Source organism: Talpa occidentalis, unplaced genomic scaffold (genome assembly GCF_014898055.3).
Source record: "Talpa occidentalis isolate TD23 unplaced genomic scaffold, MPIMG_talOcc4v2.1 talOcc4.3, whole genome shotgun sequence".
In the NCBI taxonomy this organism is placed as follows: domain Eukaryota; kingdom Metazoa; phylum Chordata; class Mammalia; order Eulipotyphla; family Talpidae; genus Talpa; species Talpa occidentalis.
The window spans coordinates 101,486,928-101,597,839 of NW_023603184.1; the positions used below are offsets into that span (position 1 = coordinate 101,486,928).

At 39.5% G+C, this 110,912-nt stretch overlaps 2 protein-coding genes across 6 annotated transcripts; both read left to right on the forward strand.

The window, feature by feature from the left end:
* The first annotated feature begins 5,859 nt into the window (after positions 1–5,859).
* ERICH2 (glutamate rich 2) lies at positions 5,860–106,112 on the forward strand. Of its 5 annotated transcripts, XM_037523513.2 has the most exons (13): positions 5,860–5,982; positions 7,758–7,864; positions 8,239–8,285; positions 13,363–13,456; positions 70,052–70,113; positions 79,246–79,276; positions 79,747–79,780; positions 82,398–82,493; positions 83,519–83,667; positions 87,452–87,636; positions 95,818–95,875; positions 104,932–105,003; positions 105,904–106,112. In XM_037523513.2, the coding sequence occupies exons 7-13, from the start codon at positions 79,752–79,754 to the stop codon at positions 106,020–106,022; spliced, it is 708 nt and encodes a 235-aa protein (XP_037379410.1). In that variant the 5' UTR covers positions 5,860–5,982; positions 7,758–7,864; positions 8,239–8,285; positions 13,363–13,456; positions 70,052–70,113; positions 79,246–79,276; positions 79,747–79,751; the 3' UTR covers positions 106,023–106,112. The 5 variants fall into 5 exon arrangements, with proteins under 5 accessions (XP_037379410.1, XP_037379408.1, XP_037379409.1 ...); XM_037523511.2 differs by lacking the exons at positions 5,860–5,982; positions 7,758–7,864; positions 8,239–8,285; positions 13,363–13,456; positions 70,052–70,113 and adding exons at positions 72,619–72,725; positions 78,278–78,313; XM_037523512.2 differs by lacking the exons at positions 5,860–5,982; positions 7,758–7,864; positions 8,239–8,285; positions 13,363–13,456; positions 70,052–70,113 and adding an exon at positions 72,619–72,725.
* SP5 (Sp5 transcription factor) lies at positions 45,894–49,053 on the forward strand. Its single transcript, XM_037521850.2, has 2 exons — positions 45,894–46,011; positions 46,709–49,053. Exons 1-2 carry the CDS (start codon positions 45,961–45,963, stop codon positions 47,831–47,833), a joined length of 1,176 nt encoding a protein of 391 aa, XP_037377747.1. The 5' UTR covers positions 45,894–45,960; the 3' UTR covers positions 47,834–49,053.
* Positions 106,113–110,912: the final 4,800 nt, after the last annotated feature.

Genomic DNA, 110,912 nt, shown 5'->3' on the forward strand with positions numbered 1-110,912 from the left:
ACAGAAAGTTACTATTTTTAAAGCAAGTTATTATGACAAAATATTATTAAATATAAGGTTAACAATTTAAGGACCTCCCTGGTGGCACAAGGGGTTAAGATGCAGCACTCTGAAACTATCCGCCACCTCTGCAGCACTGAGTTCAATCCCCAGCTGGCCAGGGGAGTGATCCACATGGCGTCGCAGACCTCTCCTGTCTCCCCCGCTGCTCCTCTCTGCAGTGTATTTCAGTCAGCCTGCCTGTTCTGTTTCCCATTCTGCCTCTGATGGATCCTCTCATACCCCCACCCCCTGCACCTCTGCCTGTACCCCAGTTCTTGTATGCATAAATAAATAAATCTTTAAAGAAAGAAAGTATTAAAACTATATATATATATAAACTTAACAAATAACAAATTAGATAAATGACTGCTGTTGTTAAAAAAGTGAGTATTCCTGGAAAAATATTGAAAAGATATTAAGAAAAAAATACTAACAAACTGGTTTGTAAGAAGCTGACGCCATCTCCTTCTTTGGTAGAAGGTTCCCCAGAGGTGTCTTGATAGGGAAGGCCCTCTTCCTGTTGGAAGCCTTGACAATAATATCCCAGTTGACAGCTGGAAGCAAAGAATAGGCCACATGGATGAAACAGATCTTAACAAGAATGGTGAATAGTCACCATTCATTCATTATTTGTTAAGTGTACACCAAGCCCTGGGCTATGACATGGTTTCAAGGGAAGTTATTACCACTTCCCTAACTAATAAGTAGAAAATTCCACATAGACAATTTATAACTCTACCGTCTTCCACAGGCACTAATTTAACTTAGGGATGTTTTCTTTGTAGCAATTTTGCAATTTTGAAGAAAATTGTTCATGACATAACATGGCAACTGGGAAAATTTGTAGCATTCCTTTCATCTTAGAAAGGAAGATCTGAATTACATGCACCCCAGGAGAAAATCTCTTTCTGCTTGTGTGTGTATGTGCGTGTGTGTGTGTGTGTGTGTGTATGTATGTGTTTTGCAAAAGCACACTGAATTCCTAAGTCCCTCCTAAAGTTGGACATGCTGAGGTGAAAATTTACAAGCATGTGTCAGTGAAAGAACAAACATCACCATAGAAGCCATAATATACACCTCAAAAATTTATCAATAAATCAAAAGATCCAAGTTCTAGTCTGAGCACTCAGACCCCCCAGATATAAAGCAAGTAACCAATCCACAGAAGTTTTTTCCTCCTTTATGTCATGACTTAAGTTTGAAACTCTAACTTGTAGGGCACAATTTCTCTCCTCATACTCTTTGAGAGGTGTTTGGACATCCCTGAACTACTCTTTACCTCAGGGTATTTTAGGAGCAAACAGTTTATACATAGTGAGAAGATTCTTCCATAGTCTGCATTTTTAAGGTACTGCAAATTTTTGGAGACTTTCTGCCAATGTAGTTTTTATTGGGAAAGAAAGATTTAATATGACTGCACACTAGAACTATCTAAGGGAAAAAGTTTTTCAAAAATATCAGTGTCTAGGTCCTGTTGGGGCATTGGGATTTTGAAAAAGTTAAAAAGTGGTATAGTGTAAGAAAAATGACCCTCAGTTGGATTTTGCTCTAACTTGCTGCATGATCTCTCAATCTCTCTATGCCTCTGTTCTCTCTTTGGGGGGGTTTTATTCTTCCAAAAATAAGATGAACTAAAGAAAAAAAATACTTTGCAAAATGCAGTTAGCTACATGCAAGTGATATGGTAAGGGGAAGAAGCACAGAGTCAGAAAAGACAGGTCATTTGTTGGAAGCTGTTTCATCTATGTGTCCACTGGAGGACCATGCAGCATGACCAGACATCACTGATGAAAAAGATTATGCAGCTGACAGCTGGGCTTTTGTCACCTCCAAATGCCCTGAGAACTTTGGTCAGAGAAAAGATGTACCTCCCTTTATGCACAGAGTTTTCAGCACTCTGTAAATTAATTGCACTACTTTAATTCTATTTAAATGCCCCAAGGGTGTATCTCCTAACCCCATATGGGACTTGCCATCTGTAAATCTAGTGCACCAAACACTATTTGCTTCAATGGGATGTTTTACTTGGCAAGTGACCCCGGGCATGCCTCATCCACAAAATGGCAATCAGAGCAGCAGGCATACTACTCAGAAAGTACCCATGCCTCCTGAGGAGGATATAGGGGACTCTGTCTCCAGAGTGCTCACTTCCTTTCCTTCCAGGAACTTTGCTCACTACCTCTCTATTCCACAGGTACCTAGAATCCATACTGCCCCACCAACCTGGGCAATATTTGGGCTGCATGCCCCATCCTGCCCTCCCTTGCAGTTCTTCCCTCCGTTCAATCCTGCCAGAAAATTTACCAAAACTGGCACATCTATAATCGGTAATAAAAGTGAAACATTAAGTGTTAGGGAACCTTTTAGGGATGTACTCTTTGTAGCCAAAACAGTTATAACTCAGCAAATGCAGTAAAGAAAATCATTTCCTTTCTCATCTCTGAGACCCTGGGAGAAGACAGAATGCCTCCATTGTGACTTAAAATGATGTCAGAATGGGCATTGTCAGATTTAACAAATAAAAATACAGGATATTGGGCCTCCCCTGGTGGCGCAGCGGTTGAGCACTGGGCTGCGAGGCTGCCCGCAGCCTCTGCAGCGCCGGTTCGTTCCCCAGCCGCCGGCGAGGGTACCACCAAAAAATAAATAAATAAAATACAGGATATCCAGCTGGATTTGAATTTCAAGTAAATAACCACTTTTTAATATAAGGATGTCCCAAATATTGCACAGAACATACTTGAAAGGTACTGTTTATCTTAAATTCCAGTTTAACTGGCTGACCTATGTTTGATCTAGCAACTCCAGCTTGAATATACCTGCATGTTCAATAAGAGAACTGAAATATTACATTTTCAAACCAATTGTTTGAAGTTATGTAACAAAGCTATCAACTAAATTTAACTATTTGTCCCTTACCAAGAACTTAGCCAGTTATAAAGTGTGATGATCTGGAGCAAGAGAGTAAAGAGTGTTTATCACCTAGTGCTCCTGAAACTTCATCCAAATTTCCTCCATTTTCTGACAAATTCATCTCTTTTATTATTAAGTCCTGTGACAGTTCAAAAGAGAAGGATGTGACCAAGATCTCAAATATGAAATCATAAGGTGTAGGTGGTGTGGAGGGATAGGTGGGGTCAAGGTGCTGGGATTCTTGAGAGAGACCTATGTTAAATGCAAACTGGTATTCATAACATAAACACCTTTTAAGAGTACCATTGTACCATATAGTAGTATCACAAACTAGGGTTTGTCCTAGCTTACAAACATGTATATTAGGTAGAAATAGGCCACTTTCAGAATATGAACTTCATTGTCTTCAAATAACCCGTGTTCTAATGTGTGTCTACAAACTTGAATACCCAGTGTCTCTATATAAACTAGTCAAATGAGCTAGATGATTGTCAGATAATCATGTTACTTTTTATCTCTTGTAAGTAAATGATTGGTTCAAAAGCCACAAGACAGGGGTTCAAGCTTCCACGCTGCGATTTACAGATTTAGTCTTTTTAGCTGTATAGTTTCTTCTTTGAAGTTCTTTGAAAGAATTTTTGTCCTACATGCCTCATTGATTTTCTTTAATTTTCAAATTTATATTTTTGAAACTCACCATAAATTTCTCAATATGCATACAAGTTTGGATTTAATAAACATGCTATTTTCATTTTACTTCTTTTTTGAATTTTGAACTTTCAGCTATCAACTCCATACCCAAAGTAACTTTGTTGGTGCCTTCATGCTATGGCATCGTATTTATAACTCAGAGTTAGCTTCTCCCCAATTATTAAATATTTCTCATGTTTCTAGTTTTTTCCTGCTTCAAAAAGCATTATCATATCCATCCCTGCAGGCATTTTCTTTTGGTTTATCTCACTGGAGCGTGTTCCTTGAAACAGGTTGCTTAGCTTTTGTTCCTTATTGTCAAGTTTGAAGTTCCAAAGAGGTGGTGAATAAGGACTTGTATCCCTGGGACCCTTCCCATTTGTTTTTTGACCTTTTGATTTATCCCAATTAATAGAAAGGTAATAGTAATTGTTTAAAGCTTTTCATCAGGGTGACTGAACATCTTCTATATCTCGTTTTGTAATTATATTTCAACATATATAATTTTTTTCTATCTTTCTCTTGCCTCAGCCTTTCTAAATTATGGGTAATAGATTTTGTGTGTATATATATTTTTGTTATTTTTATCTTTCCATTGTACTTTCTCTCATCTTAGTTTTGTTACTATACATCACATAAAATATTTTACCTTAATATAATCAAACCCATCCTTGTCACTAATATCTTCTTCCACAGTTAAGATAGTCCATTTCTTTCTAAGGTTTTTATGGGAATGCCTAAAATGTTGAACAATATAATTCATCTGGAATTTATTGTAGTCTGTGAGAACCAAGATATACATTGAGAAAAGCAAAAGATTTAAAATTTTAAAAATCTATTTTGAGTGCTGCAGCATTAGCTTATAGGCTTAAGAAAGTCACTTAATCTCTTAAGACTCAGTGCCCCCTACTCAACTGAAGGCAGAGACTTTGTCTAATTTCCATTTATCTTCCCCACAATATCCAGCAAAGTACCTTTCACATAGGATGAAAATTATAAACTCTGCATTTAAGTTATATTTTTTGCATATTGCTTTCAAGTTATTCCAACAACATTTATTTAAAAATGGTTCATTTCCCAATTATTTATGTGATTGTTAGACTTAGTTATAGGTCAGTGATACCCAGATTTATTCCAGTAGCAAAGTATCTGGAAGCAATAACATTCTTTGCAATAGGGATATATTAAAGTTAAAATAATGAAATTTAAATTTTGATACGAAGTTAGATAGCTGCCTATACCAGACTTTAGTATAATATAAATACCACATGATCAGAAAGCATTATTTTTTTGTGCAAGTAATGTTAAACTTGGAAAAACTCTATCTAATGACTTAATTCCTTCTCAGAACCAGGAAAAGAATACCCATACATGGAACAGTAAATTTGTCAAGAACAAAGGTTGAAAACCACATCTTACATTAAGCATTCCCAGTTGAGAATATAAATAAAAGCCTATGATCAAGTGTAAACACTATATAAAGAACAACTGAACTGGGCTGAACTCCAGCTGAACCCCAAAACTATTTAAGATCCGTCTTTGAATTGCCAAGGTTGGAATTCCTGTATTATTAGAAAGCCTAAGGGAAAGTCCATGTCAGATCTCCAGTGCATGTTCACACCAGCAGCCTTCACTCTAGAAACTTCTGTTTGTTAATCTACAAATCAGAAAGGAGATAACACAAAATGCCCTCAAAACATCATGTTCTGTAGTACAGAATGTGGACTTCACACAGCAGGCAATAGGCGAGTACATTGGTACTATTAGAAAGGACCATTTCAATTCGGGTTCCTTGTACTCTGAAGACAATGCCTGTGTAAGAGGCTGGAATCCTGCCCTCTGCACAGAGTTCTTGAACATGTAGAAAGGAGCTCTATTAAGGCTATATTGGGACCTCTGTAAACAACATCATTTTGCTATACTAATATTTTTTCCTGGAGCTTACTTTTACTAGGACCTTTGAATTTAAGAAATGTTTCATGTTAATGTAAATGGAACAGGAAGGGATTATGCTAAGCAGAAATAAGTCAAAAAGAGAAAATCAAATAATGGAAGGTGTCACTTATATGTGGAATATAGAGGAACCAGACAAAGGGTCAAAAGCCAAACTCAGAAACTAGCCCTTGAAAGTTGACTGTAGAAATGAAGTGTTCACAGGTGGAGAGCAAGAGGGAGGGGCAGGCACACAGTGGGGTGAGGGCACAATGGACTGTGGTGTGGACTCTGGGTGCTTTGGTGGTGGGAGTGCTATGGTAATAGCACTGGAAGGAGAAGATCCTATACTTCAGAATACAAACAATGTAAACCAGTGTTTGAAGGAGAGAAAGACGACAGGAGGTAAGAGGTCTAACCTTGGGTCCCTGCTCTGCCACTTAATCTGGAATGAGTCATTCAACATTTAGGGGCCTCAGTTTCCATCTCTAAAATACTGTTTAGAATGGACAGTTCCTGAATCCTGGGTGGTTCTAGTAGTCTTGTTAAAACATAGATAAGTTCTAATTCAAGAAAAATAAAAATGCAGGGCCTCCCCGGTGGCGCAGCGGTTGAGCGCTGGGTTGCGAAGCTGCCCGCGGCCTCTGCGGCGCTGGTTCGATCCCCGGCTATTCCCGGTCACCGGAGGAGGGTCCCACATGGCGCGCAGACCTCTCCTGCCGCCCACTGCTCCCCTCAGCAGTGTACTTCGGTCCTTCTGCCTGCTCTGCTCCCCGCTCTGGCTCTGGTGAATTCTCTCACCCTCCCGCGCTTCTGACTGTACCCAGTGCATGTATAAACAAAACAAACAAACAAATAAATAAATAAATAAACATGCCTCTATTAAAAAAAATAAATAAAATAAATAAAAATGCAAACCCCCATAGTTTGGAAAATGATGATTTATTATTCATAATGGTCTTTGCTGAATCATTCTTCACTTAGAAAATTCCCCCAGAATTTCCCTAAATAGTAGAAATCTCCAACTTTTTTGAGAATAGCTTTTGATATAATTGGTCCAGTAAGTGGTATCTCTTCTCTAAACTGTGTTTATGAACAACATTCTTTGGCAGCATGTGCACATGTATGTGTGTGTGTGTGTTTTGGCAAGAAGTTAAGAACTGCTAAATTCTGATTCAGATACAGTGACAAAAGGACAGAAGATTTCACCAAAAAAGCATCTGCTGGAAAGGGAAATTAATCATGACTTCATTGGACACATGGTTTTTTTTAAAAAAAAAAAAAAAAAAAGATTTATTCACACAAGAACTGGAGCACAGGCCAAAGGTGCAGGCAGTGAAAGAATTCACCAGAAACAGAGTGGGGAACAGAACAGGCAGACTGACAAATACACTGCTGAGGGGATCAGTGGGCAAGACAGGAGAGGACTGCCACACCATGTGGGTAGCTCCCTGGTCTGCTGGGCATCAAACTCATGCTGCAGAGGCTGCGGATAGCTTCACAGCGCTGTGTTTAACCCCTTGTGCCACCAGAGAGGCCCCAGTGTACTCCTGGTCCAGGGTTCTGAAATAAGGACTAACACGGAGAGGTGCTCCATGAAATCATGCAATCCTTTTCCTTTCTCCTTCCTCTACCTCCAGAGATTGCACGGATCAATGACATTGTTCAAAGCATTTCAGTAAATACTAGCTCAAGCCATTTTCCTCTCTAAAATATATCCCACCAAAAAGTTTGCTTCTCATCTACCCAAGAGTGTGTGTGTTCCAGATGTCTTTGAACTCTCACTGTAGGATATGGTGCACACTATCCCAGATTGCCTTCATTGTCCTCAGTATCCCACTAAAGGGGCACTCACTCTGTTCTACAAAGCTGACCACCAACCTCTACTTCACCACAGTGGACAAACCAATTTGCTTTCTGTCACTCTTGACTGCTGATTCAGATAAGAAAGATGAAGGCAAAGTTACAATGACCCCTTGTTTACACTTAGCAATTCCTGCATGTGTGTGGGTGTGTGGGGGGGAGCTGGATGTCATTTCTCCTAATATCAGCAAAGTTTAATGTGCCCTTTAAAGTGGGACACAGTCTCTACTAAATGCATTTATATAGAGAGCAATTTTTCACTTAATTTTCCCAACACCTCAGTTAGTTTACAATAAAGTTTTGCTGTCTTGTTGCAGGTTCAGAAAATGGTCTTGCACAGAAGCAGAGAACACCTCGCCGAAGATGTCAGCAGCCTAAAATGTTGAGTAGCCCCGAGGACACTGTATACTATAACCAGCTAAATGTGAGTTCAAAGTGGCCATAAAGCTGCTTCGCCAGCTTTGTTTCCAGTTAATAATTCTGTTATTAATACCTGTTCCAGCCCCTCCAGCCCCACCCCCACTCTCTTATGCTCTCGTCTTGAACATGTGCTTAGGCTCTTTATCTGTTGCTTTCATGTCAGGATGTCTGCCTTCACGGTGAATAATTGATGTGGTTTATCAAAGACGAGCAAGATGCATGCTTCATCAGGCTCACTTGAGCCCTTTGATCAAAAAAATTATGCTGTGACTTCTGATATTATCAGCATCTGCTTGCATTCAACACAAAATCACTTTGAATTAAAAATTAACGACTTGCTGCTTTGCTTTGACTGTGTGTTCTTGGCCCTCTCCACAGGGAACTCTAGAATATCAAGGGAGCAAGAGGAAGCCAAGAAAACTTGGGTAAATATCTGTCTTCTTAGTTCTAAGCAACTGTAAACAGAAGGGGTCCTTTCTGATATTACAGAAAATTCAAAACTTTCCACAGAGACTTCTAAAACTATGCAGAGGGGATATTGCCACTATTATTGACACTGGAAACTATTTTTCACAGTAGCAAGTATATAAAACTCGAATCTATTCTGTCCAAAAAGGCTGGAATTGGCACCTAAAGGCAAATGTTATTTCTCATAAGTATCCCAGGGAATTGTACTTTCCTCATCATGGGAGACATGTAGCAGGTTATACAAACTCTCTGACAAATGAGAGCACTCCAGGCAGCCCAAATAGACCACTTCCAACCCCATTCCCCTACCCGTGAACCTTAAAGGTACACAAAGGAAAAGCTCCCCCAGCAGTTACACAGGGATTTTAAGAGTTTGTGATTCATTTGATTGCTGTCATTTCAACTGAGTGTGGCAGTGATGTAGATAATTGGTCCTAGTTTGAGAACTAGAGGATGTCAGAGGAGAACTTTCTCATATAGAAAGAACCAGAAGGACATAGACAAGTGAAAGACTATTGATCAGACACCAGTTCTGTGCTGGAAGACCCTGAGCTACCCTAAGCTGTCCTCCCCCTCCAGTGTTGGGACCTGATTCTGTTCCTAGTGCTCACACAACTTTGCTGCCCTGATGACTAGTGTCTTTTCTGCTATAATTCTTTTCTTTATTGCAGCCAAATCAAAGTGCTTGATGGGGAAGATGAATATTACAAATCTTTGTCACCTGTGGACTCTATCCCTGAGGAAGACAGATCAGCTCACCCTTTCTTTTTTTCCTCATCCTCAAAAGGAGCATCTTTTGCTCAGCATTGAGCAGTATTTCCTGCCCCCAAAGTCTGCTGAGGATGAGAAAATCATGGCAATTAACTGATTATTATTTAGTAAGAAAGTACTGCAATGTGGTCACATTTTTTGGGCACCTGATCTACGCTGAAGCCTTACTGAACAATTCCTAACCATTTTCTCTGCCTCCATCATACACCCACACTTGCTGTGCAGCCTGAGCTGGGCAGTCCCTCCTTTTCTCATCCCATGAATTGATCCCTATATGTCACAAAGCACATCTCCACCCTAGCAATAACTATCATTCGTGTCCCCAATGTCTAAGAAGGTAATAGTGATGACATTAGCTAATTGTGAACAATGCTATTTATTTTTCCCCGAAAATCAATCTACACAGAATCTATCCTTGTAGAAATCCAGGACGAGTCCCTTTCTACCAAAGCTCCCTTCCCCTTTCCTGCTCTAGCTCTCCCAGTGTCAGGGATCGCTAAGGGCCCCTCTCCTGAAGGAGTGCACTCAAGGTCTCCTAGGCCAAGTTAATGTGTTTAAGGAAGAAATCTAAATCTTTCATGTTTTTTTCTATAAGTCAAATGAACCACTGTCTTATCAACTATTATGCTGATAAAGACTTTGCCTCTTTATTCCCATTATCTCCGTCACTTTAGCAGTTAAAAGAAAGGAGTAAAAGAGAAAGAAAATTTGGATCTGTCAGACAGAGCTCCATTAGACTGTGGTTGGCTGTGGGAGAAGGACCTTGTCTTGTCCATATTTGTATGCACAGAGCCTCACACAGTGTCTGGCACTAAGTGAACATTCAGTAAATGCCCACCCTTGAATGAATGGAGAGACTTCACTTAGTTACACAAACATAGCTGACAGGAAAGTTTCTTTCAATTATTTAGTATACATGCTTAATCACTTTTCTTATGCCATAGTTCTGCGTTTTCAGTTAAGGTTAAGCTATCCTTGTTATAATGATGTTATACCATTATTATAGTACTCAATATGATGCAATACCATAAACATTTTTGAGCATCTACTACATTCACAATAATATGTAAGATTACTATGTGATGTAAAAACCCTACAACATCCTTCCTCTAGAGCAGAGGTTCTCAACACTTTTCTTACTTTGAAATACTTGACAGGGAGTGCACATGGGAATACCCAGATTTTGAGAAAAACTTGAGGAAATAGAAAAGAGTTGTTTACAGAATTTTAAAGGGGGAGTTTCAACAAACATTCATAATGAAACAAGGTAATTTAAAGATCTCAGAAATTATAGTTTTATAAGAAAAAGAAATAGATATAGCCAATTATTCTATACTTAAAACTTTTTTTAAAAATTAGCCTTGATTTTTTCCAAATCTTTAATCCAAAAGTAATGTTTATAAGGCTTGCGAGAAGAGCAGAAAAAAACATAAATTTACTGTTTAGGAGATAACATCTAAAACATATGTATTTTAACATTATTATTAATATATGCTTTTGGAAATTTCACTTTTATCGTTGATTCATCTACTTTTGATTTGATAATTGCTGCTTTTCAAATTGTTGAAAGAAGTGTTCATAACTTCCCACTTAAACCCATAATATAATTGTATACATGCCTTTCTTCAAATGAAACTGTATAAAGTTTAAGAGGAAATAGAAGTAATTGTAATATCAGAAGTTCTGCAATATTTAGTCTTTGTTACAACAGTAACTCCTAACAATACGTTAGAAATAGTGTTCACTATCATCTTATCATAGATAAGCAGACTATAGATATTATTTTTGGGTTAGTCATAATGCCATAAATCCAAAAAAGCAATTCTTAAATCCAGTAAATGAGAATGATGTGACCTAGAATTTCTTATGTGTCTTATTAGATTTATCAAAGTAGTATGCACATGGCAAAAATAAAAATCAAATAACCCCAAGGGTTTATAGTGGAAAGCAATCTTCTTTGTGTCCCTAGTAGGATCATACTATCTTAGTAACCATTTTTAAATTATTTCTAATTTTAATTCTTTACGTGGTTTCTATCATATCTCCAAATATTTTATATATTCTTGATTTTTATAATTTTATACATTGTTGAGTTATCACTTTAGATAATATCTATTCTCCCCCTCATAAAAGATATGCATTTATCTCAATTCTCCCTCCCCTCTGTCTTCTTTCAGTGCTTACAATTTTATGTTTAAGTTTTTGTTGATTGCCTTCTAAACTTTAAATTGTTTAAACACCTATTTTTATGCCATTGATTTTAAATAGTATTTCTAGAGGATACCTGGCATGAAGAAAACCAACAGATTGAATGATAATGTCAAGACCAATAGAACAACTGATCCTGGACAAAGTAGAAATAATGCTGAGAATAAAACAATATTTTGAAACTTTGCGCTGCTGTTTCTTCCTTTGTTTTGGCTCATCTACAGATATGCTTTCATCTACTTTGTAAAATTTCTTTTTTTAAAGGTTTATTATTTATGCATATAAGAACTGGGGTACAGGCCAGAAGTATGGGGGTATGAAAGGATTCACCAGAGACAGAGTGGGGAGCAGAACAGGCAGATCTTCTGAAATACACTGCTGAGGGGAGCAGTGGTTGAGACAGGAGAGGTCTGCCAAGCCATGTGGGCCAGCTCCCTGGCTGACTGGGGATTGAACTCCTGCTGCAGTGGCTGGTGGGTGATAGCTTGATAGCGCTGTTTAACCCCTGCACCACCAGGGAGGCCCATTTGGAAACTTTAAATAAATTGAATCATGTAGTATTTCATTTTGAGGGGTCTTGTTTATCTTATGTAGTATTTGTGAGATTCATCTACATTATGCATTGTAAATGTAGTTCATTCACTTTCATGACTGTATAGTATTCTAGTATAAGAATATGCCATAATTGATTTAGCCAGTCTAATTTTGATAGACAAATATGAATGATTTCCTATTTGGGAATATTTTGGAAATTGCTGCTGTGAATGTTGTTGAATATGTCTCAGTGTATATTTGCATGCATTTCTGTTGGCACCCATTGTTGTGCATTCTCAACAACTTTTGCTATTACCAGTCTTCTTCATGTAGATACTCTGATGTATGTATGGTAGAACCCCACTGTGATTATAGCTTACATATTGCTATTTAATAGTTGATATTGAATGCATTTTATGTGTTTAATGGTCATTTAGATACTTTATAATATGCCTTTTCAAATGGGCAAAATGTTGTTTTTTAAATTTGAAGAAATGTATTATATACTGTCATATATTGCAAATATTTTCTCCACTAGGTGGTTTGCCCTTCCAGTGTCTTAAAGTTCTTTTTGATGAAAAAAAGTTTGTAACTATAAGTAATAGAACTTACCAAACTTTTACTTTTTGATAGTACTGATTTATGACCTGTTAAGAAATCTTGCCCTCCCCAAATGTCATAAAGATACTTTGCCTTTAGGATCTTCTGGAAGAATTAATCTTGTATTTTCATATCTAGATATTTACCCAGAATTTGTTTTACAAATGGTATGTAGTAAGGGTCAATTTTTGTGTTTTCTGCATGAATAGTCAGTGGCCCCATCCCCATTTAATGAAATAGCCATCCTTTTCCTACTGCTCAAAAATCCAACCACTTATAGAAATCAAGTGTTTATTAATATGTGTCTAGATTCTCTATTCTGTTCCATTGATCTGTTTATTATTCTTTGTCTTGAAATTAAATACTTTACTTTTGTAAAAAGTACATGGCAGATCAAGTCCTCCAACATTAATTTTCTTCCCCAAGAAACCTCTGATAAGTCCAGGATTTTTGCATATTTTTAGAATCAAATAGTCAATGTCTTTATAAAGAAAACAAGATTTCTTTGGAATCATCTTTAATCTATGTCAATTTGGAAGGAATTGTCATGTTCATAATATTGATTTGTTTGATCCATGAACAGTTCTATTTTTCTATTAATTTAGTTATTCCTCTCAAAAATGATTTACAATTCTACATGAGAAGTCTTACATGTATTTTATCAGTTATATTCCTGTGTACCACAGATAACTTGTTATTTAAAAGTTGCCTTTTACTTTTTATTTTCTATTCATTGCCTGCTATAGATTGAACATTTGTGTTCCCCCAAAATTCATATACTGAAACCTATTCTCTAATGTGTTGGTATTTGGATGTGGGGCTTTGGGAAAGTGAATATGTCATGAGGATAGAACCTTCATGAATGTGACTATACCCTCATAGGAGAGATCCTACACAGCTCATTTGTCCCTTCCACTACAGGAAAAAGACCACTATCTATGAAGCAGGAAGCTCCCCGTCACCAGACATTGAATCTACCACTGCCTTGATCTTAGACTTCCTAGACTCCAGAACTGTAAGAAATATTTGTTGTTTAAGTTTCCCACTTTATGGCATTCTGGTATAGCACCCTGAACAGACTAGACATGCTGTTTTATGAAAACAATATTTTGCATTGCATTTGAGGTCCATCAACTTGGCTAAGTTTATTCATTCATCCCAGCAAAGTTATTAGAGATATCTTTGCATTATGTACATAAACAATTACACCTCTGCAAATAACCATAGATTTTTTTCTTCCCTTTCATTATTTATACCTTGCTTCTCTTCTTATATTAGTTATCTATTGATACATTAAAAACCATCCCAAATCAATCACGTTTCTCACAAGCCTATGGATTAGCTATTTCTGCTGATTTGAGCTAGCCTTGCCTGGACTCATGTTCAGCTAAGCAACTTTGCTAATATGTCTGAATATCTCACATGTCTAGGGCCATATCAGGGACAGCTAACTCAGTTCTGGTCTACATGGTTTCATCCTCCAACTGGCTATTATCCCCAAAGGCAGTGGCAGGATCACTAGTATAGATGGGGAGGAAATAAAGGGGAAGAGAGGGGCAGGGAGAGAGGTGTGTCTTGCTGCTCAGAACTGGCACATTGTCAATTCCACCATATTTTTTCTGTTAACCAAAGCAAAACACAAAGCCAGCTCAGAATGAAGAGCTGGATAAATAGAGTACATCTTTTGTGGGAGGGGATGCAAAGTAATTTACATTGCAAAGGGCATATAAATGAGAGAGAAGGATTGGAACTGTTTTTGTAATCAATCTTTCCCATTGGCCTAAGATTTCCGGTACAGAACTGATTAGGAAGGTTAATAGTCGACACTCTTTTTCCTAATGAAAGGAAATCTTTTCAATATTTTAGTATTAATCATGATATTCACTGATTCTTTCTATTCCTAAAAAGTTTTTTTCTTATAAGTGGATGTTTGATTTTTATAAAATGCTGGTTCTTTATATACTTAAATAATCCTATGGTTTTTTTCTCCTATATTTTGTTAATGTAATGAGTTACTCTGGTTTTATAATGTGAAACTAAACCTGCATTCATGAAATTCAATGCCTTTAATCAGATGTATTTTAAATTTTGTCCTAATTTACTATTTGACCTCAAGAAGCGGGCAGTTTGAATCACCTAGTCCTTTGTTCCTGGAAGCAGGTATCTTCTTCTATTCATTTCTCATGTCCCAGAAATATGTTGAAATCTCTCTTCTCTTCGTAATGCCCTCTTCCATTTTCATCATTATTTTGAGTTTGTTCTTTTTAGTTCTTCTTTATCATCATATAACTGCACTCTCAGAAAATAGAAGATACAAATATATACATGCTATATCTGCCATGTAACATGCAACCTGTCCTGCTTAAAATTACTTTTAAGTAAATCAAATTTAGAAGTGTCATTATTTGAACTATTATTTTTATACTAGCTTTATTGAGATACCATACAATTCAGTTTTAAGATGTATGATTCAATACATTTAAGTAAATTGTTTTTCCACAATTCATGACTAATCTCCAGATACTACTCTTTTAATACACTATCATTGAGTTCATTTCGGTGCTTACAATATAGAGGGGGAGATATGGCACATGCGTGGATATTTACAGTAGGAAATGGCAGAGAAAATAAATCAGAGGAGGGAGCATAAAAGAATGTTTCGTTAAGGAATCAGTATTTAACCTGAATCTTGACTAGTGGGTAGAGCAAAGGTAGGACAAACTGGCTTCTATAAAGTGAGACACAAGGACTGTGGGAATTAAAGAAAGAGGCCCTCTCCCTTCCCAACCCCATTCCAAGTGCCCTTGTGCAACTGGGACACCAGGAGTGTCCTGGAAAAGTCTAGTCACACTATAGCAGGAGGAACATTCAGGTCTTGTTCTGGTTTGGCTAGAACATAAAGTAAGTCATAAAACTTCGGCAGTTGATTATGAAGGACCTTGAAAACTGTGCTAAGGATATCGTACTCAATTTAAGAATATAAGAAGAGCAAGGCAAAACCACTGGAGATTTTTGTTCAGAGGAATGAATGCCATGAACAGAGTTGGGATTTGGGAAGAATTTGTAGGCTGTAGTGTGAAGGGGAGAAGAGAGAGACAATGAGGTCAGTTGGAAGATTTATATCATAGTTCAGCAAAGGTAATGAAAGATAAGCTGGATTGATAGAAGGAGAATCTAAAGGGATGTGAAATCAATATATGCTGCAAAAATATCACATAGCTATTCGGCGGTGAGGTTTAGGGAAAGAATGTGTGAAAGTCATGAGAATAAATGAAAGGGATAAGAGGGTCACAGAAACCTAGCAGCCTGCACCTCCAGAGGACAGAGAGACTTGTTGGGGTCGAGAAATAACTTTTTCCTTCCAAAAATGAAAGAAATCGAAGGAGATTCCTGGTGCCTAACTCAACCCAAGAGCCATCAGAATAGCAGTTGCTAAACCAGGGTATCTCCAAGTGCCTCCTGGCTCAATACATCAAAGCCATCTGGGGAGCTTGCTGAAGCCAGTGTTTTTTTGGGCCCGCCGGACCTAGAGGGTCAGAAGCTCTGGAGGCGGGTGAGGGAAAAGGTCTTTATTCCAAGTGATTCCCATGAGCAAACTAATATGAAAACCCCTGGTTAAATTTACATTTTAAGTGTATTTACATTCTTTAAGTGAACTGAAACACTGGTTTAAGCAAGTGTGGAAAATATTAGAATGGGGTTTATTGTCACTCAATTCCTTAAAGTACCATCTCAAGTGACAAAAATTTACCTTGGAATGAGTATCTTTCTCCCCTCCTTCCTTCTCTCCAAATTCCCTCTCTCTCCCCACTCTTCATCCCTCTCTTCTTCCTTCCTGCGACATAGACCTAGCACCAAAAACTACGAAGTAACTGCATCAGTGACCACAACAAAGACTAAAGGTCAGATTCAGAGCCATCAGATTCAGAGCCAGGACTAAGCATTAACTCAAGGCTAAGAAAATGTCACTGAAAAGATAAAAGCAGAAAGGATAAAATATTTACATTTTGTTGTAAACATTTCTTTACTATTTAAACATATATTACCTTCAATCTGTAAAGATTAACAAAACTGGCAAAATTTATCCCTGAAGAGCCTCCCTGGTGACACAAGGGGTTAATCCTCAGCACTATGAAGCTATCAGCCACCACTGCAGCACAAGTTGGATCCCTGGCCAGGGAGCTGACCCACATGGCACAGCAGACCTCTCCTGTCTCCCCCGCTAGCCCCCTCAGCAGTGCATTTCAGTAGATCTGCCTGTTCTTCTCCTCACTCTGTCTCTGGTGAACCCTCTCACACACACCCCCACACTCACACACCTCTGGCCTACACTCCAGTTCTTCTACACAAGAACAAATAACATAAAAATCTTACAAAAATTCTTTAAAATAAATTATTTTATTTTATAATTCTTTAAAATAAAAAAATTAATAAAATACACCAAAATAAAGGGGAAGGATAAATGAAAGAGCATATAAGAACATATGTTAAATCCTGATCCACAGTTTTTTCTGCTTCCTTCTTGACTATATGGAAAATATATGTTGATGCTAAGACAAACATCACACATTGCCAGGGAAAGTCTCCTGCTAAGTGGAGGAACTAATTCAGCCTCAGCTAATGGTAAACAACTGAAGGGGGAAATACTAGAAAGAGATTTAAATCAACAGGCTATCTATAAATGATGAATATTTTAAGTCATGCAAAATATAAAGCCTATATGGGAAAATATTTAAATGCAAATAGAAAACATTTCCTCCTGAGAAAGGAAAGTAGTCTCCAAGTGGGCAGAAAGGGCATAGAGAACTCTTAATCATGTACATTACTGTGTGGTAAGTCAATCCCTGTTTAGCTATATGAATGAAGAATAAATAGCAGGACATCAGTCCAATGTGTAAATCAAAACTAGCATTAGTATTAGACTTTGGACTATATTTTGAGTCAATTATTTTAACAGGGATGGTGTAATCTGTTCTGAGAATTCACCAGAATTCAAACAAAATATTCACTTAATCAGGAAATATTTAGCAGATCTTTATTTTGTACACTGTCATGGTGTGACAAAGACTTGGGTTTTATAACAACTTAGAATATACTCCTTCCCATTTATGTAACACTTTTCCAAAATAAATTTATCTCATTGTATTCATCAATTGAGTGAATCTTTATCAAACTCCTACTACGTATTAAGCACTGCCTTGGGAATCTGCCAGTAAACACATAGATAAAAACAAACATGAAAATCTCTGACCCCTCCCCCATGAAGCTTCAGTTTAGATTGGAGGACGGCCATTAGCAGTAAACAATAAATGGATCAACTGCATAGTATATCTAGACTGAACAAACATTCCAGTTTACTCAAGATCATCTCAGATTCTGTGCATTATCATGCCCCCCCCATTCCAATTGGTGTTTCCTTTTGCCCTCAAAAGTGTTTTATTTGGTTATTAAATTATATGTTCACTCTATGTTTGAAGATGAAAAGGGCCTTGGAGAATAGGAGTGCAAAGAATGAACTGCAATTTTAACAGGGTCAAGATGGTTCTGAATGTACAAGAGATATTTAAGTTAAGATTTGAAGGAGCTGAATGTGTTGGCCAAAAAGATGATTTTTAAAATTTATATTCTGACCACTGGATCACCATCCATTTTTCTTTCATTCTGGAAGGACACTATTACTAAGGAGAGTAACTACCACTGCTTCCAGTGCTTTGACAAAACATTTCATATTTTCAGGGCACCCATTATATCCCTGGGGGTAGCAGCTTTCTATTAGTTTCCTGTGGCTGATCCAAGAAATAAGGCATAACACAGATTTCCAGAGAAATTATGATGCCATGAAAGAGTTTGAGAAGATGAGGAAGGCTGGTCTCTTTCAGAGTACAAAGTAATTTTGGAATATAAGAGAATTTCTTTGGGTTAAGCTTCACTAGAACTATCTTCCTAAACTATGAAACATGAATATATAGGCTAAGGAATAGTTTCTATTGAGATAAACAATTAACAAAAATATACATACTTTTTATATATAACTATATCCTTTTTCTAAAACATTGATACCAAGGGTAAAAAGTTAATTTCCTTTCTCCTCACCCCCCCAACTTAGTCCTACAATTAAACAATTTATTATATACATTTTCAAGCATATATATATAATTTGTTTTAAAACATAAATGTCATACATACTATGCATACTATGTAGCATTCGTGAATCAACAACTTATTGATGGTTTCACAATAATATATATGCATAATAGTCTGCTGTGCAGATATGCCCCCTTCCTACCTGTAAACTACCTCTACATCTAAATCAAATTTGCTCTAGTAAAAGGGAGAAGTGAGAGATTTGGGGGGAGGTTAGGGGTGGAGGAAGGAGACAGCAGTTAAACTTTTCTTGGTAACTGAATTGATACTATCAATAACACGCCACACTTCTTGAGGACTAAGCAATTTTTTTTCCTGAAAGGATTTTGTGAATGCATGGGAGAGGGATGGGTCAGTTTTCTTTGGCAGCTGCCTTCCTCTCAACAGCCAGAACATTGCTCAACTTGTCTTTCTTCCTCCTGTCACTGTCCCCACCCTTTTCTTGATGAAACAGAGAGCCCACTTGTCAATGGCACCCGGCTCATAGGGGGCTGTGCCCTATGCTACACGAATCATGTCCCGCATGAACTTGATGAGGCTCCTCCAGCGGTGGCTATGTCTCGACTTACTCACGTTCTTTGTCACCTTGTGGCCCTTATTGAGGCCCTGGGGTAGCCAGAGCCATGACTACTGCTTTTCAATGACTGCTGAGCTGGAAGGGTCCAGCAATTTTCTAGAGTAAAAATATGCAGAGGAACAAGGGTAACCTCAAGGCAAGCAAAGCCGGTTAGGACTCTAAGAATACTATTTCTCCAAAATGCAGAAATTGATCATCTCAACAGAAATGAAATCAGTGAAGAAGTATTTAAGAGATCTTACGGGAATACTATGAAAGCCCTCGATTCAGTTCCCACCTTCATGGGGGTGCTAATTCCTTTCACGCTGCAAACAGGAAAGGGAAGAGAGGGGAGATGTCACTGACATTAAGGATTAATTTTTATTTTGTTTCTCCTCCTCCTTTCCCATCCCCACCTGAGGACTGGGGTCACCCTGATGATGACAGACCAACCTGAGGATATCTTTAGGGATAAAAGACTAGGGAAAAGGTCACAATTCATGATAAAAGCAATTCTCTCTGACCAGTGTATTGTGAACTAAAGTTGGTTATGTCAAATTTAAGTGTGTAATTCACTTTGGGAGAAACTAGTCCTATAACAACTAATTTTATGTGTCTGTCAGCAAGCACTGCTTTGGTAAAGAGGCCATATCAGTAAGACCTTTATAGAACCAGATTCAGAATATCCTAGTAACTAGTTTCTTCCTTGGTGATTCATTATTACTGTGAAGGTATACAGGCTGATACTCTAAGGACTTCAAAAATATCAGAATGAAAAGTAGAAAAATACAATCCATTATCTGGACATTGTAACCTATTGTACACCAGTCATCATCTGGCTTTTCCCAAAATTATCAGTATGTTCCCCAAATATTAGGAAGACAGGATACCCAAAGTGAAACCTTCACTTGTCAGCCTTTTGTTTTGGAGTATGTAAGCAGAGCACAATACAGTGACTCATAGAAAGGAGAGGGGAAAGCCTTTAACAAATAGCATTAATCTGCATTACATTAATTTTCTTTAGAGTATATAAGATTTTCAGTGGTTCAAATTAAATTCCCTCTGAATTGTCAGGATATTATTCATGAATAAGAAGGGTGTGATTAGCTTTAGTAACCTTTCCAAATTAAGGGTTCTGGAAAGTAACTCTGTCCTCAGAGTCTATAGCAATTCATTTTTTTATTTTTTTTTAAAGATTTTATTTATTTATTTATACAAGCACTAGGTACAGTCAGAAGTGTGGGAGGGTGGAGAATTCACCAGCGCCAGAGGAGAGAGCAGAACAGGCAGACAGACAAAGTACACTGCTGAGGGGAGCAGCGGGCGGCAGGAGAGGTCTGCCATGCCATGTGGGACCCTCCCCGCCCCACCCTGGCGGCCGGGGATCAAACCCGTGCTGCAGAGGCTGCAGGCAGCTTAGTAACCCAGCGCTCAACCGCTGCGCCACCAGGGAGGCCCGCAATTCATTTTTTTTTTAAAAGAAATATATTTATTTGTTTGTAATGTTAGGCTGCTATGAGCTACAATGTTCTTGTTAGTGACCTAATTTTCCTTTATTAAACCTCATTTTATGTCAGATAATCTTATTGAATAAAGTATGTTTTTTCTTTTAAAAATTATATAATTCAGCCCTACACAAAGTCACACTTACTGTCCATAGTATACTCGTGAACACTCACATTCTTTTTTTTTTTAATTTAAATTTTATTTTTATATACCCCATACAATTACAACTCCCTTATTTTGACCCCAATCCCTCCTTTCCTCGCCCCTCACCCCCCATAGAGTGTCTCTGGTGAACACTCACATTCTAAAGTAATGAAATTTACCTGCACCAGCACCATCATACAAAGCAATGTAATAGCACAACATGAGTTCTTAAGCATCTTGTCCATGAGAAAAAACAAAATGGCAGTCTGTCCCTAATTCCTAATAATGAATGTCCTTCCGTTTTGACCTTTCTGTGTTATTGAACAAAAGGAAGGAGATCAAGGTAAAAATAACAAGGAATAAGAACAGACAAGGCTAAGATGAAAGAAAGTTTGCCAACCACCTGCCAGATGGGAAAATCCTTACAGCTTATGAGCATCTGAATTACCCAAGATTTTTTACAGGCAGACACAAATTATATACAGAAGATAAATTGCCTCTGTCTCTGACACACAAAATCTCTAAGACCACCTAATGCTTTTTAAAAAATGTATGAATACATACATTTTCATTTTTACTTTATAACATGAACTAGAGAAAATCTCTACAGCATTATTATCCAGATCTCATTACTGCATGGTTAATTAGTTAACATTTATAAAATGCTTTGAAGATGAAAAGCATCATATAAATGCTAAGAAATATTAAATAATATGAGAGGAAAATAATAAAATTGATACATTAACATTAATTTGTATGTTATTGTTATGTTTCCTACTTTTGACATTTGTGACTGAATTGTATATAAAGGCTGATGTTGTCATTACAGCATTAAAGTAGCTCCAAATCAATACTTGCCAAAAAAAAATGAGTTTTCAAGTGGAAGCAAATTAATGTCCAGGGAGATCCCCACTAACACTGGTTAAAGAGTTAACTAGTTAAATTATGGTTCCCCTCCAAGTGTTAGGGGGAAAAGGATGTCCAGGAAAGGTGTACTAATTCAGAAGCAATTAATAAGCATTTCTACTTTATTCAAAACAATGCAAAATATACTAATGAATAGTAGATAAGCTCCACTGGTTTGGTGTAAAACATATGATTCTACTTTCCAACTCACTGTCTACTTACAGATCCTACTGCTGAATAGCTTGGACAGTATATTATGTAGTGTTGACTCTTCCCTTCATTTTGCTGTCATCAAAGTGAGTTAGTAAAACTTTTCTGAAGCTGCAGTTCTACTCCCTGTCATCTCACCAACTCCTTCCCCAATCCTAACTGGGCAGAAGGACAGCAACCTGCCTTAAAAAGAAAATCTCTGGCAACTTGCCAGGGACTGATCTAATAGGAAGAAAAAAGGCTATAGTAAAATAGTCTCAAAAGTATGCTGCATTGTGAAAGCATTCAATAAAACAGGAAATAGATCAAGTATATTCAAAATATTTGTAAACTGTTTAATTGGGTGAGGAAAAGTGAAACTTCCTATCAGTGCAACATCCTTATTGTGAGACCCACTTCAATGATACTGAAGTTCATCCCAAGTCCTGTTACAGGAAACTCATCCTTATTAAAGTAACATTAAGTGCTCCTTTTTTATTGATCTTCCCCTTCAGCTTAATGACAGAAACTTACTGATGTTTTAATAATAACCTCCCAAGCTTTATCTCATTTTACTTTGCCTTAGTACTAAGAGATGCAGTGCAAACTAACTTAGCATAAACATATTGCAGATGTCTTTAAAGGCCAGGGGGAGGTGGGAAAAAAAAAGATTCAATTGAGCTGCGTGTTAACAAAGATGGCTGAAAAACTAAAAGATAAAAGGGAGGCTCCAGTGTGAACATCAAAGAATTGTTAATGACAAGAAATGCCATTAGGGTTAGCATCTCTTTTGTTTCAACCCTTTCACACCTGCAACGTGTGGTGAGCTAAGCCTTTGTTCCAAAATCTGAATTACTTCCATTAGCATTTACAGAAAAATGGTTGCAAAACAACAGAAACATACTTTGGGCTCTCCCCTTATGCTTGAAAAGTCAGAAATTAGGTATCTGTGGATTTCCCTCCAGTTATTGGGTGTAACTATAGTGACTGTAAGGTGTAAGGTAATGGGTTGCAAATAAGGTTGGTAAAAATGTGAGAACAGCTTTGTAACTAAAAGAGAGAGCACGAATGTAGGCAACATGGAGAAGCACATACAGCAGCTCAGGCATTAGCAACAGCAAAATCAGAGCGTGAAATTCAGATTAGCCCTCCCCAGGCTGTGAGAGGAAGGGGGTATTGCAAGACTTGGCATGGCGAAAGGTGTAACCTGTTTTATTTGGCCCCTGAAAAATTTTAACAGATGGTGGGACCAGCTGTCTTTTTCAGCCATTTAATAAACTCTTTGGTGGTAACAGTTTGGAAAGTGGGGGTTTTTTGTTTTAGGCCAGAGGAGAAAATAAAGAAATCTGTCCCAAATTGTCTTTGCCAAGTAGTAAAGTCTGAAAATAATATGAAAAGTTAAAGGGGAAAATCTAATCAACTATATTATCGTTATTGTATTTTTTAAGAGAGTAGCAACGAAAACAAATTCCTCTCTGCCAAATTAGATGGCTAACTACTGAAAACACGTATTTTGTATCACTGTTTTTATATGGGATTGTGTACTTATCTGGGATTTTAATTTTGGTCTTTCAAAAAGAGATGCCTAGTTATTGTGTTTAATGCTCATTGACAAATTAACAGCACTTTAGGGCAGCTATTCACAGCATTACAAAAAGAAGAAAACTAAACATTTATTGGAAGTTAGCGCTCATAGACAGTAAATAATTTGTCATACTGAATGAAGGGGTGAATTCCCTCCAATTTATATAATTAGTCTAAGATGGCCAGAATCCTCTAAATCATGTGTAAATTACTAAGCCCAGCTCCAGACCTCAGGGAATGAGGAAAAAAGCTCACGTAAAGTTATTTTCAGGACAAGATCTAAGAGATTTTTCCTTTTGAGCCTAAAATACCTTGTAAAATTAGCAACTTTTTCCGCACCAGTTAAACAACTCTCAATTATGGGAGATATTATTTACAATGTTCCTCCTCTGATTGGCCCAGAAACAACTCTTTTTTGCAAATTTCCATGATTCCTGGCTGAGCAACAGTCATTTCCATGTGGCAAAGCTTCATTTTGTTCATAGACCTATTACAGATTCCAGAGTTTGTCTCAAATAAATTGCAGCAACAAAATATAAACTCTTTAAATGAGGAGAAATCAGATACACCTTTTTAGATACAGAAAGCATATACAACTTTCATTGTGTGTAGTCAAATTATTTTGCTTAACTTCCAGCTTACCTCATTTCAGGACTGTTAGTGATGCTTGGCTTCTAAACAGTTAGCAAGGGGTAGGTAATTGAGAAAGGAATAATCGATAATTCTACCTGGAATAAGTTTGCTCACTCATCTAGAATCAGTTAGTTCAATTATTAAGCTACTCACCCAAATGAACAATTTCTAATTCCACAATTATCATGATTTCTGAAATGCCTTGAATTATAGTTCTTCCTTTGGGGTAACTTTCTCATTGATTCAACACAGTTTTAACAAGCAGCTGCTACAGGTCAGGCACGGTGGGCCAGCAGCTAGAGATACGAGGTAAGGTAGACATGACTCTGGTCTCTTGGAGCTTTATATACCGTATCATTTCTTTATCATATAAAGAATAAGAGAAATACCTTAAACATGAAGCCCTTCACCCCAGAATGTTTACAATGAATCTACCCAACTAAAAAAAAAAAAAAATTCTATATGATGCAGATGCATTTGAAACTTTAACTTGCCCTACACTGTAAACAGAAAATTCCTTAGGAATGTAAAAGCAATTGCAAGCTCTTCCAAGGAATCCTAAGCAAAGCTTCTGGCTTTTCATTGTATGGGTTTTTTGTCTTCCTGTCACTGGCTTCAGACAGATGTCTCAAGCCCCTCATTAAATTATGGTCACCCAGAAATCATTTTATTATCCTTATAGAACACAGACTGCTCTTCTAACTTAATGGAAATAAACAGTTTCAAATGGAGGAAAAAAAATAAAGAAATAGAGTTTTATAGAATTAAAGACCTTAATACTGATCAACTAGGTTAATCTTATGGTTTGAAAGGCAGAACTTCTTATTCTACTTTTTTTTAAGATTTATTTATTTATGCATACAAGAGCTGGGGTTGCAGGCCAGAGGTGCAGGGGGTGAGAGGATTTACCTGAGACAGAGTGGGGAGCAGAACAGGTGGATTGACTGAAAACAGTGCTGAGGGGAGCAGCAGGCAAGACAGGAGAGGTTTGCTGCGCCATGTGGGTAACCTCCCTGGCCGGGGATGGAATTCTTGCTGTAGTAGCTGCGGATTGCTTCATAGTGCTGACGCTTAAGCCCTTGGGCCATCAGGGAGGCCCTTATTCCACTTCTTAACTCTAAAATTTCAATACCTGTATTTCTGTCATATGAGCCACTTACAAATATCAAAGTCAATTTAAATACTCACACTGATTCATCAGATTTTCCAGAATGCAGAAATGTAGTTCACCATGAATATGAGAAAAGAATGTGGGAAATCATGTAAAATCCATTTAAACCTTGCTGCAAATTTAATGTTTCTATCTAGAGTATTATACTTTTCTTTCTCTTTCAATAGCATCAAATCAACAGGTGATCTAAGATTTAGTGAATAACCTGGGATTTGGAATTAGTTACTGCTATAAGTGCCTTAGGATAATAAAGATAGGATCCTCCACCAAGTCTTAGACACCCACCACGGCTGGCCATCTCACCTGTACATCTGCCAGGCAGATCCTCAGCAGTGGCCAACAGAGTAGCCCATGGATAAAGAGCACCAAAAGCATCAACCCTAAGGTGCAGTGACACCCAAGTAGCAGTTCTGGTAACAAAGTCCACATATTTATGCTGCTGCCAAGCTCTCCATAACTGAATATTATATTTGATGTCTATCTTTCTGTTTTGTTTTGTTTTGTTTTTAACCAAAATTTTCAACCATGGACAAAAACAATATTCTAATTAAAAGCTGGGAATGGTGAAGTAATGAAGTCTATTAAAAGATGATAATTTGATAAGCAAATATTAGTCTATTCCTTTTATATGTATATTAGGCATTTTCTAATAGAATAAATTCTTTTCTTAAATGGAATAATCAGTAACAGTTAAATTTTTGGCATTTAAAAGCATTAGGTTAGCAAATTGGTTAACAGATTTAGAAGTGCATACAAAAACTATTTCCAATGCTGTAAGAGATAATTAATATAATAAACATTTGAAAGAGATGGAATACTTGACAAAATATTTCTTAGTTTCATTAATAGCATTCAAAAGCTATTTATTGAATAGCTGCATATGCTAGATATTCTATCTGATAGACTGATAAACAAAACAGATACCATTCATCTGGTACAAAGAGCCAAAATATGCTGGAGAAGTTGGTGGTGATGTTTGCAAAAAAAATGTGAATATGCTTAATGCCACTAATTGTACACTTAAAATGATAAAATTTTATGTTGTGCATAATTTGCAATAAAAATATTTTTAAGTATTAAGTTGAAAATATAAGCTAGAAATAACATCTGTTGCATACACAATAAAGGCTAATAACCTTATTTTTTTTGATCATTCAATAAATATTGACTGCCACAGTATACTAAAAATACAATGGAAATCAAGATGTGGTATCACCTTCTACCAAAATAAGTTCCTGCAAACTATTAAGAAAAAGAGAAATATCCCAAAAGAGAAATGAAAAGATATGCACAGGCAGTTCACAAAAAAAAAAATTATATATATATACACACACACACAAATTAACACCTATGAAAAAGTAGCCAAGGTAGAAAAGACAGAAATTACAAGGTACCATTTTTACTTTCAGGTTCACATTTTTTTCCTTTATTAAAGTATTCAGTGTTAGTGAGAATATTGGAAAGTGTACAGTGAGAGTACTAGGAGGAATGTAAATTAAGCATGATCTTCCTGGCCTGCAACCTGAGAATATATATTAAAAGCTTTAAACTAGTGCTTACCCCTCACTCAGCTATTCCTCTTACAGAAGTGCATCTTGAAAGAATGGTCTGAGATATGTATAAAATGTTGCTTTTTGCATGATGACCAAAAAACTGGAAATGAGTCAAATATTCTATAGTCAGACATTAGGTAGGTTGTGGTGTAGCCACACCATGGAATAACACACAATCATTTTAAAAATGACTCAAGAAAGTAGGAAAAGAAATCTGGCTATAAAAATCATAAAAAAATAATTATTTTCATTTAAAAATAGGTATATGTAGCCAAAGAAACCATTAGAAAGATGTATATTAGGCAGTTGGCAATAGTATCTTTTTGCATTAAATATTTAATAGTTGTTACTAGAAAAGAAATGTTTACTGGGAAAAAGTAGTTGGATATTTACACTTCATTAGAGAGCTGTATTATTTATATTTGAAAAGACCTATAATGTAATTTACTCTCTAATGCAAAATGTGTTTCTGTGTAATCTTTTGAATATGTGTAATATTGATTTAAATCTTGTTTCCAGTTAAAAGATTTTAGGAATGGACTCTCTACCAGTCATCCAGGGGAAAGGCTTATAAACTTTTTTTTAAGATAATTAAAAAGTATGGTACATCATTATAATGGACTATTATACAAAGATTAGAAATTTAAATCATGTTAATTATTAACATAAATTATTAAAATTATGTTAATTACTTTTATGGTAAACATTAAGACAGGCAGGATAAATATATATGATGCACCTCGTAATTTCAGCAATGTAATAATATTTTTTTAATTTATTTACTTATGCATGCAAGAACTGGGGTACAGGCCAGAGGTGCAGGGGGTGAGAGGATTCACCAGAGACAGAGTGGGGAACAGAACAGGCAGACTGCTGAAATATAATGCTGAGGGGAGCAGCAGGCGAGTCAGGAGAGGTCTGCTGCACCATGTGGGTAGCTCCCTGGCCAGCCTGGCATCGAACTTGTGCTGCAGAGGCTGCGGACAGCTACACAGTGCTGTGCTTAACCCCTTTTGCCACCAGGGAGGCCCTGTAATACTATATTAATGTTTATGGAACTCATAGGTAGGAAGATGACTGGAAAGGTGCTAGGATGGTAAGGTGGCTCAAAATAAGGTATAAGATTACTTTTATGTTTTCATGTGAATTTTCAGTGAATATGTAAAAGAGGGACTATGTGAGACTAGAAAGTGGATTGATTTTGTGAGAGAGGTTAGATGACTTAGACCAAGTCTAATGGGAACCTGTATCTCTGTGGGGTCACCACTTATCCAGGGGTACAGCTTCAACTTTGCAAGTTCGACTTTAATCAGTCTATCAAGGGGTCTGGAGAACTGACAAACTGAATGCAGTAGTTTTCAGTAAACAGTCTGGCCTTTTGAAGTCTCACAAACATTTAAGAAACGTAGAGGGAGCCATTATCATGAAGCCAGGAGCTCATTTTTTTTTTCTAGCTCCCCAACCCCTCACACCCTAAAGCACAGCCAATGGCCTCCTAGGCTGTTAGGTACATTGAAATCATTGTCTACCTAATTTGCAGAAGACAGATCTATAAAACTGATTAGCAAATTATTAAGTAGGAAAACCTATTCAGCAAACTCTAAGATGAAGTTAAGAGAACTGGGGGGAGTGAAGTCAAAGGGTTAGAGGAGAAGTAGACACAGTTCTGAGATTCGCCTGCATCACATCACAGCAGGCCAGGCTTGCTTCTTGAGCCCCAGCTTTATTCTACCTTTACTGACCAGTCGCTGGAGTAGGGCCCAGTCTCTACTGAGGCTCACTTTCCAGGGGGTGGGAGGGGCTGTCACAGGGGAAAGGATGTGCAGTCAGGATGGCCTGGGGCTCCAACTCCACCAACTTCAACTGCCTCCTCCCTGCCTGGGGATGTTTTCCTAGAAGACAGGGCCACTTGTGTCCAGCTAGCTAAACCGTCTTCTAGTGACTGACAAATACTTAATATTTCACCTCATACAAAACACTAATAACAACACTGCTCATACTTTGTTAGTCAGACATTCAGATGAGAGTTGAGAAAAACATCAGTCTCATCAACCACATTCACAAATAATTTCTTGGTACTTTGAAAGATTTTCAAAGATGTAATAATCTCATGTAGTTTCAATTTCAGAGGGCGATATTTTCTTATTATCTTGCTAATTCTGGCTGCACACTCTATTTGGATTCTGAAAATCTCTACATACTAATAAAAACTAATATTCTAAAACTGAACTCAGAAAACAAGGATAAGATACTTCAAAACTCCTTTTCTTCCTGGCTCTTGTTTTTCTTTGACTGAAATAAAAACTTCTAAAGAAAGGTAAAGTCCAGGGCACTGATTTTTTATTTCCATTTTGACAGCAGAATTCAGAGCCTAAAACTTTGCATTAATTATATTACACTTTTGATAATAAAAGAGATGCATTGAATTCTTTGAAACAGTGGTGGCCAGATGGAAGTATAATGTGAAAATGACAGCATCTATAAAAGTTGTTGGATTGACTGCTCTGGGGACCAAAACTTGAGATTTCTCTGCAAAGACAACAATGAGGAAGGTTTTAACTCTGCCCAATTTCTGTCACTGAGCCTCAATCCTGCCCTGCTGGGGCCTCCGACTCCAGGTGGAAGAGCAATTTGGTCTCCCCTTGACTTAATCCTCTGCTGTCTGTGGAGACCTCACCAAGGGTGCCAACTGTAAGGAAGGCTCTGGGTTTCAAACACCTGTCCACTAGGAACTGTACTTACACCCCCAACTCCTTTCATGTGGCCACAAGGCAGGCATCAGATGGTAGCAATTTCTGGTCCCCTCTAAGCGGATGGGTTATGTGGTATCCCACAGCTCTCTGTGACAGCTTCACTATTTTTCAGATACTTTAGAATTATGAAACTTTAAACATAAACTAAAATAACACACAAAATCTTCAGGAAACCTGGCCAGAATTCTAGACAAGAATTCCTTTCATTTGATTCTCACAATTCTTTATTCTCACAATATTTACTTATGTACTTTAAAATTTTTAATTAACATTAAGTTTATGATTTATGGATTCTGAAAATCTCTACATATTAATAAAAACCAATATTATTCTAAAAAGCCAATATTAATCTAAACCTTTATGTTTGTGAAATGTTTTAATTATCATAACCCTATAAGGTAGGTACCATTATTATCTTCCTGTTGCAGACAAGATAGTTAGGCACAGAGAGGGTAAGTGAAGTGTCCAAGGGTCACAAAGCACTAAGTGGTTGAGCTAGAATTCGCACCCAAGGCAGTCTGACTCCAAAATCTGCCTCAGATAGAACATCAATTATTTCTTTATTTAATAGATAAATAAACCCAGGCACCAGAGGTTTGTTTGATTTACTTCAAGTCACACCACTTGAATGTGTGTCTTTTAACTCTCAGTCCTGGTTTTTTCTGCTCTGCTGGTCGTCTTGATGTTCATATTGGGGTCCTTATCTACGTCCTCCCAGCCTGTTATGTTTACACTAAAAGCCCACTGTATGACCCGTAGAGCCTTGAAACTCCCAGCAGAGCAAGTCTGTGACTAACTCAACGCTGGGCTTTATGCCCAGGCTTCCCTGGCTTGGAAACCACCAGAAATAGGAAATTGGGACCTCTCACGGAACTGACTAGGCACGAAGTCCTTTTTTTGATGCATATGATAACAGGATTTGTCATTTCATTCAACATATATTTAATGAGAATTTGCTGACCAGCACCGTGCTGGGTACTGCAGTACAATGATGTGCACCATGGTCCCCAGTGCCTAGGAGCCCACGGTATACATACTGCTGAAGTGGTCAAGTTAGGAGGCAATTCCAATATCCCACAGAAAGCTTCATGAAAGGGACAGGTGAGCAGGTAAGCAAGGCTGTTGTGGAGCATAGCAGAGGGGCAGGAACCAGTGAAAGTTTCCTTAGCAGTTGCAAAGAGCTCACAGCAGGATGTCGCTGCACAAGTTTACTGAAGCTTGTATGTGGTTCTGGGGGAGGTGCTGTCATAGTCACTGAGACTAAAGCCAGAAACTAATGTAACCTAAGTGCAGTTTCCAGCACATGATAATAAGCACTAATGTTTATTTTTTTTAAAGATTTATTTATGCATACAAGAACTGGGGTACAGGCCAGAGGTGTAGGGGGTGAGAGGATTCACCAGAGACAGAGTGGGGAACAGAACAGACAGATTGACTGAAATACACTGCTGAGGGGAGCAGTGGAAGAGTCAGGAGAGGTCTGCTGCACCATGTGGGTAGCTCCCTGACTGGGGATCGAACTCATGCTGCAATGGCTGCTGATAGCTTCATAGGTTGCATCTTAACCTCTTGCGCCACCAGGGAGGCCCACTAATGTTTATTTGTGCTGTTAATATGTTCTAAGGCTCTACATATTCTATTTGTCTTATTGAGTCCAGGCTCATCTTAACAGAACACCACAGACTGAAAGGCTTAAAAAGCAGAAATTTATTCCTCACAGTTTTGAAACCTGGGAACCCCAAGCTTAAGCTGTCAGCCAATTCCCTTCCTGGTGAGAGCTATCTTCCTGGTTGGCAGAGAAGCATGGTCATGCTGCACCTCATGTGCAGGTGAGAGCAGGAGGGAACAGGGGAAAGCAGGTTCTCTGGTCTCTACTTATAGGAGCACTAATCCCACCATGGGGGCTTCACTCTCACAACTTCACCTAAATGTAACTACCTTCTAAAGGCTTACCTCCACATATCGCCACCTAGGGATTAGAGCTACAATAGATGAACTTGGGGAGACACATTCAGTCCATAGCAATATTGGTTGTGTTGCATGAGGCATGAAGTTGGAGTTACTGTCCTGTTTTATAGATGAGCCACTGAGACACAGAGAGGCTAGACCACAAATTGGTGGGGCCAGGCTTTGAAACTAGACCTCTAGGCTCTTATTTACTCTACTAGACTCCCTACCACACAACACAATGTCACACAGTGTATTTAATAAATGTTTGAGATGTTTAGTAGCCACTTTTTCACTTTCCCCCTAAGTTCAAATGTTCTTCCTTTTCAGTTTCCTTCCAAAGGAACCTCTGCTTCCTTTGGAAATATCTGAAAAGGTTTTTTAAAAATTTCTTTCAAAGATAGGAAAACTTTTATCCTTACGAAAACCTGTACACAAATGTTTACAGTAGCTTTCTTTGTAATAATCAAAAATTTGAAACAACCAATATGTCATTCAGTAAATAGATGGATAAATTGTGGTACATCCATACAATGGAATACCACTCAGTAGTAAAAAGGAACAAACTATTGATATATGCAACAACATAAATGATTCACAAGAGCATTAAGCTAAATGAAAAATGTCAGTCTCAGAAAGTTTAATTTTGTAAGATTCTATTTATGTAACATTCCAAAAATGACAAATTTAGAGAAGTAAAGAGTAGATTACTTGTTGCCAGGAGTTGGGAATGGTGAGGTATGGGGGTTGTGTGTGACTATAGCAGGAAGGAGCCTTGTGATGATGAAATAGTTCTGTATCTTGATTGTTGTGCTGGTCATACAAATCTATCCACACACTCTGTACCAATGTCAATTTCCTGGTTTAATGTACTATCGTTATGCTATAAGAAAGTGAAAATCAAAATCAACAAAAAACTATGAACTAGAGACACTTTTTGGGGGGTAGGGGGTGGGAGGGGAGGGATTGGGGTCAGAATGGGGTGGTTGCAATTGTATGGGGAATATAAAAATAAAATTTATTATTTAAAAAAATGTACTATCGTTATGCAAAAGCTGGTAAAGGATACACAGGACATCTCCATACTAAATTAGTGACATCCTGTGAAGTTATAGTTATTTTGAAATAAAAATGTGTTTGTTTGTTTTTTAATGCCAATGCCTGTGCCTAACAGATTCTAATTTAATTTGTCTGGCTACAGCCTGGATATAAGCATATTTGAAAAGCTGCCTAAGTGATTCTCACCTGCATCCAGAATTGAGCAGTGCCTGGAATCCTATAGTGGGAGGTACTCTTGAGTTGAGATATTGTTTTCAAGAATCCCTAATAAGGGCCTCCCTGGTGGCACATGGGGTTAAGATGCAGCACTATGAAGCTATCCGCAGCCACTGCAGCACGAGTTTGATCCCTGGCCAGGGAGCTGACCCACGTGGTGCAGCAGAACTCTTCTTTTTCTTTTTTTTTTTTAAGAGAATTTTTTTTTAAAGATTTATTTATTTATACAAGAACCCAGGTACAGGCCAGATGTGCAGGAGGTTGAGAGGATTCACCAGAGACAGAGTGGGGAACAGAACAGGCAGACTGACAAAATACACTGTTGAGGGGAGCAATGGGCAAGTCAGGAGAGGTCTGCTTGCCATGAGGGACCCTTGCTAGCAGGCCGAGATCGAACTGGTGCTGCAGAGGCTGCGGACAGCTTCACAGCACTGTGCTCAACTGCCTGCACCACCAGGGGAGGCCTGCAGCAGAACTTTTCTGTCTCACCTGCTGCTCCCCTCACCAGTGTATTTCAGTAGATCTCCCTGTTCTGCTCCCCACTCAGCCTCTGGTGAATCCTCTCACCACTCTGCATCTCTGACCTGCACCCCAGCTCTTGTATGCGTAAATAAATAAATCTTAAAAAAAAATAAATATAAGAGGAAACTTTGCAAGATTTGCTATCTGTCACCTAACAAAGGACACGTCCTTGAGAAGCTAGGACACTAAACAGAACCTCATGAATGACAAGGGAAGGGAGGTCCCAAAGCAGAAGGAATCACCATCATCAGCAAGCAGCAGCTCTAAGCCCCTAATTTGCTGGTTTGACCCATCTCCTTGCTGATGTTACCTTTGCAAGTCTGAGACCAAATGCCCACAGATGGATTCTAGCTCCTGAATTAAGACTTTCATCCTTTACTGGAGGTCCAAGTTACCAGTCCAGCTTCAAGGTCTTGTCTGTTTAATTTTTTACCATGGCGTCATAGCAAGGATCGCTGAGTCCCAGATGGCCAACACTGAATTACCATGTAATAAAATGTCTTTGGGACAGATCTCATACAGAAAGGTGCCAAGCATGTTTTCACCACCTTGCAACCCAATGTATGCTAACATTTTCAAAGAGGTTATTAAATTGGTATTGATTAAGTGCAGGTCAAGAATCAGGCACTTATGCTTGGCAGCTGGCAGTTCAGGTTACCATTGAGTCTCCAAAGGTTCTGAAAGAGTTTCAGATCAAGAAAGGAAACAGATACTGGGCATCTGAAGCTCCTCAGTTTCCCTGGGACCCCTACAAGATGGGAGCCACGTGTGCCCTCATATTAACACAGTGACCACCCATGGAGCCTTGGGGCAGCTGCAGGCGTGAGTCCTGGAATGCATTTTCTGGTAGCTGCATTTGGGTAAGTGGCAGACTGCCTGGCTGCCTCTTTTTCTTTTTTATAGCCTCTTGGCTGTCTGTGTGCAGAGATGTTCTGGCAGCTGGGGACCTGCCCTGGGGCAGATTTGGGGTCGAGTCCTAATGAGTGGCTTTGTTCTTTTAAACATTATTGTCATCCCACTCACCTATTCCTGTGAATAATTTGCTAATTTTGGCCATAAAAACAAGTTCTTAAACAATCTCCAGTAATATGTCTTTTTATGTCGATCAGGGGAATATTTTTCTGCCTCCTCTTTGTTTGATATGGAAATGAGTCTGGTAATAGTACAGCCAGTCAGGAGTAAGAGCATGGGAGAGAAAGAAAATTATGCCTACCATAAAGGTGGCTTCTGCTCTCTTCTGTAAGTCTTTGAAGAATTAGTTATTAGTTCTTGGAAAGCAAAAGATTCAAAATAAATGAACATCAAATTAGGGGTGTGCATGAATACGTTCTGAGTGTCTATAAAACATACTGCGTAACATGTGCTGCCTGATATTGCTGTGTGAATCATTCGGGACAAAACCTTCTTGTGAAAGGAATTAATAGGATTGGAAAAGTAAAATCCTCACAAATCAAGTGAACCTCTGCATCCACAGTCATACTGTTTTGGTCAAGGGAGATGTGCCTCCAAATACCCAGGTCCACTGCAGCCAAATGAGGCCAAGTCAGGCAAACGTGCACAGGACACTCCCTGCTCCCCCTTCTAGTATCTCGCCATTAAAACTCCCCATTTTAGAAAGTTCAGCAACTTACTTGTTCTGGCACTCCCCTTAGCCAAACTCCAAAGTTTCTGATAAAATCACTTATACTTGTTGATGGGATGGTTAATTATACTTTAATGGGCAAGGGTCTGTCGATGTATGTGTTAGGTAGCCAGGTGTTTGCAATTTAAGACTTCAAGCCATTGTCCTATTTTCAGGTAGTCCAACTTCAGTGAACCAATAGGGATAGAGGACAATAGAGAATTCCATGAGTTTTCACTAAATCTGGCTGACTGGAAGAGGTGGGGCCTGAGGTCAATTGGACTTAGCTAATCTTGGGCAGAAGCATTCCAGGTTTATTCACTAACCCCTGTTAGTCTGTCTTTTGCCATCACCAAGTGCCCACCAGTTTCCTGCCCGCTCCTCTCCCTCTTTTCTCTCTCCCCTTACCACCCCCTTCTTTTCACTAGCTCTTCCACATTTCTGCTGCTTTTCTATTCCCTCCTCATATCCTAACCCCCACATTTCCAGGTACACAGTTTGTTTTCCAGCACAGGTGACATCATTTTCCCTTCTGTCTTTATGCTTTTTTTTAGATTTATTTATTTTTATGCAAGAACTGGGGTACAGGCCAGGTGCACGGGAAGGTGAGAGGATTCACCATAGACAGAGCAGGGAGCAGAATAGGCAGGCGGACCAAAAGCACTGCTGAAGGGAGCAGCGGGCGAGACAGGAGAGGTCTGCCGCGCCCTGTGGGAATCTCCCTGGCCGGCTGAGAATCAAACCCGCTGCGCCACCAGGGAGGCCCTCTTTATGCTATTTTAACCCTGTCAAAAATACCTTGAAATGCAATCCCTCATCTTCTTAACAGAAGTCCCTCATCTTCTTGTGCTAAACTTTCAGGAGCCTGAACGCAGTCTCCAATACTAACCTGCTGGGTGACCTTGTATCAGTCACTTCACCTCTGGACCTCAGCTTCCATATCTAACATAATAGATTGGATTGCAAGGTTTGTCTCTACTCTGAAAGCTTATGATCTTATCTAACTTCAGGAACTTTTCTTAAATATATATATGTATATATTTTTATTACCTCAGACTTACAAGGAGGAACCCCACATGAATGGACCTTCAGGACATTATGCTGGTAAAATAAGCCAAAAAAGACATACATTGTATGACATCACTTATATAAGATATCTAGAGTAGGCAGACTCAAAGAAACAAAGTAGAGTGGTGGTTGCCAAGGGCTGGGGTAATGGGAAGTTGTTGTCTAATGGGTACAGATTTCCAGTTTTCCAAAATGAAAAAGTTCTGGAGATTGGTTGTGCAATAATGTCAATATACTTAACACTGATGTGTACACCTGGAAATAAATTACATTGTAAATTTTGTGAGGTGTGTTTTGCCACAAAACTTATTTTAAAAAACTACTTAAATGTATCCAAATAAAGCATTATTACTGTATGTTGGAAAACAGAAAGAAAAGCAGAAACAAAACAGATACTTCCTTTATTTCAGAGGTGAAGAAAATGAGGCCCAGAGAGGCAAGAGCTTTGCCCAGGGTCATACTGCTATGCCTATGTGCTTGCACAGGGGTCTGGTTTTCTTACTATTTTGTAATCAAAATAAGAAAGTTAATTAAAGAATACCATGTTTCCCTGAATTGCTTTTAGAAAAAAAAGCAATGGTGTTAACTCTTCATGTTATATATAACAAAAGAACGAAGCGATGTATACTTTTGTCAGTTATTAATCAGATTATGGGAGGACAAAAGACATAGTTCTTCCTCTCAGCTTTAAATTTAAGCCATCATATTCTTAAATTGTTGAGGTCTGAAGTTTTATGGCAAGTGACATATTTCCCTCCCCAGATGCTAGGATGGGAGTACAGGTCACTGTCCCCCTCACAGAGGTACCTTGGTAAAGAAAGACAAAATCAGCAGGTGCACAAGTAGCTCAGGCCCACTTGCCTGGGCCACATTGAGATGCCCAGGAAGGGTTCTACTGTGCCTCTGCCCCAAAGATATTTGCCTAAGAGCTTCATAATAATGCTGACACAGGGCTTCCTTGGTGGCGCAAGGGGTTAAGCACAGCACTGTGAAGCTATCCACAGCCTCTGCAGCACAAGTTCGATCCCCGGCCAGCCAGCACTGCTCCCCTCAACAGTGTATTTCAGTCAGTCTGCCTGTTCTGTTCCCCACTTTGACTCTGGTGAATCCTCTCACCCCCTGCACCTCTGGCCTGTACCCCAGTTCTTGTGCATAAATAAATCTTTTTTTAAATGCTGACACCTGAGGACACCCTACTAAAATATGAAGAAATAATTAATGCATTCTGCATCTTAAAAGCCAATTCTAACTAAGCATAAAATATTGCCAGTATGGGTAAAATAATTATTTTAAAGGGAAAGCTAAGTTATGAGAGTGGCCCAAAGGTATTCAAAAGTCACTGAATTGAAAATCAGGCAGCAGTGCCCTAAGTTCTATAATCTATTCCAGAAACAAGTGAATTAATTCTCATTTATTACTGTCAGATTAAAGTTATTGAGTAACTGAAAGTGCTTCTGGTACAGAGTCCAGGCAGGTTTTATACTTAAAATAGAGTGTTTAGATTGAGTAAATATTAACCTCAAAAATGTCCCAGGTTTACGATTTCATTCTACAATTATGAGTGAAGGAAAAAACTAACAAAAAACATTTAACATGAACACACAGTGAATCAATCCACCTATGCATAGTAACATGCTTTATTGTGTAGTGAAAAGTTAATCACTTTAAAATATCTATTTCTATACACACATGTATGGTGGAATAGTCCTATCACATAATATACGATTTTAGAGTTGAGTTTTATAGACATCATTTGTATGAATTTCATAATCTGAGGACTGATAATTACCTTTTCTAAGCTGAATGGAATTTCATCATCTGGGTAATTGTCTATTCCTTGTCTTCGTTGGTCAGAGAAGGGACAGTGGGAAGGAAATTCCTTCGCGGCGGTGAAGTATATATGGAGTTGGCATGTAGATTTGGACGTCATACTTAGATTAACTGTGCAAAAATTGGCATACCTTGAGACAAAAATATACACACTCTGAGATAATTAAATCCCTAGAATAGTTAGCTGCTGGGGTGAAATTAAAAAAAAAAAAAAAGATTACATTCAGTTGTCCCTCACAAGAAATCTTCTTGAAGATCATTTGTGATTTGAGAAACAGGTCTCCCAGGAGATTACATATTGTTGAAGACATAAGATTTATGTTACTTTTTGGCTGTTTTACTGGGAAGGGTCCTAAGAAGTCATTTAACTCAACCCCCTTGCTACAGACAGATTTATTGTTGCTTCCTTGCAACTCAATAAATGTTTGAGCCCATGGACCATATATCAAGTAATACACTGTATGTGGTGTATAGTGGTGTGCATCTGTACAAGGTGCATCTGTAATTTTATGATATTGGATTACATGACTTTTAAAATATTCAAATCAAAATTGTTAAAATTGCCGTCTAATGTTCTGTGAGCAAGGAAAGATTAATGGAAAAGGGAAAGCTAAGAAGGCTTCTCAAAACAACACTGTCCAGTAAAATGTGGCTACTGAGTACTATAATGTCACAGCTAAGACTGAGGGACTGCATTTTTAATTTAATCAGTTTAACACTAAATGTAAATAGCCATATATGGATATTGGCTACTATATTGGACAGCATGTTTTTAGAGGATATGAAATTGAGCTGGGTAATAAAAAAATGGTAAGTGAGAGTTTAACAGAAAATGAAATTTCCAAGCAAAGGCCAGTACTTGTGAAAATTTGTGGAGGCAGGAAAGTGTCACATATGGCCAAGTGAAAATCTAGTATCTGGCAAGACTAGAATGGAAGAAATGGATTATACTGGAAGGTAAGATAGAAGGATTCAAAACTATGCAGCATCATGAATGCAAGCCTGAAAAATATACAATTAATTCATGTTCAATTGGTAGACACTTAGGATTTTCAAGTAAGGTAAAACTATAATCTATCCAGTGCTTGAAGATCAGATTATGTGCAATGTGAAATTGAGGGTTGTTTTGATTACCTTTTGCTTTGTAACAAACCACATTTAGTGGAGTAAAGCAATAGACATTTCATTGTCCTCCTAGATTTTCTGGGCCAAGAATTTGGACAGAGCACAGAGAGGATGGCTCTTCTCTGCACCAAGATGTCTGGCAGTTCAGCTAGGGCAACTCGCACAGCCGGGGGGCTGAAGCACCCACAGGTTTCTTCGCTCACACTTGGTTCCTGGGCTAGAATGACACAATGGCTGGGAGTGTTATGAGGGCATCTCTAGGCAGCCTCTGATATGGCTTGGGCTTTTCACTGCTGAGTCCCCAGAGACAGTGTCCCAAGGGGGGCATCTGCAGAGTGACTGTTCCAAGAGAACCAGGTAGAAGCTACTTGGCCTTTTCTTCTGCTGCATTTTTTGGTTATAAATAAGTCACTGAAGCCAGCCAGATTGTAGGATGAGAGGTGTTATTGGGATCATCTCTGAAAAATAGTTTGCCACATAGGCTGTGATCTTCTGTGACTGGTTTCTTTCATATGGCATAAAGTATTCAAAGTTCATGCACAATGTGCCATGTGTCAATGTTTCATTCCTTTTTACATTTGACTAATACTCCGCCGTGTAAATATAACACATTTTGTTTATATACTCATTTGTTGATGGACATTTGGGTTGTTTTGACTTTTTGACTAATATCAGTGATGCTATACAAACATCCTATACAGGTTTTTTTGTGTGTGCATATGTTTTAAATTATCTTTGAACTATCTTTAAGAGTAGAATTATAACTTCATGCATAACATTTTGAGAACTGTCAAATTATTTTTCAAAGCAGATGTACCCTCTTACATTTCTACAACCAGCATATGAACATTCTAATTTCCCCACATTCTTGTCAATACTTATCTATTTCTCACAGCCTTCCTACTAGGTGAAACTGGTACCCATTGTAGCTTGGATTTGTATTTCACTGAAGGCTGATTGTGTTGAATATCATTCATGTTATGTTCACCTTTTGTATATCATCTTTGGAGAAATAGCTATTCAGATCTGACATTTATTTTTTAATTGGGTTGTTGCCTTTTATATTGTTGAGTTGCTAGCATTCTTTATAAAATATAGATATGTCTTTTATTAGATACATAATTTGAAAATATATTCTCCCATTCTGTGGGTTATCTTTTCACTTCTTTGATGATATCCTTTGAAGCTCAAAGTTTTAAATTCTTATGAAGGCCAGTTTATTTCTTTTTTGTTACCTGTGCTTTTGGTATATCTAAGAAGTCTTTGCCTAACTCCAGTTCATGAAGTCTTACTCCTAGGTTCTCTTTTATGCAATTTATAGTCTAACTGTTACATTTAGGTCTACAGTCCATGTAGAGTTTAATATATATAGTGTATAGATGTCCAACATCATTCTTTTACATGTGAATATCCAATTGTTGCTGCACATTTGTCAAAAGAAGGTTTTTTATTTTTCCCTTCATTTTTGTCTCTTCTTCCAACTTGTCATCCTTTTGCCTTTTAAATAGCTGTTAGCTTTTCACTACCACTACCAGTTCCCAATTGAGGCCTTCACCATCTCACACCTAGATAACGGCACCTGCCTTTATCCTTCCAAACTCTCTTTCCCTCCTGGAAAGGAAGATTGAAAACTGGAATTGAATTCATGTAATTCATCTGCTCAGGGTCTGCAATAATCCCCACTCAGCTAGCTCCTCTCTCTAGCTACTCTATGGGGCCCCACCCTGCCTACACTAGCAAATTAAAGATGCAAAACTTCATCTTCCTTGGCTATTCAACTCCTCACTGAAAAGGGAGTTCTCATTCTTCAATCATCTTCTCTCCCCTCCATCATCTTCCTGTCTGTAGACCCCCATGAAAATCCTATAACTCCTTAAAAGCTCCTCCAAACAACAGCTCCTTGGTAAAGCCTCCCTTAACTACTCCAACCATCACCAATGCTCTCCTCTGAATCTCCACTGCATTTGCATGTTCTGTAGCACCAGAAAATCTCTGTGCAGACATTGGTACATACAATTCCATCTACCACCCAACACCAGTGAACACTTACTGAACAGTTGAAGCTGACAACATTATGCAGGCATGACACACATAATACTGTTTCCTCCTGCCATCAGTGGGGGATTAGAACCAGATAAGCAAAAGAATTCCTTCTAGTTCTAGAATTCCACACCATCATTCATTATATACTAACACAATTTTTATGTTTAAGATTAAAATTAACTCATGTTTCCAGTTGAGGAAATTTTCCAAAATATGTCACTGTTTTCCAAAGATTAACAGCATTATAATTTCTTGAAATGGAACGTACTCAGTCATATTAATGATGAACCCATTTCACACAAAAGCATTGGGGTATATGTGATTTGGTGACAGCTTAAACTTTTGGACCACTCCAAATCCTCACAGCCAAACTTACAGAGTATCAGATTGCAAGCTCTCTCCCCACCCCAAAACCACCCCTTAAAAATATCTTTCAATGAAGAGGCAAAATTTGATGACGTCTACGCTGAGAGCTTGAAACAATAGCAGCTTTATGCTTTTAACGCTTCAAAAAGCTGCCAAGTGACTACTCTAAGAATGCGTACTTGTAGATGACTGAAGACTTGCATAGGCATCCCCCTGTGACTCAGTTCCCCATTAGCAAGAGGAAATTTCTGCTACCCCCCTCCCCCCAGCACCTTTAATAAAGCAACGGCTGGTACCTATTAACTAGGGAGATGCGGGCAATTGCAAGATTGAACCTTTGGCAGAGAAGGGGCAACAGGGCAGTTAGGCAACACACTGCTGTAAAGAGCCAGTGGGTTAAGAATTTGTTGAAATGACCTAAACAAGGTACATATTTTTTAAAATCAACTGAAAATAAGTGACCAACTAGCTGGACTTATTCCACAAGCTTGATCCCCCAGTTGCTTCCAGAAAATGCCCGGCGGGCTTGGGTGCACAGTAGGAACCCCACCCAGCGTTTTCAGCAACCACTGTTTTGGAGTGAATCACCGGGGTTGCAGAGTAGGTCTGCCAAAGCGCGGGTGCCACTGCGGGTTCACCTACCCGCCTCTTCTTACAGGTTGCAGCGCGAAGAAACTGAGATACAAACTTCCCAGCTCAGAACCCTGCTGCTAGGAGAATCGCTAGAAGAGCGGTTCGGTTCCGCTGTGTCTGCTGTTGGTGGTCGGCTGGTATTCAACCTCCACCACCAGCCCCCCACCCCACCCCCGCCACACCCTTCAGTTAAAGTTTGCTCCCCATTCGCCTCTCGACTCGCTCTCTTCTCCTCCGGCAGGCTGGAGAACCACAGAGGAGTTCCTGGGTCCGTGGCGCACAAACACACCCACCAACAAAAGAAAGCCCATTAAATCTTCCCTCCTGTGAACTCAGCCCCAGAGAATACCTCTTTGAACTGACCCCCGCAGCCGCCGCCGAAGCCCCGCGCTGTCTGGGGTGCGCTGGGCCCTCCCCTGCGCTCTCCCTCCCTCCGGACTGCGCACTTTTGCAGCGCTCTGGGTCTTTGATGTCTCTTTACATTACCGGGGAGCAGCCACACGCTCTTCCCCGGCGGCGCTGGGCTTTGTGTAACGGAACTGACATTTGGCCTTGATACGTGTATCTCTTGGTGATAGTAACAAATTTCTAAAATAAATATTGTACTTTGATCTCCCCGCACTGCATTTTTAATGGACGGTCTGAATGTTACTTCATTATGAAAAGTTTTTCAGGTGCACCAAGTGTAAAGGAAGGGAGACAGACCAAAGAGCATCTTTCCCCACCCCCTTTGTAAAGTGTTTCCAACTTCAGCAGGGGCCTGAAGGTCTGGGGTCCGAGTGGGCGTTCACAAAAGGAGGTGAGGCCAAGAACAAGGACTGGGAATAGTCAAGAAAAGGCCAACTTTCCGCAAAGCACTGTCCTAAAGACTTTGCATATATACCTCTTTTAAGCCTACCGGCACTCCAGGTGAGCGCTGCTATACAAGGTGAACACTAATATTTCAGATTTACAAGAATGGCCATTCTACAAATTGGGAAACTGAGGCATAAACAGGTTGAGTAATTGGCTTGCCTGAGTCAACTAGAAAGTGACAACTAAAAATATGGTTTCAGATTTCCAGAGTCCATCCCCTTAACTATCATGCCACTGTTCTCTTTTGCACTGCTGTTCACTGATGATGATCTTATTGACTAATGGGGTCCTCTTGGAGAAAGAGTTCTCTCCTATAACAACTAAGGAAATAAATTGACTTGTCTTGACTTTTTGTTTAAAAATAGCAACAACAGGGCCTCCCTGGTGGCGCAAGGGTTAAGACGAAACCTATGAAGCTATCCACAGCCACTACAGCACGAGTACAATCCCCAGCGGGGGAGATACCCACATGGTGCAGCAGACCTCTCCTGGCTTGCCCGCTGCTCCCCTCAGCAGTGTATTTCAGTCAATCTGCCAGTTCTGTTTCCCGCTCTGTCTCTGGTGAATCCTTTCACACACACACCCCACATCTCTGGCCTGTCCCCCAGCTCTTGTATGCATGCATAAGTAAATATTTTTTAAAAAACAGCAACAACAACAAAAGATAATAAAAAACCAGTGTCTTCCAGCCCGCCGGGGAAATCCCAGGGATTCAAAGAGCTCAAAGGAGCGGGCGAGGAAACACGCTAATGGGCCAGGCCCGCTCGACATGTGCAGGCGCAGGTGTCAGTTACCTGGAGCTCTGGTTTCTGATTTGAACCTCAAAAGGGCTCCTTCAGGTCCCAGGCTTTGCCGGGACTCTACCTATGACCAGGATGTAGAAAGGTTGGCTGGGCTGGAAGCAAAACACTCTTTCCTCCGGTTCCCCGTGCCCAGAGCACCCGGACCTCCTCTTCAGAAGGAGCCAGACCACATCCGCAGAGCTGTGAGTTCACTGCTCCTCGTTCCCGGGGACAAAGGACATGTGAAGTGCATGAGGTCCATTGTCTTCAGTAGATGTTCCTATTTCCCTGGTGGGCCCGGGGCAAGAGGGAATGTGGCGTGGTGGCGTAGTGTTTCGACCCTGAGGGAATGCATAGGGCATCCGTATACAAACCAGGCGCTTAATCCGACGCCCGTTGGAGTTTGGGGGAGAAGGAGGCGGGTGGATCAACGGGTGGGGCCTCTCAAGTCAGTCCCGGGCTCGGGGCGGTTCCCGAGAGGACCGCGCTCAGTAAGACTGAGTGCGAGATGGTTTGGGGGCTCCCCGCACGACCTTGAAGAGAGGAGACCGCATCCGCGGATACGGTGGATAGAGAGGTGGGTTGGCCAAGCCCAGGTGGCCCCCGCCGCTGCGTGTCACGTGGGCCGCGGCCACCCGCAGGTGACCTCGGCGGGGATCCCTGGCCCTTAATCCTTCCAGAGCGGTGAGAACCCCTCGGCGTCCCGCCCCCTCTTCCTCCTCCGGCGTCCAGGTTCGCGGGTGAGGACACCCCCTGACCGCACCTTCGCGGCAAGTCGCATTTTGCGTCCTGGGCAAGAGGGAGGAAGAAGGCCGACTTTCGCTGCTTGGTGAGGCAGGGCCTGCTACCTAGGGGCTGTGGGACACGTTCCGGTGCGGCGTTTGCCTGACCTGGGCAAAGCATCCCGCACCTGCAAAACTTTTATTTCCTTCCAAAGGTTACAGAAACAACAGTTTTTATTTACTTTTTTTTTCCTGATAGAGGACCTCCTTCGGGCTATTTGTGGTTTGAGTAACAACAGCAAAAGGCTTCCTCGACAACGCCTGACTTTTTTTTTTTTTTTGAGTAGTTTCATGATTAGCCTGTGCGACTTGAGAAAGCGCACAATCGCTCGGCAGGACTTCGGAGGAGAAGTTGCCAGCATCGCTGGGGACGTTCGGTGGGGCCTCAGAGATGAGCCTCTCGGCCGGCCCTCCTCGGCATCCAGATCTGCCTGCTGGGGAGAGAGGTGCGGCACACACCGCCCCCCACCCGGGGCTATATTGTGGGTTGCTCTGGGTGTCCTGCCAAGTTTAGCTTAAAGCGAGCGCGCGCGGCACGGGTGGTTTTTCCCAGACTCGTTATTTGCAAAAGTTGTGACCCAAGAAAACTTGCAGGTCGCCAGCAGGAACGTCACAAGCACCCATCACTTGTCGGGCAGGCGGCCCCGGAGCGTGCGCGCCACCCACCGCCGCCCAAGGCGGACACTCGGCCCCGCCTCGGGTCACCGCTCCGCCCGCGGCTCCTCCCGGCCGAGCGTGGGGAGCGGAAGCACGCGGCCCGCTGGGCGCGGTCAGCCCCACGCCCCGCCCCGCCCCGCCCCGGGAATTCGCTGGATTAAGAGGTGTTCGCGGGCGGGTCGGAGTGCCGTCAGGGTGCGAAGTGTTTAAGTACAGGAGAGAGACGTCTCAAAGTCCCGGGACTGGAGTCTAAAGCAGATTCCTCTGGAGATAACAAAGACACTTTGTCACTTTGGGAGCTGCCTCTGTGCAAATCTTTAATTGCAATGGCTGGGACTGGGGGAGAGCGGGATCCAGTGTCTAGAGCAACCCAAGCGCGGGTCTCCAGGCGGCAAGGCCCCCTTTGATCAGGAAAATCCAATTATTTGTGTATATACATTTCCCACATAGTGATTACTTCATTAATTGTCCCGCCTTTATCTCCTCCCTTCCCATCCCCCCTAATAATCAGTTCTTTTATCCAGACCAACAAACACACCATAGGAGCTTTGTGGATTCAAAGGATTTGCTTTCGCTTCTGAAAGAGCCGCTATTCTTTGATGATTGGGTAGCGGCAAACTTCAAAGCCATAAATCTTCCCTCTGACTGGCTGGCGGCCCAGCAAAGTCCTTATCAAATTCTTGGAGGTGATCCTGAAGCGCTCAGACTGCGCGCGGAGCGAGCGAGCGGGGCGCTGCGAGGGGCGCGGGCGGGGAGGGCCGGACGCGCAGCGCCGGCTCTGGGGAGGGACGCTGGGTGGCCGTTCGTCCTCGCCTTCGGGTCTCATGCCTCGACTGCGCCCGGCTCCGCTGCCCACGGCTCGCAGGCTATAGCCATGGCCGCCGTAGCTGTCCTCCGGAACGACTCTCTGCAGGCCTTCCTCCAGGTCAGCACTGGGCTGGGAAGGGGAAGGGTCGTGCGCGGATCTCCCCTGGTACTTGGTGTGCCCTGAATCTCAAAGGGAACCCCGCTCGGAGGGTGCCACAGGGGTCAGATCTAGGGGTCCTCACGCGAACTTCACACATAACCTTAACTGTTGGGAGTGTGGCCTGTGGGGGAGGAGCGGGGGCGGGAAGGGACTCACAGGTCCGGAGGTGCGCGTGTAGCGGAGAACAGGGCCCCTGCTCACCCCGCTGGGCCCTCCTGCTGGTTTCAGCCTGAGGCGGGCGGGGGAGGAGTTGGAGAAACGTGGAAACGAGAGCTTAAAAGATGCGGAGGGTGGTTGGGCAGCGGGTGTGTGGGTGTTTCCATATCCTTTCTGACCGCGGAGCCGGGAGCGGCCCGTCGGATTCCTCTCCCCTCCCACTTTGTGCCTGCGGTCTCCGGGGCTGGATGGCGTCTCTTTGCACCGAGTAGTTTTAACAGGGAGCGCTCGCGCGGCCCGCGCGGCCCGCTTTCAGGTAGCGCAGGCACCAAAAGTTTTCCCGGACTGGTGGGTGCCGGCTTGGGACGCGGTGGCGGGAAGCGTTGGGGAGGGGCAGAGGGTTAAGAGCTGGCGTGGGGTGGCTGGCCGGCGGGGTGACCGCTCTTGGAGCGCTAACCTTTTGTCTCTTCTCCGCCCTCCCCTGCCGCCGGCCATGCAGGACCGCACCCCCTGCGCCTCCCCGGACCTGGGTAAACACTCGCCCCTGGCGCTGCTGGCCGCCACCTGTAGCCGCATTGGCCAGCCAGGGGCCGCGGCGCCCCCGGACTTCCTGCAGGTGCCCTACGACCCCGCGCTGGGCTCGCCCTCCAGGCTCTTTCACCCTTGGACCGCGGACATGCCCGCTCACTCGCCGGGCGCGCTGCCGCCCCCGCACCCCAGCCTGGGGCTGACGCCGCAGAAAACGCACCTGCAGCCGTCCTTTGGGGCAGCACACGAGTTGCCGCTCACACCTCCTGCCGACCCCTCGTACCCCTACGAGTTCTCACCGGTCAAGATGCTGCCCTCGAGCATGGCGGCACTGCCCGCCAGCTGCGCACCTGCCTACGTGCCCTACGCGGCACAGGCCGCCCTGCCGCCAGGCTACTCCAATCTGCTCCCACCGCCACCGCCGCCCACGTGCCGCCAGCTGTCCCCCAACCCGGCCCCCGACGACCTCCCGTGGTGGAGCATCCCGCAGGCGGGCACCGCTCCCGGGACCTCCGGCGTCCCTGGGGGCAGCCTCTCCGGCGCCTGTGCCGGGGGTCCCCACGCGCCCCGCTTCCCCTCTTCAGCGGCCGCCGCGGCCGCCGCCCTGCAGCGGGGTCTGGTGCTGGGCCCGTCGGACTTCGCGCAGTACCAGAGCCAAATCGCCGCGCTGCTGCAGACCAAGACCCCCCTGGCGGCCACGGCCAGGAGGTGCCGCCGCTGCCGCTGCCCCAACTGCCAGGCGGCGGGCGGCGCCCCGGAGGCAGAGCCGGGCAAGAAGAAGCAGCACGTGTGCCACGTGCCGGGCTGCGGCAAGGTGTACGGCAAGACCTCGCACCTGAAGGCGCACCTGCGCTGGCACACGGGCGAGCGGCCCTTCGTGTGCAACTGGCTCTTCTGCGGCAAGAGCTTCACGCGCTCGGACGAGCTGCAGCGGCACCTGCGGACTCACACGGGCGAGAAGCGCTTCGCCTGCCCCGAGTGCGGCAAGCGCTTCATGCGCAGCGACCACCTCGCCAAACACGTCAAAACGCACCAGAATAAGAAGCTCAAAGTTACTGAGGTCGGGGTCAAGCGGGAGGACCCGCGGGACCTGTGAGCAGAAGGGCTCCTCTTTGGGGAGGTATTAGGGGCAGCCTGTGGACAGGTGGCTGAGCAGGGGAGCTTTGCCCCTTTTTGCTGCTGGCTTCCCACAGCCACGCCAGGCTCCCAGCTTCCCTAGCCCCGGCCTCCTCGGATGGACCCTGTGCCCAGGAGGAGCAGAATAGGTAGGGTTGGAATCTCTGTATTAAGCAAAGGCATTTTCAAGCTCTAAACCATTCCCACCATCTGGGAGACCCACAGTTTGGAGGGGTCCGCCCTTGGCTGACCTTGTATATAGGAAACACTGCTGAGTTTAAGCGGAAGGACCTTGTAAATCTCAAACAGAGCTCGGGGTTTTGTTTTATTTGGGCTTTTGTTTTTGTTTTTTACTATGACCGGGACGGACTTTGTACAGGTTATTTAATAGCTTTGTTAAAGAATAATTATAATAATTATAACATTAATGAAAATGTTACTTTTGTCCTCAGCTCCGTGCAGAGGTAAAGCATGAAATGTCTCTGTAAAGCGATAAGTAATTGCAGCGTGAAAATAAATATGTTAACTCCGGGGTCACCTCGGGAAGACCCCACTGAGCTGGTCTCATTTGAGCTTTCTTTCTTCTGGGATGCTTTGCAAAGCTGTCAGGTTTCACTGGGAATTTGAAGGTTTGTGTAGGTTGTGTCAGAGGCTTCTTTGGTCTGGAAGGTTCTAAGCAAGTGTATTGGGTGCCTTGGTGGAGAAAGTAGGACAGGGGCAGGACAAGATTTTCCCATCACAGCTTGAGACATGCCACCTTGGGACTTGATCAGAGACAGTCGGGCTTCTCTTATATACCTGATGCACTTAAACTACACGTTCTTTTAGGGCGGATACCTGTGGCTTTCCGCTTCCTGATGTTCTCAGGACAGAGGTCACAAGCGGGCGGCGCTTTCCCCCTCAGCTGGCTGTGTGGGCGGCTGGAATGGTACTTGGCTCTCAAGGACCTGTTCCCAGATGTTGGCTTTTTGAAAGTTACAGAAAAACTAGGGGGCCCTATTCAGGGTGTTCTTTGCTGGTGGAAGAAAAGCGCCATTCCTGTTTTGCAGACCTTTGGTGATCTATACAATTATGTCGTCCTTGTTTCTTCTTAATCACTTCCTCTGGGGTCTTAACAGGTTTGTTTCACCATAGTCGGTCGCTTAGGGATTTCTGGCTGAGCCTGGAAGTTACTACCATTTTGAACCTTGGGTTTTTTTTTTTTTTAATCATTGATATAAACTAAGATTTGCTCAGGGAGGAGCCAGAAATATTCATAGTTGGAAGTGTGGAAATGGTTTCTTATTTTTGTCTAAAAACTGAAGTTTTGAAGTTTAAAGGTGTTTTTTAAATGTCTCAACTGGCTTGATGTTTTCTAATGTGTGAACTTTAGAAACTGAAAACTTAATATTTGATTTAAGATTAGCAAAAATAGGAAAATATTGTAAATTTTAATATGTTAAGCTAGCCTCACCAATGCCAACTTTCAATAGAACTTGCTCACCTTTTCATGGGAATAGAAGTGTGTATGTACTGATTTACACACAAACTGTGACTGTGTCTTTTGTTTGAAATCAAACTGAAGGGTAAGTTCTTAAAAACTATGAGGGTATGGCTTGAGACTCACAGTAGTAAATAAAACACAAACATCCCTATAATTGAGGTGAAAATTACTTTTATACGCCTAAAAATAGCATTTTTGATCTGGAACTTGGGATAAGACACTAAATAGCCATTAGAATCATTGTGGAAATATGAATAAATAAACCAATTACTCAGTAGAAATTTTGGAACTATTTAATAACAAATGGGTTCTTTGCCTGCTAAGAAATTTGAGTTAAATTTTCAAGAGTGGGGTAGTTTTGCAAGCAATAGTAATAAGAAAGTTGCTTGACAGTAATATTAATATACATCTAATGTGTAATCTTAATCTAAATCTAGATTATTGAGAATCATTTCTGTGAAGAGTTACAAAATCTTAGACTGAACCATGCCTTGGCAAATGATGGAAAGAGCAATCCTTATTAGAGAATGAAAATATCAACAGCTTTGAACTCAGAAAAGTAGAATTGATTCTCTCATTGCAATGAAAAAGTTTCCTTATAACATCTTTGTGATTAATATCTGACACAGATAAAATATATGAAATTTATCTTAAAATACCATATTATAATTTTTAAGAAGCAGAAAAAAATCATTTGCTGACAATAACTTTTTTATGTTTTCAAATTTTGAGAACCTTAAAAATTTGGTAAAAGTATAGTCTTTAGACTAGCTTGGTATAGCTGAAAGACTGTTCCTCATTGTACCACTGCAAAAATGTGTTCCAGTTACTTTAGAAAAAAAAATGTTTATGCCATTATCCAAGTGGAGTCCAGGAAGCCACAACTATGGGATATTATTATTCAAATGTAGGAAAGCATTACACACTTATACTGAAAAATAAGCTAATAAGTGCTCAGTAATATAAGTTTGACGATGCAGAAAGGTATTAGACTGTGTAAGCTGTTAAAACTTGAACTGCTGCTGCATGCTTTGTCTACAGCCAAGGTACCATTTGGGACTTTAATAATTATTTTTACATAAATCAATATGTAAGAAATAAAAGTGTGTAATTAAGTATACTTAGCAGAAAATTTAATGAAACTCAAAAGAAGTCAGAAGCAAATTACTACTAAATGAAAACTAAAATTCATTTTTATTTGGACTTTTGCCAACATCAAAAAAGGAAGTTGAGTTACCAATTGTATACAAGTTGGATTTACTTAAAGTACTCAATTCAATTTTTAAAACTTATTGCCACTCTGTTAATTGCCTCGCATGTCAGTAGACATTTTACATTTTTAAGCAACTATTTTAGTAGCATACAAATAAAGAGAATAATGTCATAAGTGAGAAAATTTTAAATTAAGGTGACTTCTGATTATTTTTAATTTAACAGTCAATTGATAAATGAATCATTTTGACCAACTTAGAACATGGAGAAACTGAGTTATCACTAACTTGGGTAACTTGGAATTGTGTCTGAACTTGTTAACACTCCATACTTTCCTGCTTTTTCCAAGGGAAAATTGTGCACATTTATCTTTAACTGACCACTTGTTTGCAGTAGTTCTGGTAATGAATGAAAGTAAATATTGTAAAGAAATACAGCTGTATTATTCATCTCACTTTTAGTCTTTTCTAAGTTTCAGTTCAAGTTTAAGCTTTATATAAGTAATTGTGTATATTGTTTTAAGTTATTTTGCCTTAAATTAAGTCATACCAATTAATAAAATAATCTGGATGAGCATGCCTCTTATGGAAACCTACTTAAAACAATATTTGTAGAAAAGGCAGTTTTTCAACCCAATTTACACTATATTTCTATTCTAATATTGTGGGGTTTTAAGTAATCAGTTTAAAACAATGTCTTTAATGTTTCACGCTTACTTTGGTTCTGCTATGAGAGTTTCACAGAATGTTATTATTGCAGTAGCTGTGACTTCAAATTTATGTAAATACTAAGTTGTTTAAGGCCTTAAAATTGAAACCCTTTTACTTGCATTATCTCACATTAATTAATGACATGTTGAGGTAAATGGACAAAATCTCATTGAGAAATGGCTTGTATTGTATAATCAAATTCAATACTCAAGCTTTGTAATTATGGTGTTCTAAATTCCCAAACTGAGGTCCAATCAAAACAAGTCATATTAATGTTCTATGAAATATTGCTGCATTGATGTCTTCATGATAGAGGGGAACTTTATTTTTTTTTAAAAGATTTATTTATTTATACAAGCACTGGGGTACAGTCAGAAGAGCGGGAGGGTGAGAGAAGTCACCAGAGAGCAGAGGAGGCAGACTGAGAAAGTACACTGCTGAGGGTAGCAGCGGGCGGCCGGAGAGGTCTGCGCGCGCCATGTGGCCAGGGATTGAACCGGTGCTGCAGAGGCAGGCAGTGGGCAGCTTCACAGACCAGCACTCAACCGCTGGGCCACCAGGGAGGCCCCAGATAGAGGGGAACTTTAAAAAGGGATGAGACCAAGGGTAACTTTGAAATAAAGATGCAAGCAACATAGTTTGATAAACCAGGAGGGAAAAAAATCTGAAAAAATTCTAGATAAAAGTAGGTAAATTGATAATGAGATAGTAAATATTAAGATTGATATTAAAAAGGGGGGATAGTAAAAATTTGGGCCAAAAGGATATGTTTTATTATGGGGTCACTATAATGACTAATGTGGCATTCAATATATGTAAACAGTACATTTTTCTCTGTGGCTATTGGACACAGTACAATTTTGCATAAAGATCTTTGTGTCAATTTCTCCTCCCTTAACTGTTTTTAAATTAATTATAGGCATTATAAAAAACTTAAATAATATTCCTTACTACAATGAATAACTGATAATCGTTCAAGAAAGATGTAATCAAGCAGCTATGGACCATTAGAAATTTATGATAGTTTTTCACAGCTATTTTGCTATTACAACTTTGTATTATCAAAGATTTGCACCTGATGATTGATGTGGCATACATTTTTATGCTGATATTTTGATGACTTTCCTTTCTAAACTTTACATTTTTCCATCCCTGTCTTTAGTAATTATACAAAAGCATAATCCCCAGTGGAATATTGAACACTTAATTCATAACTCAGTCCATGCATATGAGCTGTAGTTGTTTCTGCAGAATACATCATAATTTATATTAACTAATATCTTTTGGTTGTCTACCTAACACCAAACTTCAATTCCTGATTTATGGAAAATCTACAACTTTCAAAATCTAAAGTTGTTTCAGCACGATGAAAATGCAGTCTGCCTATTATGAAATGGAAGTTTGTTTTATAGGAAAACTGCTCATCTAATTTTTTTCAATAGTTGACAAAATTCTGATTTCAAAAAATATGCTAAAATACTCTCAACTCTAAGTATCTAGATGTTACCTGATTTTTTTTTTTAAATAAAATTAACTGTCTCTTCATATAGTCTTATGTTTGCATAATCTAAAGCCTGGAGGAAGAACATTTAACCCTCAGCTTAATTTCATCCAGTTAACAAGGCAAATATCAAAACCAAATCCTCATTTATACCTCTGTTTGGGAAAATGTGTCCTAATTTGTGAAGTTAGATCACAATTTCTTAGAAATCTACATAAGATACCATGAAATCTTATTTCTCTCTTTGTGAGTTTTAGTCTTATGTATATTGTTTTCTTTTTCCATTCTCAGTGCTTCTTGTGAATCTCACATGTCTTCTATATAATCGTGTTTCATCCCTGACATGAGAGCTTATTTTGTGTCATTTGTCTCTCTTCCTTTTCTTGAAATGTTTATGCTATTTGATTTGGCTCCTTAGAATGCAGAACTTCATAGGATTCTAAACAGTGGTAATATTAAGTCTTTCATACTTTTTAGACATTTCTATTCCTTCATTAAATTTTACATTTGAATAAATAAAATTTATAGTTCTCTTTGAAGATTCAAGTCATGGTTTATTTGTGCAGAACATGGCTGATGTTTACTGTGAATTTGTGAACCACAGCAGGGAAAATAATTCCATCACAATTAGAAATAAATGGTAAAACATGATTGAGGATTATGGTTTGAGGTAGTAGTCCCAGGTTGGATAGATTTTAATTAGTAAAAAGTATACAAAAAAGTAGATTGCCTGAATCTATAAACTTCCATTTTTTTTATTATAAATTTTATTTTTATATTCCCCATACAATTGCAACCCCCTTATTTTGACCCCAATCCCTTGAGCTAAAGTTTTAATGAAGGGGATGTGAACTAAGACTTGTTAGCTTTTAAATGGAATGTAGACCAGAGGTGCAAGGGGTGAGAAGATTCACCAGAGACAGAGTGGGGAGCAGAACAGGCTGACTGACTGAAATACACTGCTGAGGGGAGCAGCAGGTAAGACAGGAGAGGTCTGCTGAGCCATGTGGGTTGACTCCCTGGCCAGGGATCTAACTTGCGCTGCAAAGGCTGCTATTACCTTCAAGGTGCTGAGACTTAACCCCTTGTGCACCAGGGAGGCCCAAGCATTTAACTATATTCCTTATTGAGGTTAATATATTTGATGGAGCCTTCTTTTTTCTCTCTTACACCTTTATTCTCCTCTGTTTGATCCTTGATGAAGTCCATGTCATCTCACCATAGTACCACAGAACAACTGCCAAGAAAATTGTTGTGGTAACAAATTTTGTACAGAGCCTAGGTTTGGAATATAAAGTTGCAAAGTTGTTTTCTAAGGTGAGATCACTCCCTTCATCAGTCATGATTCAGGCTAGTCAAAGCAAGCCAAGTGTGCCCGGAGCAGCTAGTAGCCAGAAGCTAGTAGCCAGACAGCTTCTGGCTGTAGCTGTTCCCTTGCTTCTGTAGCAGAGACATCTGAGAGGTAGGGAAAAGGGAAACAAATCATGGGGAATAGAACAACCATGAGGAATAACCTGAGCATGAGGAATAAAATATTTGAAATACCTTGTTTGAACAAGATAGTCTTAAAGAGGTTGAACCACAAAGTCCCTGTGTAGAAGATAAAAGGAAAGGTTTGAACACTTCCTCAAAGGTGGAATGGGGGCCTCCCTGGTGGTGCAAGGGGTTAAGGTGCAACCTATGAAGCTATCAGCAGGCACTGCAGCACGAGTTCAATCCCCGGCCAGGGAGCTACCCACATGGCGCAGCAGACCTCTCCTGACTCACCCGCTGCTCCCCTCAGCAGTGTACTTCAGTCAATCTATCTGTTCTGTTCCCCAGTCAGTCTCTGGTGAATCCTCTCACCCCCTATACCTGTGGCCTGTACCCCAGTTCTTCTATGCATAAATAAATCTTTAAAAAAAAAAAGGTGGAATGGACTCCTAGAGAGGCAAGGGTCTCCCTCACCCAGGTGTGTGCTTGTTTTATTTTTTTTAAATATTTATTTATGCATACAAGAGCGGGGGTACAGGCCAGAGGTGTGTGGGGTGGGGGCGGTGAGAGGATTCACCAGAGACAGAGGGGAACACAGCAAGCAGATTGACCAAAGTACACTGCTGACAGGAGCAGCAGGCGAGTCAGGAGGGATCTGCTGCTCCAGGTGGGCTGCTCCCTGGCCAGCTGGGGATCGAACTCTTGATACAGAGGTTGCGGACAGCTTCATAGTTTGCATCTTAACCCCTGTGCCACCAGGGAGGCCCCATAAATCCAGTTTTTTAAAATATAGTTTGTTCTTAGTTAAAGATATTAAAGGGAAATATAAGTAACAGTATAAATCAGTCAGCCTCTATACTAGCAATATCAGAATTTAGTAACATGATCTTAATATTCACTTTTGAAAATAACATGTCTGGCTATGTTGATCTTTGTAAGTGCGGTACTGTTAGGCAAACCCACAAGTTCTATTTCTATGTAAGGAAATTTCACAGTGAGATAACAGGATTAAATAGTATAGGTAATTCTTCAATTTAAAAGGTAGATACAGGGCCTCCCCGGTGGCACAGCGGTTGAGCGCTGGGTTGCAAAGCTGCCGGCGACCTCTGCGGCGCCGGTTCAATCCCCGGTTGCTCCCCGGCCACCAGAGGAGGGTCCCACATGGAGCGCAGACCTCTCCTGCCGCCCGCTGCTCCCCTCAGCAGTGTATTTCATCAGTCTGCCTGCTCTGCTCCCCGCTCTGGCTCTGGTGAATTCTCTCACCCTCCCGCGCTTCTGACTGTACCCAGTGCATGTACAAACAAAACAAACAAATAAATAAATAAATAAAACATGCCTCTATTAAAAAAAAAAAAAGTAGATATAATTATTGAGATTTACAGATTTTGGATTAAGTTAAGTTAAAGGGGACCTTTCTTTCCCCACACCTTCAAATCAGTCAATATGTGACCTGCTTATTTATTTCAGTATGTGTTATTTGTAATTATTAGATATATAAGACTAGGTACAAAACATTTAAAACATATATACATAACTAAATTTAATTCACCTGTTATTTGATGTCTGCATAGTGTAAAGTACAATGAAGATTCAAAGATGAATTCAATCCTTCAAAGAACTCATCGTTGTAAAAGAGATAAGACATTTACATAATTTAATGTAATAAGACCTGACATACATTAAAAGTAACCAACAAAATTCATATAGAAACGGGCTTCCCTGGTGGTGCAAGGGGTTAAGCACAGCACTGTGAGGCTATCCACAGCTTCTACAAATTCAATCCCTGGCTGGCCAGGCAGCTACTCACATGGCACAGCAGACCTCTCTTGTCTCACCCGCTGCTCCCCTCAGCAGTGTATTTCAGTCAGTCTGCCTGTTCTGTTCCCCACTCAGTCTCTGCTGAATCCTCTCACTCCCGGAACCTCTGGCCTATATTCCAGTTCTTGTATGCATAAATAAATAAATCTTAAAAAATGAAAAGGAGAAATGACTTAAGGTGAAACAGTAATAATATGCTTTATGCCACAAATGGATATTCTACAAACTGCAATCTGCAGCATTCATAGTCCAGTAGATTTTCACATGGAGCTGAGAGTTCAAGATAGTGTGGTTCCAGCGCTGTATCATTTGGAAACTTGTTAGAAAAGCAAGTTCTTGGTTCCAATTCTAAGTTGCTAATCAGAAACTCTGGGAATGCATACAACAATCTGCGTTTTATAGTCTTTCAGGTGATTGTGACACACACTGAGGTTTGAGAACCACTGGTTTAGGAAATCACATATTTAATAATCTGTAAGATTAACCTATGGAAAATATGCAAATTCCAGCCTAAACATTTCTCACAAGTTACTCTGGGGAAGTGGAGAAAGGATAGGCCAATTGGCAGAAACCCCTCACCTAACTGGAAATTCAGTTAAGAATCTAACGCTTAATGAGAAGAGAACAATAGCCTTAATTAAAGAGTGATTTAATGCAAGAATACTATACAATTATATAGACAATTGCCCTTGGATAGTACTTAGTAAAAAGGAAAGATTTATGGTTTGGTATCATAAATCATAACTCATATGTTAGTGGAATTTTCCCTATAAAGTGGAACAGAGACTTTTGGCAACATCTGTTTTCTTAAAAGGAATACTCCACTGAGTGAGTGGTTTGATCTTTTAGTGTCACTGGATAATTAATAACTAATTAACTGAGGACATGTAAAACTCCACCACAAAGAGAAAAATACATGTATGCTCCATGCTGCCGAAATGCAGTGAGGTCACTTCCAAGCTATGGAAGTCTTGATTCTTTCCATCAAAATGTAACAATAAGATGCTAACTGGTGACTTGTGTTTGCTAAATTCTCAGATAGAATTGGTTAAATTCTGAACTAAAATCAGAAAAATTGAATTAAACCGATATTTTCTACATCTGTCATTCTGGGCTATCTCTGTGAAAATCAGAACCAAAGAGTTACTAAGTTTATGGCTGAAATGCTCTCTGAGTTCACCAACTCAAGTTTTTTGTTGTACAAATGAGACAACTAAGTCATCAAAGGAACAGAGTGTTCACACCCATAGAGCCAGCAGCCAGGCTCCCTGACCTGCATCCCACCTCTGTAATCACCTTGGTTTCATGGCCTATGACTATATACAATTAGGTTACCTCAGAGCATTTTTCTATTATGATATCCATAAGAGGGCCACCCTAGTGGCACAAGGGGTTAAGTCTCAGCACTGTGAAGCTATTGGCAGTCACTGCAGCACAAGTTCGATCCCTGGCCAGGCAGGTGACCCACATGGCACAGCAGACCTCTGCTGTCTCGCCTGCTGCTCCTCTCAGCAGTGTATTTCATTACATCTGCCTGTTCTGCTCCCCACTCTCTCTCTCCTCTCACTCCCCTCCACCTCTGGCCTACACCCCAGTTGTTATGTGCATAAATAAATAAAACAATAAATATTTATAATACCCATAAGAGAATATCTTGTGGGTAAATTAAATGCTTTCAAATATTTTGTTCATTTTATTTTTAAAGATTTATTTATGCATACAAGAGCTGGGGTACAGGCAAAGGTGCAGGGGTTGAGAGGATTCACCAGAGACAGAGTGGGGAACAGAACAGGCAGACTGACTGAATACACTGCTGAGGGGAGCAGCAGGTGAGTTAAGAAAGGTCTGCTGCGCCACTTGGGTAGCTACCTGGCCGGGGATAGAACTAGTGCTGTAGCAGCTGTCAGCCTCATAGGGTGCGTATTAACCCCTTGCGCCTCCAGGGAGGCCCCCAGAACAGGGCTTTTAAAGAAAAAAGTAATATAAACATTTAAGATCACACATAGAAATGAAGACACTTTTTAAAAAAATTTTTTTTAATTTTTATTTATTTATGCATAGAGGAACTGGGGTATAGGTTGAGGTGCAGGAGGTGATAGGATTCACCAGAAACAGAGTGGAGAGCAGAACAGGCAGATCTACTGAAATACACTAGGAGCAGTGGGAGAGACAGGAGAGGTCTGCTGTACCATGTGGGTTGCTCCCTGGTTGGGGATCAAACTCATGCCACAGTGGCTACTAATAGCTTGATAGTGCTGAGACTTAACCCCTTGCATCACCAGGGAGGCCCAAAATGCAGACACTCTTTGAAAGTTATTTCTTCTTCAACAAAAATGTATGTGGTGCTTCCTCTGTGCCAGGCACTGCTTTGGACGTTGACTATGGAGTAATGAACAAAATTCTAGCCCTCAGAAATTTTGCATTCTAATGCAATCAAGTGTGGTAATTCTTAGCCTCTTCACTGATCTCGTACCCCTCTCTCATTCCATTGACTATTTATTAAATGTTTACAGATGCCAAAGACTATGAGTATCCATCATGAAAATATCAGGCAAGGTCTTTGCCTTTATTCAAAATCTGGTAGGAGCATAGTCTGGAAGGAGAGACAGAAAGTCAACAGGCAGTATCTAGGAGCACCCGGAGAGCAGGAGATATTCGCTATTGTTTACAAAAGCATAATATAGTGCCTAGTACACAGCATACACTCAGTAGGTATTTTTTATTTTGAATATGATGTAATATAAATAATGCCAGTATAGTAAAGGATGTCATAGCTTTAACTAATGTCAGCTATTTCCATCAGGATTTATAAGAACTATCTCAGGGATAAAGACCAGTTGCTCTCTGCCTTTAAATGTTTGTTTCCCAAAAAGCTGCTGTCTCCCTCTAGCATTTCCACTACCCTGGAGGCACAGCTTCTCTGAGGCAATATCAACTTCCCAGTACCTTATAAATCATTCCTTTTTTTAAAGATTTATTTATTTATGCATACAAGAGCTGGGGTATAAGCCAGAGGTGTGTGTGGGGGGGGAGGGGGAGAGCATTCACCAGAGACAGAGTAGGGAACAGTGCAGGCAGATTGACTGAAATACACTGCTGAGGGGAGCAGTGGGCAAGACAGGAGAGGTCTGTTGCGCCATGTAAGTCACCTCCCGGGCCAGGGATTGAACTATGCTGCAGTGGCAGCAGATAGCTTCATAGTCCTGCCCCTAAGCCCTTGAGCCATTCATTCTTTTATATTCCCCAAGTCTACTTACTCTAGCTTTAAAGACATCCCTCTACCACAACTTTCCTGGCTATTGTTATCAAAATCTAAACTCATTTAGAAGATTTTGTTAAGTGACTGTTTAAAGGTAAAAATTGATTGATTGATTGATTATTAATTGAGAACCCAAAACCACAATGGCTGGGAGTGAAAGAAACCAGAGTTGAGGAGAGAAGGAAGAGTCTCTGGTTGGAGTGATGCGTGTGTGTTACATGAATGGATCTAGGGATATGGGAGGACCATAGCTCAGAAGGGACAGGTATGGTACTCCTAAAAAAAGAGTAGATCCAAAGCACTTGGCAATTGTCTTGGCAAAGACTCCGAAGTATTAGTGACTTTTTTATTGTGTAAAAAATTTACCACACACTTAGGGGATTAGAAAACATACATTATAGCATAGATTCTGTTTAACAGGAGTTTGGGCACAGCTTAGTCAAAATCTTTGTTTCACAGTCTCTCCGTCAAAATGTTAGTCAGAAGGCTGTCGTGTGAAGGCTTGATGGGTGAAGGATCTCCTTTCAAACTTAAGTGGTTGTTGGCAGGATTCAGTTCTCTGTGGGCTGTTGGACTGAGGACTTGAACCCTTTGTTGGCTGTTGCTTGGAGGCCACCTGCAGTTTCGTGATACATGGGTCTCTATCATGGTCACTTGTATCATCCAAACATGCAAATCAGGAAGACAATAGAGTCTTCTACCAAGATGGAAATATGATGTAATCTGCTCATAGAAGTGATAACCTATCAACCTTCTATTCACTTCAAGAAAGTTACTCAAGGGAAGGATTAGACAAAGAGATTGTCAGTATTAGCCATGATAGCTCCTTGCTGGTGAGAGACTGCCAATCACCCTCCAGTATCCTCTTTTTAGTGATTGTGATCCCCACATTTTAGGGAGGTATATGCCTGTTCATCTAGAGACTACATATCCCAGCCTTGCTTCTACTTAAGTATAGCCATTAGACTAAGTTCCTACCAATGGGATATGAGCCTCATTGAGGAATGCCACTTCTAGAACATCCTTAAAAGGAAGTTGCATGACCCCCTTTTATTTTTTCCTCTTTCTGAGACTGGAATGCAGATGTGATGATGGGCATTTATTCAACCATGTGGGTGAGGACAATACCCTAGAAGATGGCAAAGCAACAAAACAGAAGGAATCAGGATCCCCAGACCACCCCTTGAAGGAGAGCAGCCCACCTTTCCTGGGCAGCTTATCAGCTGAACTTTCATAGAATAGATAAATCATCTAGTTTGAGCCAGTGTTATTTTAAGTCTTCTATAGTAATTAAACCAATATGCACCTGATAGATCACACAAAGCTTCAAGAGGCAGTTATTAGCAGTGCTCCTGCTGGGTCTTCCTGTGCAGCTGTGAATTGCATCCCTTTAAAAGATGTCACATGGTGTCCCCTTTGCAGCTTCCCCCAGACTGTGTCTGCTGGAGTCCTCAGAATGATTTCTCATGCCAAATGTTTACTCTTTTTGGATGCTGCTATGGAAAACTCCATCACTGCTTTCCAGTTTTGCCCCAGTTCAGGTACCCAGAGGATTTCATTCGATTATTCATTTATTTCACTATTTATGCTGTTCTTCTAATGTGGTAATCACTATTTTAGGCCCTGGGGATACAGCAGTGAACAGGACAGACAAGCTTTATGTTATCAGGAGGCTGACATTTTAGTAGAGCAATAAAATACAGTAAACAAGTTTCTAAACTGCTGAGGGGAGCAGCAAGCAAGACTGGGGAGGTTTGCTGTGCCATAGGGGTTAGCACTCTGGCCTGGGATCGAACTCATGTTGCAGTGGCTGGTGATAGCTTGATAGCGCTGAGACTTTAACCCCTGCACCACCAACGAGGCCCATTTTTATATAAATTTATATATACCATTTACATGCAACTATTCTATGATCAGCTCCTTAAATCCTTTCAGTGATATTCATTTTTCCATTTCAAAACATAGAAGATGAAATTCAATCATTTTAACTCTTTGTGCTGTTGTCTGTATTTACCCTAATATATTCAGCCCAGAGATTCATGAACATGGGGTCCAGAAATGGGCATTATATGCAAATTTCTTAAATACTCATTTTTATGGAATGGTGTAAAATTTCATTAAATGCACAATTGTGATTTATAGGTCAACCCTTGATCTTGATCACGTAATTTCACATTTTTTATACTCCAGTTTTCCATCTGTGCGTTTAGTTAAATCAGTCCTCTGTTTTTCCTAGAAATGTGAAAACATAGTCAAAAACAGAAACATAGACCCAAAACCAACAGTATTACTGGGTTGAAACTTAATGATTCCATTTTACTTCCTGGTTCTCAGTGAAATAAAACTAATTGCCAATGTAGAGTTTAAATAAAAAATTAAATGGCTATATCAAAAGATGAGAAGAAAATTAATTACTAAAATTTTATTTTTGAGACACATTATTGGTTTTATTAATCCTGATTGATTATTTCTAATTGTCATTATTAACTAGTTTTTTTATGTTTGCATACACATATTGATCTCTGGCATTCTGCTTTAAAGAATAATTTAATAAAGATTTCAAATAAAAATCAAAATAACTCCATTGGACTTTTTAATCACATTTTTGTATTTAATGAAATTGAAATGTTTACCCAGCTTTTTAAAAAATGCATTTAAAGCTAGCAACCATTTTTTTAAGTAGAAGGCAGACAATATTTAACACTTTATAAAATGAGGATTAACTGTAATTGAAGTAAATATATCATGATGATTAATAAAATAGGTTCTAACTACATTATTTAATGTGCATCCAAATCTGAAAGAAATCACATAAAACTTTTATCTGTAGATTTTATCTAATGTATCTTTCAAAAATCAGTAGAAATCAGTTATACTGAAAAGAATCGGTTATGAACTAACACTGATTTGCTCTTCAATTTTTTTTCTGGTTAATGACACAGCTCTAAGTATGAAAACTGAGAATAGCTAAAAAATTTTGCTAATATTTAAATAAATGTAAAAAGTCATTGTTAGCATTCAAGATTTCTCACAATCTTCTTTGATCTCCTGGTTTCTCCCTAAGAATGCTGTGTTCTTGACAACAGTCTGGGGATGCAAGAGGGTGTCATCACTGCCACCACTCTTTTCTAGGATATATCGCAACTGGAAACATTTCAATGGGGTCAAATCCCTTATTTCTAACGCTGGTTTTCCCTTCACTGAAATATACTTGAATGGAGAAAGAAACCCAAAATGTTTGTAAGCAATCATGAAAAGGCCCTTTGGTTGGCCCTTGGGAGTCAGTCACCTCTGGGATTTGAGGTGGGTAAGAGGTGTGACTTTCTTTTGTAAAGTGAGTGGAAAGGTAGAAAAATTTTAGGAAGGAGCTCATATAGACCCCAAGAATTTGGAAGCTTAAACTGTTGTTTTTCTTGGAAAACAACCTCAATTTGAAGAGCACTGCAGTAGTTGAAAGGGATGGCAGATAGATTAAGGACATGGGGTATGAGGACCCCCTTGAGGTTAACCATAATGAATTTAAATAAAACTAGTCATGTGTTTTCCATTAACCATAGTCCACTGGGCTGATACACATATGAAAAAAGCAGATAACTGGCTTCTATCAGGGGTGTTGATTTAAATAAGCAAGTAGTTTTGAGAATTTAAAGGTCTAATGCATGAACAGAAGAAAAAGATCAAGAAAGACTGCAAGAAAGGAAATGTAACCATAGCGCACTCTAATTTTACAATAATGCCATATATTTATTATTTATATGTATATATGGTATTATATATACATGGCATATATGGAAAATATATATTATATATATAGCATTATTGTAAAAATAAAATATATGTATTAGCTCCTGACTCATCACACACTCTAAGATAAGTCTGCCGGATAATCACCCCTCCATTTATAAGAATAAAAGAATAAACCTCTTTTATTCTTATGTTATCTAACTAAGAGTAATAGGATGAAGAGAAGATAGATATGTGTGACAAGTTTATCATCTTGAGCAAAAAGTTCTCAAATTGAATTTTTATTCTTTATTTTTTTAAGATAATTTATGCACACAAGAACTGGGGTATAGGCCAGAGGTGCAGGGGTGAGAGGATTCACCAGAGACAGAGCGGGGAGTAGAATAGGCATATATATTGCAATACACTGCTGAGGGGAGCAGCAGGCAAGACAGGAGAGGTCTACTGTGCCTTGTGTGTCAGCTCCCTGATTGATGGGGGTTGGAATTCATGCTGCAGTGTCTGGCTATAGCTTGATAGTGCTGTGTCTTTAACTCCTGCGCCACCAGAGAGGCCCCTCAAATTGCATTTTTTAAAAAGATTTATTTTTATTTATGCACACATGTAAAAGCTGGGGTGTAGGCCAGAGATGGGTGGGGAGAGGATTCACCAGAGACAGAGTAGGGAGCAGAACAGGCAGATGTATAGAAATACACTGCTGAGGGGAGCAGTGGGCGAGACAGGAGAGGTCTGCTGTGCCATGTGGGCATCAAACTGGCATCGAACTTGTTCTGCAGTGGCTGCAGATAGCTTTATAGTGTTGAGATTTAACCCCTGGCGCCACCAGGGAGGCCCCCCAAATTGCATTCTTTTTTTAAAAAAAGATTTATTTTTATTTATAAGAACTGGGGTACAGGCCAGAGGTGTGGGGGGTGGTGAGAGGATTCACCAGAGACAGAGTGGGGAACAGAACAGGCAGATCGACTGAAATATACTGCTGAGGGGAGCAGCGAGCAAGTCAGGAGAGGTCTGCTGCACCATGTCAGTAGCTCCCTGGCCAGGAATCTAACTCACTACAGTGGCTGCAGTGAGCTTCATAGGTTGCGTCTTAACCCCTTGTGCCACCAGAGGCCCCCAAATTGCATTCTTAAAGATCACTCTGGCTCTTGGAGAATGGAGTTGGTAGAGATGAGATGATATAGTGAATGTAGTGGGCAGTTGCAGTAATCCAGTAAAGGGTACTGGTGGCTTGGTCTAAAATGGTGGAAGTGGAAATGGAGAAAAATACATGGTGTAGAGAGTTATTCAGGATGTAAAATTAACAGGATGGGGGTTTGGAATGGAAACAGGGAATAAATAAGAAGTATTTGTTCAGGTTTCTTGCTAATGGTTATATCCACTAAGATAAGGAACACTAAAAGAGGACAAGATTTCTGGTAGAAGATCAATAACATAGATTAAGAGCTATTGAGCTTGAAGTGTCACTGATACATCCAAGTGAAGAAGTCAAGGGAGAAGTCATGCTATAATGAGCTTGGAGGTGAGGTCTGAGGGGATATGTTAGAGAGTTGTTGATGCTGAATCCATGGACAATGAACGAAATACATGGATAAAATTTGTTAGGAAATGAAAAAATGTTAGGAAATACAAAAAATGAAGGAAAGGGCTTCGTGGTATATTGTTAAAAAATGATCACATAATCTCTCATCCTGGTTTTTATGACTCTACAATGTCATTTTGTTTTCATTTAAGAGGTGAAGTTTATTGCAGGCAGACCATAGATGCCTGCACTCAGCAGGGAAGAGGTTGGGAGGAGTCAAAACAGGGGAGGGAAGAGCATAAGGGACAGTGGTGATGGGTTACAGGTGCTTATAGTGGTGGGAAAACTATGGGGACTGAACCTGAGGTGGGAAATCAAATACTGTCCAAAAATTAACAATGATGTAAAAAAAATTTTTTAAAAGAAAAAGGAAATATCTGCCTGTCCCAAGACCAACAATAAATTCCTCTGATGCTTTAAAAAATAAAAGGTAAAATTTACTTATCGCTCTCTTGAGTCTGGTCCAGCCTGTGACTTGCTATGACCAACAGAATAAGGTGAAAATAATGTTGTGGGTATCTGAGCCTACATATCAAGAGGTTTTGCAATTTCTGCTCTTGCCCTTGAGATTGCCATGTTTAAAAGCCTTCTCAAGGATAAGTGACAATGAGGGAGTCTCAGCCAAAGCCATCACTAAGTATCATACGTTTGAGGAAGGTCACTTTAGCTCATCCAGGCCTGAGTTTGTCATCAGATGACCATAGTTGCAGGAATGACCATAGGTGAGAGCAGCAGGTCCCCTCAACCCAGCCAACCCAAAGTTGTTGACCCCCAGAATCATGAGCAAAGAAAATATGTGCTATCTTTAAGCCACGACGTGGCTTGTTATGCAGCAGTAGACCACTGATACAGGAGCCCAGGAAAGAGTCTTGAGAAATTCCAGTATTTAAATATTAGGTAGAGAGAGGCAACCAGAGATATAGGAAGAAAATCACAAAAGTCTACTGTCACAGTAACAAGGAATAAACCCATAGAAACCAAGGAAAGTGTGTTTCAAGAATGAAGGAATGCCAATAGTGTCAAATGTAGGTGAAAGGTCAAAAAAGATGAGCTGAAATTTCCTATTACATTTAATGACACGAAGTCAAGGTCACCTAGTGATGTTTGGAGCAGAGGAAAGTTGTTGATAATAAGTTCAGTTTTAGATGGGTGGATATAAAGCACACCTGTCCAGCATGTTGTTAGAATGTCTGAGTCTGACAAATGTCTGAGTCTGATAAAGCAATAGGTGGATGAGAACACAGGGAGACCACATAGAGCAGACTCCGCAGATGATATTGGGATACACTAAGAGGTTCAGAGTGTGGGCTCAGGTAGAAAACATCACAAAGAAGGCCCTGATTTGGAACTGGGAGAAAGAAGCACATGAAACCTAAAGGATAGGGTTAGTGATTCAAAAAAAGGGTGAGAAAAGTACCCGTGTCAAATGCAGAAGAGAGCTCTAGAAAAGCAAGAACCAGAAGACACCCCCCACCCCCATCCAATTGAATCTGACACCTTTGCCAGATAAAGCCAACTATGAAGTGCTGACTGAAAATTGGTATATGGATGGTGATAGTAAAGGGAATCCTTTCAGAGAGCAGAGAGCATAGTGGGAAGGGGAAGGACAGGGATCCAGCACTGGCATGGGAGGTTTGCTGGAGGGCTGAAGAAGTGCACATATGGAGGTAAAAATGTAAACAACTATCAAATTAGGAAGGCAGGGAGGAAGGGTAGGAGAGGAGAAGGAAGCCTTGAAGAGAGAAAGGGCACTTTCAGGTACCAAGTGTTTTGAGTTTTGATTCATTTTGTGTTTTAAGGTATTTGGGCAGTGAAAAAAATAAATGTGACACTCTAATGGAATATTTTCCCCAACATTTACTTTTTCAGCTTTCATGAAAAATCCTTCTACTTGTGTGTAGTTTTACAATATCACCATTTATCCCAGTAGTTGGTTTAATTCCCAGATTTGTTTCCTTTTTCCATTTCAATTGTAGGTTAGCTGATCCCTGATTAAGTTGGGGAAGGAGAGGGCATTTTTCTCAGTTGGGGTTATTTTCAGATCATAGAAGAAGTGTCTAGTATACCAAGAGTTCCCAAATGATGCCACAAAGTAAAATTCCCAGATCAAATAAATTTGAGAAAGGCTACACATTAAAAAATCTTCCTCTGAGGGACTGATAAAACACACATTAGCATATTAAAGCCTCTGAGACTTCCTACCTTAAACAAACAACACCACCGCTGTTTTACAGTTTAAAAAACAAATTAATTGGGGGGGGGGCGTGAGGTGAGGGAAGAAATGCTTTTTTTCCCCTGCACATTATTAACATATCAGATGACTATCCCCTTGACACCAGTTTAGGAACCCCTGCTGTAGCAAATTGATTCTACCTTTGTGCTAAGGATTCCTATGAGGTCTTACAATAGAGGGGTTATTCTCCATTTTATCTCCACATTCCCTCCGGTTACCTTGGGGGCATTGAAGTCCTCCCTAGATTTTCTAGAGTGAAGAACAGTATGACGCTGCCAGTTCTTGGGGAACCCTTTATAAACACCAAAGCCAGAGGGGAATTATCAAGAGATTGGGCTGAGATAAAGATGGTTAAGGAGAGGGTAAAAAGAGGTATCTTTAGTTAAAGCTAACTAAAATTCCCACTTTATGAAAGGATTGGTCATTTATTAGGAACTTTCTGTGAGTTGAAAACAGTATCAAAATGCCTCCTTACATGTCTGGAGGAAGCAATGAATTCAACTATAAGCTCTTTAAATTAAGACACAATTAGAGATGGCAACATTTTAAAGTTCTGATGAAATAAAGAATCATCATAGAAATGGGTAACTTACCTTTTCTGTGTTAAAAAGAGGGAAATTGTGGAGCACAAACACAGTTAGTGGTAGGTAGGTAATTTGCGAGTCTTCAGAGGGACTGAGAAGTGCAGAGAGCAATGTGGTTCAGGATTGTCCCAAGGGGGAAACTTGATGGGGTCTAGCCTGAACTGGCAGCCAACTATCTCCTGCCTATCTGATTAAAGTGATGATTTAAGCACAACAACCCTTTTTAAAAAAAAAAAAGATTGCTACTTCACATATATACTAGTATTTAAATTTATCCACACATCAAGAATTAGAAAACAATCATCATTTACATGGGGTCTAAAATAACAATGTTTTGGCTCCAGGCTCCCTCTACTGTCTCCGCAATAATAAACAAACACATTATGGTACTCTCTTGATTAGATTTCTATTGTACCATTTATGAAAATCAATACAAAAATGATCTTATGTAATTATAAATGATATCTTCAGTATAATAATAGGAAATATTTAGAGAATGCTATAAAAATTATAAGCCAGTTAACAAAATATTTATATAGATAGAAACATATGAAGTCATTGTTAGACTGTTTTTTAATCCACAAATAGCAATTTCATGAGTCAATCTAACATGAAAATTAAATTGTCAAAAGCAATAGGGAGGGTGTACGTATTGTGTCTTGGGGAATGGTTGTTACTTTAATAAATAAGCTCATGAAATTTCCTAAACACATTGACTAATTTACATGTTTCTAGACCAAAATTACTACAGAATATTTTAAATCCAGTGCCTTATGGGAATGTATATATTATAACTTGGCTATAGAAAAAAGAACTCTGCCTTCAGGTTAAAAAGTGTGAAGATATAAAATGTTTCTCACAGGAAGGTCGATGAAAGAACTGTAAAAAAGCCATATGTTTACATGAGGAAAGCTGGAAATAAAATAGTTAACATTTTAACTGAGAAAGGAGGAAGTGAGGCAATTTGCATAGACTTCAAACAATCTCACACTATTGAGAAAATCTGCAAATCCTGGAAAGAATTAGAAGTACAAGCTAAAGTCAATACACTTCAAATGCCCTTGATGTTTCACAGTCACTATGGAGAAAGCATCTTCTAGGTAAGTTCACACTTTGCACAAAATAAATATTAAATCTGTTGTTGGTAATTTTCAAAAAGTTAATATTTTACAGCCAGATTTCTCTTTCTTAGATTAGCCTTTGAAGCTGGAAAGGGGCTGTTTGAAGTTTTGTTTTCACAGTCCTAGGAATTCAATCTAAAAATTAAAGATGCCATCAAAGATGTATTTAAAAAGATGTTCATCAGAACCTGTTATAATAGTTACTGTTCACCATTAAAGTTTTATGCCTAGCATAGTGCCTCCTATATAGTAAGCACTCAATAAATATTCTTGAAAGAATGACTTAGAGGAGAAAGTTGGAAATTTCCAAACTGGGGAGTAGTTGAATAAATTATGATTTACACATACTATATTAATATTGTATGGCCATCAAAAGTGTTTTTGAATACTTTTTAAAGACATTGGGGAAACTGGAGAAAATGTTAAGCAAAAAGCATACTAACAATATATATACTATGTAATACAGATTTATAAAGTAAATATGTGCATATTTATAAATAATAAATATGCACATATTTACACACATGTGTATATAGATATACTTACATTTTAGGTATGTTTATATAAATATGTTTCCTTATATTTTTGTGGAAAGAAAAAAAGGATTAAAGGTTATTTAGGTAAAATGACTGGCAAAGTGCCTGTTTGAACTCATGATGGTTATTTTATTTCTCTCTGATGATAAAACAGAAAAATTTCATTCTTGTAAAACTTCAGAAACCTATCTCTAACTTTTGTAGGAGTTGTTAGTGGTATAATACACAAAAGTAAAGCACAGGAATGTACTAAACAGTACTGAATAAACTCAAGTACTGAAGGCACTGAATAAATTACTAAAACTACCTAATGAGGGTTTGTTCTAACAAAGGGGAAAAACTGTAACAAAACCAACACTCATACAAATTTTGAATCACCCCACAACTACCTTTTATTAAACTCCATGATTTTTAATTTCAGATCTAAATGTGAGCAGGGCATCATAAAAAATGTTAAGTAACATTTTGTATTTTCCTGGTTATAAAAGTAATACATATTCATAATAGACAATGTGCAACATACAGAGAAACACAACACAGAAAATTAAAATCACCTTGGTCAATTTTATTTATCCTTCCAACATAGTTCTGTCCTTTTTTTTTTTTTTTTTTTTCCAATTGCTGTACCTCTAGTGCCTAGAACAGTGCCTGGCATATCGAATAGTATTGGCATACTCAATAAATGTTTCTTTTATTATGAATGAATAATAAAATGGGAGGAATAGCTCCACTATTTACTAGTTCTGTGACCTTGGACAAGTTAGTTAATTGCTCTAATATTCAGTTTTCTCATCTGTAAAATGATGTTGGATACTACCTCATGGGTTATCAATGATATTAAATAAGTGAATACAAATAAACCATTAAGCACATGAGAAGGGCACAATAATTTGTAGTCATTTTTACATAAATGATCAGATTTTTCTTGTTTTTTTTTTTAAATAGGATCCTGAGCTTCTTGTGAAGGTAACCTGCCAGAGACTTTGATATTTAGGTTGACTCCACAGGTAAGTCAGATTCACAACCTAATCCTGAGTAGATCCTAGCTCATTCATTCATGGCCATCAAATATGTTTTGAGAACACTACAGGCACTGTGCTAGGTGCAGAGATACAGTTTTGTATAAGTAGACATTGTTCTGTTATTAATCTTGCTTAAAGAGAATTTATCTTTAAAGTATTGATGGAATATATATATTTATCAAAGAATCTAATATAGAACTATTATTTTCATCTTCAAAAGTTTCTTGCAATCTGCAGAATGATGTTTAACACTTACAGCTACCCTGAAAGTAGGGACTTTTATTCCTATACAAAATATTAGAAATAATAGGGGCCTCCCTGGTGGCGCAGCGGTTGAGCGCTGGGTTGCAAAGCTGCCCGCGGCCTCTGCGGCGCTGGTTCGATCCCCGGCTGCTCCCCGGCCACCGGCCACCGGAGGCGGGTCCCGCATGGCGCGCAGACCTCTCCTGCCGCCCGCTGCTCCTCTCAGCAGTGTACTTCGGTCCTTCTGCCTGCTCTGCTCCCCTCTCTGGCTCTGGTGAATTCTCTCACCCTCCCGCGCTTCTGACTGTACCCAGTGCATGTATGAACAAGCAAAACAAACAAACAAATAAGTAAATAAATAAAACATGCCTCTATAAAAAAATATTAGAAATAATAATAATAGCTAAGAGTTATTTATCAATTATCATGTGCCATGCTGTGTGTCAGGGTCTTATCTTCTCATTTCAGTTCTTAGTTTACCAAAGCAAAGAGTGTATATTGTGCCTACTTTGCACTTGAGGACCCTGTGTACTCTTGGTTCCTGAAATGGTCCAGTTGGTTCTAATTTAAAACAATAATAATAATGGGCCTCCCCGGTGGCGCAGCGGTTGAGCGCTGGGTTGCGAAGCTGCCCGCAGCCTCTGCGGCGCCGGTTCGATCCCCGGCTGCTCCCCGGCCACGGTTCGATCCCCGGCTGCTCCCCGGCCACCAGAGGAGGGTCCCGCTTGGTGCGCAGACCTTTCCTGCCGGCCGCTGCTCCCCTCAGCAGTGTACTTCGGTCCTTCTGCCTGTTCTGCTCCCTGCTCTGGCTCTGGTGAATTCTCTCACCCTCCCGCGCTTCTGACTGTACCCAGTGCATGTACAAACAAACAAACAAATAAATAAATAAAAATACATGCCTCAAAAAAAACCAATAATAATAATAACAGTAATAATAACAATAGCAACAATAAATGCCATTTATTAGGAACCTTCTAAATGTCAGAGCTTTATATACTCGAAGCTCGTGACCATCTACCAAGGTATTTATTCACAGAGGGCCCCTAACTCCAGAGGTTAAAGAGCGATTATACCTCACATCATGTTTTTACTTCGTGAAATTCGAATCCAGATTTGATTCCAACAAATGGCTTCCTTCAAAACACGTTGCTTAGCAACAAATCGATCCTTGTGACTTCCCACATGCCAAGTAGAGAAAAACAACCAATTTCTGCCTAGAAATCAAACTAGAGGGACGATTAGATTTTCTAATAGAAATGTTCCCCCTCTCCCTTCTGTCACCAAAGCTGTTAATTAAGCAGTAAAACCTCCCTGTGGCCAAAGTCAATTTCACAACCTGGGACTTGCCCCAGCTGTTAGGAGAGGCGGGTTTCTGCTTCGAATCACTTGACTTTGCTTTTAGGGGAATCTGGAGTCTAGAGGCACCCAAGAAACCCAAAACCTCAAGCAGAACAAATCCCGCGGGGGACATTTATCGTACACTTCCAGGGACACCCTTCCTCCCAACTTAACACTCCTTTCATTTTTTTTTTTTTTAAGATTTACTTATGCATACAAGAGCCTGGGTACAGGCCAGAGATGTAGGGGGTGAGAGGATTCACCAGAGACAGAGTGGGGAACAGAACAGGCAGACTGACAGAAATACACTGCTGAGGGGAGCAGCGGGCGAGTCAGGAGAGGTCTGCTGCGCCATGTGGGTAGCTCCCTGGCGGGTCGGGGATCGAACTCGTGCTGCAGAGGCAGCGGCTAGCTTCATAGTGCGGTGCTTAACCCCTTGCGCCACCAGGGAGGCCCTTAACACTCCTTTTAGTCCACACATTTAAAATACTATCAAGGCCACAAGACCTTTTCTCTCCTAGCCGAGAACTTGCTCAGGTATGGACGACAAGTCCAACTCGCCTTCGTTTTGCCCTCCTCACAGTAATCAGTGAGCGGGCGAGCCTGCTTGGGAGAGTGAACGCAACCAACCCGTCGCGCGGCTGGAGCCCTGAACCGCCCGGGGCTCCGCGGGCCTGGCGAGCTGGGTCGGCTTGCGCCCGCCTCACGCTCAGCCCCTCGGCGGGTCCAGGCTCGGCGCCCGGCGCCCTGGGTCCCGCGCCCACCACAGCGATCCGGGCGAGGCCCACGCTCCCGGCACCGCGCTCTCCCGCCCTCCGCGGCTCCGGGGGCCCGTTCGCCCTCGCCCCGCCCCTGCCCCTCCCCCGCGCCCTCCCGCGCCCGCCGCGCGCCGTCTGGTCTCCATGGCGACGCGGCCTCGCTGGCTGGTTGCTCCAACTCCCTGAGAGGCACCAGCTGGGAGAGCGCGCGGCGTCTGCTCCTCGGGGGGCCGGCGCGAGAGGGCCGCGAGTTAGTTGGTAAGGGCGCTGCGGCGACTGCGGGCCCTGCTCCCTCCACCCCTGAGCGCAGCCCGGCCCAGTTCGGCCCCGCCAGACCCGGCTCGTGAACCGCGAAGCTCGCTCTCCCGTGCAGGTTCGGCTCCCGGCTGCGCCCGCGGCGTGCGAGAAGGTAGGGCGGCGGGGAGGTACGCTGCGCTCAGGATTTGCTCCTCCCGCTGCCGCCGGGCGCTGTGGAAAGAGTATTTGAGTGTGAGTGGGTGTGAGCGGTGGCCCGGCGGTTCTGGCAGGCCTGTCAGCACCAGCATTCTTTGACTGAGTTCGCAGGAGCCAAGTTCTCATTTCTTCCTGCCACCCCTCACTCCCCCAACAAGCAAACAATGAAAATGAGCAAATACCATCTTAGAACTTTGGCCACTTTCCCCTTTAAAAAAGCCCTTAAGAACTTTTACCTCCCTTTTACTTCGTTTTGGAAACAACTTAATGGTCAGTGGGGACCAGCACTTGCTGTAGTTAAGACGTCATTACTCTCTCTAGACTTAACTTGCTGGGTCATAAAAATTCCAGTGGAATTTGGACAAATTCAGTATTTTCAGACCTTGTTTTCACCTTTTGTGTGAGCGGCTAGACCACGGATCACTTTTAAGGTCCAGTCTTTCTACCTTCTGTGAAAGGATAAAATTGACTTGAGATTTACGAAATCAAAATATTGTGGTCTCTTAAATACTCAAATTATCCTGTGCCTTTAGCATTTAAATTAACACATGGCATAATTATGAATGTAACGTTTGGCCTCCCAGAGGGCGTAGGGAAATTGCATTCAATTCTGTTCTTATGCCCAAGAGACCCGTGGAAGCTGGTTTTTAAAGATAAAGCCCAAAAATAAAAGACGCTGAAAATGTCTTTTGATTTGTTTCATTCTACGAAATTCTATATACAATGATCCCAAAATTCATTTGTTAACTTTTTTCTAAGTGAAAAAAAATTTTCAATCTCATGAAAATATGAGCACTGCTGAGTGTTACAAGTTTACCAGAACTGAATTCCAACAGTTGTGGGGATTCCACTGCACCACTTCAGAATTCCTACTCCCATAAATCACTTTAGCTAAATTCTCAGTGCCTTCACCCCCATTTTTAGCCCATCCAATCTCAATTGTACACTTAGTACAAGCTTCCTTAGAGTTTTCCTTCAGTATTGTCCTTTCCAGGAGGAGCAGTTGTAATTACAATTGTAGTAGGTGATAAGTAACTACTATTATGAATTATTTATATAAACTGTCACAGTAACTCTATGAGGTATTATTTTTATCCTCATTTTACAGTTGAAGAAAGTGAATCAGAGAAGTTAAGGAACTGGCTCCAATCACAATTTGCTGGGATTTGAACATAGACAATCTGACTCCAGAACTGTATTACTCTATATAGGAAATATAAAATTTGTATGTAGTTACTTTTATTTTTTTCTTCTATTTATATATATATTTTTTACATCATTGTTCATTTTTGTATAGTTTGCTTTCTCTTCCCAGGTGTAGTCCCCATAAAATTCCCACCACCAAGACACCATAGTTTCTTGGGCTCTTCCCACCCCTGTTTTAATCCCTCTCCCTTCCCTTCCCCTGCTGAATGTTCAGATTTATAGTTGCCTGCTAGTTTGTCTTTTTTTTTCCCACCCTGATCCCTTATTTGGTTCTCTATATTCCTTCTATAAGTGAAACCATCTGATATTTTTCTTTTTCCTTCTGACTTATCTCACTGAGCATAAACCCCTCCAACTCCATCCATGTTACTCCAAATAGTGTGAGTTTATCTTTTTTGATTGCTGAATAGTATTCCATTATGTGTATATACCAAGTCTTCTTAATCCAGTCCTCTGTTTTTAGGCATTTAGGTTGTTTCCATATCTTATCTACTGTAAACAGTGCTGCAATAAACATAGGAGTGCAGGTTTCTGAAAGGTACCACGCAGTAAAGAGCAGCCAGGCCAAGCATCCTCAGGGGAAGGGAAAGTTTATTGCTCCCGGGGGACCCAAGTTGGGGGTCAGTAAAGCCTCCCACGATGTCAGGGGGATGCAGGCCTTTATAGGGCGAGGAGAGGTCAGGTGGGAAGTTGGGCTCCTATGGCGGGAAGAAGTTTGTAGGACTGGAAAAGATTCGTGGGGCAGGTAGAGGTTCTTTGTCTGAGAAGAGACCCTTAGGGGGAGGGGGGAGGCTCATTGTCTGAATCCTCCAGGCAGGTTTCTGCATTCCTGCCCCGAGGTGGGCTTCCTGGTAGGCTTTTGTATTCTGGCCTCATGCATGGACCTTTCAGTTCCTTTCAAATTAATGTTTTTGTGTCCTTTGGGTCAATTCCTAGGAGTAGATGTAGTTACTTTTAAATACTGATGGGATAGATGATCATTGAAACCACTTAATACACACTTAAGGTATGTAATGCAGTAGTGCCCAGTGTCCTTTTACGTTTTCCCACAAGAATAGAGAATGGTGCTTAATCTCTCTCTTCACCATAGCTGTAGGACCTGAGCATGTAGTTATCTATTAATTCATTCTTTGTCTGTTGTAAAACAAGGTCACTTATAAAAGCAGGAAGCACAAAAGTATAAAATAATTGTACAGATGGTATGAAGAAAATATGTCTTCTATTATTTTAAGAGACACCTAAAGTGAGAATTTTGTGAAATCTGAAACTTAAATGTTGATGGAAATCAACTTGACCTCTTGGGCTTTGGTTAGTGAACAGTTGCCTAAAGAAGTGGGAATATGAGTGATTAAAAAATAAGTGGTATATTCCCACTTTGTTGTTACTTATACTTTATAATCCAGTGTGCATATATGAAGTTGAACTAATCACATTTAGAGTGCTCAATCACTTCATATGCTAATGGTAACAGACTGGACAGTGAACACTTAATTTAATATGTTCTTTTCCTTTGCTTTTTGTTTCCTTCCTTTCCATTCCATTCATTCCCATCACTACCTTCTCCACATCACCCCTCATTCTGTACCCCCCTTCTCCCATACTGCTATATCCACCATGCCCTAACTTCCACATAACTTGGTTACTCAACTCTTTCTTGAATTCTGGTTCTTTTTTTTTTTTTTTTTTTTTTTTGCCTAGGGTAACTTGGTCATGGTTTCTGTAACTTGCAACTAAGTGTCTAAACTAATATAGTTAAGAAATAAGACCACACCCCTTTTTAAAGTAGTGAGCTTATGATGACATGGAGGGGCTCTAGGCAGACAAAATTCTTTTTTTATATGTATTTGTTTATTTTTAAAGGTTTGTTTTATTTATGCATACAAGAGCTGGGGTGTAGGCCAGAGGTGTGGAGGGTGAGAGAGTTCACCAGAGACCGAGTGGGGAGCAGAACAGGTGAAAGTACTGAAATTCACTGCTGAGGGGAGCAGCAGGCAAGACAGGAGAGATCTGCTGTGCCAATTGGGTTAGCTCTCTGGCCTCACTGGCAGGGATGGAACTGGTGCTGCAGTGGCTGCAGATAGCTTGATAGTGCTGAGATTTAACTCCTTATGCCACCAGGGAGGCCCTAGACAAAATTCTAAAGATACTTGCAGTCCTTGGAGGGATATAGGAAACCCAGAAACAGGCGCAGATCTGGATCCTGGAACTGGAAGTTTGTCCAGGGATAGCTCTGTTGATTGCCTTTCTCCCTCTGTCTTTCCAGTTCTGCCTCCGGCTGATTTACCTTGATTATCTCCAGTCCATGAGGGCAAAAGAAAGAATTTGATTGATTCTGTGTGAGCAGTATGGAAAATTACATTGTAACCCCTTGGAAGCATTTAATACAATATTTTGAAGCTTGGTCTGTCCCATATAGATCGGAAGGTAGCCCCTGTTTCCCTTATAAAATTCTGGGCTTCTCTTGTATCCTCAGAGCTTATCACAGATATATCTGATACATACTAGGTGCTAAGCAAATATTTGTTATAAATAGACATTGGATATTATATGAAAATTGGAAACTTCTGTTAACTGTGTTGTTCCCATTACAACCATGATAAAACACATCAGGAGAGTATTTGCATGTTCCAAAGCTAGAGGCTGCACTTGATAGAGATGCAAAGGGCTGATGAAGACTCTTCTGTCACTGTTACCAATTATTGCCTCTGTAACCAGTATTAATGACTAGATGAAGTGTGCCCCTATCTACCATCCTTTCTGCTTACCATACCCCGGATTTGAGCAGGTACCACAGAGTGGAGAAGAGAACTGGAATATCACAAGGCTGCTCCCATGCCTGTAGGAGATGGATCAACAGAGATGCAAATGATATTGCACACTTTGAATTGTATTTTTAATAGGTGTGACTTATATTTATATTGTTCATCATTCAAGAAGTACAGTTGAACGTGAAGTAGAAACCCCCCTCCCATGCTAACCCCGTAGCCATCTCATTTTGCTCCCTAGGATCAACCAGTATTATCAGTTTCTTTTCTAAAAGCATTTTGTTTTGCACATTGATAGTTATTTGGAAAATGCATATTACCTGTATAATGACTGTACCTCATTCTCCTCAGTTTATCAGGCACTGCTTCAACATTGCCTATATTCTAAATTGCTCTTTCCCTGGGGTCAGTGATCTTTCTAAGCAAGTATCACCACTTTGGAACGGATGTGATTTTTAAATTAATTTATTAAAAGTCCTCTGAGCTAGTCTGCTTATCTCCATTACTAAGTAAAACCTCCTTTTTGTTTCCCTAAGTAATCTTAATTAGCCCCATAGGACATCCTTCCAGTTCTTCCTTTAGATAAAACATCAAGGCATTCTACAGTCACTCCTGTGTGCCAGGCGCTGTGTTAAACATTTTCCTCCTATTTAAACTTTATAATAATCTGGTGAAGTTGGCACCATTGTGATTCCAGTTTTACAGATAAAAGAACAGCCTTAAGGAAGTTAAGTAACTTAAGGTCACATGGAAATTGGCAGGATGGCATGTGAATTTAGTCTCTCACTCAAGTGCTACAGAGTACTACTCTTTACTGCCTCCTGGCCCCCATGGCATTCAATTGTATGAAAGATTAAATAGACATATCCTGGCTAATGATTAAGGCAGACCTAGCCCAGCCTGGGTTTCTGGCAAGGACTAGGTTGTTCTTTTACCAGATGAAAATGGCAGGAGAATTATAAGTACTGATGTTTCATATAGATAAAGGATGGCATGTAGCAATCCACAAAGATCCTAGAGCTAGAGGAGGGTGATGTCCACCCAGACACATAGGTACCCACAAGACCGTGGGGCCTGTGGGGTGAAAGTGCTTCTCCGGAGAGTACATCTTAGCTTTCTGTTTGTTAAGACCTTATTTGGGGCCTCCCCTGGTGGCGCAGCGGTTGAGCCCCGCTGGGCCTGCAGCCTCTGCAACCCCATTAGATCTTGCCGCTGGCGAGGGTCCCACATGGCGCGCTTTGGTCCTGCCGGTTCTGCTCCCCACTCTGGCTCTGGTGAATCCTCTCACTGTCCCGCGCTTCTGACTGTACCCAGTGCTTGTATAAATAAATAAATAAATAAATCTTTAAAAAAAAAAAAAAGAAGTTTCTCTTTTATTGTCCACAGTTTTATTCCTGAATGTTGTGTTCCAGAAACCCTGAGGTATGCACTAGTAATACTAATTTTTCAAGTCTGGATTGGGATGTGGGGATAAGTGTTGGTGGAGAGGAAGACAGGTGAATTTCTCATGAAAAATCAAGTATGGCCTGTCTCATACATAAAAAGCCTTGAGTTTATTTTTCTCTTTGTGATTAGACTGAAATGTATCCAAATATGTAAGCTGCTAAATTATAGGAGAATCAGCCTATAGAGGGTAACATAAGTAAAAATTCATAGAGAAAACATAACTTGCAAATATTAATAAACACATAAGGGAACTTGTAAGGATTATATTTTTAAAATATGTGTGTGGATAAAATCAACGGTTAATTTCTAAATGTATTTGATAAAAATATTTCAGAAAGATGCTATATTTTGACACATGGAAAAATTTCTTATTCTGGCTTATATACTCTGTATAAAAGTATTTTTCATTACATGGATGAACTGGAATGTGGCAGATAGTTTGATTTACATAGTGTTTTGTTTTGTTGAAGTGGGGCAGAAAATTGGTGTCAAATATGAGCCAAGTTGAGTTTATGATTTCAAGGTCATCTCAGGAAAGAGGAATCCTTAGCCTGCTATTGACTGTATTTGAATCTAGATCTAGAGTCCAATTATGTAAAATCAAAAAGTAACAGAATTAGAGACTTATTTAATATATTACTTTTCTAACAGCAAAATTATTCCTAGGGCTCTTTTCATGCAAACTCCGATATGAAATAGGGAGAATAGGAAAGGTTGATTTGTCTAGACTTAAAAATCCAATTTCATAATCCAGAAGAATAAAATTTTTCATTTAGTATGAAAACAATGCTACTAAATACAAAAACAAAATACATAGTACCCAGTTGACTGAGTTCTGTATTGTTTTATTTATATTCTAATTTATATGTATTTAAAGACTTATGAAGTAAATCTTTTCCTTTTTGCAGAAATTATCTTAACCAGACATATGCTGAAAAGGTAATTGTATAGAAATTACATTTTAGGATACTTCGGTTCTATTTTTTTTTTTTTTTGATACTTCGGTTCTATTTTATCATCAGATAATATCATTTTTGAATAGCTGGCTTTAGAATAAAATTACATTTTAGCCTAGATAATAGGTATGTTTATATAAAGGCTATAAATAAATTGTTTCAAATACTGAAGACTAAAACAAGACTACTCTTTTAGGCACCAAAATATAGAAAGAATTGCAGATTACTAGTGCTTGATACAAAGAGTAAATAATTTATTACTTAAAAAGAGTGTTTGACCATCATTTTGTCTTAAATATGAAGAAACTGGAACAGTTGTGTTTGAAAGACTTGTTTAAATCCTTTATTATTTTGTCTGTCATTCAAAAAATGCCTAAATATTTGCCAATCAGGAGTTTCTATTAGGAACATTATTACTGATAAAATGCTGAGCTCTTTTTCTTTCTCTTTCAGAAAAAATGATTGAACCAAATGAAGCAATGTCAGAGTAAGATGTCTGGTTTTGCGACTGATCTATCCCATACCTTTTAAGCAATTAGAACTAGATAATGTAATCATTTGTCTCCCAATTAAATTTGAAAAGCCAGAAAAGCATGGATTGACACTTTAGCTTTTGCTTGAGTCAAAGCAATTGTTACTTAGATAAAAGAGCATTTAAAATGAAAAATGGATTTTGATGAAAATGTAGAGGTATAGATAATATTCACTTCTCTTTTTTAAATGCTTAAGCAAGTGTTCTGGACTTCACTTATAGTAATTTTCATTGTTCATTCCTATTTTCCTTTAATACCTGCTCATTTCTTTCAAAATACCTCTTTATTTTTTTTTTAATTTTTTAAATAATAAATTTTATTTTTATATTCCCCCATACAATTGCAAACGCCCCATTCTGACCCCAATCCTTCCCCTCCCTCCCCCCACCCCCCAAAAAGTGTCTCTGGTTCATAGTTTTTTGTTGATTTTGATTTTCACTTTCTTATATTCATTTTCCTGGTCCCTTATTTAAGTTTTCTAGATTCCTGCTATGAGTGAGACCATCCGGTACAAAATACCTCTTTAAATGAATGTTACTTTAAAATTATTTACCATGAGATGAATCATTACTACTAAGTAAGGAAAATACCCCAAATAGTTGACAAGATTGGCATTTAAAAAGTCATAGTCCAGTTTCAGGTTAGCTTTTGGCTTTTGCTGTCAATTATATATTAAATACCTTTTACATTGAAGAGAAAATAATGTATAACAGGTCAATGACAAAGACTCTATTTCAGATGAAATATTATAAACAAGCAGAAGAAAAAAAATGCCCCATTAAGTATAGTAATCTGTATGTAAATGTGTGTGTATATGTATCCTGCCACATGTTTGAAATATATTTAAATTTAAAAATCTATGAAAATTTTAACTTTCAATAACAATAATAATGGAAGGTAGTAAGACGTTAATGAAAGTAAATTATAGGGGCCTCGCTGGTGACACAGGAGTTGAAGTCTCAGAGCTATCAAGCTATCTCCAGCCACTGTGGCATGAGTTCCATCCCAGGCCAGGGAGCTAACCCACATGGTGCAGCAGACCTCTCCTGTCTTCTTGCTGCTCCCCTCAGCAGTGTATTTCAGTACATCCACCTGTTTTGCTCCCCACTCTGTCTGGGTGAATCCTCTCACCCCGCCCCCAAACCTCTGGCCTACACCCCAGTTGTTGTGTGCATAAATAAATAAAAATAAATCTTAAAAAAGAAAGTAAATTACAACTGTGCTATGAGCCCCAATGTTGATAGACAAAGATAAACTGCACTGGAACTAGCAAGGGGTAATCCAAATCCTGAGTAATTAGCCTGAGGGATGATTCAGAGGAGTTCTGTGTTCCAGGTGGTATGGCCATTGACTCAAGGAATGATTTAAATACAGCCTGGGGGCCTCCCCTGTGGTGCAGCTGTTGAGCGCTGGGCTGCAAAGCTGCCCGCAGCCTCTGCAGTGCCGGTTCGATTCCCGGCCGCTGGGCAAGGGTCCCACATGGCGCACAGACCTCTCCTGCCGCCTGCTGCTCCCCTCAGCAGTGTATTTCGTCCGTCTGCCTGTTCTGTTCCCTGCTCTGGCTCTGGTGAATTCTCTCACCCTCCTGTGCTTCTGAATGTACCCAGTGCTTGTATAAATAAATAAATAAATCATTTAAAAACAAATAAATAAATAAATAAATACAGCCTGGGCCAAAATAGAAATGCAGTATGATTACTTGTTCTCTTGATCTCATTAATAAATGCATCTGCTTATCAAACTACTTTTTGTAAGGGCATGTTCCTTCAGTTTTCTGACACAGAGGGTTTAAATTTGGTTTGGTTTGGTTGTTGTTTGAGTGGGGGAACTGGAGGGGTAAGCATAGCTAGTAGCCTTCTTGGCTCTGTGACCTGTATTTTACCTAGAGTAAAGGAACATGACCAGTCCTGGGGGAAAAAATGATCAAGCAGGAAAATAAAACCATGGGGAATCTTTGCTTGGGGAATAATGTTTCAGCCTGAAAAGCTGATGAATTATTTTAGTGTTTTTACGTTTCACTCTCCATCACCCACTGGGTCCACAAACAATCTGACAACAAGTGGACTTTGCCAAAAGGTTAGGTTTTCTTTCCCCACTGTTTGTTTGTTTTTTTTTTTAATCTCAGTCTGCAAGAAGTGTATGGAATTTTTAATCAGAGTTTCAAATTTCTGGGTACACAAAACCCACAGTAATCAGAGTTTCAAATTTCTGGGTACACAAAACCCATAGTAGTCATTTTTTTCCCCTCTGTATCCCAAATATGAAAGATTTTGTCTACCCAACAAAACACACCTAATTAACAAACTGTTTTCAGTAGTGAAAGTAAAAATATATCGTTAATGCTGGTTAAGGTTTTATAGATCTCAGACCTTTGATCAAAAAACCTTTGGGTTCTTTTGGTCAAGTTCTTGAGCATACTTAAAGGTGTGAGGAGGAAATGACTGAAGCAAATTCACAACACTCAACTCTTTGAGATTGAAAAAAGTGGTGTCTGTAGTTTATTCTGTAGTCATGTTTTGTCTTTTCTAAAATAAATGATAAGCTTTTTTATTCCCATTTTTACACTTTAAGTAAATATCTCTTTGGACATAGACCAAGATTTACAAGCAGCCTTCATAATTCATCAACGCAAGTCTCTGTAAATGCAGCTAAGATGTTCTCAGAAATGTAAGTTTTAATAAATTTTGTTTTTAATCCCATATTTGACAAATATAAATCATTTTAAAAACAAAGTTTAAAAATATAAATTTCCTGAAAAAGTTATTCAATCTCTTAGGAATTTGGAAGCATTTCATAAATATGAGAAAGACTAGAAAGTTAGAAAGTGAGTTCATATTTTACTGTTAAAAATGATGCTTTTACAATTATACAATTATACAATTCTCATGTATAATTTTATACATTGTTCACTGCTTTCAAATAGTAATGCCCCATTTATTTTCAGGCCATTGAGTATATTGGATTCACATCTCAATGGAGTGAAAACAGAGCTACCATAACTTTGGGGGAAAATAATACATCTCTTCATATCTCTCCATGTACACCAGATATTGATTTTTAAAAACTTGGTAAAAAGACATATTAAAAGATTCTTAAGACCATGAAAAATAGAGTTGGGTTTATTTTTCCACCAGCAAGTGTGCCTGTCTTTGTAAACAGAGATTCTCTGTCTTGATGCATTATTTATTGACATGAGGTTCCAGATAAAAGTGTAAGAATTAGCCCATTTTTATTTCATCTGCTTGATTAAAATATAAGCTACTTTATATTATGACCAAGTGTTAATAAGGAATCTCTCCGTAAATGTAGCATTTAGCAATGGCAATAATTGATTTGAAACTTAAGAGAAAAATACTCAAATATCCCTTATATTATTTTATTCTATCACATCACATTGATGTGCCAGAGACACTTAAGATAACTGATTGCTTATATGTTCTATGTTAAAGAACTCTAAAGGGAGTTTATGAATCATTACATAATGACAAATGCCAGGTAGAAATAGAATTTTATCATCAGCAAAAATTACTTTTGATGCTTTTCCACAAAGAAGATACTGCATTTTAGCTATTTAGTTTATTTTTGGTATATTATATTGTGTTGACATTAAATATATGTATTGTATGAATGCATAAAACCTTAAACAGAATTGTGATCTAGGGAAATATTTTTTTTCACAATCTAATATTTAGGAAGGAAGAACCTTCAAAAAATGTTGAGAATAAAGTCTCTCTAAAGAATATTGAAAATAGAGTATCTTCAAAGAGTATTCAAAGTAAAAATACAGAAGCAAATCTGCAGTCTAAACCATGGTTATCTTCCTTTTTAAAAGAAGGCACAGGTAATAACCTTTGTTTAATTTGAGTAACTGTCACTTCTATTTCATCCTTCCTTCTCCGTGACCTCTGGTTTATGGATAAATCTGTATGTCTGGGGCAAGTCATAGGAATCAGTACTGTATCAAATTTGTCTACCAAATGATTCTGATATGCAGCCAGGTATGGGAGCCATGGGTACACATCATACAAAAAATGATTGGTTATTACATTTTAGGATGAGTTAAAATACCTGCAAAATCATGAACAAGTTTTATTCATTCCACAGCAGTTTATTGAGGATCAGGTACACTTCTAAAAGCTGTGAATCCAATAGTTGACCCTCATGCAACCCACATTTTAGTGGAAAAGAGACAGTTATTAAAAATAAACAATAAAAGGCAAATATAAATAAGCAAAGCTATGATGGGTGGTGATGGGTGCTGCAATGTAATTAAATGGCACCTGAGAGGAATTCCTGTACCCCAAGGATCAGGGAACCTCTGTCAGGATGATCATTGAGAGTTTGGGAATCGAATGAGACCGTTCCTATGACATCACATAAAGACTTAACTCCCTATTGTGACCTTTCCCTGTGACATCAGTGTGATGAGTCAGTGAGTAGGCTGGGGAACTGGAAGATCAGGGTGGTTGTGAGTCAATGGAGACTGTAAAAGAAAGAGAAGCAGGTAGATGCCCTGAATAGCCCAGCTGTCTTACTCTTGGAAGGACTTGGTATCCTTTTTCAGGATAGCTCTTTTTGTTTAGAGTTAATGTTATCAGTTTTGTCTGATTTTGGTCTGCGTTTTCTTAGCATTATCTTCTGAGTTCTCCTCTATTTCTTCATTGCTTTCTCACACAAGTGTATCTACACTACTTAGAGTAACTCATAGCCACTCTTCAGTCAAAGAAGGCATGCACAAGATTTTCTAGGCACTCAAAACCTCACAAGAAAGCGTTGGGTATAATATAAATTCAGTGTGAAACTGTGAAAGACTGTATCAAGCTAAAGGATTTGGCAAACTCACTTAATAGTGTTTCCCAAATAGATAATTTTAGGGGACAGAATAGTAAACTTCTTAAAAAAATTATTTTAATAGTAGATTTTTATGTGTGTTAGAAAAAATAAGATAGGACATGGTCAAGAATATGGACTTAGGGTCAAGAATTAGATCTCTGACTCTGAGATTTAATACTTTATTAGTGGTGTGAAATTGAGTAGTACCTTTAGTTTCACCTATAAATTGGAATAAAAATAGTATATACCTCATTGAGGCATTGCATTAAATAAGTTAATATATGTAGTCTTCAGAGCAATGGCATTTAATTTGTTAGGACTATTGTTACTTTTATTACTATATCCATCAGTTTCATGGGTGATAATATTTAGAATCTGACAAAATTTGTGAAGTTGTACTCCCAAAATTACATAGTTATGTAAACAATTGGCAATAAAATTTAAGAAAGAAAATCTGAGAAAGAAAAAAAGTCTGGGTGACACTCAGATATGGCAAAATGGACGAAAGTAGTATAAGAATTATTGAAGTTCAGAAAATAGGCCCAATAAATTATGCTATGGAGATATTACCTCTTAAATATTTCTCTGATCTATCCCTTCCTCTCCATCCTTATTTTGCCAATGTCTTGCCATTTATCATCTCTCTCTCATACCTGGACTTTTTAAACATAACTCCAGCTTTCCTCTATTTTTTTGGTCCCACCCTCAAGTTCACTTTTCAGCATGCTATAAAAGTGTTTCTTCATAACTACCAAATTGGGGCCTCCCTAGTGGCCTAGGGTAAGTCTCAGCACTATCACCGCTAATGCCTGAGTTCAAGCCCTGGTCAGGGGAACTAACCCATATATGGTACAGCAGACCTCTTCTGTCTCATGGCTGTTCCCCTTAGCAGTGTGTTTCAGTAAATCCACCTGGTCTGCTGCTACTATGTCTCTGGTGAATACTCTCACCCACCTGCACTTCTGGTCTGCACCCCAGTTCTTGTACACACACACACACACACACACACACACACACACACACACACACCATCACTCACTCAAAGATTTAACAAAAAAAAAAAAAAAGAGATTGATCATAATTGTTTCCTTACTTTAAATCTTTCATTAGTCCTTTCATTCTTAGGGTGAATTCCTGACTCCAAGATTTCTGTCCCACAAAACTCTCAGTCATCCAGGTAGCCTCTACCTACTTCTCTAGCCACATCTGTCACCATTTTAGCCTCAACCTTCCCCAACTCTTAAGCACCATCAAAGTGTTTTGTAACTCTCACATATTTCTCTTTCTGCATTGGCTCATGCTGTCCCTTCTCACTTACACTAGACTATACCTGACTACTCCCCAGACCTTGGATGGAACTCTCATTTGTTAATCCATTTATCTAGTACACATCTTTATCACCGTACTTCCATACTGTTTTGTAATAATTCATTGTGTTTCTGACTCCCCACCGAGTATAAACAAATACCATGAGGTATTTGTGTTCCTGTGCTCAGTGTAGCGCTGAACAGTGATGGGTGGTTAGTAGTTCTTGCATTTTCTTTTTCAATTATCTAGGGTTGGTCATAGATATTGTGACTTGAATTAGGAAAAATCATTAAAAATTTTAAACAACCTTAGTTATATCTAGAATACTACTTATTTATCTTCCTCATTGCTTGCATGTGACTGTGTGTGTGTGTGAGTGTTGAGACAAAGAGAGAAATTTATTCTCAAGTATCCAAGGATTGATATAACTTGCCTAAGAAAATATACTCCACCTCTTACTCTCCAAACTCTTTATTTAGTATTGACCTGGTATGAACAATTTAAGAAATATACTTTTGGAAATAGACTGACATTAATTTCTTTTTTCTTTATTTTATTAATTTTTTTAAGAATCCATTTGTCGGGCCTCCCCTGGTGGCGCAGTGGTTGAGCGCTGGGCTGCGAAGCCACCCGCAGCCTCTGAGCGCCAGTTCGATCCCCAGCCGCCGGGTGAGGGTCCCACATGGCGTGCAGACCTCTCCTGCCGCCCGCTGCTCCCCTCAGCAGTGTACTTCATTAGTCTGCCTGTTCTGCTCCCTGCTTTGGCTCTGGTGAATTCTCTCACCCTCCTGCACTTCTGACTGTACCCAGTGCTTGTATAAATAAATAAATAAATCTTTAAAAAAAAAAGAGAGAGAGAGAGAGATTGACCCTTCTCTTATTAAAAAAAAAGAATCCATTTGTTTTTTTGGTTTTTTTTAAGATTTATTTATTTATTTATACAAGCATTGGGTACAGTCAGAAGCACGGGAGGGTGAGAGAATTCACCAGAGCCAGAGCGGGGAGCAGAGCAGGCAGAAGAACTGAAGTACACAGCGGGCGGCAGGAGAGGTCTGCGCTCCATGTGGGACCCTCCTCTGGTGGCCGAGGAGCAGCCGGGGATCAAACTGGCACTGCAGAAGTTGCAGGCAGCTTCGCAGCCCAGCGCTCAACTGCTGCGCCACCGGGGAGGCCCCAATTTCTTTTTTCTTTAAATTACTATATTCTGTATGATCAAAACTGTTTTTCATTCATAAAAATCTCAAACACTAAATAACATGAACAGCTCAAAGTTACATTGGTTTGTTGGTGTTTTTTTCTACTTTCACTTGGCAATTTAATTACCCTTGTTGGAAATGGAAATCAGGTAAGTTTTTACAATACTCTGCAGTCATGAGCAAAGCAGCTCCAGAACGAGTATACTTCATTACAGTTTAGGAGTAACCATTTAAAATGTTTTGAACCTTTCAGTGTTTATTGATTAAATTATGTATATTCTATTTAAGGTAAAGTGGACAAAGATGCAGTCATTGTAGAGCAAGAGAAAAAGAATGAGTACTGCCTTCAAGATATTGATGACAAGTTGTCTGAATCAACAGATGATGATGGTGAAGATGATAGCAATGAGGAAGATAATGATGACAGTAGTCCTACTAAGAATACTCATGCCCCACTAGAGCTAATGGCAGAAGTAAGTTTTAATTGTGTAATATAATTTTAGAAATTAGAAAATATTGACATAGCTACATAGTATATAGCCTTAAAGATTAAGAAAAATAGTAAAAAGCTCCTTGTCCATATACAAGTGCTTATGTGGCTGCCTGCCTCTCACTACTTTTATCAGGTTAGCAGCAAAAAGAAGATTCCATATTTTGATAAGGCAGATGCAGGAAAAAGGGATGTTTTTGTATAAAACTCTTCAACAACTGCTTTAAGGAATGATTTTTCCATACTGGCACCCTGAAAGTTACTAGGGATATTTAGAGATAAATATGAATGACATGACCTAGCCCTTGAGAAGTAGCAGGCACATATTATTTATATATAATGCAACTTAAAATGAAATATATTCTAGTAAAAGTGTTTATGAGCAATTCTCCTCACTGTAGTATCAGTCTATCTTTAATTAATATTATGCAGCTTTATATATATTGTGGGAACTCATAGCAGTTTTTACACTTTACATTCCTGGACATTTTCATCATTTCTCCCTTCTCATCTTCTGTATTGATATAGTCATACATTTTACTTCTACATATTTTATAGGCCCTGCAATACATTGTTACTACTTTTGTTTTAAATGGTTACTTATTTTTTAAAGAATTTAATTGGAAAACTATATTTTCTTGAAGATATACCTGGTGTTCTTAAGAGCTCTTTGTCCATACAGATGTCCCTCTGCTATTGTTCACCTAATGAAGTTCTGTTGGCAGTGAAGTCTCTCAGCTTTAATTTATCTGAAAAAGTCTTTGTTTCACCTTAACTTTTAAAGTTCAGTACTTTGAAGGGTTGCTCTGTTAACCTAATAGTTAGCAAAGTGTCAGACAAGATGTCTGCTGTTATCTTTATTCCTCTATATATAAAGTATCATACTTTTTATCTCTCTGGGAAGTTTTTTCCATCCGTATTATTTTTGGCAATATGCTTATGATGTGCCTTGATGTGGTTTTCTTCATGTTTCTTCTGTTCATTAAGATTCTTGGATCTATGAGTTTATAGTTTTCATCAGGTTTGGAAAATGTTCAGTTATTAATTGTTCAAATATTATTTTCTGACCTCTTCCCTCGCTCTTCTTCATCTGGGCTCAATGAAGTACACATTTGTTAGACCACCCAATATTGTCCCGAAGGTCAGTGATGTTCCCTTTTTTCCTGTTTTCTCTATACACCTCATTTTAAAAAAAATCAAACAAATAGTAACAAAATCCACTACTACACATTGGATCCCACCCACTCTTGTTGTCACTACCTACCCTTTTTCTGGTGACCTCAGTTGAGGTGACTCAGTATTTGCCTTCTGACTTATTCCATTTAGCCTAATTCCCTTGAGATACCTCTATTTTTTTGCAACTGTCTTTCATGTCTTTCATAGCTAAGTTTTCATGTCTTTCATAGCTAAGTAGTATTCCACTGTTTATTTTACATACCACATCTTCTTTATCCAGTTGTTTATCATCATTTCAGAAATTTCAATTGCTATCTTCAAGTGCCTGATTCTTTCTTTGCAGTTATGATATGCTGTTATTCCCATCTTCTCTTTATAGTTTTTCATTTCAGATATTCTATTTATAATCTCTAGAATTTTTATTTAATTATCTTATGCCTATATTTTTCTCCTTATATTAATATTTTCTTTTACTTTTTGAAACATGATGTATATTTATAGTAAGTATTTTAGCATACTTGCTCAGTATGCTATCATTTTTTGTCAATTTTAGAACAGTTCCAATTGATTTAAGTTTTCTCCCAGCCCTATTTTCCTGCTTATTCTCCTGCCTGGTATTTTTTTTTACTGACTCCCAGAAATCATAAATTTTACCTTCTTGGCTACAAACTTTTGTTATTTTCCTTTAAACATTGTTTAACTTTGATCTAGGACACACAGTTAAATTACTTGGAGGCAGATTTCTGTTTTGGGCTTTGCTTTTAAGTCTTGTCAGAGAAGATGTAGGGCTGCCTTTGGAGTGTAGGCATGTTGCCAAGGCACGACCCTGTGAGGACTCTTCTCAGTGCCCTTTGTATTAGGAGGACCTACTCTTGTTGGAGGGTACATCAGCTCTTCTCAGCCCTGGGTGAGGTCCATGATTGTTCCACCTCATTCTAATGATTCTTCTGCCTCAGTTTCTTCATACTCATTTGCAGATCAGTGCCAGCTAATGACTCAGACACTTCTGCAGATTGTTGGAGCTCTCTCTTTGTGAAACCCATGCCTAAATTAAAAATTTGAGCCACATTGGCCTCTCTGAACTCCAAACTATTTCAACTCTAGATCATCAGTGGACTAACACCTGAAAACAGCCCACAAGCAGTAAGCAGAGGTGATCATAGGACCTACTTGCTTCTCTTCTCTCAGAGATCACTGTTGAAAGCTGATGTTTCATATATTTGTCCAGTTTTTTGGTTAAGGTAGGACAGTAAATCTGGTCTCTTTTACTCCATCGTGACTAAAGGCCTTGATTAGATTTCTAGCACAAAGAAAATGCTAATGTGCTTGCCTCCTTTGATTTAACCCAAATTTAACCCAAATGCTAGCTGTGCAATCATATCAGGAAATCAGACACATTTTCCTTTTAGAATAAAGCATATATAGGGAATTTTAAAACTTCCATATAGTATAAGTTTCTTTTAACAAGGGAGAAAAAATATTGATTCTTAGTTTTAGATCTCACTTAAACTTCCTTTGGACTAAATGGCTAAATCATTCATAAATTATGGAGCATTCAAAAACCTTACCTGCTTTAACTAACCTGTCTGAAGTTGCTCATTTTATTTTTCTTCCTTTTTTGATACGTAATTATAAAATCCATTCATTCATTTTTGTATAAAAATTTAGACCATATGAAATTGCTTATTTTCATATTATGCACTATACCTGTGCATATGATCTTTTGTTTTCAGACTACACCTATTTTTCATTTTTTCAGCTTTTTATTTTGAAAAATTTCAAACTTTTAGAAAAATTGAAAGACTGTAACAATGAACCTATGTATACACTTCATCTGGATTCACAATCTGTTAACTTTGTTCTAGATTGCTTTTCTCTCTTTTGATAGTTAAGGCATAACTGTACTCTTAATGTTCCTGGAACCCAGCCTTCTCAGTGGCGGGAGCAGCAGGAGCAGTGATGTTTTCATCCTGCTGCTACACCACAAGTCAGTTGTGGCAGTTGCTCCTCAGAGACCTTTTATGTAACAGTGTACTTCTTGGATCATGGAATGGACCAGTCAGGGGCAAGTTATGAGCTGATTGGTGCTAATTTTGATGCTAATGATCCAATCAGACTTTTGTTACTAGGACCCCACCTCTCACCACAAGTCAGTTGTGGCAGTTGCTCCTCAGAGCCCTTTTATGTAAAGCGCACTTCTTGGACTGTGGAATGGACCAATCAGGTGCTATGGGTTGGTTGGTAAATGGTCCAGGCAGCCACAGGATTGAAAAATGGTCCAATCAGACTTTGGGTGGGGCATCCTGAAAGAAGATATAAGCCAGGGTTGGAGGGAGCTGAGGGGAGATGAAGAGACGAGAGGCCACGATGCCAGCCCCTGAGGAAAGGAAGATGGTTCCAGCCTCCAAAGAAAGAAGAAAAAGAAGCATCTAGCAGACCGCTGAGGAGGGAAGATAAGCCAAAGGAGTCTGTTACAGACTGGGCCTCAGTCCTGTCTCTGACATTGCCTGAAAGGAGCACCAAAGGCCCTGGACCTGATATCTCAAAGAGCTATTTGTTGGTGGTGGAACCCAACAACTCACAAAGAGCTGTTAAGACTGGGTGTCTCTGACACTGCCTCTGCGGCACCAGTAGTGGCCATCACCACTGGCTAGTGCTGTCCAGCACTCCTGGTGACCAGTAGCGACCATCACTGATGCTACCTGGGTGATAGAGCCACCACTTGTGGATACAGGCAGCTCTTTGTTTCCCCGTTTGTAAAATAAATTCCATGGTTGTTGTCCCTGGAGCCTAAGGTCTCTTGCAATTGTGCGTGCGGGTGAGAACCCACAGACAGTGACCTGTCCTCTTATCGGGCACTGTCCTTTGTTAGGCTATAGCTCTTGGTTTTGGTTTTTGGCCTTTTGGGGATTTTTGGTGGCCTTCTGGTCTAGAGCCTAGGCAGGTAAGTGGTCGTTCCATCCACCCGACATCCTGCCCTGTAGCTTCTTGTAGCCCTTCCCACCCCTGTTTCATTAATACATATATTTGACAGAAACATTTGAAAGTAAGTTGCAGCATCAAAAAACTTAACCTCTAAATACATGGGTCTCCTAAGAAGAACTTTATGAAAATTTAAATATATTATCCAAATTCAAATTTCCCAATTTATCTTTAAAATGACTGTTATAGCTGGATTTTTTTTCCTGTCAGGATATCATCAAAATTCATGTCTTGAGTTTAGTTGGTAAGCATCTCTCTGTGTTGAATGTCACAAATAATATAAGAACATTTTATGAACCTGTATTCAGCTTAACTTCGAAGACTTAAATAATTCTCATGAATGTCTTTAGCCAAATGTCCATTGCATGAATTTTTTAACTTCATTGCCTTTTGAACTTTAAAAGGAAATTTATTTTATATTAACAACAACAACAAAAATAGGTCAATGCAGAGGAGACTTGAAATCGATTCCTTGTTCCTTTTCGTTTTTGAGAGTAGTAGTATTAATATAATGTTTCACTAAATAGTCTGGCTATAAGATGACATTAGGAAATTCTTGTTAAATTTACTAGGTATAATAGTGATAATGTAATTAGTTCAAAGTGAAATGAGATGGTATGTGTAAACTGCTTGGAAATTATCTAGGCAGAAGGTAGAGAAAGAGTCTGTGATGATAATGATAAAACCATATTAGCAAAATGTTAACTTGAAGGTAAGAATTGGGAACATGTGTTTTCTATTTCTGGCTATAGTAAATTTTCCATAAATATTTTTAATATGTAAGCATATAGGTAATATTATATAGGTCACATCCTCTGACCATGATGAATTAAACTAGGTATTAATAGCAAAGATAATTACAACAGTAATTAGTACTATTTAAAACTATTAAATATTCTTTAAATGACATTTGAGTTAAAAATAAAATTAAAGCAATTCTCATCCAACACTAGCATCTGTTTTAACAAACCTGTCTTATTTTTTGTGGGACCCTCGCAGTTGGCTGGGGATCCAACTGGCACTGCAAAGGCTGTGGGCAGTCTCCCAACCCAGCGCTCAACTGCTGTGCCACTAGGGGAGGCCCCAAACCTGTCTCTTTTAAATACAAGTCTTTTTACCTGCTTATGTCTGTGCAAGTGTCTTCCCCATTCCTTTTCCTAATAAACCTGTCCTTTATAAAATGTAAAAAATAAATAAAAATAAAAACCAAGTTTAAAAACTATATAGAAAATGGTGATAACCAAACTGTAAACATTAAAACTTTGAAAAGACATGTTTTTTAAATTTTTTTGAGTTTAATTTTATTTTTTTAAATTTTATATTCCCCATACAATTGCAACCCCGATTTTGACCCCAATCCCTCCTTCCCCTCCCACCACAAAGAGTCTCTGGTTCATAGTTGTTTGTTGATTTTGATTTTTTTCTTTCTTATAGTTATTCTTTTTCCCGGTCCATATTTAGGTTTTCTAGATTCCTGTTATGAGTGAGACCATCTGGTATTTTTCTTTTTCTTTCTGGCTTATTTCGCTGAGCATGATCCCTTCCAGCTCCATCCATGTTGCTGCAAATTGCATGTTTATCTTTTTTGAATGCTGAGTAATAGTCCATTGTATATATGTACTACATCTTCTTCATCCAGTCATCTATTTTTGAGCATTTGGGTTGTTTCCAAAGCTTAGCTATTGTAAATTGTGCTGCTATAAACACAGGGGTGCAGGTGCTCTTTGGAATTAATGTTTCTGTGTCCTTTGGGTAAATACCTAGGAGTGGAATTGCTAGATCATATGGAAGCTCTATCTTTAGTAGGTTGAGGAATCTCCACACAGCTTTCCATAGTGCTTGGACCAGTTTGCACTCCCACCAGCAGTGTAGGAGAGTTCCTTTCTCTCCACATCGTCGCCAACATTTGTTGTTGCTAGTTTTTTTAATATGTGCCATTCACACTGGTGTAAGATGGTATCTCATTGTAGTTTTGATTTGCATTTCCCTCACTGCAAGTGATGTTGAACATGTTTTCATATGCCTGGTGGCCATTTGCATTTCCTCTTCGGAGAAGTTTCTTTTTAGCTCTTCTGCCCATTTTTTGACTGGATTATTTTCTTTGTTTTTGTTGAGTCTCATCTGTTCTTTGTAGATTTTTGTGATCAGTCCTTTATCATTAGTGTTGGGTGCAAAAATTTTCTCCCAGTCGTTGGGGTTTCTTTTTGTTTTGGTTATTGTCTCTTTTGCTGTGCAGAAGCTCTTTAATTTGATGTAGTCCCAGCTGTTGATCTTTGCCTTCACTATCACTGCTTTGGGTGATGCGTCTGTAAAGATGTCTTTGAGGTGCATGTCATGTAGTGTTTCGCCTATATTTGAAAAGACTTTTTTAAAATTTAAAATGCTTGATGGTGATGATAATGATGATGGTGATTTAAGGAAGAGAGACAATCAGTGCCACAAACTAACAAAACAACAAAATAAGCATAAGGAAAAAAAGAAAATGAATTAGATAACCAGAATTTAGTAATTCAAAGTGAAAATAATTTAACATATCAATTAAAGAGCTAGATAGTTGAAAAATAGGATAATATAAGCCACCAAAGATCACAATTTAAGTTGGAAAAAAACTACAAATGGGAATGAAAGTAAACTTGTAATAACTTTAAACAAGAATGAAATTGAATTTTTTAAAAAGATTTATTTATTTATGCATACAAGAACTGGGGTATAGGCCAGAGGTGTGGAGGGTGAGAGGATTCACCAAAGACAGAGGACAAAATGGAACAGACAGATTGACTGAAATACACTGCTGAGGGGAGCAGCGGGCAAGTCAGGAGAGGTCTGCTGCGCCATGTGGGTCACCTCACTGGCCGGGGATCAAACTCGTGCTGCAGTGGCTGTGGATAGCTTCATCGTGCTACATCTTAACCCCTAGCACCACCAGGGAGGCCCCAAGAATGAAATTTTAAAATAAACTTTTATGAACTGAACATAGCATTTATTATTATGGGAATAAATGTGATGTGATGTAATGTAATCATTTATAGAAAAGTTGAAGAGTTCCATTTACATTATAAAAATATAATCTAATACCCATGAGTAAACTGATAAAACTAGTAATTATAAAATTTCTTAAAGTAGCACCTAAGCATTTGTCAAATATCTAGAAATGTGTGAGAAGTGTCTCATATTACTTGGTGCCTGTTTCTCGCAAAGTAAACCTCATGTGCTTGGCTCAGAGCAAGCATCCAAGCGTGGGTTATTTTTTTTAATGAAACAGTCTTAAATAGCTAATAATAAAGATAGTTTAGTGAATTGTAACCTAACCATGTAAAAACCATATGCAAATATTTAATTCCTTGGGGAGAAGAGTAATATGTATTTTTTAAGTTATTGAATAATCTTAGTTTTAAAAAATGTGTTCCTTTGTAGGAAAAAAAAGTGACATAGGTGAAAGATATAATGACATATAGACATTAAAAATAAGCATCTTTGGACAGTAGAAATAAAAATACTTTTAAATTAGGGACAGAAAGTGTTTAGTTATTAATTTTCTTACTTGTAAAAATATGTATTACTTTTTAACAAAAATAAAAATTTTAAAATAAAGTAAAATTTTATGACATAGGGACCGTGTTGGAAAATGTTTAATATGAATAATTATAAACCTGTATTTTTTACTAAATATTACCATGTAATTATGGACTAAGCTCACAAATAATAGTATCTGAGCCAAAAAGATATTAAAGGGATTGACCTCTGCTGTTGAATCAACCGGCAAGTATTCTCAAATTGTTCAAATAGTACATAGATGTGTGGCTGCAAAAAAGTGGACAGTCATACTTATTCTATGAGAATTTCTGTAATATCCTTGATTAATTGACTGACTACAGATTCTCTCCTGGAAGAAAATGTATGTTAAAAGCAAAATAGTCATTATTGGAATATATTCCAGGAAATTCATAATTGATATTTAATTTCTATTTGATATGACTTATCTGAAGAATTTCTTCTTGTTTCCCAGTTCCTGAGAGCAGAAATGGGCCAAGACTACCATCTAGCAAAAAAATTATGTCAAATGAGTAAGTAGAAAATACTTTTCCATTTTCTAATCTATAAAATGTAAGGTGACTTGTTTGAGCATTATATTATATATACATCTAGTGAATTTCCTGATAGTGTCTGAGTGATTCTCATAGTAAATCAGTTAATTGTCATAATTTAGATTTCTAGAATGCTTTTTTTTTTAAAATAGAGGCATGTTTTTATTTATTTATTTGTTTGTTTGTTTTTGTTTATACATGCACTGGGTACAGTCAGAAGCGCGGGAGGGTGAGAGAATTCACCAGAGCCAGAGCGGGGAACAGAGCAGGCAGAAGGACCGAAGTACACTGCTGAGGGTAGCAGCGGGCGGCAGGAGGGGTCTGCGCACCATGTGGGACCCTCCTCTGGTGGCCGGGGAGCAGCCGGGGATCGAACCTGCGCCGCAGAGGCCGCGGGCAGCTTCGCAACCCAGCGCTCAACCGCTGCGCCACCGGGGAGGCCCTCTAGAATGCTTTTGAATGTGGTAAATTAATTATCCCCTAACATAGAACTGTTGCCACCACTAGAAAATAAGTCATAATCTTTACCTTCATGATAATGGGTTAATAACTTTATGCCTTTAGTTTCAAAGAAGTTTTAGACAGTGCAGCAAAGCTTACTTAACATGCAATTATCTACAAATTCTTAATGCCTACATGTTCTAGGTACTGTTCTAGGCACTGGAAATTCAACAGTCAACAAGACAAATAACTGCACATTTATATCTAGTGTCATAAAGATAATAAACATATATATGTAGAGTGTCATGAGTGACAAGTGCTATGGAGAGAAATTAAGTGGAGAAGAAAGAATAGAAAGTGCTGGGAGAAGGCATAGCAGTTTTGAGTAGGATGGTCTCACTGAAAGACTTGAACAAAAAATTGAAGTTGAGTGAACTAGTCATGTAGATATATAGAGGAAGTGAGTTCCAGGCAAGACTAATAGTAACTGTGCTGAAGTGCCAGGGTACCTTACAAGGAACAGCAAGGGGGACAGTGTAACTGGAACAGAACAAGCAAGGGCAGAGGTTGTGGGCAGGTCATTGTGCAGCTTGCATAGCAGCCTCTCACAGTTTAAGAGCTTTCACTTTTGCTCAGAGGTGGGAAACTACTGGAGACTTTTAACTTGAGGGATGATATGATTAACTTTTCCTTTTGTCATTGGTCTTCAGTGGTTGAAGTTGATGTGCAAAAAGTTGCAGTGGGTCATTTTTGTTTAAGAGGTTTGCTCAATTTCTTAGATTTCAAAGTTGATGCTTTCATCAACTTTGAAAATATCTTGGCTGTTACCTTTTCATATATAACTCTGCCCTATTTCCTCTCTCTGTTCCATCCCTGGGCCTCCAGCTGTGCATAAATTAGACTTTTTTCCATAGTGGATATTCTATTTCATAGTCGATATTCTATTGACCTGTTTTTCAGTTAACTTACTCTCTCTTCTGCTATATCTACTTTACTGTTAAAACTATCTGGTGAGTTTTTAATTTCAAAGATTTATTTTCCAATTTTAGAAAGTCCATTTAATAATTTTGAATATACAAGCTCTCTGTTAACATCCACAATCTTCTCAATTATTTTGCCCATGTTTTCTTCTAATACATTAGTCATAGTTGTTTTTTCAATTGAGTTAACTTTGGTTTACAACACTGCATGTGATTCAAAGGCATAAAATACATGTCACCATACCACACCCACCATCAGACACCCATAGCCCTACACCAGAGTCCATTAGACCCCTCCCCACTATTTTTCCCCTCCCAATCTTGTAAGAAAAAAATAGCAATTCAACACTTAAACCTTTTAATAATAGAGTTCAAAGTATTAACTAGTGTTAGACTCAATCTAAAAATTGTTGAAGTGAAAATGTAGTACAGGAATTGTGAGGTCTGTTCTCACGTGACTCACACACAGAGTCCCTACTGTAGATAGAATAATTATTAAGTCATTGGCTATTTTTTAAAATACTACCTACTTTTTATATCCAGGTTTAATACTTGGTCTTGTTTAATCCTTTCAAGGACTTTTCACCTTTTGAGATATCAAATAAAATAATTTGATGAAAGCTATTTTTGTTGGCCTGCAAACAGAGACTATCTAATCAGAAGGAATCCTTAGAGAGAGTTATGTCCAATCCTCTATTTTTATAAATAACAAAACTGAAGCAGAGAAAGGTTAAGCAGCATACTCAGTATCACTTAGAACTAGTAAAACTGGACCTTGTCTCCTCCTCCCTCACACTTTCCTTCTCTGTGGTGGCTAGTGTAGAAGTGAGTGCTCCTGTAACTCTAGTCCCAATTCTGAGTTTCTAGTGGAACCCAATTGTGGAAAAATTTACATATTCTATTTCCATATTCATCAATCATTTTAGAAAGCTTCTGGCTGAAGCTTATAAAATATGTGCTTTGATATCATCACATATGCCAGTCAGCTTTGTCGCTTGGCCTTGCATTTGTGCCACATAAACAGCCAGTGCTCAATAAAATGCTTATTGATGTAACAGAAACCAGCGAACACACATTTTAGGTCAAGGGGGGAAAAAAAGTTTAGCAATCTATCATTAATTAATGGGGTTACGTTCCCTTATTTTTTTTAAAGATTATTTATGTACACAAGAACGGGTATACAGGCCAGAGGTGTGTGTGGGGTTGGTGAGAGGATTCACCAGAGACAGAGTGGGGAACAGAACAGACGGATTTACTGAAATACGCTGCTGGGGAGCAGTGGGCGAGACAGGAGAGGTCCACTGCACCATGTGGGTAGCTCCCTGGCCGGGGATTGAACTCATGCTGCAGAGGCTGCAGATAGCTTCATAGTGCTGTGCTTAACAAATTGTGCCACCATGGAGGCCCCGTTATGTTCCTTTGAAACTCATTCACTACCTTCCCTTCTTCCCTTCCTCCTTCCTACCTTCATTCCTTCCAACAAATATTTATTGAGCACCACCTTTATACCCAACAATGTGCTGGGAACTGGAGGGAAAACAGAAATGAGAGCCCACATGCTCTAAACCCTCTTGAGGTTGACATTAGATATGGTTAGTTTGATTTTCACCCCTAGTGGTTCATTCACTATCACTCTTCACTCTTTTCTGTCGGTGTCAAACACTGGGACCTGTATAGTCTAAAAGATTAGACTGTGGGAAAAGGAGATATGGAGAACCCTCAGTCAGGCACTGTGATCCAAGGAGCCAGTTGGGAAAGAATGGTACTCTGAAGAAGAAGATCGGGCTGATAGGAAACACAGACAGAGAGACCCAGAAATGGGGGTATGGGGTGGGGGCCATGTAAAGTATGATTGGCTATCCCTGAGGCAGATTCCCAGTCAAGGATGTAGAATGTGGGAGGCCAAAGTTTAGCAATGCCAAGCAAGTTCATGGAAAAACAGGTAGATACAGACACTGTTTTAGGAAGAAGGGAGCTCTAGTTCTTTGATACAAATAGGAACACTTGGCTGAGTGCAACCCAAAGTCTCTATAGTCAGAACAACAAACGATTTTTTTGTAAATCTAATATGGACCTAAAATAGTAATATAAATTCTTACAGTATAGATACCCTTTTAGCTCTTTCTTCTTTTAGCTATTCTATGGAATAGATAAAATATATGCATGTAAGCATAGTTTATGTATATATTTATCTATTTGTATACTGGGCACCTACTATAGGAACATTCTTGAATACATTCTTGAATTCTTTAATTTTTTAGAAAGATTTATTTTATTTATGTATATAAGAGCTGGGGTGTAGGCCAGAGGTGGGGGTGGGGTAAGAGGATTCACCAGAGACAGAGTGGGGAGCAGAATAGGCAGATTGGCTGAAATACACTGTTGAGGGGAGCAGCGGGCCAGACAGGAGAGGTCTGCTGCGCCATGTAGGTCAGGCCCTGGCCTGATCAAACTTGTGCTGCAGTGACTGTGGACTGGCTCATAGTGCTGAAACGTAATCCCTTGCACCACCAGGGAGGCCCTGAGGCACATATTATTAACCCTACTTTACAAATGAGAAAATGAGAGTTAACAAGGAGAACTAATTTATACACACAGCTACGAGTAGTAAAATCAGGATTAGATCCCAGGTCTGGCTTGAAAGTGTATGATTTCCTACTATATTTGCTTTTTCTCATTTAATTAATAAGCCTATATTTCTGGTCAAGTAGTCAGAGACTGGGAAAGGAGATACTTTCATGAATTAATTAGGTTTCCAGTGGCTCCTGTGGTTCACTATTTATTTTCTTTATTTGTATCTAGGGCAATTAATTTATAGGAAATAATACATCTTTGACCCTTCAGGAACGTTTTACAAATTCACTTTCTTGAATGAAGCCTCTGGTTCCGGGTGTGTTTTCTTAAAGTCCAATTATGGTATAGTCATTTATATTCTCATTTGGCTGAAGGGCTTCTCACATTGCACCCCAGGTGCCCATGGGATCTTTATCCTTTGTCCTGTCTTTTAAACTATTTGCATTGGGTTTTGCCAAGAAATTTTATCTATTGACAAAGGCTTGAATTTTATCTGTCTTCCACACAGTTTTTATGTAGTCCTAATATTTCCTTGACTATCTTCCTGTTGTCTCATGCAGAACTGTAGCTGCTCCATGCCATTTCCTGCTAGGCATTGGAGGCAGCCTGTAAAAGTGGTTTTTTATAGAGGCATGTTTTATTTATTTATTTGTTTGTTTGGTTGGTTGGTTTTTTTGGTTTATACATGCACTGGGTACAGTCAGAAGCGCGGGAGGGTGAGAGAATCCACCAGAGCCAGAGCAGGGAGCAGAGCAGGCAGAAGGATCAAAGCACACTGCTGAGGGGAGCAGCGGGCGGCAGGAGAGGTCTGCGCGCCATGTGGGACCCTCCTCCCATGTGGGACCCTCCTCTGGTGGCCGGGGAGCAGCCAGGGATCAAACCAGCGCTGCAGAGGCTGCGGACAGCTTCGCAACCCAGCGCTCAACCGCTGCGCCACAGGGGAGGCCCTAAAAGTGGTTTTTTAATGGTGCTGAAATACAAGAATCCCAAGTACTTTTCTTAGTTCATCTCATGATTGATTGTGCGATTTTGTGCCAATCAATCTTCCTATTTCACCTGTAAGAAGGAAAACTGTAGCTCACTCTTCTTGGGGTATATAGGGGGCAGGACTGGACACAGTGCAGGTTTTCTGATCCCATGCAGACCGGGTAAAGGAGGAGTCAGAGTCCTCAGTGGTTTTGCAGGTTTTTATTGGGGTTCAGCGGGTATGTGGCAGGCAGGGGTGCTGGGGGGCTGGGAGGCTGGCAGTCCTCCCAGCCCCCAGCAAATCTTCACTCTATCTGGGCTCTCTGGTGTTCTCTGCTTTTGCTTCGGGCTTCTTCTCTTTCGGCTTCTGCTTCGGCTTCTACTGCTGCTGCGGACGTCCCCGTGACGCCGCCCTTAAAAAAAAAAAGCACAGTCTTAGCTCAGCTGAATCCCATCTACCCATGCCCAAACCCTATTCCAGGTGCCCGCCATCAGGCATGCATTCAGGACAAGGATCCATCATCTATCCTGATGGCGGAAGGCCAGAAAAGCCTGATATTTTCTTTACCCTACAGGGTACCACACTTCTGCTCTCAGCCAATGAAGATTATATATACACACACAAGCATTTAGTCCTGAGCCATCTTCTTCATCAGTTATAATACTTTTAAATGTTAAAGAATAATAGCCTTAAAACCAAAAAGGTTATCATTATAGGCCTAACACAAATACAGATATGTCTTCAGAAGAGATAGTCCATGTAAAGTTTTCTGTTTATTTTTAAGTAAAATAAATCACTCTATCCTATTTGCCTAGACAGAAAATGATGAGTGCTTCCTGCTTGGTTGTTTCTATTCATGTATCCCATTCTTTAAAATCTTGAGGGCTCCAGCTTTGTGCCAGGCACTCTCCTAGAGATGCAACAGTGACGGGACAACAGTGTGTCTACCGTAGACTAGCCCCCGTCTGAAGGTCTTAGAGCCATATGGACTCAAGACCTGCCCCCTGCTCCTTATCCCAGCCCTTTAACCAGAGGAAAATACCCAGTGAATGCTTAGAAAGGAACCAAGCCTTTCTCTAAACTCAGAAACATTCCAGGAAATAGTAATCAACATTCATTTAGCATTTACCATGCACCTAGTATCACTAAGTACTTTATCTACATTATCAAAATAGTTTGGTGTGGTCATTAATATCATAGATAAGGGAACTGAGATACAGAGATATTAAATATTTTCCCCAAAGTATCTCAGCTGGACTGTGGCAGAACCAGAATTCACACCTGACAGTCTTTCTTTTGGGCCTACGCTAGGCTCTGTTTATGGGCCCAATTTGAGAAACAACTACTAGGATACTAACTACTTATACTAGAAGATTCTGTTACCTTTTAATAAGCCCTACTAAGTTGTGAAAGAGTAAGAAGACTTTTTTTGATTCTTTACCTAGAGTAGATACTGTGGGCAAAATTTGAAAGATACCTTTTTCCTACTCTGAATTTTGACAATTGCCAGCAGTTTTTGTTAAACCACAGGAGTAACTGATCTCATATTCCAATCTCATGAAATAATCCTAATTCCAAAATGAAGCTTTCCAAAATGTATTCCAAGGCATATTAATTCAACATTTCCCTTTTTAAAGATTTATTTATTTTTGCATAGAAGAACTGGGGTATAGGCCAGAGGTGTGGGGAGTAAGAGGATTCACCAGCGATAGAGTGGTGAACAGAACAGACAGATGACTGAAAGACACTGCTGAGGGAAGCAGCAGGCAATACAGGAGAGGTCTGCTGCGCCATATATGGGTGTAGGGTAGGTAAAAGGTATCAGGCTTTTCTGCCCTCCCGCCATTAGGGTAGATGAGGGAACCCTGTCATCCTGAATACATGCCTGATGGCGGGCATCTGAGGTGGGTACACCTGGGCTGAGAGACTAGACTTTTAAGGGTGGCGTCACGGGGATGCCAGTAATAGCAGAAGCCGAGAGAGAAGCAGAGCCATGAGAAGAGCAGAGAGAACGTGAGAGTGAAGATTTGCTGGGGGCTGGGAGGACTGCCAGCCTCCCAGCCCCCGAGCGCCCCTGCCTGCCTTGTACCTGGTAATCTAAATAAAAAGACCTGCAAAAAGCCACTGAGGACGCTGACTCCTCCTTTACCCGGTCTGCTGGATCATAGAAAACCTGCTCAGTGTCCATTCCTGCCTTTTACAGTGGGTTAGCTTCCTGGCTGGCTTTTGAACTCAGTTCTCAGCAGTGATAGTGCTGAGACTTAACCCCTACGACACCAGAGAAGCTTCCTAATTCAATAGTTCTTAATAATTGTCCCACTAAAACAATTCCATGGGAATAATAAATTTGGGAAACCACATTCTCCTCTCTATAAGGTTCATAGTAATTATAAACATATTAATAGATCTATAAAATCCTACATTTTTTTCTTTACTGTAAATTTTTACTTGGTTAACGTCATTAAAAATAGTTTCCCAAGTATGTATTAACATCCTAAGGAACTAGTATCTCAAGGAGCAAGCTGGAAAAGCCATGCCCCAGAAAGAGTCTTAGACACAGAAAAGATTTAAACTTTTAATGGTAAGCATGTTTTAGTCAGAGTTACAATTTATAAAAAGTTACTTTCATTAAAAACCTTAAATATGTATAAATACCTTCAAGTTCCTTAAAAATATCTTCTGAGCAGGTACATAGTTATATGACCCCTTTGGCATTAAATTTTATATTATTGGAGTAGGAAATAAAGTCTTTGGCCAGGTGTGTCAAGATGAAAGCCATATGGGGTGAGGAGGTCCTATAAGCCAATGGGGCCTACTTGAGCCATCCACAATTATCTTTATTCTTAGACCAACAGTACACAATATTCCAGTGCCCCCTGTGGGCCATCAAGATATTGCTCAGGAGTAACATTAAATGGATGCTACAGTATTATGAAAACTCGTAAAGGCAGTAAGAAGTAAGAGACAAATCTGTAGAGCAAAATGTGAAAAAGTAAGTTAAGTGATCTAGAAAGCTCTGAAACAAAAGGTGTAAATCTTTCTGGGCTCTGGGATGTTGGTAATGCCAACAAGTCTAAAAAAATCTATTGGTATGGTCCAAAGGAAAGGTGGCACATTCACATAAAAGATCAGCAGAAAGGAATAAACACTGCTAAAAACAAATGTTCTAGCAAAGAGAGGAGAATGATAAATAGTTGATGACGAGGGTGTGAACTAGGGTAAACATTTTCAGGATGAAGATAAAGACTAATCAGTTTTCCCTATTTGAAAGATGAGGTTTTTTTTTTTTTTTAATTGCATCTCTAAGATGGAAGAGCTTGCATTAAAAAGGGGAGGGGGGTGGCTCCCTGGTGGCGCAAGGGGTTAAGTCTCAGCACTGTGAAGCTATTGGCAGCCAGTGCAGAACGAGTTCAATCCCCGGCCAGGGAGCCAACCCACATGGCACAGGAGACCTCTCCTGTCTTGCCTGCTGCTCCTCAGCAGTGTATTTCAATAGATCTGACTGTTCTGCTCCCCACTCTGTCTCTGGTGAATCCTCTCACCCCCCTGCACCTCTGGCCTTCACCCCAGCTCTTGTATGCATAAATAAATAAATCTTTTTTAAAAAAAGACAAATAACTTAGTTCCTTTGTGTCCTGATGAGACCTTTAGCAAAGGATGTCCTGTAGACATTTGGTAAATGGGATGAGATAAGGAGTGAACAGGCCTCTAGGCACACAGTTTTCTCATTAGCAAAGTCTCCATATTTTGCAGGGGTTCATACTTTGATTGGGAATGGTTATGATTGGGAGCACATTTGCTAGGAGCCAATGATGAAGCCTCATAATGTTGGAGATTGCATTCTTTCTTGGGACAGGAAGTAGAAAATGTGAGGATTATGTCTCTCACAAAGAACCTAAGATAAATAAAGCATTTTATTCTATTTGCACTTAGATATATCTGTGGTATAATTATTGGGGTTTATAGCTTTGTGCATTTTTACTTAAACTGATTGACAGTTTCAATCTCATTCTGGGAGCCTGTTTGCTGAAATACTTTAAACATTAATAACACATTCTGTTGTCCATTTTCAGTTCTAATCTATGAACCAGAAAATACAGAGGCCAAGGAGTTTTTCTCACTTATTGAAGAATTGTTGCTGATGGGTAAGTTTAAAATGCCTTCTTTATCACAGAACTCTGCATAGTCACTATTTAAAAACCCATTATCCCAGGAGAGTGGTGAAATAAATTCCCAGGAAATGGTTAAGAAAAGGCTAAGTGGTTTTCTTGAATGTTTTAATGAAACCATCTTGTCCTCTGTGCTTGGGGAAGATGACTCCCTTTTCTCTGTGGAGCGGAACCACCCAAGCAGAGCAGGCTCCTTGGGACCAGGCATCAGGCGCCTTCAGAAGAGATAGACTGTGCTAATCACTCCTGTGTGTTAAAGGGGTTAGCCTGCAGTTCGGAAGAAAGCCTGTGTCCACTAAATTACCCTGAATCTCATTCTTATTCTATTTAAGAATTACCTTGACAATAGTAAAATAATATTTTATAGACCTATGTTTTAAATTTACTTTAAATCTACAAACATTTTGGGCCTTCTTAGGTGGGGCAGGTGGTTGAACACAGTGCTGTGAAGCTGTCCGCAGCCTCCACAGTGCTGGTTTGATCCCCGCTGGCCACAGAAATACACACATGGCAGGGAAGACCTCTCCTGTTTCACCCGCTGCTCCCGTCAGCAGTGTATTTCAGTCAGTCTGCCTGTTCTGTTCCCCACTCTGTCTATGGTGAATCCTCTCCCCCTCCTGCACATCTGAACTGTACCTCGGTTCTTGTATAAATAAATAAAAAAATCTTTAAAAAGAATCCACAAATATCTTTATGCTAGTATGAAGATATTTCTTCTTTGTACCACTATTTTGATCCTACATACAGTTAGCAAACAGTCATTCAGTTTTTATGTTCCAAAAATATGTATTTCTAGTGGAGAGAGAAGCAAGGAGAATTTCAAAGGGTGGAAATATTTAGAAACATTTTAAGCAATTTTCTTCCTTTCTGTGTCAGAGAAAGCTCAGGACCTTGAGGAAGATGAAGATAGTGAAGATGACAGTAGCCGGGAGAGTGAAGGAGAAAGCAGTGAGGATCAAACTGAAGAAAGCTCTGATGAGTGTGAAGACAGCTGATGAAAGTCGCCATCATTTAATTTCCATGTTATTTTCCTTACTGCATACCAATCAAATAAAAAGCAGCAGTTTTTTAGTTTAATTGTTCTTCATTTGGTACAGAATTCTTTTAGTTTATTCCCATTCTTAGCCTGAATTTTTAATATTGAGATCTTAGTTCAATGAGTTTTATTAGCGAGGAAGATAGTAACTGAAAACAATTATGTTGCACTAGACACATTAATTTATTTAATCCAGCAACTCCATGAGGTAGGTGCTCTTATTACCCATTCAACAGGTAAGAAAATTGATGCATAGAGAAGGTGTGTAGTTTGCCTATTGTCCTATGCTGGATTTGTAGAGCCTGGATTTGTAGGTGAACATTATGGGTCCAGAGTTCATGCTCTTAGCTTCTCTCATACTCTCCACTTTAGGTACTTGGCTATCATTTGTTTTATGTTCTTTATATCACATATCAGTACTCAACATGTTAGTTTTATCTTCTCCCTTCCTGCTAGAAAATGTAATCTTCATGAAGCAGGTCTTTGTCTTTTTCAACAATATCTTATTATTTGATGAAACATTTATAAAACTTTATACTTTATGTAATAGATGAGAAAACATTCCTAAGTAATCTGTTTACATGCTGAAATGATCTGAAGGTAGGCATTTTTAATTGTTATTCTTTTTTAGAACATTTTTATTGAGGTAACATTGAAACCACTATATATGATTTAAAGGGTATAGGATAACACCTTTCAGATGTATGTTGCCATACCACCCCCAACCTCAGAGCCACCCATAGTCCTTCAGCAGAGTCCACTGTGTCCCTCCTCACTTTGCTCTCCACTCTCCTCCTCCTCTGGAAGCCTCAATTCTGCAGTCAGATTTCTAAGGTTTGTTATTGGTTTGGTTTTATCTGACCTTTTGTTTTGTTTTTCTATATTCTGCATAGCAATGAAGCCATCTGGTATTTGTCTTTCTCCTGCTGACTTACTTAGCTTAGCATTATCTCCTCCAGTTTCATCTGTGTTGTCAGGTATGGCAAAAGTTTATCTTGTTTTATAGCTGAGTAGTATTCCATTGTGTATATATACCACATCTCCCTAATCCACTTATCTTAATTGTTATTCTATTAGCATAGTATCACAGCACACTAAAAATGCTTAAGTGTTGTTTGTTCTTTGGACATTTCGTAGCCTGCTAACATTCAGAGGAAGAAATTTTGCTGCATTGTTTCACAGAGGTGACTGAAAAGAAAGGCAAACAGGTATGTATAACTCTCTAATTACAAATCAGATAATATTGGAAGGTTGGCTAACATGTCTATGTCCTTTTCATTTGAGGAGGGGTTTCATTACTCTTTCCCTCTATCATATGTCAGTCTGATAACGTGATAACGGAGCCCCCACCCATGAGAAGTTCATAAAGTACTCTAAAAGTGATATTGCAGACTAAATTAGTTACACTAATCATTTTAGCTTTCTTTCAAACAAACAAGAATTTTCTGAGGAAGAAATTCTGAATAAAATGCCATGAAATCACAGGCCATGTTATAGCAAAGTCTAAGAATTTCTAAGATTTGCCCATGCAGGATAGTCAGTACCCCCTCTATCCATAGTCCTCACTTACATTCCTTAATCAGTGAAATGTAAAGTGATTGCATAAACTGATACAGGCATGTGTGTGTATAGGTAGTAATAAAGAAATACTATATATTACTATATATAGTATGTTAGTACATATATATTTTATATTGCTATATATTTAAAAAAATTGCTAAAAGTGATCTGTGACAGACATTATTTTGTTATTTATTGCTGAGTGATCTGTGACAGACATTATTTTGTTATTTATCCCACTGATTTCTTACAGTCCTGTGAAGTTACACAAATGAATTTGGGATGCATGGTAGATACCCTAGGGTAAATGTTAGAGTACTGGAATTCAGATGAGGAAATTAAGATTTAGAGATGCTAGACTATGACCCAGTTTGAGAGATCTAGTGAATCTTAAACCCAGTGTTCCGTGCTGCTTTACACACAGCTAAATTCTAGAAACTTTAATGCATCAGCAAACAAATTGTGACTGTATAAACAGTTCAGTTCCAGGCTTGTGCCTTCTTCAAAACTTTATAGCACAATTCAATGGTGTTGAGAAGATGAATAAGAACAAAAAAGAATGATTAGTTAGAAGCAAAGAGGTAACTGGTGACATTAAGAACGATACCAGTTGCCATATTTCAGTGAATCTGGATGTGTTTGGGGGTGGGGGAAGAAAAAAAAGAGAACAAGGAATTTGACTATGAAGGAAAGTAAAATGATGAAGTATTGTTGTAGGATGTAAGGCAAAAGGAATATTACTTTTAAATTGCTTAAGATGAGTGTGTTTAGTTGGGAAGGTGATATGTCCTATTACCTATTGTGTACTAGGCATTATATTAAGCAACCCTTATGTTAAAATTCCTAGTCTTCATAACACCTGTTTGGTAGATACTGTTATCTCTATTTACATATGAAGAAGCTGTGGCCTAGAGAGATTGAAAATAACTTTCTAAAGGTCAGATACTTGGGAATTGGTAGCTTTTCATCATTTTATTCTAATGCTTTACCCTTCACCACTGCTTTCTGCCCTAAGAGGTCAATAAAGTGGAATAGGAAGGGGATGGTTTTATGGAGTAAATTCACGTAACATATTTGGCCACTGGTTCCATTTGGCCTTTGCCTCAGCAGTCTGACAGTGCAATCAACCTCTCCTTTGTTCTCTGGTATTAGCCTTCAATTATGCTGCATTTCCTTCTATACTAAACAAGGTGGTAGTCTGAGTTCCTTTAATAATAGTGTTTTTTTCCCCTTTAACTTTACTGTTTTTTACATGTAAGATACATGAAGTTTTAGTATTTATCTTGAAATACTGATACTGGAAAAGGTAGAATACCTGAGTTTCAGGTAACTGACAGCTTTGTGAATACACATGGCATTGATTTGCAGATGATACAGGTAAGAACCTCGGTCATAAATAAATTTCAGGGACAACTTACATAAAAATTCTTGGTAGGAAATGGACTGAGCTGGGACGGCAATCATGAATGCCTGATGTGAAGAAAGCCTATGTCCACTGGAAATGTTTTGGGTTTTTCGGCAAGCGGTCTATATCTTAAGGTACTGAGAATTCACAAGTGGCAGGGAAGAGGAGGCAATCAAGGCCAAGGAGGCCAAGGAGGTCTCTTTGACTGGCTTTCCTTAATAGCTCTCCAGTTGCCATGAGATATGAGTTACAGTGGAGAGAGGGCAGGATGCCATGTACAAAACTTGGAAATACTTATGAAGTAGTGAGGCACTGAGAGAGGAGATTGTTTGTGCAGCCAAATTCAAAACATAACCTTTGAATTCAGAAAGCTTATAGCTGGCATTGTAGTTGATTCCCTCTATATATACAGTCTACCATGCACAGCTGAACTTGCTAACATAAGATAGCCCACAAAGATCTTCTTAATTCTTATTTTACCCATGAGAAAATTTAGACCAAGAACAATTAAATGATAGCTAATAAGTAGAATTGAGATCTAAACTCGTCTGACTGACTTTTCCTCCCTAACAAGCTGCCTTAAAGACTTAAAGAAGTTCTTGAGTTCATAGCTTTCAAACCAGGAGAAGATTCCCCAGTGAGAAGAGTCACAAAATACTATTAATAAATTATTTCAGATGAATTAAGCCTTATCTGGTCTCATATGATATTCTCTTCTCTCCTTATGGGACCTTAGAGAGCTTAGTGATTTTCCAAGGTTATATGGACATTCTATGGCAGAGCCAGGTGGCTTCACAGAGACAGAAGGAAAGAGAGTTTCCAGCCCACTCCTCACTAAGTGTGATCTGGGAAGGACTGAAAACTTAGTTTTTTCATCTACAAAATCGAAGACCTCAGGTGATAATTATGTTAATTTTTTATTATATATTTATATATATATTTTTATATCATTTTTCCTTTTTGTACAATATATGCTTTTTCTTCTTAAGGGTAGTCCCAGTAAAATTCCCACCATCAATTCACCCATGCATTGTTACCCTAGTCCCTCGTGTTCTTCCCTCCCCTGTTTTGATCCCTCTCCCTCCCTCTCCCCTGCAGTGTCTTTGATTGATAATTGCCTATTAATTTTTTTAATTTATTATAATTTTTTCCTGGTCCCTTATTTGGTTCCCATACATTCCTCCTATAAATGAAGCCATCCAATATTTTTCCTTTTTCCCTCTTTTTTTTAAAGATTTATTTATTAATTTATACAAGCAATAGGTACAGTCAGAAGCACGGGAGGGTGAGAGAATTCACCAGAGCCAGAGCGGGGAGCAAAGCAGGCAGAAGGATCGAAATACACTGCTGAGGGGAGCAGCGGGCGGCAGGAGAGGTCTGTGTGCCATGTGGGACCCTCCTCTGGTGGCCGGGGAGCAGCCGGTTGTGGGGGGGGGATGGAACCGGCGCTGCAGAGGCTGTGGGCATCTTCACAACCCAGAACTCAACTGCTGCGCCACTGGGGAGGCCCTTTTTTTCCTTCTGACTTCACTGAGCATAATCCCTTTCAGCTCCATCCAAGTTGCTGCGAATGGCATGAGTTTTTCTTTTTTGATTGCTGAACAGTATTCCGTTGTGTATATATACCACATCTTGATCCAGTCATCTATTTTTGGGCATTTGGGTTGTTTTCATATCTGACCTATTATGAAGACTAATAAACATAGGGGTGCAGGTATCTTTTTGAATTAATGTTTTTGTGTCCTTTGGGTAGATTCCTAAGAGTGGAATTGCTGAGTTATATGGAAGCTCCATTTTTAGTAGTTTGAGGAACCTCCACACAGCTTTCCATAGTGGTTGGACCAGTTTGTTTTTCCACCAGTAGTTCAGGAGAGTTCCCTTTTC

Bases quoted from the DNA above. Each gene is read 5' to 3' on its own strand.
- SP5 (XM_037521850.2), top strand. From the start codon at position 45,961: ATGGCCGCCGTAGCTGTCCTCCGGAACGACTCTCTGCAGGCCTTCCTC. The intron at 46,012-46,708 runs GTCAGCACTGGG...CCGGCCATGCAG, and splicing joins CTCTGCAGGCCTTCCTCCAG to GACCGCACCCCCTGCGCCTC.
- ERICH2 (XM_037523513.2), top strand. From the start codon at position 79,752: ATGATTGAACCAAATGAAGCAATGTCAGA. The intron at 79,781-82,397 runs GTAAGATGTCTG...TTACACTTTAAG, and splicing joins CCAAATGAAGCAATGTCAGA to TAAATATCTCTTTGGACATA. The intron at 105,004-105,903 runs GTAAGTTTAAAA...TTTCTGTGTCAG, and splicing joins TGAAGAATTGTTGCTGATGG to AGAAAGCTCAGGACCTTGAG.